Source organism: Anabrus simplex, chromosome 3 (genome assembly GCF_040414725.1).
Source record: "Anabrus simplex isolate iqAnaSimp1 chromosome 3, ASM4041472v1, whole genome shotgun sequence".
Classification (NCBI taxonomy): Eukaryota; Metazoa; Arthropoda; class Insecta; order Orthoptera; family Tettigoniidae; genus Anabrus; species Anabrus simplex.
Window position 1 is genome coordinate 5165563 of NC_090267.1, and position 144179 is coordinate 5309741.

Genomic DNA, 144179 nt, shown 5'->3' on the forward strand with positions numbered 1-144179 from the left:
ACAGAAAGCTTTAACTCCTTTAAATATATCAAACCCCAACAACTCGCAATTGAAGAAGATTACACCCGTATACACTTTCCGAACTACAGCAGGATAAGAATGAGGGAACGAGCCCTCAATGTCAGGTACATATTCAACCAACCTTGAGAAGGTATTGAATGCTAAATCGTTACACCTTCCATAAACGTATCAGATACAACTAAGGTGAGACTATGAGGTACGTGTTTGCAACCTTTGTGAAGGTTTTCTCGAGCTAACTCCCCGAACATAAGCCGGGTATCGAACAGCAATAAGTAAAATGGACCCTTTCTGAATATAAGAGGAACACAATAAAAATTCATGAAGCTAGCAGTAATATTAAGAGTAGGTAAAACTAGGGCATTCGCAGGAGGCGCAGCAAATTACAATGCCTTCGAGAAACAACATCGATCTAATCCCACTATCAAGGAGTTGGATGATTAGTTACCAAGAGCTTTTCGCAGAAGGGGAAAACATTTCACCCTAGAAAACCCATTCAGTGCCAACTCAATCGAACACATCAACTTGAAACTTTCAGTAAAGATAATATCGAAAGCACTAGGCTCCTACCATTGTAAATTCATAAACTTTCATAATTACGTCAGGCCCCTTTCCAAGTAATAACATTTTAAGGGTACTGTATCAAGGTCCCGCTCTCTTACCTCCGCGTTAGCGTGCTGGGTTCGAAGGGTGGCAAGGCGAGCCCAGAAAAGCAGCGCACTGCACCAGTGCCAACAGGAGATTTACACCGCAGCCGGACAAGTCCACGAGGAGCAGTTCACCGGTCACGTGAACTGGAACCGTAGAGGGTAGGAGCCGCGGGGTACGACGCAGGGAGAGAGAGAGGCCTCGCAAGCAGGCAAGGAAACTTTAGAGCGAGATAAAACCTACGTTTCTCTGAAGACATGCGGGAAAGGAGGCAACAAATTTATTCATTAAAAGGAGCAAAGCATAGCAAGGCAAAATACACACAAATACATCAAGGAAATACACAACATATAACACAGCCTGCATGCACATACAGTAACATGACCGGGGAGAATAACAGTTTTTATACGGCACACGAATAATCATAAATTATTATCAACTTGCATAAACTGGGCCGACTCGTGTTCTTGTACATGTTGAGGGAAATGATAGTGCAGTTGTCAGGCTTTCGCAACGAAAACGAACTGTATCATAATAATTTCAAAAGAATGTGTCTTTTTTCTTGGACAGTGTTAATTTCTTTTTTGAACTATGCTAATCACGTTATAAACACGCCTTTTAAGTTCATAAGATTGTGCCTTAATTTATTTCGTGAATACTGTACTTTAATAAGAAAATTTATATTCATGAGACTGTGCCTTAGTTGCAGAATAGACTCGAAGTTTTTGAACTGTGTTCGCTAAGTAGGCTTGGTGCATTAGAACATTTCATCGAAGGACATTTATTTATTCCTGTGTTAATCTTATTTCATTATGAAATGTGATATACTATTAACTCGAGTTACATCGACACGTGCATCAAACGACAATCACTTCATTCATGTTGTACTGTGTTAATCTTTCTTTTTCGTTAAAAACTGTGGAATTTGTTAATTCTACGAACTGTATTGAATAGTAGTATCCAGTGAAGGTACTAATTCGCAAAATGTGCAGTGCGGTAAAGAAGTGTCGTACCAGGTCTCATTGACATTCTTTGCGATGCCTATACACTTCTTTACTCCCTTCATGGGACCGAAGTGGAATTAAATGCTAAATCAATAATTCCACATTGCACGTAATGGATAATCAGGGGTCAGACTCTCGGGTTCGATCCCAATCCTCGTCGGACCTTCAAGATAGTGTCAACCGCCGTGAGATAACGTGATGCCATGGTGCTTAGGGTAGATAAATGGTGAGAGGGAAAGAGTTCGTCAAAGCGGGATATCGCCGACGCCGATATCGAGAGGCAGGGTCCTTCAAACCACTGCTTGGACTTTCTTAAATCCATCGTTCACTTCTGTGAAAGGCGATATGTTTCCTGTCTAAGTTGAATAAACAAAAATTTCAATTTCAGAAGAACTTATTCAAATACCTTTCTTTCTGTGGTTCCTAGCATGGACCGTACACACGTGGCGCTCTCCGATGAAGCTGAGGTACGGGCGTTCCTGTTACAAGAAAGAGTCATTCGTAAAGCAACTTGACTAGTGGCAGTGGCATTCATGAGGTGAGGTGCGGTCACACAAAACATTCTATCCCTTCCTGATTTTAGTCTACCTTCCTTGAGACACTACTCAGTTCAGCTGTTGACGCGTACGCTATCACAATGGTTCATGCATGCAGTTTCTCGAATGGGAGAGTGTGGATTTGAAAGCACTGTACAATCTTTGGTCGAGCAGGATATAAGTGATATTGAAATCGACTCTGATGAAGATTTCTTTATTACTGTTACGGTAATATCGTGGATTACAGAGAAGAAAGAAGGTGGTGGCATAAATGGGTCGACATATGACAATCAGAAGAATAATTTAAAACTTTATACTTAGATCTATATTTATTTCCTGGTTACCTTTCGCTTTCCTTTCAAAATTAAACTTCACAATTTCAGGTACCAAAATTTTGCTTACAAGGTAGGTGACAGCTGTTAGAAAATCAGAACAATCAACTAATAACATATTAGCAAATTTGAGCTCGCTAACTTTACAAATTAACTTGAGCACTTCTGTTCCATTACTCAATAGGCAAGGAGACGGATCTCCCAATTCTGTTTACAACAGAGGAGAAAGAGTATCCAGAACTAAAATCTTTCAAGAGCATCTTTCGCTCCACAAAATATCTAGGAGACTATTCTCCACATATTACAGCACCATTCAACTTTAACAACCAGAGAATCCTTGCTCTATAAAATTTACACTTAACGTCCAGGCCTAGCAAACCTACATTTTACAATTCGAGCAGTATTCACTGTCTTTTATGCTCAACAGTCTGAAAACCAACCAACCAACCAACCAACCAACCAACCAACCATAGGTATTAATTAATATAAGGAAAGATCTTCATTGGGGTAATCACAGAAATATGGTTGTAAAGAAAGGGTACAGATCTCTGCACATGGTTATGAGGGTATTTAGGGGTTGTAGTAAGGATGTAAAGGAAAGAGAGTATGGTTCCAGTTTATTGGACCCTTACCAGGATTACTTGATTCAGGAACTGGAAAAAATCCAAAGAAAAGCAGCTCGATTTGTTCTGGGCGATTTCCGACAAAAGAGTAGTGTTACAAAAATGTTGCAAAGTTTGGGCTGGGAAGACTTGGGAGAAAGGAGACGAGCTGCTCGACTAAGTGGTATGTTCCGATCTGTTAGTGGAGAGATGGCATGGGAGGACATCAGTAGACCAATAAGTTTGGATTGTGTCTTTAAAAGTAGGAAAGATCACAATATGAATATAAAGTTGGAATTCAAGAGGACAAATTGGGGCAAATATTCGTTTATAGGAAGGGGAGTTAGGGATTGGAATAATTTACCAAGGGAGATGTTCAATAAATTTCCAATTTCTTTGCAGTCATTTAAGAAAAGGCTAGGAAAACAACAGTAGGAAATCTGCCACCTGGGCGACTGCCCTAAATTCAGATCAGTAGTGATTGATTATTGATTATATTGAAAAGCCAACCCTGGAGGGTTAAACAGATTATGAAAGAAAGAAAGAAAGAAAGAAGGAAAGAAAGAAAGATAGGAAGGAAGAAAGAAAGAAAGACAGATGATAAATACCCGAAATAGAAACGGAAAATTAAGATGAAATGAGTCACTCCGTAGTTTTGTCCTGGTCTAAAGGGAATTCGCGAAATGATAGTGTCCCTTCGCTCTTCTTTTCTTGTTCGAAATACAAAATGACACACAGCAATACTTATTCAAATATTTCAAAATACAGTTAAAGAAAAGCAAGTCACTACACCATTTAAAAACTAATTAGAGCGTAAATTAAAATTCTTGTTTAGGATGAATTTACAGCGAAGTAGAGTATCTAGAAGAAAGCTGGACCAGATTTTCGATAGAAGAATTCTGGACCAGCGGCAGCCACTGCGCATGCCCCGTGCGCTTCACTCCCTGAAGGGGCCTCTCACTTGGCAAGGCACGTGCGGGGGGCGCCTCTCGCTGTCAAGGCTACACACAAGTGTGGAATGTCGCTCCTTGCGGTAGCTTACTACTGCTATGCTTAGGGTGGGTGGGCGTGATAGGTGACATCACTTGTTTTGGTGCGTAATTGAGTATCTTTTTACTGAAAGGTATTGTAAGAGCAAAACAAGTTCACTATTAACATCACTCTTCTAGTAGAGATTAAAAAAAAAAGATCCTCTATTGAGTGTAATAAAAGTGCTTAGCTCAATTATCAAAAAAAAAAAATTCTACCCTACTTGCCTATGTGATTACCTCTTGAAATGTTTATGTTGGTGACAGGAAAGACATTTTGACAAAAATCATCATGTTAGATATGGTACTAAATTTATATATTTTTTTGTGCAGAGATCTTTTTACTTGTTAGGGTGCATGTAGGAAATGTTAACTACACTTACCCAGAGGTCTTTATGTAAGAGGTAAATATTTCTTGAAAGGCAAGGTTCTGTGAGTAGATTTGCTTCTAAAAGTTACTTGGTGGAGTTCCTCTCACTGCTCAAGGTGAGACAGCTACATGTTAAATAATTGCAGCAACTGGATTTGCTTGACAAGGTTACTTGCTGTCCAAAAGGTGAACAGGATATGAGATTTTTTTTGTAAAAAAGAATCGCTCCTCTCCTCCAGCTTTGGTCTGTTGAAGGTTAGCGAGTAACAACTATAGCCAACTGGTTGGTGATGAGTGAAGGACAACACAAAAGTGCTTAGTTTAATTAAATAATAAAAATATTTTTCATGACTACTTACCTTTAATTATTTTTTCAACAGGATGCACATCTAGCTGTAATTCTTGACGATAGATACACGCATTGTTTACTAACCTTACATCAATAAATGTCATCTATGAAATATCATTGTACTAGGTAAAAAACAAATTTTAAAAAAAAACTCGGATAAAGTCTGAAATCAGAGGTTGATTAAGACATTCCGTTGTTACGAACGCGATAGTATGAATTTTTACATACGGAATAAAACAAAAACATCTCGCCATTTTTGTTGGATACGTCGGCAACTGTGTATACTCATCGAGGTCAAACAGCTCATACATGAGAGTGTCATGTCTGTGATTTCTTATTATCTTTGTCCAAGATGGCTAACACAAAAAAAATGCATTATGATCTCTGAACTAATAAATTAGTTAGGCAAACACATGATGTGCTATCTCATCAAAAATTATATCGAATATATATGTTTAGCACGGAAGATGAAATAATAAATCGTCTAATGAATCGGTTAGGGGCGCGTGAATTCACCGCAAAGAACAACAGCAAAGAACTTCAGTGAACAAAGACATCAAACACGACAGTGTTTTAACAAAACAAAAGAACGTGCTGCCACGTAGCTGAAATATTGGTTGAAAAACTGTAAAGCATGGTTTCTTTTTAAATAAAATATTACGAATTATTTCTTAATCAACCTCTGAATTGAGACAGTGTGTGAGTGAAAGCTATAATTTGTCACACCTACACAGGTTGGTGATTTGAGGATAGAAAAAATAAAATCTGGTAAAGGATTCAAGGTTATAGCATTTGGATGGTGTAAAAACAAAAAAAAATATGTGTATGCATATATAGGTTAGGATGAATTATTCAAGCAACTCGAATAATAAGTGGAACATCACACTGTTTTATTTACCTGTTAGTTCAAAATACATGATTAAATTCTTTCTTACATGCTTCACAGTCTTTAATCATTGGAATCGCTCCGTCAAAACCATCAACCTCGTCTTGTCCTCTGTAGCAATAATGTCTGACACACGGGCTGCAGACTGCTATTTCCAGTTTTGCTTTTACATAGTAGGGTAGTTTCTCCCATGCTTCATCTAAATCTTTAGCGGCATATGTTGAGAGAAACCCTGATGGTAAATAGCGAATTAGATGTTGTGGCATTCGAAGTAAACTGCCATGTGTATAGTATGATGTAATAGCCTCACTTACTAATGAGAAATATATTGTACGTAAAGGATCAGGTTTAATACTTGGTGTACAAAGTTCACATTTACACTGGATGTTACGGTTTCTCTTCTCACCAAACTCATTCTTTACTTGTCGCTCCATGACTGATGACACGCACACACTGTTGCCAACAAAGACAATACCTTAATATTTATTCACACACTTTTTTAAATAGTGTGCTACAGTTTTGTTACGTCACACTGACATGGTGTATACTCCAGTTAGCTTTAAAGTACACTTCTCTTAGCAGTTACCTAGTGTTAAAATAGCGAACTAGAGAGAATAATTTTATGATTGCCAACGAGGAGGATCGAACTTGTACTCATCTAGATGTGAGCGAATTCACTTGCTTTATATAAAAATTTTAATGCTAGGTGTAAGATAATCTCACATTATATTACCAGACGCAACTTTATTGTGTGTAAAATTATTATTTTGTAGACATATGTTTGAAGCAGAACATTCCTTTGTAGTGTATATCTATCCCGGATGTTTTCTGCAAGCAGCTTTCGCATAAACCGGTTAACGCCTTACTTCTTTCGCGGTCATTGCTGGTCATGGTCGTGCTTTGACCACGGTTTCATCAAGGCTACAAAAAAAGAGGATGCGTGAACTCAAGTGCGGATCGCTACGCAGCTTACTAGCAGATGTTGTATCCAGGCAGGTTTTTTGAAACTAGTTTTTTTTTTTTTCAAATTACATATCACCGTTAGAACAGGTATATATACTGCGATCGCTTGCTGTAGGTACGTTACAGTTTCAAACTGCCTTCGAAATGCCGTCCGTCCAAGAAACTCTCTTTGAAAAGCTTCTCGCGCTGCGGGAAATAGTTAGATTAATGGAAATGTGTGAGATAAATAATATAGTAGAAGTACAGGGCTCATTTGAAAGAGCGATTGTCAACAGAATTCGGCATATGACTAACGAAGAGTTTCGGCTTCTCGTTAGGCTGCATACACGTATTTTGTTACGGCGCGAAAGCCCGAACTTCAATATATTATTTATCCACAAATTTAGTTTCTTTTCGTGCAACGCGATGTTAGCAGAACTAAGAGAGCTAATGGACGATCACGGAAGTGATGGCGATATTTTTGGTGAGTTTTAACTTTTTTCTAAATTTCAAGACTTCGTCTATTGTCGGATTGCGAAAGATTTTAATCTTACATTAACTTTTTCTTTCTATATAGGAGAAGATTAAGAAGTGATCCTGGAGGAGGAGGAGAATTTAATTTATTTGAACTGTTATAGGTGAGTGCAAAAATATATTTTATTTATCTTGCTTTCTTTTCTGCTCTTAGGAAGATAAACTAATTAAATATAATTTTTTTTACGTCGCACTAACACAGATACGTAAAGGAGTAGGAAAAAGGTTGGAATTTAATATTAAAAAATTACAAGAGGTTATCTTTAGTTAAATTTTGTTTATTATATTTTATTAAGATACATGTTACACAAATGTTTCGAATTAATTATGCAGAGTTGAGGTGGAAATATCTTCTTGCTTGAGGTAATGTCCAACGTTGTCATCAACAAAACAAACAGCACAGTTTCTTGGGCAAGGGAAGTCTGCAACAATAGAGAGAGGACACTATAAGATGGTAAATCTATCAGACATTAGAGTAAAAAATTAAAAATATATTATACTAGCGTACTTACTATTGATTTTTTTAGAATACATATTCCTTCGGAATCCATGAATTATGCGTGGCGTCGAATCCTAGCCACGATACGAAGACTTTGTCGTTCTTTCTTTTTAAAATTTTATCAATGAGGTATATTTTAGGATGTTTTGTCTTCTGCAGTTCTTGTTCATAGAACGCACCAAATATTGGTTTATTTTGATAGTCGTGAAGCAAGTAAGTTCTCGGTGATGTTTCTTTTACTTTTCTTACAGTAAATAATTCATTACTCCAATTAGGAGTATAGCCCTTTGTAAAATATCGCTTAATTTTACTTATTCGTACTGTGTCACCTACTTTAAATTTTGGTGGATAAGGTGACTTCTTTTTCTTCATTTCCCGTAATTTGTACACAGTAGCAAGTTGTTGTAGATTGTTTGTGACGTCTATAGGTTTCATACCAATCGTACGATGTTTTCGATTATTATATTCATCTAATAGTTTTGGTAGCATGCGAAGCCAGTGGTATGATCCGCACGCCGAGAATTTCCTCCACATCCACTGCTTCAGTGTTCGATTGAAGCGTTCAACTACGCTTGCCTTCAAGCTGCTCCCTGTCGAATAGTGCTTAATTTTTCTTATTGTAATCCACTGTTGAAAAATCTTATTATAAAATTCTTTTCCCCTGTCAGTTTGCAGATGTTTTGGATAGCGTTTACATTTTGAATAGATGCGTTCCATATTCTCCACTACTTCGTTTCCTGTTTTTGTTTTAAGTGGAACTGCCCAGGCATACTTTGAATAAACATCAATAACAGTTAACATGTATTTATATCCACTATTAACTTTCGAAAACAGAGACATATCAACAAGATCCGCTTGATGTAAATCATCTCTCCCCCGGCTAATAACGCTCCGTCTTTCAAAATTCTTTCGCACTGGAGCGTGGAGTTCTTTCGCTATTTCTTCTCTGATATTGTTCATAAAGTATAGGTAAAATAATTCGTTCTGTGTCGTCTATTCGTTTCTTGAATCGCAGTCGATCTATAGCCAGTTGTTGCCAGTTGCTTCTTCTGTCTTCACATCCAATTTCATAGATTACTGAAATATCCTTTGAGAATCTAACCGCTTTAAATATATTTGCGAACGGAAGTTCGTCCCACCGCGCAGTGTTCATTTATTCGATGTACCTCGACTTTCGAAGTTCTTCTTCGATTGACAAGATTTCGTTTTCGTGTGACGAATGACCAGCACTTCTAGATGCTATTAACTTTTTCAATCTCTCCACTAGACTGTTTGGATCATTCCAGTGAACTAATTCGATCTTCTTTCTTTGTTCATTTTTCCACTTGGCTACTTTTGATCCTCTTCCTGTACGTTTGTATTTGTGTACACTTACAAATTTTGGTGTGCTCCTTCCTTTTTTCACTTTTGCATCTTCTACTAATGGCTTGATAATTTTTTGAAATTTGAGCGATTTCGTGCCTCTCATTGGCTTGCCTGCGTCATACTGTTTCCTGTGCACGTTAGTGTAATTTAATATATGACTGTAAGCTGACAGATCCTTATCATCATACAACTGTGCGTCCGGATCTTTCTGAAATATTAATTCAAGGAGACCTTCAGTTAAAGGATAGTTAAAATTGTCAATTATAAGATTGTTATCGCGAAACAGTACTTTTTTCTCCCTAAATAGTGTTCTCCATGAACTACTCGAACCCCGAATATTCTATCAACTTTGTGTCTCAATTGTGGGTTAAGATAATTTTGCAGGAGAGTTGTAACCTTTCTGTCCAGAGTTTCTTCTTCTTCTTCTTCTTCCGATTCTTCTTCTGCCTCATCACTTATATAACTATTTAATTTTCGATTTTTCTTTGCAATTAATCCATTCGAGTTAACTGTAAGCTGCTGTAGTTTATTTAATGGTGCAGTTATTGGTTTAAATGTTTCTTCTAACTTTAGTTGGTTTAAAGCCATATCTGCTTTAAGAGAGTTATATTTTTTCTTTACATCTTTTCTTAATTTTGCTAGTCTATCCTTTACACGACTTTTTTCCACTATGTTCGCCTGCATTTTTTAAACTGAAGCGTAACGTCTATTGTTTTACTCATATATAGTATATTCAAAGAGTATATGGAGCGGAAGATCGTTAGTATTCCATTGTTCTGGGTCTTTTAGGCGGAATTGAATTTCATCACCTTCCTTTACAGCAATTGGTGTACCTACTTCTAATTCGATTGGATTGTTCACGTGATTAATCATCGCATATACCAGAGAACCACGTGTACTTGTTAACGGTGTAAGTGTACCCGTGTAGGGAAGCTTATACATAAGACGACAGTTTTGTAGCATATATATTGGTGACTGATTTGACGGTAGACTGTTAATTTGAAAAAGAGCTTTTCTTGGTTTTTTGTGCAGTTCCTTTTTCATCACTTCAAACTCTTCTTTTGCAGTTGCAAACGTTTCTAAATACTGTTTGTTAACAACATCTTGCTCGTGGATAGGTGAATCAACATTTGTAATTCGTTTGTTCTTCATATTTAATTCTCCGTTAGATTCTACTGGTAGAGAATTTTTCTGAAGTTTAGATACGACAAGTTTTAACTCGTCAACTTCTCTCCGTGCAGCTGCATACTGTTCTACAAAGACTTTATTTGCAACATCTTTCTCATTTAACGGATTATGTACGTTAGTAATTCGCTTATTTTCCATACTCAAAGTACCACCCCCATCAACGTTTAGTTTCTGTTGATTGCTTATTTCATTCTTCAGTTTTTCGAGTTCTTCACGCGCTGCTGAATGTTTTTCCAGGTATGCTTTATTAATCGCATCCGTCGAATGAATAGGTTTGCCGATGTTTGTTACTCGTTTATTTTGCATATCTATCGATCCATCGTCATTCACTTGTAGTAGTCTACCTTTTGTATGCTTTTCTAAAAATAAAAGCGAAATTGCATCTTGTTCCTCTTCAGGATCTGCCACACCCGATATTCTCTTGTTGTTCATGTTGAGGATATTGTCAGTTACAGGAAGGTGATCATCCACAATATCACGTAAAAGAGAATCAACATATTCTATGCGTGCAGAAACGTCGTTAACTCGTTTCTCTAAATTTCTCTGCACATGGTTAGTGTGCGTACGCATTGTGTCAAGCGAAACTGCTTCGTTTCCATTCATCGCTGGAGCTATTCCTTTCAGCCTTTTGTTCTTAAAATCAACTGCATCCTCTTCCAGTTCACATATGTCATGTATTTCATTTTTAAGATCTAAAATGTCACGTTGTATTTCTTCTTTATTAATACTGTCCTTAACGGTTTTTAACACATAATTTTTATTACAAGCATCCTCCATGTTTATAGGATTGCCGACGTTCTTTAAACGTTTACCATGAATACTTAAGTTTCCGTCAGATGTTGATGTTACGTAATTTGTATTAACCATCATTTTTTCATCTACATATGATTTAGTAGCAATATCATGACGTGATGATGGTCGCGTTACATACACGTTACTGGTTCTGTTGTTTGATGCCATCGTGATGTTCTTTCTCTACTCAACAATTCGAAAATGAGTTCGTTAATGTATACACTCTCGTATTTATATCACATAAAATATATCGAATCCATTTCGATATCGACCTTTGCTTATTTCGCTATCCTTATCGATAACAAGAAAGCTGAATTTCGACTGTGACCAACAACGATAACATAAATCAGTGAACTGGTTGTAACTCATATCGGTGTTCACGTGATCGTCGTAGACATGCCGAAGATTTCTTGCATCTTGTTTAAACAGAATAATGAAATTAGCGTTGTCTCTAATAAGTTGTTTGGGAATGCAGGAATAGGTCTGACATAAGTAAAAAACATCCACGATATGGTGTCGACCTCTACTAAAGTAGTCTTTCATGTGCTGCTGTTTGTCGCTTGCTACATCGTCAAAAATAAACACGGAATTTCTTTGAGCTTTTTCTGGCGGTATTACTTGTTCACGATCAGAGTAAAACTCGCATTTTATTTCTTTAATAGATTTTAAAAGCTTCTCTAGCTCAATATATTTCTTCTGCGACAATGATTTTGAGTAAACATACACATTCTCAAAACGTAACCCGTTCGGTTGCAATAACAAATTAATCATTACATTAGTCTTCCCTGCATTCGATGGTCCGCATATGAGACAGCGTATTGTGTCCGGCAACAGTTTACTATGTTTATTTTTCTTTCCTACTGAACGTTTTGTGTCGTTCAGATTTGCAACAGGTAAAGATATCGATTGTTTTATTGTCTTCACCATCACTTTCTTTTGATGATGATAATTTTCAACGATCGAGTGCACAGTGGATTTCTTTTTTCTCAAAGTTATTGTTGATTACTAAATAAACACGAACTTTTTTACCTTCTCTTTTTACTTATCTAGTTCCAAAATGGTTCGTGCATCACACTACACGTAGTATTAAGAAGTGCTGGAAGAGCTGTCCTGTTATAGTGATCTAATACTATGTTGCCAACTTCACAACCTCTCATATACCGACAAGAAGGCGACCATTTTCTATGTTCTGTTAACGGATCATCATCTTTATCCCACGAAAATAATTCGATTCCGCAAAAAATACATTTAACTGCGTCTAGGTATCCCGTGAAGTAAAATCCAGCTTTAGCTAAACTTAAGGGGTCTATCCACGGTACACGCCATCTAGCGAAAGTCCTTATCCGATCTACCTCAGATTTTAAATTTAACGGACGAGGAATGTACGCCATGTCGCTGTAAAATGAGGAGAGCAGAAAAATATCTCTCTTATATATATATCTTTCTACCTTTCAGAAAAAAAAGAAAAAAAAATAAACTTACATACATTTTTAGTATTCAACAGTTGCACATCGTGTAAAAATGTAATTCGTATATAACAACACACTTGATAGCAGGAGCTCTTATTTGAGTATGCTGCGTCGAAGACGCAACGTTGTAGCAGCTCCATGTAAACGAGTAGGGAAAGGAGGAATAATAGGCAAAGTTCTTAATAAAGCTATAGATAATTTACCAGTAGAATTGCACATACCAGGTTATGAATTCTGTGGACCTGGGACAAAGTTAGAAAAACGACTTAAGCGTGGTGATCAAGGAATAAATCTATTAGATAAGGCATGTAAAGAACACGATATCGCTTACGCTACATACAAAGACCAGAACAGAAGGAAAGAAGCAGATGAAATCTTAGCCTCTAAGGCTTGGTCTCGTGTAAACTCTCAGGACGCATCATTAGGAGAAAGAGCAGCTGCACTAGCAGTTACGGGTATTATGAAAGCGAAAACTAAAGTAGGTGGTGGTAGACGAAGAAGAAAATCAAATCATCGAAGAGAACGAGTAAAACCAAAAAAAGACAACATGCTGTAAAAAAAAAGAAAGGTGGTTTTCTTCCACTCCTTCCGATATTTGCAGCCTTGTCGGGCTTGGGCGGTCTAGCAAGTGGAGCTGCGGGCATAGCATCGGCTGTAAACAAGGCGAAAGCCGCACAGGAAGAATTAAAAGAAATGAAGCGCCACAATCGAATGCTAGAAGCGATGCGTGGGAAAGGGCTTTCTACTCGAAACAAAGGAAAGGGCATTTACTTAAATCCTCCAGCATACAAAAGATAATGGAAGGTCTGCCGAATAGAGCATTAACTAACATAGATCTGTATCGTTATGCATATCGTTTAAAAATTCCCTACTTCAGAGGTGTGTTTATGCGAGATACGTTACCGAAAATTTCTCGTAAAAATGAGAGTTGTATTTTGAATTTAGATCCGATAAGTAAATCTGGTTCGCACTGGGTTGCGTTCAGTAAACGAGGTGCGTATGTCTACTACTTCGATAGTTTTGGTAATTTACGTCCCCCTAAAGAGGTATTAGAATATTTAAGAAACTGTTACATTCGATATAATTTTCATTCTTATCAAACTTTTAATTCATCAATTTGTGGTCATCTGTGTTTACTATTTTTATACTGTATAAATAAAGCAAGACCTTAGTATTTGTGTTCAGTGTGCACGATGCCGTATGAAAGACGGATTACACTCGAGGGTAGAGGCTCGAAGATTGATGTAGTATTAGAAACTCCGATTTATTTGAATAGAGCTTCTTTCTATGAAATAGGTCTTGCCGCACTATTTACATCTAATAGTATTCGAAATGTCACTAGTAAAAATAATAAGTTTGCTATATATTTGAATGGTAAAAAAATTCTTTTGAGTGTAGCAGAAGGCATTTATGAATTCGAAGATCTTGTTGCAAAAATAGAAAGTTTGCTAACTATTAAAAATGTGAAACTATTTCTGCGGGAGTACACTCCAAAACTTAGTTTTTTTATCTCGACTACTAACAACAAACCTACTATGCATTCTCCGTTTGACATTGATTTCAATGTACCGAACAGTGTTGGCACTAGCTTAGGTTATCTGTTAAATGTATATGAGAAATATGCTAACCATGAATCACAGCTGAATGAAATAGGTAACGTAATCGTTAATAGCACAAATAACCAGATTGGTATTAAAATGAAGGGAGACAAAACAACTGTACTCACATTACCGGAAGGTAGTTACACTTTTTCGGAAATAGGAGCTCTAGTTCAAGAAGCAATAATTAACAACTTTCCTATTCTCGAAGAGGAGAATGACCCTCTAGATGGAGATAGTAAACTTATTACTATTACTTACGAAAAGACCTATCTTCGCTGTAAAATGTCCTCCAACCTAGACGTAGACTTTGATGTTTCCGATTCAATTGCTGATTTGTTAGGATTTTCACGCCGAAAATATGATGCTAATAAATTACATATTTCAGGAGAGATTATTAAAATTAATAACGTGAACTCGATTTGTGTATGTTGTAATCTCGTGTTAGGTTCCGGTTCCTACCTCAACGGTAAACAAACACATTCGTTATACAATTTTAAACCGCTTGTTCCAGCAGGCTATCCTATCGTAGTTCAACCGTCAACTATAAGCTTCTTACCGGTAAACACTAGTGTTATTCAACATATATCCGTTGTACTCGAAGATCAGTTCGAAAACCCAATCGACTTACAAAATGAGGATGTAACAGTAGAGTTAATTATTCGTCCAGTAAAAATACAGTAATCATATATAACATAAAGCGTACACTTATGTACTATCATTCGAGTAAGGAACAGTTGAACAACAACATCATGGTAGTAATTTACAACAACCAGTCAAAAAACCGAGGATTAAAAGAGGAAGCAGCTAGAGTAGTAAAATATAGAGTAAAGCTAAAAAAACAATCTCATCGTGTACGCGACAAGAAAAAATTAACCACAAACAATAAAGACTTTTTACAATCGCTAGGCTACCGACTACTATAAGTTCTATTTCTCCTACAGAAACTACTTTACTCTCTTTTCGTGTGCGTAATCAAGGTAACATCACTCTCTTTTTGTGTGAATTCACTTTACAATGCTACCGACTACCCCCCTAGGATAAAGCATATAAATTCTAATTCTCTACCAAAAACTACTTTAGTCTCTTTTTGTGTACAATCACGCTAACATCAAGGAGAAATATGTTCAACGTAACGGACAAAGTTATATTTGACAACAGAGTTGCTAGGCGGGAAGTAAGGAGCTATCATCCATATGCTGGCACGAAATATGAAAACAACGATGAAATTCGAGTTCCTGTACACAACCAAGAACATATATTTTTACCCTCTGAAGCTGATGTTCACATCGAAGGTGAAATAGTTAGATCAAGCGCAGATAATACACCATCAGCTACAGCCGTTCCCGATCAAAACTTTGCAGCAAATCTCTTCGATGAAATGCGTATTGAATTGAATGGGAAAGAGATTGAAAGAACACGACGTGTAGGCACAACTAGTGCTATAAAAACTTTCGCCTCTTATTCTAAAAATGAAATGTTAGCGCTGCAAAATGCTGGCTATTTTCTATCAATTTCTACACCACCAAACGAAGCTAATATTGCCCACGCAACTACAAAGCTGTTCCACGCAATTATCCCACTGAGTCTTCTTTGTGGATTATTTGAAGACTACAGGAAACCATTCATAAACTGTAAACTTGAATTTATCTTTATTCGTTCTAGAGATGACAAATGTGCACTGTTTTCAGCCAACGCGGAAGATACAGCTAAGGTCAAAGTACGAAAAATGTATATAAAGCTACCAACTCTAATACTGTCCGACGAGGAAGAAGTTAAACGCATAAAGTTAATCCAAAAAAATCCTTCTATTCCTGTAGCATTTCGATCGTGGAGTTATCACGAGTTACCTACTATTCCAAATTCAACGAAAATTAATTGGACTGTTATGACTACGTCACAAATAGAAAAACCGAGAGTTTTTATGCTTGCTTTCCAAACCGATCGTAAGAAAATTAATGTTTCTTCTTCTCTGTTCGATCACTGTAATATTCGATCCGTTGGCGTATTCTTAAATTCAAACTTTTATCCCTATGAAAAGGCTGTAGCTAATTTTAACAATGGTGACTACAGTGAATTGTATGATATGTTCATCAAGTTTCGTAATGCGTACTATCAGCTTGATGATAATCGTTCCGAACCGAACATATCACGAAGTGAATTTCACTCGCATTGTCCTATTGTTGTTGTTAATTGCATGGAACAGGTTGAATCGATAAAATCTTCTTCTGTAGATGTTCGCGTTGAAATTGAAACGAACGAACCTATTCCAGCCAACACTACTCTGCATTGCATTATTATTCATGATCGCATAATAAATTATAAACCACTAACGAATGAAGTATTTTTCTTCCAATAATCGTGCGCGAGTTCTTCTTCCTCTTTTTCTAATAGTGTATATAAACGAGAAAGTGAGGATTCTCTGCTTCAGCTCTTCGATATCAAGCACACCATGAGTGCAAAACCCAGAGGAGTGATAGTTGACATTCAGAGGTTACCTACTGGAGGTTACGAGATAGCCTGTTGTAATATAGATTCGTCTACAAATGTGTTATCTACTGCTCTATTAGGTATGAGTGTACCTAATTTAGATTTCACGCTTACGTCGTTTTTCAATCTTCTCAGTGAACAACAATACCAATATCTGGTTGTGTGCAACTGTGTTAATGAGTTACGTCTATTAGCACTGCAAGAGTATCCTCGTACATGCATAATTGACTTGAACACTATAGAAGGTGTACCTGATTTAAGAACAATGCGTAACGAGTGTTTCCCTGTTGACTGTCCGCGCCATTTACCACATGTTGCAAGACATTCAGGCAGCTGTGCTATGTTCAACGTTCACGCAGTTCATAGTTGGCTAAAATCGACAGATGGTGTGATGAGAATAGTGTGTTCAGTGATAAACAAATTTAAGAAAGAAGGTGTGAGCAGATTCAATAAATTTGAGTGGGCTTTCTTCCCTGAAAACATATTATCTATTTACGAACAACATCAGTTAAGTGCGCTCTGGCAGTATCTACCAGATCATCTGAAGGCGAACTTACACCAGGCTTGTCAGGATTCAGGAGCTAACAACAACGACATCGTCCGAGCTTGATATCAGCTACTAATACATCAATTATTAAGGTGAAAAAAATATAGATATAATACCATCCTTTTTTCCTTGGTTGTTTTTTTTTCGGTTTTATTCTGCTTCTAACTAATTTATTTATTTTTTCTCCTCTGCAGGTGTCTCCTCATAGTGGGATCAACAACAACAACAACAACAACGACGTCTGAGCTTGATATTAGTTACTATTTCATCAATTATTAAGGTAAAGAAAAAAAATAGTTTCCTTTTTTTTTCTTGCTTGCTTTTTCTGTTTTATGCTGCTATCAACTAATTTTTCTTTCTTTTTTTCCCCTCTGCAGGACTCTCCTCTGGTGGCGGTAGAAGATTCAGTCTCTGCAGATCTCTCCTCGTGGTTGCAGTTACAAATTCAATCAGAAGTTTATATTTTGAAAAACCTCTGTAGTTTCCTATTCAATAAACTTGATTGTAAAAAAGAAATATGTTCTCTTTTTTTTCATTCTCCTACTCCTACTTTAGTTAAGAGTACAAGGAATAAAAGGAGAGGCTGCGCAGGATAGTTTGAAAGAAAATCAAACTTTTTGATCATCTAGTGTAGAGTTTTTATTTTTTTCGAAAAAGAAAAAAGATTAAATAAAGGTTTACAATTAACAAACTAAATAAACTTACACTTACTGAAGAGGAAAGAAAAGTAGTAGTAGAGAACTCTTCCCACTAGATGATAGTTTTCATGTTGCGCTCTGCTCCTTAAATACTCCCTGCCACCACCTTCACTCCTCACCAGTAGGCTGGACTTGTCACTAGTTCACCTTCACTCAAAATTACAACCTACAATAAACATCCTGTTCGTGACAGAGATAACCTTCAACAAGTTAGAAAGCGGATCTTGCCTAGTAACAGCTGCACTGTAGCACTCCTTAGTGTTTCCTCCTCACCCCTCTAGTAAGAGAGGAGTGAGGGATCATTTTTTTTTACATAAACTAACATCCTGTTCAGCTTTCACCAGCAAGTGACCTATTAAAGCAAATCCAGTTGCCACATAGTTACTGTACCTTGGCCACAAGAGTAACCTTTCAAGAAAATTAATTACCTCTTACATAAAGACCTCTGAGTGTGTTGTCCTCATTCTACATGTGGTTGACCCCCTTAGCCAGTGAAAGCTACTCCAACAAAATCCAGTCACAGCACCTTGCCCCCCACACCTTTCAAGAATTAATTACCTCTCACATTAAGACCTTGCAGTATGTGTAGTTAACATTCCACACACACCTTGCCAAGTGAGAGGCCCCTTCAGGGAGTGAAGCGCACGGGGCATGCGCAGTGGCTGCCGCTGGTCCAGAATTCTTCTATCGAAAATCTGGTCCAGCTTTCTTCTAGATACTCTACTCAGCGAAAAATCGCTTTGAGCCACTCAATACGTTTGGTCTTGTTTGCAGAAAAGTTCTGCTCGAGGTACAAAAAGGCACACAATAATGCCAGAAATTCCAAGATTTGTAAACACAATTTAAAAAACATTATCACCACAAGACACAATAAAGAAATAAACTCACTAGCGCATAACTATCAGCTCTCAATATCAAGCCAACAAGCACCTCATTGCGAACACACTGCCAACATTTAGGACAGAAAAACAGTATAAGTAAAACTGGAAATGCGGCAATTTGCGGTATACAGCTTCCTGTCAGTGAGTAGGAGGCCAGCGCTCAGCGGCATTACGGTTAAACTTTCCAGTTACAACTTTATGCTGGGCTTCACAAGCGATTGTTAAAGCCGGGATAAGGAGCGCAGGGAGGGATCTGGTTGGCCGTGGTTGTTGTTTACACAGCCAAGCCAAACTATAGAATTCGTGCTAGGAACAAGATTCGCATCGAGAAATGTTATATAATGTGTATGTGACATAGTTGTTGGCTTAAGATAATAACGGTTTAGAAACTTCATATCGATCGATTATATTCCGGATTCAATTCAGATTTCATTTTCATTCAGTTGGCAGCACGACCGGAATCGGGACAGCTCCCATCTTACTCCCCACCACTAGCGCTGTTAACGGAGCGGAGGCTCCGGGCGCTTTCAGTCGGTGCCTCCGGAGAACCTCCGATTGAATTACAAGCGCGTAGTTTAAACTTGGTACGGGAGAGATGAGCGAACTTATGACTTGTCGCTACTATTGTGCGAAAGTAGGCCCGTCAGTTAATACCTTAATTATTGGGCGATATTACAGATAGCATTCTTACGTACAAACATTGAATGACCATCCGGCTCCATGGCTAAATGGTTAGCATGCTGACCTTTGGTCACAGGGGTCCCGGGTTCGATTCCCGGCGGGGTCGGGAATATTTTAACCATCATTGGTTAATTTCGCTGGCACGGGGGCTGGGTGTATGTTTCGTCTTCATCACCATTTCATCCTCATCACGATGCGCAGGTCGCCTCCGGGAGTCAAATCAAAAGACCTACACCTGGTGAGCCGAACATGTCCTTGGACACTCCCGGCACTAAAAGCCATACGCCATTTTTTCATTGAATTACCGAGCGCGATAGCTACAGTCGCCTAAGTGCGGCCAGTGTCCAGTATTCGGGAAATAGTAGGTTCGAACCCCACTGTCGGCAGCCCTGAAAATGGTTTTCCGTGGTTTCCCATTTTCACACGAGGGAAATGCTGGGGCTGTACCTTAATTAAGGCCACGGCCGCTTCCTTCCAACTCCTAGGCCTTTCCTATCCCATCGTCGCCGTAAGACCTATCTGTGTCGGTGCGACGTAAAGGCCCTAGCGAAACTATACTCCTTCTTTAACTTTTTTTAATGCTATATGTTCGGAGCGTCGACCTATGAAGATATTTTGCCTGTACTTGCACCATATGTGAGGAAACCTGCGTGTATTATGTAAATGGCGGTTGAATGTGAGGAAAGGAACGTTAAGGATGACACGAACACCCAGTCCCCAGACCAGGGATATTAATAATGTAAATAAAAAGCCCTGATGCGGCCGGGAATCGAACCCGGGGCCGCCGGGTGATAGGTGGACGCGTTGCCACCTACACCGCGAGGCCGGTGTTTACGAATCATTTGTGCCATGTTTTACAGCGCAGCACTTACAGACTTGAACCGTTTGAACTCCTCCGTCCGCTCGTAAATAATCATCCCTTACTTCTGCACTTAGCTCCAGGACACTGCCCTTGAGGCGGTAGAGGTGGGATCCCACGCTTAGTCCATGGGAAAAACCGACCCTGGAGGATAAACAGATTAAGAAGAAGAAGAAGAAGAAGAACTTCTGCACTTCATTCGCGTTCTTTTTTTTTTTTTTTACATGTGTCCAGAAATTAAAAGCGAATTCAAATTTAACTTGAAACTACTGTATTCTAGCGCCAATATAATGGGAATATTTCCATAATAATGATAATAATAATGAACGAAGTGTACTGTGTAAGCCCTGCACTTTTCTGAGAAACATCATCATCATCATCATCATCTGTTTACCCTCCAGGGTCGGCTTTTCCCTCAGACACAGCGAGGGATCTTACCTCTACCGCCTCAAGGGCAGTGTCCCGGAGCTTCAGACTCTTGGTCGGGGATACAACTGGGGAGAATGACCAGTACCTCGCCCAGGCGGCCTCACCTGCTATGCTGAACAGGGGCCTTGTGGAGGGATGGGAAGATTGGAAGGGATAGACAAGGAAGAGGGAAGGAAGCGGCCGTGGCCTTATGTTAGGTACCATCCCGGCATTCGCCTGGAGGAGAAGTGGGAAACCACGGAAAACCACTTCCAGGATGGCTGAGGTGGGAATCGAACCCACCTCTACTCAGTTGACCTCCCGAGGCTGAGTGGACCCCGTTCCAGCCCTCATACCACTTTTCAAATTTTCGTGGCAGAGCCGGGAATCGAACCCGGGCCTCCCGGGGTGGCAGCTAATCACGCTAACCACTACACCACAGTGGCGGACTACTTGTATCTAAATAGGCTCAGTTGTTTCTCAGAAGTCCGCCTCTGTGGTGTAGTGGTTAGCGTGATTAGCTGTCACCCCCGGAGGTCCGGGTTCGATTCCCGGCTCTGCCACGAAATTTGAAAAGTGGTACGAGGGCTGGAACGGGAGGTCAACTGAGTAGAGGTGGGTTCGATTCCCACCTCAGCCATCCTGGAAGTGGTTTTCCGTAGTTTCCCACTTCTCCTCCAGGCAAATGCCGGGATGGTACCTAACTTAAGGCCCTTCCTTGCTTGTCCGATCCAATCTTCCCATCCCTTCACAAGGCCCCTGTGAGGCCGCCTGGGCGAGGTACTGGTCATTCTCCCCAGTTGTATCCCAAGACCCTAAGTCTGAAGCTCCAGGACACTGTTCTTGAGGCGGTAGAGGTGGGATCCCTCGCCGAGTCCGAGGGAAAAACCGAACCTGGAGGATAAACAGATTATTAAGAAGTATCTACAGGTATATGGGGTATGTATTATATGTCGATATAATTGCATTTTCTTGATAACAAATGAGAGGATGCATTAATTATTCTGAATGACTATACGTTCTTTGTTAAGGGGTATTGCATGGAATATCGGTGATATAGATCAATTCTCGTGTATGTAGGTAACGATTTTTATAGGGCGCCTACATTTATGGACGTAAGTTTGAAATTACAGCCCACTACGTCCTTACACTCGGAGCTACTGTTGCGAATAGGAGGCGGCCTTCCGGTTAACCTCCGCAGCTCCGTAACTGCTTTGTCTCCGTCGGTAGTACCGGAGATCACCGGAGGAGCGCTGTAATCGTATTATCCGCCTCCTCTTCACAGCGCTACTCACCACCATACACAAATGAATCCAGATAAAGTGTGCCGATAATACTACGTGATGACTGTGTTCTTTACAATTATGACTTCAGGTAGGCTTAACTTCGAACACATTCACAGCTCTCGTTAGGTAAATACTCGTGCAGTTGTGTGGTCCTTGTTCTGCTTTGATTACCGCCTAATTGACGCTTTACTCAAATGCTCGGTATATAAACTGGTTTTTAAATAGCATAATCCAACTTCATCCTGAGTATTAGTACCCAGGACCAAATGTATCGTGTTAGCCTTTGGAAGTTTCGCTGTCGAAATGGTACGTTTATGGGACGTATCTCCATACATTCTTTTTCTTCTCCTACTTACAATAATTATGCCTTCATTTGCATGGCTATTCTGCCAAACCATGTCTTATAATGTACAAGCCGTTTAACATATAATTCAAACACACTGTAATACTAAACTGTTTACATAGTTATAAAAATATCTCAGGAAAGGAGAAAGAAACGTACATAAAATAACCCAGAATAAAGAAAGTTGGCCTAATGCATCAGTAAAAACGAATTTAGTAAAATTCAGTGACACACTATGAAAGGAGTATGGAATTCATATATTCACACTCAACTTGATCCGTCCATGTTTTGCTGCCTATAAACATTTATAAATACTGGTTCAGATAGAGCGTCCCTTATGTCATTGGGCTACGAAACCTATGTTCGAATTTATTTCTTATTTTTTAAATTGTATAATGTAGGCTACTCTGCATGCTCCGCTACATGTGTAGTACTACATATACTTAACTAATCTACCGTATATAAATACAAGCGTAACGACCGTGCGTCTGTACATTGACTTTGACGAAATTTCCGTGCAGTTATCCGTTTCAGGTGTAATAATGACCATCGACAAATTTTTTAGCTTTGGTGTCTGTTGGTCTGACTTTCTATAAATTGAAAACATCTGGATATATTTCCACTAAACTTCATATTTAGAATCCACCTATCCTTGGGAAGGTTTTAGGGCACATATTGTTTCTAAATCCCTGAACTGACTGGGGGTTTATATGAAACTGAAACCGTGATTATGCATTCAAAATATAGGTCTAAACAACCAAACTTACTTGCTACTTGTTTGTTTTATATCGCGCCGACATAGATAGGTCTTATGGCGACGATGGGATAGGAAAGGCGTAGGAATGGGAAGGAAGCGGCCGTGGTCTTAAAGTACAGCCCTAGCATTTGCCTGGTGCAAAAATGAGAAACCACGGAAAACCATGTTCAGGGCTGCCGACAGTGGGGTTCGAACCCACTATCTCCCGGGTGCATGCTCCTAACCGCACGGCCAACTCCCCCGGTTCCGAAACTTAATGGAAATCTACCGGCCTTAATGGAAATTAATTTCTAAACTATTTTTTCTCATTACATCATTTTGATACCAGGATTAATAAGGGAGATATCATTAACAGACCGTTTTTCGGTACAAGTCCTACTGGACTAAATGCAAGACGGGTGCGTGTAAAGCGTATTTCTTACAACTTGAAAACTACTGAAGATATTTGAACCAAACTTTATATTTAGCATCCACCTGTCCAAGGGTAGATTTTAAGGCCAATACCATTTCAAATTCCCAGAACGGACTGGGGTTTTATAGGGAACCAAAATGGTGATTTTACACTCCGACAATATATACAGTACAAGACCAACCTGACTGGAAATCGACCAGATTTGATGGCAATCCATTTCTAATTATTTTTCTCATGTGCATTTTTTTGGCAGGAGGATTAATAAGGAAGATTTCATGAAAGGTTAGTTTCTCAGGATAAGTCCAGCGGACATAGCCCAAAAGCTGTTGTACGTGGAACAGGTTCCTTATCTATCTATATAAATAGTAATGACCGTGTGTCTGTGCATTGACTATTTTGGTGGAATTTTCGTACTGCTTTACGTTTAAGGGGAAATAATGCCCATCTGCATCTTTTTTAGCTATAGTTTCCTGAAAATCCTAAATTTTTTCCCCTCACCCAAAATCAAGATTGTTTTACAATCTGCCACACGAGCTGGAAAATTGAAACTAAGCAAAATTATATGCTTTAGCCCGTAACCTATGGAAAACTTCCAAGATTTTTAACTGTTTCACTTTTTATGCCGAAGAATATCGAAATATGGAAGCAATTTAATGATGGTGCAGACCTTCGTATCAAGGTTTTTCACGGTTAAACGGTAATTACTATCACAATCTCTGTTCAATTTGAAGTGATCTACAACTTTAGTCCTGTGATATTGTGTCGTCTCTCTCCCTTATAGGGTAGATTTGGCTGTATATTTCGATTGTTCTTAAATTTTGTGTTTTTTATACGTACATAGTTTGACACACTTATAGGAAAGATAGTCATTAAATTTGGCACATAGAGGCCGATGATCTCGATGTTAGGCCCCTTTAAACAACAATCATCATCATCATCAAACTTGGCACGCACATTGACACGACCAATGGCTATATGCGAACCAAATTTTGTGATTCTAGCTTCCACATAAGTATGGGAAAAATAATGTAAAATGTTAAAAAAAAATGTACGTACCCAAATTTCACCCTATTCAAATATCGTAACTCAATCGAACCCATAAATATGGGAGATACGAGAAAATGTTTTAAGACCAAACATATAGAGCGATAAACGGGACATCTGAGTGTGCAAACCGTTTGTTGATATGATCTACCGTTTAGGAGCAGTAAATCTCGAAATGAAGGTTTGCACTTACAAACGTGCCCATGCATATCTGTCATCTGTCGTAACGACCGTGGTCTGTACATTGACTATTTTGGCGGAATTTTCATACAGTTAGCTATCCGTATCATGTGTAATAATGACCATTTGCAAATTTCTTAGCTTTGGTGCCTGTTTGTTTGATTGTATGAGTTCTTATAACTTGAAAACTACTGAATATATTTCTACCAAACTTGATATTTAGAATCCACCTGTCCTTGAGTAGGTTTTAGGGCCAGTATTATTTCTGAATACCTAAATTTACTGGGGGTTTATCTGGAACAGAAACCATGATTTTGCACTCCCTCAAAATATGCACATCCAAAATTAATGGAAATCCATTTCTAAAACTTTTTTTCTCATGTGCAGTTTTCTGACAGGAGGATTAATAAGTGAGATATCATGAACAGTCTGTTCTGCAGGTTAAGTCAAGCGGACATAGCCCAGAAGGTGTTGTACGTGGAGCAGATTCCTTATATATCTACCTATATATAAATAATATCCTAACGACTGTGTGTGTGTGTCTGTACATTGACTATCTTGGTGAAATTTTTGTACAGCTACCTGTTTGAGTGGTTCATTGGTTAATTCCAATGGCCCGGGGACTGGGTGTTTGTGCTGTCCCCAACATCCCTTCACCTCACACACCACACGTAACACTATTCTCCACCATAATAACACACAATTACCTACATGTGGCAGATGCCGCCCACCTTCATCGCAGGGTCTGTCTTACGAGGGCTGCGCTCGGCTAGAAATAGCCACACAAAATTATTTATTATATCGTATCTGTATCCCTTATACATTAGATTTGCCTCTATTTCTCGATTTTAAGTAAATTTGGACTTTTTACATGCATAATTCATAGTTTCAATCACTTACAGGAAAGACAGAATCATCAAACTCTACAAAAACATTGGCCCACCCAGTACCCATATGTGAGCCAAATACTGTGTCACATAATTATCGGAAAAGTAATGCAATATAAGATAATATTACACAAATTTCACCCCATTCAATGTTTCTAACTCATTCTGACCCGTGAATAGATGAGATGTGAGGAAATATCATAGGACCAGCCATTTAGACCGCTAGATACTGCGTCTTGTGGTACAATCCTATGTCGATATGACGTACTATTTTTAGCAGCAGTTAATCTGTAAATGAAGGTCTGCAATATTGTAAACATGCATATACTTTCATATTATTATTTGTAAGCTTCATATCCGTATTGATTGGTATCACTATATAGAAATAATATGAGTCACCACCTTATCAATACACTATTTTATTTACTACCAAACTGGTAAATAAGGTCAATACCGGTTTCGACCCCTAAGGGGTCATCCTCAGTTGACACATACAAGATATCTACAAAAACATCATATATAATGGTTAATGTTTAAAATTCATATGTCATTAAAATGCTGGTAAGATGTACTTAATGAAGGCCTACAATTGTAATGAATAATTTACTTTTCTGTTTGAGTTGGAGAATGCAAGGGGGCATGCAATTTTGTTCAAAACTCCCCTAACCAGTTGTTTGGCTGTAGGCCAGGGTGCACGCCTTTACAAACAAATGTACCCATCCGAAATATGACTAGCATTACGTATAGTGCCTGTTATTTTCATGGATACTCACCAACTCGGTGTGACTGGCAGTAAGCTGGCTGGCAGCAGGAAAAATGGCCTATCATTATAATGATAACTGCACAACTCAATTTTGATTGGTAGTAGGGAAGTTGCCTGCCATTATAATAAAAACTCAACTGTAATCTGCCTGGAAGTAGGGAAAGGGGCCTGCCATTGTAACGAAGACTCTCCAAATCAATTGTGACTGCACAGTAGGCAATGGGGCCTGCAATTATAATGTAAACTTCCCAACTTGATTGTGAATGACAGTAGGCAAGTGAGCATGCCGTTATCATCACAACTCTACAACCCACACTTTACATTGGAAACAACATATGGGGACCTCCTCATGCTATTTCTTGTATAACGCTAAGAGATGTGCAATTTTAAAGCAATCTTATTTATTGCACATACATTATTTACATCGATATCTGTATACAATGTAGAATACCATAGCGAAGCACGGGTACATTTGCTAGTCTTACATATTTGTGTGAAATCATTAAATACATTTTAGTATAGGGCCTACCTATTTGGTGATGGCTATTGTTCTTGACTCTTTCTCAATGCTTGAAAGTTTAAAGTGTTCACAAATTTTGAAATGGTTTTGAATAATTTTAAGACAGACTTTTGAATTGGCATGTTGCCTACCATAATAACTTTGTTTATTAGCATTTCGCTCTGTTTTCCCTTCACTACACTCTAATATTAAGTGATCTACTCTTCGGGGTCCTCTGTTGCAGGAACACTCGGGACTGCGTACAATCCTAATCCTGTGCAGATATGATGCAATGTTTCCATGGCCGGTTAATATTGTTGTCATATTTGGTGTTAGGTTGATTTTGTTTGTTAGTCTACATTCAACAGTTGGAAAGAATTCCTTTGTGATTGTACCTTTTGCAGTTTCTTCCCATTTCTGCTGCCATTCATTAATAGACTCTCTGCTGAGGTTACTTTTAACTGTGTTGATGGTTAATTTGTCATAACTTATGTTGTTTAATTATACTGCCTCCTTTGCTAGTTTATCAGCCTTGTACACTTATATGTGCCTTAATCCATTTCAGTTGTATGTTCCAATTATTTATTTTAATTGTTGCTTTAGTTTTCCTTATTTTCTCAATTAGCTGGCTATCACTTTTTTAATCCACTATGGAGGCAATTGTTGTTGTTGTTATTATTATTATTATTATTATTATTATTATTATTATTATTATTATTATTATTATTATTATTATTATTAACAAGTACATCACAATTGGAAATATCCCGGTGGCTAATAAAGTAAATTACCCAACTACTACAACAAGCAATTCCATGGAAAGAAAATATTATAATAAATACTACTAGTTCAAGATTCTACCTCCAGCATCATCATACACAAATTCACACACACATTCCAGTGCTTATGGCTTACAATACTATAGGCTGAAGAACGTTGCACTGACAGAGATAGGTCTTATGGCATCTATTGGATAGGAAGTTACTGGGAAGGAAGCGACCGTGGCCTTAATTAAGTTACAGATCCAGCCCCAGATATGCGACCCTAACCACACGGTCACTTGCTCAGTACTAGCTTAACGTTACAACACCGTCATATTCAAACATACCTTAAGTACTTCAGTATTTTACACTATATTTACAGTAAATTGAGTGGTCCAGTTACTATTATTTTGGCATTGTAAATACAGCATGATCACTTACAAATTCATACAAAACTTATACTGCTATTAAAAGAACATGGTGTTCTGACAGCTCCCAGCATGGTAGTAAGGGATGGCAACCAGGACATGCCCCAGCTAGGTAAGCTATCTCCCCTGTCTTAAAGCTCCGTGAGGAGGCCGGGCTATATGTGTTTTCGAAATAAGTTAAATATTCGTAGTGCTATTGTGTTTGTGTTAATAAGTGTATCGTTATTAAGACTGGCATTTTAGTGCAGTGTAAATTTTATACATACTTTAATATTCATAAAATGTAATTTCAGATTTTCTCAAAAATTGGCAACTTAATGTAATTTTCCCAGTTCTAGCATTAACTAAGAAAAATTGGAAAATGCCTTGAAAACTTAATAGTTGAATTGAAGTACAACAGGTGTTAACGGCACCATTCGAAATTATGATAATGTTTATTACTTTTGTTTTCTTAAAATAATAATTATACATTATTCTTCTTTGCTTACTTTGAGCTGATAAAATTACTACCGAGTTACTTTGGAATAATGGCAACAATATTTAATGTTATTCTAAATCTTTCATGATCCCTGTACGTGGATATTATTTTCCACAGCGCCCAGCACAGAGCGAGAGGCTTTCATGTAGTTGTAACTCCAGCCAGATCACGTGGCAACACAGCATTACCTCTCCTTTACTCGGCGCCACATGCTGCAAGCTGTCAGAACATGCACGTTGTTTTAATAGGACTATAAATAATTCAGATGCCTTAATACTACAGTTTACAGTGGGTTGAGCATTGCATTAAAATTTGACACCTTCACATAGACATATGCACACAATTTACAGAATGCTGGAGTCTGTTCTTGAATTATCGTACATTTGTGGGAAAAGTCTGCAGGATACTTGCAGGTAATGCATTCCAGTCATCAATTCTCTGATTTACAAACAAATATTTACCATAGTTTTCTGTGATCTACCTTTTACTTTATGCAGATGATCTGTTGTGCTTATGTAACAGTCGGCTGTTCAACTCATTTCAAGCTGGCTTATTCCTATAGGCATTATAAATGGTACATAAGCGTGGTCCTTTCCTTTTAGTCCCCAGCTCTCCTACTCAAGTTGTCATGCTACTTAAAGATTGAAATCCTGAGGAACAAATCTTGCAGCCTTTTGCTGTACCATTTGAAGTTCCTTAATGAGTCCTGTTTTATATATATCCCATACGGCTGCTCCATATTTCAGGTCTGGCCTAATGAGTGATGTAGCCCTGTGCTTTCACGTGGGAACTGCTGCTCTGTGGCACCCTCATCGAGAAGTGTAAGGACTTGTGCCCTTTAGTAATTATATATCCTGTGTGGGTGTCCCATCTTACATGGATTCCTACATACTTGCATGAGTCATTCTCTACCAGAGCAACTGATCGTAGAATATATTTAACCCAGGAGGTGCCAAGTGGCTCGGTGCACCTTCCTGTGGTGCCAGGATCGCTTTTTGTAAATGTTTGTTTTCTTGACTGTATGTTATTTGTTGGTGAAACATTTGTACTACAGAAACTTGGATGTCTCTATTTCACACTTATCACCACTATTGCCGCTTTTGGTAGTACTTGTTAGAGTTTCATGTCTATACAAATCTTGTTTCTAATAGTTGTCATGTGACTGTAGTAAACAAATATGGCAGTGTTGAAATCAAACACATTGCTAACTGAATAGGATATTATACAAGCTTTTAATGAGGGTAGTAATTTAGTGAAATTGATAGTGAAAATGATTCTGAGAACATGATGACGATACACCATTGGAGACAACTGAGGAAGTGCGCTGTATGTGTAACAACAGAAAAACGAGGGCGATCAAGACATTGGTATCCAGGATGTAATGTGGGAGTCCATGAAACATCTGGAAACAATTAGAGCACTTGTTCAGAGCAGGGGGAACACAAAGGAAGAAATCCCAGGCAGAGGAATTAAAATAATAATAATAAGCTGCAAGAAAAGAGTGAATGTTTTCTTTTTCCTGTTGTGACATAAAGTGTTCCAGGAGTGCTTATTACATACAGATTTTCTTAAAAATTTCAGGGTTATTTCAGCATAGCATGGGGAAAATTTTGTATATTTGTGCTTTTTTTCTCATGACATTTTTCATGCAATTTCACTTTTTTTTCCAAGACAAGAACAGTTCAAATGAACAAAAGCTTGCTTTCTACAAAGGATCTTTAGTTATGATATTTTTCAGTTTTTACGTCTCTTTATTGTGAAACAACTCCTTCTGATCAAAATGGTTTCATTGGTTTCTGATAACATTTGTCAATTTTATAACATATTTTGTAAACCACTCCAGTTTCAGCATTAATTTTGCATGGCACTACAGAATATAGCGTTGGCACTTGTAGGGATAAAGTTCCCTTGCCTGTGTTTCCACTGATGTATTGGCTTGAAAAATGGTAGTGTGATTTAAGGAATTTGTGAATGAACTCGGATACTTTATAGGTCAGAATATTTCTAAAATTGATAATGGGTCTTGTGGGGTTGTCGGCTTTATGGATGTTGGTTAGTACTTTTGCTGTGGGAAGCTTCAGTTCATGACAACATTTTGGATTTTTTCAAGGTCATTAAGCAAAAAAACAAAAACATTCTTAATGATTTTTTCAGGTCTCTTTGTATTTTATTTTTGGATCTTTTTTAGGTGTTATGAAGTTATTTTCTGTACAAACATTTGTTGATGTAACTTTTATCCATGATTACGGTAGCGTTCCCTTTGTCGGCTGTTGTTATAATTAAGTCATTGTTTTTGACTTTGTTCTTTAGCTTATGGATGTTAGCTATGTGTTCAGTGTTGGATTTATTGGTAGTTTATATGTGAATTCATATCAGACTTCTTTCTGTATATTTATGGGTAACTTATTAATGGCTAATTCTGATTCAGCTATGGTGGAAATTAAATTTTCACAGTTAGAAGGATTACCCCAATTATGTTTAGGTCACTTGCTCAGCACTTAGAGATCATTGACATCGAGATTGATTTTACTTCTGTTCACAACAGGTTGATGAAGAATCATTGGTTTTACGCTGTTTGGGATATTATGTTTGCTGTGTTTTTTTTTGAAAGTGCATTCCATTCTCTGTCAAGTGTGTTTTGTTTCTTTGACAGGATATTATCAAGTTTGTTTTTGTCATGTAATTGAAAGGATGTCCATTTGAAGCAGCAAAGAATGGGAAGGGCAGAAACTTCTAAATGAGTTTCATATAGTTTGTGGTTCAAAAGAGATTTCATTTTATGAAGGAATTTGATTTTGTCTTTAATCCAGATGTTATCAATTTTAAGTTTATTTGCACAAGTTTTTGCAGTGTTCCTATGAGTTTTGTTAGTGTTTAGTGTTTGTTAGCATTTTTTGAAAATACTTAAGTCTTTCCATAATTTAGCAACCTTTATTTTTAGATTACAATAAAGGTTAGCTTTCTTGCCTGCCTGGATGACATTTCCATTACAAGATATTAAAATCATTCCGTATTGATGGTTTTCACTTTTCAAAGGAATTTGATTTGTCCAAATCAATACATAATCTTCATCTTTAGATGGAGTAATATTAATCAAACATGTATCGGCTCATTTGAGCCATCTTCAGTGAAATCACAATACTAAAATTTAAGATGACAGTCTGTCTTCATTAAGTCATAAACTCAAATAGTGTGTGTGTGACTCATAGTGGAAACCATCAATGATGTTCAAATTAGTTCTTCAGCCTCTGTAGAAATGATATTCAGTTTAAAGTGGAAATTGAAAATATTCACATGCTTACCTTTTTGCACTTCTTATTCTGTTGGTTTAAAAGCTCTTTATTTAAACTCTGGATTTACCTGGTTTTATGATGGCAATAATTTTTGTCTGTTTGAATAGTCAAGGTAAACTGCTGGTTATTAGTAGATCTGTGGTAAATCTGGACATAATGCATGATAACAAGAGCCTTTGTGTATTCAAATGAGCACACCAACTGTTTTAGAATATTGTTCATAAGTAGCACTTTCCCTCTATTGAAGTGTTTTGCTATAATTTCAGAAAACCAATGCTTACCTTAAATACAGGTAACCATATCATAAAGAAGTTTCGGAACATCTTACATTCATTATATGTAAGTGAAACATGGGTAACTGCTGACACACAAAGAAATGGAATAGAAACCTCTGAATTGTGATGTTACCTAAATAAGTCAAAAGTTGGATGAACAGTTCATGTCACAAATAAAGAGAGAGTGAATAAGGTTTATAAGAGGAGAAAGATTTGGTAAAATTTGACATTAAGAAAATATTCATAGGATACATGTTGAGAAACCCAGAACTCATACTGGTAGGGTAATAGGACTGATTAGAACAGATGGAGGATATAATAGGTATTTAGAAATGAGTAAATAAGCAGAGGATACTGTGACATTGAAGGTCTGTATCAAGCCAGTCTGTGGGCCTTGATAGCAGCACTGGATATGGTGATATGCACATCTGCATCAAACCATTCTACCGGCCTGGACGGACCTCTGATAGTGTAGTGACGTTGTTAGTAGCTTCTCACCAAGGTGTCCATGGTTCAGTCCCAGCCAGTGCATGTAGGATATTTGAAAGAAAAGCTATGTCTCTGTGATGTGGATTCCATGCAAAACTAGAGGCTGTATGGCTGTGATAAACAAATTGACAATCACAGCAAGCTGCAGGAATGTATGCCTGCTTATATGGTTGGTTTATGAACTATGACTCTAATAATAGTAATGAAAATGAAAACCTACAACCTGTTTTCCAGTCTTAGACCGGGTCAGGAATGTAATGAATGAAACATATATAGGCTAGTATTACAATGGGGTCGCCACTCCCAAGGTGATTATTAATGACTGAAAGATGCAATGAAATGATAATGGAAAGTGTTGCTGGAATGATAGATGACAGGGAAAACTGGAGTACCCGGAGAAAAACCTGTCCCGCCTCTGCTTTGTCCAGCACAAATCTCACATGGAGTGACCGGGATTTGAACCACGGTATCCAGCGGTGAGAGGCCAACGCGCTGCCATCGGAGCCACAGAAGCTCCTCTAATAATAGTAATATATGTATGTAATATTTCTTGTTTCAGTAGACAGTCAGTTGCCGTAACTTTCTCCTCAGTTTCATGTAAATACTTCTTTTGCTGTATGAAATGGACCACAAAATTGAGATCAAGGAGGAACCAGTCTGGTTTGAAGGAACCTCCAGTTCATCTTTTGTAAGTATCATTCCAGATTATTTTATTATGACTGGAATTCAATTCACATTTGACAATTTGTATTAAAGAAATTAGTGGCAATGTTGGAAGTGAAATATCATAGTATGCCCCTTTTTGAGTTATGAAATACATAAACTCTTGTTGAATGTAACTTTGCGGGTGTTCATTGCGATGTCCTCTCATCGCACGACATATCTGTGTGGTGGTCTGTTGGGGCTCCTGCACATTCTAGGATGTCTTTTTCAATGGCCATTGGATGAGCTGTGATGGTTCCTGGATGTCGTATATTTTTATTGGAAATGGCAGGTTGTTGTTGACATTGGAATATATGATTTACCCTATGTCATTTGTCCCAGGGTTATTTTAAAGGTTTGTTACTTAATACTTGTTATCTTCAGTGTCAAAATAACAGATCTGGCCCTCTAATCTTGAAATAGAGCACGTATATCTTATCTACAGGGTGCCAGTTCGGTTCCCGGGCAGATGAGATATTTTAAAACCTGAAACTGAGGTCTGGTTTGACAGTGCCATGGACTTTCTCCTCTTTATTTTATATAAATACTGGCAGTGACCTTTAGGTCAATGTTTCTAGCAAAATTATTGATGTTAACTGCCTAATTACATGAGATGAGCCATTTAAATCCACTCTTGCAGTATTAATCATTGTATATTATCTTCTTTGGCACCAACAGATTTTCTGTTACTTATCTCACTGGTTACAGGCAATGTTGGCATATGTATGGGGATTTTCCTAATTATTCATTTTTACTCTTCATTTCTGCTGGTTGACTAGATTTTGTATCATCAGTGTTCAATTTTGATAAATGTTTATTTTGAGTCATATGATGGGTCTGTATGTTAGTGGGTTGAGATTTTTGGTGTTATTTTTACAAGTTTTTAGTGGTCTTTGTGAAATGACATGTTATATTCTCTCTGCTTCCTCTCAGTATATCTTCTTCTTGTCTCTTGATTTTAATAATTTCACACCAGGCAAATGCTGGGGCTGTAGCTTAATTAAGGCCATGGCCGCTTCCTTCCCATTCCTAGGCTTTTCCTGTCCCATCGTCGCCATAAGACTTATCTGTGTCGGTGCGACATAAAGCAACTAGCAAAAAGAAAAAGAAAAAAATATTTTAATAATTTATTTAAGAATTTGTGTACTTCCTGATTTGAGAGTTTGTGCAGGCAGATGGAAGATGAATGGTCAGCTTCAAGAGGAGGGATACATTTACCTGACCGTGAACCATTATGTTGAGTTTTTGTGACATTATCCTTAACATCCAATAGCTATGGAAGTCACTGAATACCAATTGGGGGGGGGGGGGGGAGGAGGAGGATGATAATACTCCTCTACATGGGCAACTAGTGGTGGGATAATTGAACACATTTAATAATCAAATAAACTCCAACCAAATTTTGAAATGTTCGAATGGATATTCAAATAAATCAATTGAGTTTCAAATGTCATTCAGTCATATCGCATAGAATAATCGGGTATGTCAAGAATAAAGTTTTTGGTTAAAGTGTGTCAGGTGAATAATTGATTGAAATGAGCTAATAGGTGAACTCTAATGGAAAATAGATATACACTTTTTTTTTTTTTTTTTTTTCAAACGAATCTCCAAATGTCAAAACAAAATGAGTGAATGAACAGTATTAATTTTTAGTATCTGTAAAATAAGGTTCCTTAAGTAAATGCAGTCTTCTGGGCTTATAATGAAAGTAAGCTCCAGTACTACCAATTTTAACTAGCAGTAGGTAATATACTCATACCTACTTTAATTTATGTCAAAGAGAAAAAGTAAATTATATTAGCAAAATATTTTGTTGATGATAATAATAATAATAATAATAATAATAATAATAATAATAATAATAATAATAATAATAATAATGGGTTTCCTTGGATCCCTATTTTCACACTAGGCTGTACGTTAATTTTGGCTATGGCCGCTTCCTTCCTGCTCCTAGCCCTTTCTGATCCCATTGATGCCATGTAACCTATCTCTGTTGGTGTCACATAAAGCAACTTGTAAAACAACATGTGAACAGCGTGGCATCAAGAGGCAAGCCAGATTAGCAGAAATGGATAGAAAGGTGAAAAGAGCAAAATCTGAGAAACAAAAGTTCATTGAGGATACTGTGAAGATGTGCCTACAGACTAATATCCCCATCCACAAGCTGAACCATCCTGCTCTATGAGACTACCCTGAAATGAAAGTGCCCATTTCAGATGTAATTTTGATCATTACTTATATTTGTGTTTAAAGTACATTTACAGCATCTTGAATGGTTTAGCCTAACTTACTGTGAAATATTCATAAATTAATCTATATCCCCTTCCCTCCCCCCCCCCCCAATAAACACCATGTTGATGGGTTTTTTTTTTTTTTTTTTTGAAGTATTACAAATGCTAGATGGCCTTGTTGAATTGTAGGTTAGGTCTCTTAAACATTTGACCAGAAACCACGAGGATGCACATTTCCTAATATGACTACTTCATGTGGAATTTTACGATAGAATATTCAAATTTTCAAGCGAAAGAAGAACAAACGTGGATGGACGTTATTTGAAAATGTCACAATTTAATAGACCATCTAGGATGCAAAATAATGGAAGTTTATAGGGAAATGCTTCAGAACTCATTCAGTGATTCACTAGGCCAGCACTGCACCAAATGTTTAAGTATTTGTCCTTACTTCTAATCTTAATTATCAGACAATCAAAGCAGATGTATCTTTGTTCTTCTGTTCAGGATGATCACGCCAACTGCAGAAGAATTTGGTCTGTTGTTCATTTTAGGATGCTGCCAATGGGACAACATGCAGGCCAGCCATTACTGATGCTCTCAAAGTCTGCAAAATGTATTATGAAAACGTGCTGGGTGTAGTGTCAGACTCTGCCAGATACATGGGTACATGTTTCCAGGCAATACAAACAATAAAATGAGACCATTTTTTTGAATTGCAGTGCTTTACATGTAAGTTGCATCTTGTGGGGGATGTTATCCTCAAGGAACTGTCACAGTTGAAGAATTTGGTTTCAAAACATAAGATGGCTTTTCTACACTGCAGGCTGTTCAAGAACTCCAATCTAATATCTTTGCAAGATAATTTCCCTGATTGGAATGCACTGTTGTTCCTAGCTCCTGTCATCACCTGATGGAGCTCTTGGTTTCACTCAGTCCAGTATCTTGACAAGTACTTCACTCCCCTGGTAGAGTTCTTTAGCTCTCTTGATAAGAATTCCCTACATATCAGTGGCCATTCATTGTTGGATATGTTTAGAGATCAGAATATGCTTCCCTTGCTGAAAATTCAGATAAAGTTTGTTTCACAGATATCTGTGAAAATGAATGCAGCACTCACAGTACTGGAGGGATCATCCTACCCGTATGCTCACGAGTTGAGGGATGATCTTTCCACTATTTCTGGAGAATTGAAGAGGTGTGCTGATGGATGGTTTCTATTGGAAACAAATGACCTTCTGGAGAGTTGTGGAAACAATACGAAGTAAGAGGAAATTAAGGTGCAATTTAAGCAGTGTATGCTTTAAATGCATAACTAAGCTCTCGAAGTCCATGAGCTTCAGTGATACTAACGTGTTTTTCAATGAAGTGTGTAATTTAGTTAATCCTGCAGTTGCATGGCAAAACAGTGCTCTGGCACCCAAATCACTTGTCTTTGAAGCGTAAGTTGCCATTTTTTAGAAGTGCACTGTCTGTCGAGGGCTGCAAGGCATGTCACCAACAAATGCTGCAGAACATTAAAATGGACAGAAAAAACCACTGACACTCTTCAAATGTTGATGGCACTTAGGTTAGAGCTTCGTTCCTTTGCCTTGGCAGCACTGCAGTGCATTAGGGCTCCTATGAACAATTTCAATGTAGAGAGGTGTTTTTAGCAAGTACAACCCGATTGTAACTGATAGGTGGTCTTGAATGAAACCTGAAACAATTGGCATGTTGTACTTCAATAATCATTTAATTATTGAAGTACAACATAAAGCCTCCATGGCTCAGGCGGCAGTGCACTGGTTTCTCACCGCTGTGTTCCGTGGTTCAAATCCCGGTCACTCCATGTGAGATTTGTGCTGGACAAAATGGAAGCAGGACAGGTTTTCCTCTGGTTACTCTGGTTTTCCCTGTCATATATCATTCTAGCATTTCATTTCATCTGTTATTCATTAATCATTGTCCCAGAGGAGTGTGACAGGCCTTGGCAGCTGGCACAATTCTGATCCTCGCCGCTCAATGGGGCCTTCATTCATTCCCTTCCTGACCCGGTCGAAACAGGCTTCGGATTTTCATTTCAATAATCATTGAAATTCCTCTTTCTTGTAATTCTGTTATATTGTGATAGATGAATACATTCAAAATAGTATTTTTCACTTTAAAATTGTGTTTGTAAATTTGTAAATATGCATATTTGTGTGTGTTAATACTTCTTGCAGTCTTATGTTGATGTTAATCTTATTTTTCATCATGTATTCAAAACTGCATGATGAACCATGTGTGATTATACAGTATGATTTTACTCCCAACTGTTGTGTGTGCAGTTTTGCTAATTATAACCAGTTTGCTACAAAACTCTAATTTTTTTTAAAATGCTGTAAACCATGAACTCTAAAAATGGGGAATGCAATGATAGTAAATGAAAGTCCAATTAACCTCTTATTACACCACGTTACTTTAGAATTTGCACACACTGTACACAACATTGCATGTAAGAAAACATTCCAAAGTACATGGGAACCTCCCTGAGTCATTCGTTAGACATGGAGCAATAGAATTGCTTGACATGGCTTGACATGGTAACCGGTCTGCCAAGATAAGTGGATGGTAGTTCTGGATTCATGTCTTGAGCAGCATGCATTAGATTTCCAAGAAGTAGATCCTGAAACTCCTTGTGAGACTCCTTGTGCAACTCTGTTCCCAGGTTCTTCTAATTCAGATATGCTTAACGCATGTTCATTGGAATCTGAGTCCATCAAAATTTCCTGCACTTCGTCCGGACTAATGGAGCGGAACACTCTCGCATGTCCAGCCATGTTTACTGCTTTTAAGGAACTAATTGCTTTATGTGTAGCAGGAAAAGCAGCCACCAAATTCTTCTGCGCATTTTCATAAACCATAATTCACGGTATTGCGCACTGTAGTGACTCATATGTTATTAACAAAATGAGTAGATCATTTTCATAAGACAGAATTCACAGCCAAGGGGTAATTTTCTGGTTGATATTTCGAATGCTCGTCCGATAAACATTAAAAAAGGAGATTAATCACCATGACCATTTCCTTCATTGTTTTCAACCCGCTTTATTTTGTATTGATCATTTACACATTTTCTTGGCTGGAGAATGAACCACTATCACTAAATATCATCATCATCATCAGTGTTACCAACTCCAGCGAGAGTCTTTCTCAAATCATTTAGTGACAAAATTTCAATGATAGTGACTAGCGACATTACCATTTATGGTCATTTCTGGCAAATTTTAATTTATTACTTGATAAATTTGGTGAGTCAGTTAGTCAATACTAGCATTGCACTTTGCGTGGCTGTATGATGGAAGATACACAAGTAATGGCGTCTGAGTGCATGACTCATTTGCACGTGCAGAGAATGAGTTCGCTTTATTTTCGGAAGACTTATCACAGACCAGTACCCACACACTTCCTGGAAGGGAGTGGAGATAGGTAAGTTTAACACGTTGAGTGCCAAGTGCCCCCTTTTGTGTATGTGAGAGTAGTCAAGGTTTTGAACTTCACGTTCCCATATGGGGTCATACGTTCGTTCGAAATTGAGAACTGTGCGAACCCATTTGGGTGCACAGTAAGGGTGTGTTTGGAAGCTGTGTAAAGTATCTTCCTGCCATCTGTTGGCCGTCTATTTACGTAGGTGCGTAGTCCACCTTTCATTCGCCAATTTCTGTTCTGGTGCGACCCCATATGGGTACATCGAGAGTGCTTTGAAGGGTGGCCAAGTCATTGTCTATCTCGCGCATGGATTGTTTATGTAAGTGTGCAGTGCTGTGAGTTTCATTTCCCTTTAAGTCACTGTGAGTAAATCGATCAGTGAAAGATTTATTGCAGATAATCTGGACGATATATTGAACAAGTCAGACGATGTATATAGTTACAGTACCGTCTTTAATGATGTTGCACAATCTCTTCTCTTATCCAGATTAAACATTATACAAATATATATTCAATATTCCCTAACTACAAATTCTTCTGATAATATTCTTTTCTTACATCCTAATTTACCAAATGTGCCAAACAGTCATATTATTATTCCACCATCAATCATAGTCTAACTTCATTTCATATTTTGCCGTGCCATTCATTTGAATTAGCTCAATATCTCAATCTACAGATCGTTTGGGAAAGAAAGACCCTAAATACGTTGATTATTCTTATATCCTTACATCTTCACCATTATGCATGCGGACGCTAACAACTACTCATAATATGTCACTGTATGTTTCAAATTGACATAAAATTGGCTGGTCTCTTGCTAATACACTCTTCTAAGCATGAGCCTAACCCTATAATAGTTATCCAATACGATCCTCTATTGATATATCTCATACAACATCGTAATATCTTCTTCTTATATATAACCTCTCGAAATACAAACACTTAAATCTCAATATTTCCACTAATACACAATTCAAATCTATCTCTTCTTAGCCATCATTCTTCTCATTTCATTATTCGTCCTTATAACATCTCATTTGTTACGATAATAATCTCCTTCGACGATATTACTTCTGCAATACTCATATAATCCAGATAGGATCCATCTCTTCCTTTAATTCTTATAGGCGTGGTCATGTTTGTCAATATAATTGCCTCCTAGAGCTCATCTATGTCTTATATAGCATGCATTCTTTCTGATGTTTTCTGAATCATAACTGAATAGCCTTTTCAAGTAGATTGGTATCATGTATCGGTATGTAATATACTCACTAAAAGCATCAACATAACCACATCACTTCACATGTCAGTATACATATCAATTAAAATAAATAATATTCGTGGTTTTTATGACCAAGATCTGCTATTGATGGTTAGAATTTGGCACATTGAAAAATCTGACTGAGAAATCTGTTGAAGGAAAATATTTCTGCCTAATGATATAAATACCTTTAAAGAAGAAACTTATTTCATATCTTGTCACTCCTCTGGAACTACCTTCTTCTTCTCAGATGTTACACATGCTCCGTGCGGCCAGTTACTGCCTCTCCGGACTTCATCTCTGGTCCCAGTGCATTGATGCTGCTATGCTTCGTTATGGCATCCTAGGCAGTCTTCTCCCTCAGCTTAAGTGGATTCCATGGTGTTATACTTGTTCATGAAAGTAGAAATCAACATTGGATTGGCAGAATACATATTTATAATACTCATTTAGCCTCTTAACCCATTAGTGCCTGAAGTAAAGTTTTTGTGTTTAATTCAATTTATTTAGACATTTCCACACTTAATAAGTGCAGAAACACGTTCCAATAATCAGAAATTTCATACAAATGATAGTTTTATTTATACAGGCTGTCTGATATATCAGACGCTATGCACTCAGGTCAGTACAACTACACTAGTTACTCAGCATTATATTGTGTAAATATGTTGCAAGCAAGGTAGTGTTAGAGAGTTGGATTATCTTGTCCAATTTACACTGCAAAGTAGATCTACGATTTCCACTAAAGACTTATTACAATAGTGTATATGCTATTTACGGTTATGTATTTACTGATTATGATATCCACAGAAGCATTTCAGATGAAGTCCAAACTGGTCAAGCTGATCCACACAGATTTCATTGTAGTACAGACACATTACATATTTTTTACGCTGGACCACCTTGATGCACCGCTTATCTCCATCTGTTTGTAGTTCGTACTAGCAGTGACAACACTGTTGTCATTCCAGTATACCAGCAACGCACCACCAAAAGTCCTGCAGTCATATGATCCCCTTCTTCTTTTTCTTGTCCGCCTTTCTTCGAAGGGGGCACTTTCCTGTCTGGTTTTCCTGAAATGTCCCTGTTGCACTTATTCCCTTTGAAGCCAGATGTCTTACCAATTTCCAGAATGTAAAGTAGTTGTTAAAAATATTGTATTCCCCACGTTTGATTCAGTTCCACCTGCATCAATGAGAGGTAGGACTACAATACCTCCAAGTCCAAATTATTTCAGCCTTTCATTTTACATTGCTGTATACACTTGGAAAGGTGGAAAGGTATCCTATAGTCACTGGCAGAGAAAGAAATAAGTAAGTAAGTCTTTATTCGTGGCGAAGTTAGGGCTCAAGGCCCTCTCTTACACTTAACCACAATGAAATGAAATGGCGTATGGCTTTTAGTGCCGGGAGTGTCCAAGGACAAGTTCGGCTCGCCAGATGCAGGTCTTTTGATTTGACACCCGTAGGTGACCTGCGCGTCGTGATGAGGATGAAATGATGATGAAGATGACACATACACAGAGGTGCCAACTTTTACGGATTGTCCGTAATTATTACGGATTTTACCTCACGATTACGGAATTACGGTTAAAGGGGAAGTTATTACGGAAAAGCTGACATTATCACAAAAAAATAATTTTCTACGGGAAGGAGAAAAGAAGGAAAAATAATCAATCCTTTCGAGCGTTTCTCCTAAATCCTCCTCGTTTCAATGCTTGTGAGTTGGCAAAGATACTTATTCGATCGTGACTTCATTTTGCTACCTATAAGCGTTGTAAAATTCATTGTGAATGTAGGAGCTGCTCTTCTCCACTACAAATCCCTCAGTAATCTTGTATATACCGAGCTCGATAGCTGCAGTCGCTTAAGTGCGGTCAGTATCCAGTGTTCGGAAGATAGTAGGTTCGATCCCCACTGTCGGCAGCCCTGAAAATGGTTTTCCGTGGTTTCCCATTTTCACACCAGGCAAATGCTGGGACTATACCTTAATTAAGGCCACGGCCGCTTCCTTCCCACTCCTAGCCCTTCCCTGTCCCATCGTCGCCATAAAACCTATCTACGTCGGTGCGACGTAAAGAAGAAAAAAATCTTGTAAAGTGTACCTGACAGTTGACAGAAAGATAGAGAATGAAGTGGGGCCTACATTAAGCATATCTGCACTGGAATCGCTTATGTTATCACAGTGAGAAGGATGCTTCAAAAACTACACTGAAAAGCAGCTGCTGCGTAAGAAACAAGCTACAAGGAATGAGCAGCATTTAATTTAACATTTTATGTAATAATCCTAGCGGTGTAGCCTATGAAGTTCTACCTGTTTTATCACAGAACTTACAGGTTGTGTGCAAATTTTGTGTAATATGATATAATTTCGAATAGATTGCTAGGGGGTAGGGTGGAAGGGGTGTCATTATCGATAAGGAAGGAGCATGCTTTGGACTTGACTATAAATTTTTCTCGGGGGCGGGAGGTGATTACTGATAATCCAATTCTAAGGTTGGCACCTCTGCATACACCCAGTCCCCGTGCCAGGGAAATTAACCAATTAAGGTTAAAATTCCCGACCCTGCCGGGAATCGAACCCGGGACCCCTGTGGCCAAAGGCCAGCACGCTAAACTTAACCACAATATTTAAAATAATTAACATACATACAGTATAATATTTAAATACAACAAATTTTAAGAAAAGAATATAGTGCTAATAGAAAATGTGGAGATTGTAATAAAGACCATTATAGAATGTACAACACGACAATGTAATTGTACATGATAATAAATATAAAACTAACACTAGTGATAATAAGGGATGTAAACCCAGTAAAAACCTATAACTAGCGAATATAATTCTACTTTTTATGAAGTCTAGAGAAGTCTAGAGGAATTTCACATTTTGCAAATCTGAGGACATGAAAATTGTTAGTCATCAACTGAGATGTAGATTGTGATCTTGTCAACTTTGGAGTTACTTTTTTTGTGTTAGAGTTTGACCTACTAATGCTTGTGAATTTTCTATAAGGGATATCAGAAACAGTGGTACTGGCCTAATCTTATATATGACTCTCTTTATTTTCGTGTGACAGCTTCCTTTGCACGGTTTCAGTTCCATCTGCAAACTTCCAGTAATACTTTGACTACCACTGGACCTAGCCTTCCCTTTTTCATATTTTGTTGAAGCAATTTGTCCTTCACATTTACTCAGAAGTAGGTTTCTACCAATGTAATTTAGGTTACCCTCATACTCATCTGTCATTATCTGAAAGATCAGTCAGACTTCTGCGATTGTGGGGAGCAACAAACTATCCAACACCTGTATGACTGTCAGTCCTGCCCTGTTCGTTGTACACTTCAAGACTTGATTCAAGCCACGGAAGAGGGAATTTCTGTTGCCCATTTCTGGGCAGACATTGTGTGAAACATGTTTTGTGACATAAAATGTATTCTGTTTTATTTGTATATAATACCTTATTTGTATTTTTAAGTTTCTCAACACTCTGACACGAAATAAATAATCATCAACTGTTTCACACCCATCATCAGGGGGTTTGATGTGCTGCTCCTCTCCAAATGTCAGTTCTTCCTCCAAAATTTTCAATATTTCACTCACCATCAAGCTAGTAATGGAATACAAAAGTCTGAGACAGTAGGATTCACTGTGCATGGCGTCCGATTTTCAGGAGGCTATATTTACAGGCCACTCTCACGTCAATAATAAGACATATTTGTCTTGTTATGGTCCATAACAATGTTTATAATTATTGGAAATGTTTGTTAATTCATAAGTAAATATCTCGACTGTTGCACAAAACTGTATACTATCTTGCCGCCATGCTCGCAAGAATTGTGATTCAACAAAGAATGTTGTTGTTGTTAGCTATGGCCTTTCTGAAGGAGAAGAAAGTATCGCAGGCTTAAAACCATAAATAAATATCACACAGTTTTATTTTACATGACATCTGATTTTTCGAACGCTATGCTCTAATGGGTTAATATACTATTATTGTTGCTACTTGAAATTGCGTATCTATTACTGTCTGGATACAGCTTCTTATTAGTAAATATATCTTTCCCAGGCTAACATGGATTTCAGTTGCTAATCCAACATCTCTTCTATGTACTATATTGCCTGAAGTAGCCCTCTTACTTCTGCTCTACAGCGGTCTCAGTATCACCTTTACCCGGTATTTAAATTTGACTACATCTGATCTTATCCGTATTTCAGTTTCTTTTTCTATGCTTTATAGCACGCAATTCATCTTCAATCTTATATTTACATTGTTCTTTAATCTGCAGTGATGACAGATTGTCTTCCTTCTTCTCCGATGTTTTTTTTCGTAATGCAATTTTTTACCTTCCCATAATGAATGAATTAGGTTTCAATTATTTTAAAACAATATCTGTTCCATCACAACGTTCTTATATATGGCCATTGCAACTCCACACGTTCTAAACTTACGTTGATCTGAGTTTTGGTGATATTTTTCATATATTTATTCTACCTGAAGTAGCTGTGCGCCATTTTGCCTGTCCCTTTTTCCTTCATATTTGCATCTGGACTGTAACGTACTGGTACACAGCATACAGCTCATCCTATATGATATGTATGGTCATGTGGTTTGGTGGTTATGTGTGCCCTTGATGACTTCCTTCCTAAATTTCAAATGAGGTGGTGAGATACCGTGTGCTCAATGCCTGATGTACTCTGGATTGGCCTAGAACAAGTTTGTCACTTGTATTTTGTCTCATCCTTGGCTCTGAGAGTATGAAAGTGACTGAGATAGATATGAGCAGTGCTAGTAACACCATTCCCAATACAGTCAAGTCTTGTAGGGGACGTTACGAAATAGTCACCCATATGATTGGTTTGTGTGTACACTTCAGTGGACATAAGAGAATGGTAGGCAGCAACACTCTGTGGCTAGGAGAAGAAAGCAATGGGAAACTACCTGACTCCTCATTTCCTTAGTATGCCTCCTCAGTGATACCTAGCTTTCTATGGCAGCTGATGGTGGATCTGTTCAGGATCCTGTTCGGAATATTTCAGAATTGGTTTGTTTATGATAAGCAGAATATTTCTCAGTATGTCTGTACTTTTTCTTGGTTGTTTAGTGTTATTTTAGAAGGTTTTATATTATATAATTGCTCTACACTTCAAAAATATCCCTGAGTGATTTTTTTCACAATTGGCTTTATGTCGCACTGATGAAGATCAGTCTTATGGCGACGATGGGACAGGAAATGGCTCGGAATGGAAAGGAAGCGGCCGTGGCCTTCATTAAGGTACAGACCCAGCATTTGCCTGGTATGAAAATGGGAAACATTGGAAAACCGTCTTCAGGGCTGTCGACAGTGGGGTTCGAACCCACTATTTACCGAATGCATGCTCAGAGCTGCGCGCACCTAGCTGCACAGTCAACTCACCCGGTTTAAACAGGACACTTTTCCTCTCCTGAAGGACCCTTTCTTTTCATGTTTTTAAAGATGGAAGTTTTCTGAAAAACAATAATGAAGTTTTGAAACTGAAACTGACTATTTACTAGCTCACTTATATGTGACTAAATTGCCAGATGTGTCTGAAGAATGTGCCTAATATATTTACTTTTCCACAGAACAACTATGAACTTACAGGAGAGGAGACACATTTGAAGGAGGAATCCAAATCGGAGTTGGCAGAGTCAGGACAAACACAGGTGAACACATTTGAAGTAATCTAATATCTTGACGACCATTATTCTGATAATGGAAATTGTGAGAAAACTCCTGAATAGATTTCAACAAGTGACCCCCTCATTTCAGAACAGAAATTTTTAATGTCCTTCGAAAGATGATATTTATAGTAAGGTTGCCAGTCTTCTAAGCAATCATCATATTTTTGTCATGTACTTCATAATCTTATGCTAGATACTGTATAACAGCTAGTGTTTTTCTAAGCCCCTCCACTGCAGGGCTTTTGGTAGCTGGTTTCATCACAGCTATCTACCTTACTGCTTACTTCACAGTCCTAGCACTCTCCTATCCCATCGTCACCATAAGACCTATCTGGGTAAACCAAATACATAGAAAAAAAAAAAGAAGTAAAAAAATGCTTGAAAGTTTCTCTTTCCTCTCGTTAATGAAATGTGTAGGGCTCTACAGGATTTAGTAGGATGAAGAGGACACAACACTTCATTATTCTCTTTTTGAGCTTTATTCTTGGATCACTTCAGCATAACGAGTAGAAGAGAAAGTTTGAGCTCTTAAGTTGTTCCCTGATGGCTAGTATAGGGACTGTGATGAATCATCCACCAGGGGCAGCATCGTTGCTATCTGAGGGTTGGTAATGTGGTTATGTTCGGTAGTATTGTTCTGTGAAGGCAAAAAGTTAATTCTTGTGCATTATTGTTAAGTGAAAGTGAAGAGCGTGTGTGTATTCTTTTATTTAGTGTAAATATAGTGCTGAGTTTACAAAACTTAAAAAATACTGATAAAGAAAACATGCCTACATGCTTTGTTCCAGGATGTAAGTCTGGCTACAAAACTACGAAAGGTGAACACTTGTTCAAACCACCTAAAAATGAAGCAGAATTTTCAAAATGGGAAAAGGCGATTCCCAGAAAGGACAAAAAGCTTTCTGATAAGTGTTATGTGTGCGATTCACATTTTTCTGATTAATTTATTGTTAAATGAGATTAATTTGTATTACAAGCCGAACAGGTAGAAATACCTAGAGATGGATGGAAACTGAAAACTGGCACCGTCCCTCATATATTCCCCAGTTTGCCGCAATATCTAATGAAACAATTTAACAAACCAAAATCACGTCGTAAAAGACAGCCTCCGAAGACAGAGGAAGGTTCAAGGAACAAATCACACAGGCCTCACCACAAATTAAATATCGATTATTTTTCTGAGAGTGCTAAAAGCAATGAAATACATTCATACACAGCTAATTTACTGAGAAACAAACTAAAGAGACAGGGACGTATTATAAATTGTGAATAGCTAATGCTGAGAGTTTCCAAATTACAGCCAAGTGAGCCGACATAAAGTCAAAAGCAAAAGGTGATTATTGACACCATGCTAAAAAATGTCAGCTAAGAAATAAGAAAGGGATGAGAGATGATAACGAATTCCTTTTAGGTAGTGTCTTATTTTAAATTAAATACCTAAGGGCTATAGACACTGTTTAAGGCATGACATTCTTCCCCTTCCTCCGAGACTCACCTGCGAAAATTAGTTAAGTTGTTAAGTGCCGTTATGGGGTGAACACCATGCCATTAGTGCTATTGAGAACTATTTCTGTGATGAGAAGAGTGAAAACAATCGCACGGGAATTCTCATATATGATGAAGTAAAACTGAGAGAAGAGGTTTAGTTTGACACCAACTCATTAAAAGTTGATGGATTTGTAAATTTAGCAGAACACACCCAAGAGCACGGGAAAAATAAACTCTCAAATCATGCGTTAGTGTTCATGTGTGTGCCCCTATTGCATAATTGGGTTCAACTGGTTGCTGTCTATGCAAGCCGAAATCCCACACCTGGTGATATTTTGTCACGAATTTAAATCCAGATGGTCTTACAACTTCAGCAAATTGGCGCCAGAATTATAGGTTTCGCCTACGACGGAAGTCAGTCCAGTAAAAAGGTGTGGAAATGTTTAGGAATAAATGGAAAAGAAGGGAAGGCCGTGTGCACTATTTCTAATTCTTTTGGTTCTAATAGGAGACTTTGGGCCTTTTCTGATGCTGTACATATAATTAACTGCATCAAAAATCATTTTCATGACAAAAGGCAAGTCTATTACAATAATTAAGTTGTGGACTTTAAATTCTATTGACAAGTTTTTGAAATGGATAACTGCCATAAATTTGCAGGTTTGAAAGTTTGCCACAAGCTCACGTCTGTACATATAGACCCCACTTCATTTCAGTGCATCAACGTGAGACTTGCTTTTCAGTTATTTATTAATTCTGTTGCAAATGGCATAAAGTTCTTTAGACAGATAAACTCAGAGGGATTTGAAGACAGCAAACGAACAGAAACATTCACAAGGGTATTAAACATCCTAATAGATGTATTAAATACTTCCACACCAGCAGGGGCTCTTTATAAAGATTCAATAGGGCATCAAACCTTAATAAAATGGAGAGATAACCTCAGTGGGAGGAATAATACATTTACTTCAGAAAGAACTCTTGAATCCGTAAGAGTAACAATTGAGAGCACCATACAGGTGTCTGAGTATTTATGGAATAATGGATTCCGATATGTGCTCACAGCAATTTAATGAAGATCCACTAGAATGGCACTTTGTTATACTATGCTCATTAAGTTGTGACGAACAACCCTTCAACAATAGATTTTCTGAATTTACACATGTCTATTTATATCCCAACCAAACTTGCCCTGTCATCGGGTAGTAATTGTGAGCCCAAATTTGAACTGACATTGACATAATTTTTCAATCACATGAGAACACTGGCTAAGAAGACAGAAGAGACAAATAAGGCTGTAGTAGAAAATGCAGAAAATAAAATAGGTCTAATTAACAGTGATAGCCACTGTCTTGCAAAGGAATGTTTGATTTATTATCTAGGAGGAAATATAGTACGCAATGTATCCAAGGTTAAAAAATGTCATAAATGTGTCAGCCTGCTTCACGGAAAGCCTACAGGAGAAATACCTGCTGCAGCCCTCACATTTATTAGGGACTATAGCAATAAATACAGCACTGACAGCATTTTCCTCAACCATCCTTCAAGAACAGTTTATAATGTGTTCGTGCAAGTTGAAATTGTAGTGGAATAAAAACTCTCGTGTGAACATAGTCTAAGGGGCGATATATTTTACGAGTGTTTGGTCAGTTTCCACAATATGACTATTAATTCGAAAGAATTAGGATGCAGCGATGACCATGTTGCGGACATTATCCCTAAACTTGTGTTACATTATATGAAATGTTCATTTTATTTTGTAACAAGACAGATGAGAAAGGAACTTAAATCTTCTAAGACCACAAAGTCTACCCGGAAGCCATCTAAACTATCTGACAACTGGAATGGTAAGCAAAAGCATAATATTTTGCATGCAATAATTATCTTTTATTCATATGCTGACTTGTAAGCTCAAGCTCAAATACTGCTGGGGAAGCGGTCTAGCGGAGGAACCGATGAACTAGGGAAGTGATCACACTTCTTCCTTCTACTCACTATGACTTCAGGATAGGAATTGCCACATGCTTCCTCTATTCACTGTTTCATTTTAGGAGAAGAATTTGAGGTGGTGTAGGTTCCTTTTATACATTGTTTTTCTGGAGTTAAGGTCAAAGCCGCAATCCTTGCATAGAGCTTGTGCAAATAGTGAACACTCGTGTGTGCAGGAGAGGAAGATCATGGCAGGGAAGAGTGATGCATTGGAAGGCCACAAGGCTTTCGTATGAACATACATAGGAGAGTGTAAGTGAGGATCACAATCCAGACCTTATTAAACATACAACCTTATCCTAAATTGTAGCATTTGATTCGAGAAGACTTTCACACATCCTTCCAAAAATTACTCGTACGTTAATCGCTTGACAGAAGACTATGGATCATTCACAGTCCCTAATTCCAGACTTAGGAAAACTTAGAATTTTTGTGGATTTGGGTTTCAGTGGAATACCAAACACAACATTTTGTTTTCATAAATTTTTAGACAGTAGCAACCCCTTCACAGGTTTGAATATGAAGAACTTTGCTTTATACTGGTGGCAACATAAGCTCCGAAAGTGTTCTCACAGAGTAATACCAGCTGAGCATTTTGACAACTCATCTGTCGCTGGCGACTTACTGAGTGGGGAGTACCAGACCACTGCGCATCTTGTTTACAGTGTTCTCTACTTTTTGCACAAGCTGTACTTCATAGACTCTAGTGACTAGTTCTTGAAATCCAAGAATGCACTCTGCATTCAGCACTGTACTGGTTCTGTATGCTGTTCGAAGGTATGCCATTAAATTTCGTATCTTTTTGGAGCCCGCTCAAGTGCTTCAGTGTGTGTCTGCTCTGAGTATGTGTTTAAGAGGAGAGGGTATAGCTACCTTACTCCTTGCATTATAGGTAATAATTTGGAAGTCTCCCTCATCTACTCCAGTTTAGAGTGCTTTATAAATTGTACCATACTGACAATGATCGAGAGATTTTCATTAGTACACAAATCAAATGTATACATTATGACTGACCCCTCTGAAAAGCACTTGAATTGTAAACATTGCCTCAAGTGTTCCGAGACGATTACAGAAACTGCTGTATGTCTCACTGACAAGGCTCATGGGTAACATAACAGATGATTTTGGGAATATGTGCAGTATATGGTCCATGGAACTGATTATCCTGGAATTGTATGAGTTGCATCATGAAGATTAACACCAGGCACTCTTCAGGTGTTATATTGTAGGTTTTAATGCTCAGTACAGTAAGTGTTCTGATGCCATTTTCATCTATAATTTTAATCATTCCTGCTTGTATTTCATCTGGACTCATATCCTGCTATGCCAACATAATTGCAAGTTTCAGCTCCTTTACTGTGATCTCTGGTCTTTCAACAGCCTGTATATTTGGATATCTAGGGTGTTGGCTGTCCTTGAAAAGTTCTTGGGCATCTCCCATACTTGCCTTCATTTTCTAGGGCTAATTGACCATCTTTGATATTGGTTCAGAAAGTGTTTCTGTTTTCATCCACCTATGGCCTGTATGTGTTGTCCATTGAAAAGATCATCATCCATTCTGGCTCTCTTTGCTACTGCTAACCTTCTTTCTGATCCATTCTATGGATATATTGTTAGAAAATCCTGTTTCAAACGTGTTTTCTCATGAAGTTACTGCAGGCTGTTGCTTGAATCTTTGTTGTTGTGAACAAACAGGGTTGCCTTTCCTGTATAAAACTTAACATAAAAGTCTATATAATTCTACGTATTCCAGGGGACTTACCCTTAGATACAGCCAATCCTGAAGAGCTGAGCCTTGAGAGTTTTATCCAAGGTACTTTGGAGCCTTGTTTTCTTCCTGTGGCATTTTGTACACAAGACTGTGGATCTTTCTTCTCTTTTGCTTATTGTTGGCTTCAAAATGTACAGCATTAGTTATGCTCCTTCAGCTTTCATTAGATTGATGAATTCAATTGGCCATTGTTCTAGTGATGGAATACCCAATGACAGTTAACTGAATTTTAATATTTCACCTTTGGTAGAACAGTTGAAGTTCACTTCTGGCGAAGCAAAGTGTAAGGTTTCTCTCTTTCAAAAACCCATGAGATAACTGGAATCTAAACATTGTGTATGGAGTAAAGTCCATGTCAGTTGAATGATAATTTTAAAAAATTTGTGGCTGTTCTGCTCATGTTCTAGGAAATATTTTAGGTAGTTTTAAACTACGTATCTGAACAGAGTCCTTTGAAGATCAAACCTAAACACATGGCGCTGCAGATGTGCTAAGCATTGGCCTGCCAAGGGACTGCTCCTCAGCCTGAAAACCTGCAGTTTGAGTTGACGTGTGGTCAGCATGACAAACCATCTCGCCTGTTATTCTTGGCTTTTTAAACCAGGGACTCTTTTTCTCTGTCAGTTAACTCCTTCATTGCTCTCATGTAGGCTGACTAGACCATGAACTATTCCTCAGATTCTGGTATAATCCCTGACTTGTCGGAGAACCAAGCCCGGGGCTTCTGGGTATGAGGTGGACTCGCTACCCCTAGTGCACAGGTCCAGCACAGTCCATGAGAGGTCCAACAACTGTCTATTTGTTGACTGAACTTGGACACGGTCGGCAAGAAATTGACCTCTTTCAGGTTGTATGATTGATGATCAGAGTCATCTATGGGAACACATGGAACATACAAGTCACAAGTCATTTAAGAATGCATAACTGTATGAGCACGATGACAGTACATTGTAGGAAGAGAAGACAAGAGATGTGGAGATTGTTCTTGATATTTCAACTTTCCCTTCTATTGCTTCCTCTTCCATACCTCTCCTCTTCATCCTATTATGAGTTCCTTCTCCTGTTCCTGATCTTCACGTATTTATGACTTGGCACTTGTTGGTTCATTTCCTTTTTACATTCGGAGAATAAATTATTTTTATTGTGCAACTGTGAAATTTACTGTGTCAGCTATGTCATGTTTATATATTTTTACATTTGTTACCTGTTTACTGTACATTTCTTACTTTCTTTTGCATATCCGTTCCTTACAGCCTTTTGCAGATGTTAAGGATGAAATATGCGTAGATGAACACACAGTCGGGCAGCTCGTCCCATGTTTCAAAGAAGAGGACAAGTAAGTAAAGTATAGCTTAATTAGCGTTTACTCCCCTGAACCTCAGCGATATGTAATTTGTTATGTATATGTTCAGTAGCTCGCTCTGTTGACAAGTGTTTGAGTTAAAGTCAAAGAAATATTGATGTATATTAAATTCCACCTATTCAGTACATAAAGAGTAATTTTAATTAAGAATTATAACTTACTAAGTAAATTATAGGGACATATTTTGCCCTTTTTTGAGGGCATCTTCAGCCTTAATCTCAAACCTGAATGCTAGGGGCTTTACGTCGCACCGACACAGATAGGTCTTATGGCGACGATGGGATAGGAAAGGCCTAGGAGTTGGAAGGAAGCGGCCGTGGCCTTAATTAAGGTACAACCCCAGCATTTGCCTGGCGTGAAAATGGGAAACCACGGAAAACCATCTTCAGGGCTGCCGATAGTGGGATTCGAACCTACTATTTCCCGGATGCAAGCTCACAGCTGCGCGCCTCTACGCGCACGGCCAACTCACCCGGTAAACCTGAATGATGATAAATTGGAATCCTGTTTGCTCGTAATTGTAGTAGTTTAGAAATGTGACAAATTATAAATGTGAGCATGATGTTATAGGTACATGCATTAAAAAGAAATAAGCGATTGGGATGACAGTAGTTAAAATATTATAATAAAGCCTTTATAAAGCCTTACAAACTGACTTATTTATAATACTTTTATGAATGTCCATGTGTAAAAATGTGGTAGCAAGTTGCATAATAGCAGTTCTAAAAAGCACAATTATTGCTGCATTGAATTAAACCTTGTTAAAAGTTTGAGGGAATAAGAAATAAGCTTGGAGCTTAAGCAGCTTAATCTTTAGAATAATAACGTGGGCGGATGACCTTCGATGTTAGGCCCCTTAAAACAACAAGCATCATCATCAGAATAATAACATAGAAAAGTGTTACTGATTACTCCAAGTGGAGTTTCAATAAATTTTAAAGTTGCCAGTGATTAGATAAGTCTGCTTTCTTCTTAAATTACATTGTATCAGCGAGGATAAATGCTTGATAATAAGTAGTTGTAATTATATTCTATAAGAACACAGTTAGTTGTGCACTGAAATGAACTTTGATAAAAGGTGCTCTGTAACGTTTGAGGGTGTAAGAAATAAATTTAGAGGTTAAACAGTTTAATATTTAGAATAATGATGAAGAAAAGTATTTTGGCTTACTCCAAGTGGTGCTTAAAGTAAAATTTAAAGTTGCTAGTTTGTTGTTAATCTCTTGTGATGAGATAAGTCTGCAGGCTTCTTAAAGCACGTTGTAGAAGCGCGGAAGAGAGCTTGTAGGTAAGTAGCTGTATTTATATTAGCTAAAAGGTGCGACTATGGCTTCTTATATAGAGAGTCAAAAGGGGAATGTGGTTTAATCTTTGTAACAAGAGGACAGTTATGTAATAAGGAATGAAATTGAAGGAAAAGTGAGTTTAAAGAAAAATCTATGTTTTTCAATTATGGTGTTAATTGGTTAAAGTAAAGGTGAGTTGAAGAAAAACATTGTGTGTAATTTCATTTATCATTCTAACTGTTATAGTGTTAATTAGTTGCTATGGTATTGTAGAAATGACTGACACTTGCGCTTCTGGTGTTATTTCGATGTGAGAATAGGGGTGGCGGGTGTGGTTAGGTGGGGTGCTAAGATTTTTTGTTATTGTTTGCAGTGGGTTTGTGGGGGTGGAAAGGGTAGGAGTTGTGTTTTTCAAAGTAGTTGAGCTCCTGGAAAATGATAATTTAAGGTTATTTAGAATGTTGTTTTGTTTTAAATTTGGTGATTGCAGTAATTTTGGTAATATTTCGTATAACAGGTTTTTTACCTCAATTGTATCATTGAGGTTTATATTTTTGTTGTAATATTGCTCTAAAAATATATTTTGCCATTTCACTGTTACCTAAAGATACAACTGGAACAAAAATGGAGTCTAAATTGTCAAAAACGACGATATTTAAATGTCAGATACTACCACAAGCCGAGATGGTAATATTTTCGTCAAGCGCTCGGAGAAAGAATGAAACATAGAAGGCAGTGAAAAAAATAACGAAGTAAGAAGATTGTTGTGTTGTTGTTTGAGTCATCAGTCCATAGACTGCAGCTTTCCATGCCACCCTATCCTGTGTTAACCTTTTCATTTCTACGTAACTACTGCATCCTACATCTGCTCTAATCTGCTTGTCATATTCATACCTTGGGCTACCCCTACCGTTCTTACCACCTACACTTCCTTCAAAAACCAACTGAACAAGTCCTGGGTGTCTCAAGATGTGTCCTATCATTCTATCTCTTCTTCTCGTCAAATTTAGCCAAATCGATCTCCTCTCACCAATTTGATTCAGTATCTCTTCATTCGTGATTCGATCAATCCACCTCACCTTCAGCATTCTTCTGTAACACCACATTTCAAAAGCTTCGATTCTCTTTCTTTCTGAGCTAGTTATCACCCATGATTCACTTCCATACAATGCCACGCTCCATACAAAAGTCTTCAAAAACATCTAATTCTGATATCAATGTTTGAAGTGAGCAAATTTCTTTTCTTAAGAAATCTCTTCCTTGCTTGTGCTAATCTGCATTTTATGTCCTCCTTACTTCTGCCATCATTTGTTATTTTACTACCCGAGTAACAATATTCATCCACTTCCTTTAAGACTTCTAATCTAATATTTCCTACATCACCTGCCTTCGTTCGACTGCACTCCATTACTTTTGTTTTGGACTTATTTATTTTCATCTTGTACTCCTTACCCAAGACTTCATCCATACCATACAGCAACTTCTCGAGATCTTCTGCAGTCTCAGATAAAATAACAATATCATCGGCAAATCTCAAGGTTTTGATTTCCTCTCCTTGGACTGTGATTCCCTTTCCAAATTTCTCTTCAATTTCCTTTACTGCCTGTTTTATGTAAACACTGGAAAGGAGAGGGGACAAACTGCACCCTTGCCTCGCTCCTTTCTGGATTGCTGCTTCTTCTTCAAAGCCCTCGATTCTGATCACTGCAGACTGATTTTTATACAGATTGTAGATGATTCTTCGTTCTCGGTATCTGATCCCTATCATCTTCAGAATCATAAATAGCTTGGTCCAATCAACATTATCGAATGCCTTTTCTAGATCTACGAATGCCATGTACGTGGGCTTGTCCTTCTTGATTCGATCCTCTAAGATCAGACGTAAAGTCAGGATTGATTCACGTGTTCCTACATTTCTTCTGAAGCCAAATTGATCTTCTCCCAACTCAGCTTCAACTTGTTTTTCCATTCTTCTGTAAATAATACATGTTAAAATTTTGCAGGCATGAGATACTAAACTAGTTTTCACACCTGTCAGCACCGGCTTTCTTGGGAATAGGTATAACAACATTCTGTCGAAAATCGGATGGGACTTCTCCAGTCTCATACATCTTGCACACTAAATGAAATAACCTTGCCATGCTGGTTTCTGCTAAGGCAGTCAGTAATTCAGGGGGAATGTCATCAATTCCAGGTGCCTTGTTCCTATTGAGGTCACTCACAGCTCTGTCAAACTCTGACCTCAAAATTTGGGTCTCCCATTTCATCAGCATCAACAGCCTCTTCATGTTCGAGAACCAAATTATCTACATCTTTACCTTGATACAACTGTTGGATATGTTCCTGCCATCTTTGTGCTTTGTCTTCTTTCCGTAGAAGTTGCTTTCCATCTGAGCTCTTAATATTCATACACCTAGATTTCCTTTCTCCAAAGGTTTCCTTGATTTTCCTGTATGCAGCATCTACCTTTACCAGGACCATACAGCCTTCGACATCCTTGCACTTCTCCTTCAGCCATTCTTCCTTAGCTATCTTGCACTTTCTGTCCACTTCATTCTTTAATCACCTGTATTCTTTTCTGCCCTCTTCATTTCTAGCATTCTTGTATTTTCGTCATTCATCAATCAGGTCTAGTATTTCCTGAGTTATCCACTGATTCTTAGCTGATCTTTTCTTCCTTCTTAACGTTTCTTCAGCAGCCCTACTGACTTCATTTTTCATGACTCTCCACACTTCTTCTATAGTGTTTCCTTCAGCCTTTTCATTTAGTCCTTGTGCAACATGTTCCTTGAAACAATCCCTCACACTCTTTTCTTTCAAATTGTCTAGATCCCATCTTTTTGCTTTCTTTCCTTTCTTCAATTTCTTCAATTTCTTCAATTTCAGATGGCATTTCATGACCAACAAGTTGTGGTCAGAGTCCACGTCTGCTCCTGGGAAAGTTTTGCAATCCAACACCTGGTTTCTGAATCTCTGCCTAATCATAATGAAGTCTATTTGATACCTTCCAGTGTCTCCAGGTCTCGTCCACGTATACAGCCGTCATTTGTGGTGTTTGAACCAAGTATTGGCAAGGATTAAATTACAGTGCAGAATTCAACCAGCCGACTTCCTCTTTCGTTCCTTTGTCCCAATCCAAATTCTCCTACTGTACTACCTTCTCTTCCTTGGCCTACCACTGCATTCCAGTCTCCCATCACAATTAGATTCTCATCACCTTTTACATATTGTCTTAAATCTTCTATCTCCTCATATATTCTTTCAATTTCATCATCATCCGCTGAACTAGTAGGCATATTGTGGTGGGCGTTGGTTTGGTGTCTATCTTGACGACAATAATTCTTTCACTGTGCTGGTTGTAGTAGCTTACCCGTTGCCCTATTTTCTTATTCATTATTAAACCAACGAGCTATTATTAAGAAAAAATTAGAAAGAAAGTTTCATTCATTCACTTAACTTGCTTATGAGAGGAATGACATAGTCGGTTACCAGAAGGAGGATATCAGCATATCGGAATTTCCTTCTGAAGACAGGAGGAAGACATTACTTACGGCTATACTCTACAGTATTAGCAGCTCCGAAAAATTAAATTACTTTTAAAAATACAGAAGATTCCACGGTGATACGTCACACCACATTCCTTAGATGACGTATTAGCCGATACTCCCAATTTTAAATGGCTAAAGGATTGGATTTTTGGCAAGAACGTTGAGAAAGAATATATATAAAACGCCATTTTCACATTTTGAGTGGAATAATTAATTTCACCTATCCCAGACTGTTAATTATTTCTAACATCAACTCTTCCAAGAACGACGTTTATTCATCACAGGCAAATAGTAGCAGAACATAGCCATAAGATGACGACGTTGACTAAAATGATGTAGTATTCTGTTCCAATTGCTCAAGCCATTATCATGATGCTCTAAGAAGATGGAAGGCGAGACTACCCAGATGAACGCACCGTAAGATGACGTTGTCGCCCTAGGATGACCAGTAACCAGATTAGACGGTCCTGAACATTCCCAAACACCTAAGGGAGATGAAAGGAGTTATGTACGCATGTCCAAATTCCCGGACATGAGTTGACTACAGGAGTTGCTGAACAAAGATTAGTCCACTTTGAGTTAACTGTACAAGTAATTATTCATTTTTCTTATTATTAAAGTGCTATTCTAGTTAATGCAAGTGCGATAATTAAATACGAGTAGTTGGTTACCAAAGTTACGTTAAAGGATATTAGGTATTCTTCAAACCTTAAACATCAAATCCATATGTAGGGAACATCATCCAGTGATAAGAAAGCCTTCGTTCGTAACACTGTCAATATAATGTGAGAGGAGGCTACTTTTTAATGTATTGGTGAGTTTCATGCGACGTTGAAATAGAAGTTAGGCATGTGTGAGAACTTATGTGACTGAAGAATTGTAGGAAGGAGATCGTATGTATGAAGTGCTTACTATATATATAGATGTGGTAATATCTTTTGGAATTATGAGAGGATTAAAGCTATGACAGAGTAGATAAGTTCACAAACCATGATAAAGGTAAGAGATACGTCGAATTAGAATATGATAAGACATATACGGTGAAGTGAAATGTGATATTTATTTGAAATGTGAAATGATGATTGTTTAATGTGAGTAATGATATGAGATATGGTAATTAATATTGGTGGTAGTTGTTATTCTTCGCGAATATAGTCATGGTTATGTTGTTGTGGACATAATGTTCCAAGTTACGTATTTTGAAGTGATTAGTGAACTTATTCTGTTTTTATTTGATTATTTACCTATGAGTAAGCCAAGAGTAGGATAGAATGCGTTCGCAATGCCGTCCGTATGTCGACATTTATGTGTAAAATCACCAAATGATTTATAATGAGGAGGATGAATTTAAAATAGCTAACACCCTTGTATATCTTCTAATTATAAGATTCTTCTCATGTGTTAGGCGGACTTTGAAGTTAATTCTAGGCATTACCTAGTATCACTGGTGACTTGACTGCACAAATAACTATTTTGAGGAAGAGTCTTTGCACAAGGTAGACCCCATAGTTATCATATATTTTGATGGAAGTATGATGATATACACTTGGTAATACAGTGTAATAGCATGGATACACACTTGAATTTATGAACGATCTTGAGTTAAAAGAGTAATTTATCTAATTTTCTAAATGTGATGTTTGATCATCCTTTTGAGAGTATACATTAATTTAAAGGGGACTTATCGATGTTTATGCAACAGGATGTGTCAAGAAACATGAGCATAACTTGCAATACAGCATCTGTCAAATATTATAAATACTATCAGGATATTGTCCAGGTTAATTTGATTGTGTACCTAGACACAAAGAATTAGAAGCAAGAGAAGTTATTGCATTTCTGTAAATCAATGTAAATAAGATGAGAGAAAACAGAACATTTGAATTTAATTTTGTGAGATTTCATGTAGAAAAGAGGTTTACTACCAAATACGAATCAGCATCGTGTATTTTCTAAAACCACCCTCAATCTACGACACTGTACATATTATGTTGTGATGTAAATTTTATTTTACTTCATTATATGCATCTAATATCTTACTTAGTCAATATTTTAATTATCTAATGTTTTACTTATACAATATTTTAATCAATTAGTACTTTAATTATCTGATATGTTAATTACTTAATATTGTCATTACCCTGTATTTCTTTATCCAATACCGTCATTTAATTTAGTTTCTTTCCTTTTCAAATAGAGACTTTCTAGACAAGTAGTTCTTTGATTGAGATCTTTTAAGATCGTGATGATTTATTTTTCCAGCATCCTAACTGGACATTTCGTTTCTTTCAAGAACCTTAACTTAATGTTATCAGAAATGAACTTTTAGATAAGGGCATAGCCCAACACTCTTTACTTTTATTCCCAAAGGAGAAATTATGATATTCTTTCTACGGAATGAACTGAGTTTGTAATAAATGTAGTATGTTAAAATATCAACCTTTCTTTTAATAGCTTTTTAGAGTAGTTACTTAGTTGTAACTACCTATACTTTTGGCAATCTGGTAAACCATGGGGAATTCTAGCTAATATGTGAGTAGGAGACATCCTTCTACGTGAGTTAGATATTTCCCCGAGCATAATTCAGTGTTCTTTCTTCTCAACTGGAACTCATAGCCCGTAAATGACAAATAGTGGCAAATTTTATTATAATCTTGTGCGTTCTTAGCTGGATGCGGGAACGGCTTAATATATAGATGTTTTCTGATTCATTCATCAATTCCCCTTTACCTACTTTTTTAATAATTGTGAGCTCTTGATCTGTAGTAGTGAAATGATGTCCTGTTTCTTTCATATGGGAGCTCGTAGTTGAAAACTTTTTGTGTTTGATGGCAACAAAATGTTCCAAGTACCTAGTGTGAAAATGTTGGCCCGTTTGACTGATGTACGAGATGCCACATTGTGTGCAAGCGAGTCTATATATACCTGAACTTGAATAAATGTTGTTGTTTGAATTGACTGTGTTGTGATTGAAGAATAATTTCTGGTTAGTGTTGGTTGTTCTAAAGGCTGAGCATGTGTTTTGGTTTTTTATGGGTCTCAAGACCTGTTAAATGTCTGGATTGCGATAAGTTAATTTAATAAACTTTTTTTTTTTGGGTCTGTCAGGGATGAGTTTTGTTGTTAATTTGAGTTTGATCTTGTTGCTTAAATGGTTCATTTTTCTGGTTTATACCCATTAATTTTAGCTAAATCTTTTATATAATTTAGTTCTGCTTTTAGGTTTCTAGGTGATAGAGTAATTTTTAAGGGTGTGTAAATTAAGCTGTGAAAGGTAGCCAGTTTATGGGATTTGGCATGTAATGAAGTATTTTTGATTGTTGACAAGGTGTGGGCATGTTTTCTATAAATTTGGAATCAAAGCTATCATCATTACGTGATACTGTGATATCTAGGAAATTTAAGGATCTGTTGATTTCCTCTCCTTGGTAAATAAAATATTTCGGTCTAGATTGTTTAAAAAATTTAAAAAATCATTAGTGTTGTTGAGTTCTTTATTAATAATTATGAATGTGTCATCTACATACCAAAACCACAAGTTAAGGCCTTTTATATTTGTTGAAATTTTGTGATGTTCTAGAGAACCTAATTAGATATCGGCTAAGATACCAGATAAGGGATCTCCCATAGCTAGGCCTTCTTGATGGTAAATTTTACCATTAAAAGTAATTTTTTTTTTAGAACAAAGTTTAGAATTCTTAAGAAGTCTTTTAATTCAAGGTTGCTAGGTTTAGCGAGGTTGTTTTTGATAATATTTACAGTTTCTTTGATCGGCATATTAGAATACATGTTAGTAATATCAAAAGAGCACATAATGTGCTTGGATAATAAGCTGAATTTTTTAAAATATCAAAAGAATCTACTCAATTTTTTACAGGGAATTTATTGTTAAAAATGTAATGTGTTTTGAGAAAGTTGTGGATACATTTTGATGTTTTATATGTCAGACTATTTCTGTGATTGATGAGTGGACGTATGAGTATATCTTTCTTATGTAATTTTGGTAAAGCTCTTGCTGTGGGGGTATTAGGGTTCATTAGGTTTATTTTTTGTTGTTCTTGTTCATTCAGTAAAAATGTAGAATTCTTTAGTAAAGTTTTTTAATTCCATTGGATTCTTATTGTGGGGTCTTTTCTAACTTTTGTGTAAGTCTCAATTCTGAGAAATCATCATGGTTTTTAAATGTAATTTTTTTTTCATAATTTATCAAGTTCCCACATTGTAAGCTTTTACTTTTACTTTGTTATAGGGTGAGTTGGCCATGTGGTTAGGGGCGCATGGCTGTGAGCTTGCATCCAGGAGATAGTGGGTTCGAACAACACTGTCGGCAACCCTGAAGGTGGTTTTCCATGGTTTCCCATTTTCACACCAGGCAAATGCTGGGGCTGTACCTTAATGAAGGCCACGGCTGCTTTGTTCCCACTCCTAGTCCTTTCCTATCCCATCATCGCCATAAGACCTATCTGGGTCGGTGCGCCGTAAAGCAAATAGCAAAAAATAGCTTTTAATTTGTTTTCATGTTCTTAATTAATTTAGTGTGGTTGAGATTAGCATTTTTATTTAATTCCTCAGTTAATGTTGGTAGTTTCTTTTTTTATTTCGTATCTAGTATCGTTTTGTATTTCCAGGGGGAGTTTAGAGATATTTGTCTCGACCTCTGCTGTGGTGATATCATTTTCTGTTTGTTACTGAGGCCAATTTCATTTTATTTCTTTTTCTGAGAAGTTCGTATTCATTAAGTTAACTATGGCAGGTGTGTGTTGAAAGAAGGAGCCTCTTTACTTCTTTCTTCATGTCTTTTGGGTGACTGTAGCTGATTTTCTTTTAAATAGGCATGTTTTTTTTTATCTAATTATTAATTGTTTCGTATTTAGATATTATTTAACTTGTAATCCACATGAAATGAATTCCATTCTATAGGGTTTACATATTGAGACACTGATAAGTGCAGTTTGTATAGTGGCAAACTAGCAACTTTAAATTTTATTTTAAACCTCACTAGGAGTGATCAAAAATACTTTTCTTTGTCATTGTTCTTATTATTAAACTGTTTAAGCTCTAAATTTATTTCTTACACCCTCAACATTAACAGAGCACCTTTTAACAAAGTTCAATTCAACGCAGAATTAACTGTGTTCTTATAGAACTTTATAATTATAGCTACTTACTATCAAGCATTTTTTCTCGCTCCTACAATGTAATTTGAGAGGAATGCAGACTTATATAATCACTAGCAACTTTAACATTTATTTAAACTCCACTTGGAGTAATCAATAACACTTTTCTTTGCTATTATTCTAAAGATCAAGCTGCTTAAGCTCCAAGCTTATTTCTTACGCCCTCAGCTAATACAGGGCACCTTTTTACCAGATTCAATTCAGCGCAGCAATAATTGTGTTCTTATAGAACTACTTATATGCAACTTGTTACCACATTTTTAGACAAGGACAATCATAAAAGTATTATAAAAAGGACTCTTTGTAAGGCTTTATAAAGGCTTTATTATAAGAATATTCTAACTACTTTCATCCCACTTACTCATTTTTAACGTATATACATACAACATCATCCTCACATTTATAATTTGTAATTTTTCAAAAAAACTACAATCAAGAGCAGTCAGGATCATGATTTATTATTTTTCAGGTTTGAGATTAAGGCAGAAGATGCCCTTAAAAACGGGCAAAACATGTCCTTATAACTTACTCAATAAGTTTTATTTCTTAATTTAAAATGCTCTTTATGTATTGAATACGTTGAATTTCATAAACATTAATATTTCTTTGACTTTAATGTATAATTCAATACGGACCAAAATTTGGGCATTATAACATGTAATGTAAAAGCCAACCAGGCATATTATATGCTAAACAAATATCTCAACCTGAAAGTTAAGATCAGCAGTTTAAGTAAAGACATAGCCTTTTCAGAGAATGTCCTAGACTAAATTTGGTAGCAAGATTCTTGAGATTTGTCCAAAGAAAAATCTTATCACTTTATTTAGTAAAAACTCAAACAAAACCAATGAAATCTGGCTTAGAGAGGAAATTAAAACTTCCTACAGGAAGAAGTCGCTCTTAAACTTACAACTATACAAACTGCACTTATCAGTGTCTGAATATGTAGCCCCTATGGTGGGACCTCTAAAACTCCCAAAGTCTCATGCGTGCAGAGCGAGGTGCATCGGTCCACCTCGGCTTGACTCGGATGGTGTAGTGTGCTGAGAGCGACAAAGCCCTCTGTGGTATTACATAAAATAAATTATCATTGAAATAGATAAGCGCACTATAACAACATAATAATGGAGCAACCTGTTTTGAAGAAAGCAAAGACTTCTGAAAGTCCACTTCATTCGAACTGGGAAGTTTTGTATTTTTTTGTCTGTTGTGACGATAACGTCAAATGCTTCATCTGTGGGACTGTAATTGCGTGCGTAAGAAAATCGTGTATTGAAGGACACTACAACAGACTACATTCGGAAAATTAGTGTGAAATCATAGGAGACTCCAGAGAGAAAGAATTAAGGAAGTTGAAACATCTTGAAGAAGAGCATTCTATATCCACAAATGAGGTTTATTCCAGTACTGTAGCATTTTCATTTTTAAAAATTGTTTACGTTCCTCTCAAACATGTATGTGTATTTCTAATTCACTTTTTTAATATATCTAATTTAGGGCGAAGAAGATGAAGGGTGTAGTGACGCTGCTCTTAGAGCTAGTTATAAAGTTGCTTTACGGCTAGCAAGAGCTGGGAAGACGTTTACGGAAGGGCTACTAATAAAGAGTATTTTGTTGGACGTAGTAGAGACAATGAATCCTACATTAGCTCCAGCATACAGCGGAATACCACTGTCCAGTAAGACAAGAACTTGACGAATCAGCAACATTGCAGGCAATTTGCGTGAACAATTGGCAGCCAAAACTCAAGACTTCATAGCGTATTCCATTGCACTTGATGAGTCAGTGCATCCCAGTTAGCCATTTTTTTTGTGACATAGACGACAACCTGCATGTAACGGAAGAGCTCCTAGATATGATTTCAATGAAGGACACTACTACAGGTGCGGATATTTTAGGCGCGGTTAAAATGGCAGCTGAAGGAATAGGACTCACTTGGGAAAAGCTGTTTGCAACCGCAATGCTCGGTAAAGTAAAAGGGTTCACTGGTTTACTACGGAAAGAGGTTAATATAAGTAATTATTCTCATTTTGGTTCCGTATTGAAGATGATGTATGTCTCAAATATTATTACAATATTTTTGACAATATATTCGAGACATAAGAGCTTAATATGCCGAATTTGCCATCCATTCATCGTTTTGCTCACCAAGAGGCTCTTTGTGCAAAAGTGATCGGTCTTCAAGACGTGATGAACGTAGTTGTGCACATCGTGAACTACAGTATATTCGTTCTCATGGGCTCACTCATCGCCAATTCAAAGAATTTTTTGTTTCACTTGAGGAAGAGTATCCCGATATCCCCTACCATGCAGAGGTATGGTGGTTAAGCAGGGGAAAGGTGATTTTACTATTTTTTCGAATACGCCATGCCGTTGCTGTGTTTTTGGTGGAAAAAGGACGTCCAGAGCCACTTTTACATGACCCTGAATGGGCAGCTGACTTAGGAATTTAGCAGATATTATGGCTCTTCTAAATGATCTAAATCTGAAACTCCAAAAAGAAAATCATCTAATCAATGACATGGTCAGGAATATGAAGGCTTTCCAACAGGAACATCAACTCCTCAAACACAATCTTTCGGAAAAAAATACGGAACACTTCCCTGAGCTAGGTAAACGATATATATATTATAATCTTTAATAAAAACTCTAGTTTTTACAAAGTGGTTTACTCAAAACGTTAGTATGGTTTTGTTTGACAGCATCTGTGCGGGAAGGAGCACGCTTTGAAAAGTACGTTGAGGTTCTACAATCCCTTGAAAACGAGTTTAGCGACCGATTCCAGGTAAAGTACTGGTATATCGTCAACAGTAGACGATTTTAAGTGTACAAGCATAACATGCAATTAGAAAACATTCGTCTACAATCTCTCTTTATGTAAATATGTCCCTTTTGGTACTCCAAAGTAATTTTATATATTAGAAACTTAACTTTTATTTTAAAAAGTGTGTTTCTCGTTACTGATATGCAGCCAATGCTTGGTGTCTTTGTAAAGCCCTTTTCGATAGCAGTTGAAAGTGTGTCTCTTGATTTGCAATTTGAATTAATACATTTCCAAAACGATGTTCATCAAAAGATCTATTTTTCCATACAAACTTTGCCCGAATCCTACCAGAATTTGTCGAAGGAAGATTTTCCTAAGCTACATCGAGAAGCAGCTAAGATTATTTCTATGTTTGGTTCCACATGTATATGTGAAAGGTTTTTTTTCTGTTTTGAATAGTTTTTGTACAAGATTGCGTGCTAGTATTTCTGATTATAATTTAAAGAACGCTCTCAGAATTGCTGTCAGCCGATCCTTTATTCCAGACATTACTGGTATAATTGCAAGGAAAAGGGAAAAGGAGAGCTAGAGAAGGACACTACTCAAACCAAACTAATCTACAGTATATGCCGACAAATATCCAGCATGCCGTGCACCACCTGTAAAGTTGTTTGGTACCCTGGTCCAGCGCCTTTTGGAAATGGGACCCTCGAACTAAACTGAAAGAAGAGGTTTTTTTAACAACACTGGTAACCTTGTCCCATACAACTGAGCGTCTCCGCTCACCACACATAAACATTTCTCAGTGGGGGAGAAACAGCGGTGACTGTGAGGAAAGTGGAGACAGGCTGAACGGGTGAGACAGGTGTAGGGAAAGAGGAGTGGGGGTCTGCACTCTGGTCAACCAAGCGAAGTTGTCTTTTGCACCGTGCACAATGCATGCACCCTGAGAGGCCCTGCCCTATAGTATGGAGTTCATTTCAGTTACATGTGGGTTACAATTTAAATATTATTCTAAATGAGAAATGATTAACATTAGATAAGAAACTGACTTATTTAAAAGAAAATCAGCTACAGTCACCCAAAAGACATGAAGAAAGAAGTAAAAAGGCTCCTTCTTTCAACACACGCCTGCCATAGTTAACATAACGAATATGATCTTCTTAGAAAAAGAAATGAAATGAAATTGGCCTCGGTTACAAAAAGAAAATGATATCATCACCTCAGTAGAGGTCTAAACTCCCTTTGGAAATACAAAATTGTACTGGTTACAAAATAAAAAAGAAACTACCAACATTAACTGAGGGATTAAATAAAAATGCTAATCTCAACCACACTAAATTAATTAAAGACATGAAAGACAAAGTAAAAGTGCACAATATAATAATAACAAAAGCTTACAATGGGGGAGCTACAGTTATATTAGGAAAAAAAATTGCATTAAAAACATTTTTTTTTTCACAAATGAGACTTACACAATAGTTAATAAAGACCCCACAATATGAATCCAATGGAATTTAAAAACTTTATAAAAGAATTCTACATTTCTCCTTAGTGAACAAGAACAACAAAAACTAATCCTAATGAACCCTAATACCCCCACAGCAAGAGCTTTACCTAATTACATAAGAAAGATCAATTGCAGAAATAGTCCAACATAAAACTTCACAACTTTGTGTCAAATTCTGCAACTAGTTACCACACTTTTAGACAAGGACATTCATAAAAAGTATTACAAATTAGGACTGTTTGTAAGGCTTTATAAAGGCTTGATTATAAGAATATTTTAACTACTGAATCCCACTCACACATTTTTAATGCATGTACCTACAACATCATCCTCATATTTATAAATTGTAATTTTTCTAAAAAAACTACAATTAAAAGCAATCAGGATCCTGATTTATTATCTTTCAGGTTTGAGATTAAGGCTGATGATGCCCTTAAAAAGGACAAAATATGTCCTTATAATTCACTTAATAAGATTTAATTCTTAATGAAAAATACTCTTTATGTATTGAATAGGTGGAATTACATACATACATTATCATTATAGACTGTTATGCCTTTCAGCGTTCAGTCTGCATCCTCTGAGAATTTACTAAACGTCTCCACAATCCTCGATTTGCAACTAGTGTTGTGGCCTCATTTAGTTCTATACCTCTTATCTTTAAATCGTTAGAAACCGAGTCTAACCATCGTCGTCTTGGTCTCCCTCTACTTCTCTTACCCTCCATAACAGAGTCCATTATTCTCCTAGGTAACCTATCCTCCTCCATTCGCCTCACATGACCCCACCACTGAAGCCGGTTTATGCGTACAGCTTCATCCATCGAGTTCATTCCTAAATTAGCCTTTATCTCCTCATTCCGAGTACCATCCTGCCATTGTTCCCACCTGTTTGTACCAGCAATCATTCTTGCTACTTTCATGTCTGTTACTTCTAACTTATGAATAAGATATCCCGAGTCCACCCAGCTTTTGCTCCCGTAAAGCAAAGTTGGTCTGAAAACAGACCGATGTAAAGATAGTTTCGTCTGGGAGCTGACTTCCTTCTTACAGAATACTGCTGATCGCAACTGCGAGCTCACTGCATTAGCTTTACTACACCTTGATTCAATCTCACTATATTACCATCCTGGAAGAACACACAACCTAAATACTTGAAATTATCGACCTGTCCTAGCTTTGTATCACCAATCTGACATTCAATTTTGTTGAATTTCTTACCTACTGACATCAATTTAGTCTTCGAGAGGCTAATTTTCATACCATACTCATTGCACCTATTTTCAAGTTCCAAGATATTAGACTGCAGGCTTTCGGCACAGTCTGCCATTAAGACCAAGTCATCAGCATAGGCCAAACTGCTTACTACATTTCCACCTAACTGAATCCCTCCCTGCCATTTTATACCTTTCAGCAAAGGTGAGAGATTACAGCCTTGTCTAACTCCTGTAAGTACCCTGAACCAAGAACTCATTCTACCATCAATTCTCACTGAAGCCCAATTGTCAACGTAAATTCCTTTGATTGATTTTAATAATCTACCTTTAATTCCATAGTCCCCCAGTATGGCGAACATCTTTTCCCTCGGTACCCTGTCATATGCTTTCTCTAGATCTACGAAACATAAACACAACTGCCTATTCCTCTCGTAGCATTTTTCAATTACCTGGCGCATACTGAAAATCTGATCCTGACAGCCTCTCTGTGGTCTAAAACCACACTGGTTTTCATCCAACTTCCTCTCAACGACTGATCGCACCCTCCCTTCCAAGATGCCAGTGAATACTTTGCCTGGTATACTAATCAACGAGATACCTCGATAGTTGTTGCAATCCTTCCTGTTCCCTTGCTTATAAATAGGTGCAATTACTGCTTTTGTCCAATGTGAAGATACCTTACCAACACTCCACGCTAATTTTACTATTCTCTGAAGCCATTTCATCCCTGCCTTCCCACTATACTTCACCATTTCAGGTCTAATTTCATCTATTCCTGCTGCCTTATGACAATGGAGTTTATTTACTATCCTTTCCACTTCCTCAAGCATAATTTGACCAACATCATTTTCCTCCTCCCCATGAGCTTGGCTGTTTGCAACACCACCATGATGATTTTCTTTTACATTGAGAAGATGTTCAAAATATTCCCTCCACCTCTCCAGTGATTCCCTGGGATCTATTATGAGTTCACCTGAATTACTCAAAACACTGTTCATTTCCTTTTTCCCTCCCTTCCTAAGATTCTTTATTACTGTCCAGAAAGGTTTCCCTGCTGCTTGACCTAGCCTTTCCAGGTTATTACCAAAATCTTCCCACGACTTCTTTTTGGATTCAACAACTATTTGTTTCGCTCTGTTTCTTTCATCTACGTACAAATCCCTGTCTGCCTCGGCCCTTGTTTGGAGCCATTTCTGATAAGCCTTCTTTTTACGTTTACAGGCTGCTCTCACTTCATCATTCCACCAAGATGTTCGCCTTTTCCCATCTTTACACACAGTTGTTCCTAGGCATTTCCTTGCTGTTTCTACTACAGCATCCCTGTATGCCACCCATTCACTTTCTATATCCCGAACCTGTTTACTGTCTACTGTTCGAAACTTCTCACTGATCATATCCATGTACTTCTGTCTAATTTCCTCGTCCTGGAGATTTTCTACCCTTATTCGTTTGCAGACAGATTTCACTTTCTCTCAAAATTAAATTCTTTTCAAGGTCCACCTATTCAATACAATGACGTTTTATTGTGATTTAATCACATGTCAAATAGTCAAATGGTACCAGTTTCGGCATCTATGTGCCATCATCAGCCTTGAGTACAAATTAAAACAAGATATACATTCCTAAAACATCTAAAACACATTTTAACACATTATAAAATAACATACAATTAATGTGGTTATACATGAAATACGATAAAATTATGATACAATTGGTATGATATAAAATTCTTAAAATATCGGCTGTTCGTTACATAATTCAGTCTGTGTGCATCCGGGATAAGTGAATTTTTACAGTTGTATGCTGTCTATGTGAATGACATTTGTTCCTTTAGATATTAGGTGGTTCCAGGAAAGTTTACTTTGATCATGTAAGATCGCGATGTATTTAGAGATTACTTCCCACTTCAATTTGAACCTGAAGAAGAAATTAGCTAAGTTAGATGTTGGAAGCAATGTATGGAAGTTACTGGAAACATTAGAATCGTTAAATGATGATTGACTCACCTTGAGCAGCATGTGAACGTGTTGTTACACAGACGGAGCCGGACGAAGTGTGTGAGCAACGGTAAAGGAGGCTAGGGGAAGGAAGGAGGCGGAGCACTTGCGGGGGAATGGAACTAAGGCGGGGCGGAAGGATGGGGTAGTGGGGGTAATTGACGGGAGTGTGTATTCCGGATTACTTGGAAAATCGAACTGTTTTTCGATAGTTTGATATTTTTTAGCCAATCGATTAAAAGATCGAAAAGGATATTGGGTTTCTCGTAAATCTCATTTAAATTATAATTGGGGTTAAAATATTGGTCGCAGTTGATGTAACAACTTTCAGTGATATTCATTGTGGGTCCCTTGTTTACTGTTTGAAGAACTTCCATATCTTGTTCAATGTCGGTAAATTTGTGATTAGTGTCGTGCATATGTACACCCATGGCAGAGAACTTATTGTGTCTCATCGCGTTGACGTGTTCCGAATATCTAATCATAAAATTGCGTCCTGTTTGACCTATGTAGGAGCTGCTGCATTCACTGCATATTAGTCTATATATTCCAGATTTGGAGTAGATACTGGGGGTATTGATTGATGCAGAGGTGTGTAAAATTTCGGAAGTTCTATTGTTAGTTTTGAATAAAATTCTTATGTTATGTTTTCTGAAAAGGTTGGTGATTTTGTGGACGTCATTATTATAAGTGAAGGTGGTTTCACTTATAGTTATGAATTTCACTATAAGTGAAACGGCCTACCAGGCAAAGAGAAAGGCCTATCAATATATGGGCCTAAAAATCAAAGTTGCAAAATTAGGCAAAGATATTAATTTCCTGAAGCAATGTATTACACATGATTTAACACCTAATTTTTTGAAAGGAACAATTAAAAAACATCGTTACGCACCACATTTGATCAAAACTCAACAAAAAACGAACAAGATTTGGCTGAAAAACGAAATTTGTTTTTTACATAAGAAAAAATCCTTCTTAAATAATAAATTGTATGAAACTCATCTTGAAGCAGCTCATCTGCTTTCTATAGCACAATGGAACATATTTCAAAGTCAAATTGACAATAAATTGTTTGATATTCTTTCGCAAAAACAGCTTACTTTAGATAGAAAATTAAACATTTTAAAAAAGAAGAAACAAACGTTTTCATTTGAAAATCAACCTAAAGAAATCAATTTGACAAAAAATATAATTCAGAAATTTCATCCCCCTGTAGTTAACCTTTCCAATGTAAACTTTAATAAAGAAGAAATCGCCATTTTATCAAAAGGCCCTAACCAAAACTGGCCTAACATGAATAAAATAAACATAATGACTAACATGATTATAGAATCAGAAGCTACAACAAAACAAAATGCCTTTGGAGAAACAAGACGAAATTAGATTCGAAATAAAAAGAAAACTAGATAGGATAGGCACAGCTGAAAACGTAAGTAGGAAAACTATTTCCATTAACGCTAATGACGACAAATTTACCTCTGAACACAAGCAAATCACAGAACTTAAAAGTAAAATAAAACATAATGACTTAATAATTACAAAGGCAGATAAAGGTAAAGCTACTGTCTTAATGAATAAAACTGATTATGTATCCAAAACTAAAGAGTTTTTCAACAACAACACATTTAAAATAATCAAGAAAGATCCTACCCAAAAAATCCAGAGGCAACTAAAGCAAACTTTAAAGAACTTAACATTTCTTTTTACAGACCATGAAAAATCTAAACTGATAACCATGAATCCAGGCCTTCCTACAGTTAAAGCCCTTCCGAAAATTCACAAACCTAATATTCCTATCCGACCCATTATCAACTACAGACCCAGTCCACTCTACAAAGCATCCCAATTCATTCAAAATTTTCTAACAAAAAATTATCACTTTCTCTCCAACAAATCCATTAAAAACACTACTGAACTGATTGAGAAATTAAAGGTATTAAACCTACAACCTAACCACTCCCTCCACTCCTTTGACATAGAAAATATGTACCCGAGCATACCAATTTCTAAACTTCCAAAAATCATTGAAAATAATCTAAGCTAATATAGTTCTCTTAGCAAACTAGAAATACAAGATTTCATTCAGCTTCCAGACCTGGTCATCAATAATAATTTCTTTGTTTTCGACAAAATTATATATCAACAGAATGGACTGGCGATGGGATCACCTTCATCAGGAATTTTGGCTAATATTTATTTAGATAACTTAGAACATACAAAAATCAATAACAACAACTTTCCAAATATTCTCATGTGGGCTAGATATGTGGACGACACATTCGTCATTATGGATGAATCAATCAAGAACGCGGAATCCACTCTTCAAGACTTGAATAATATTGACCCATACATTAAATTCACACTAGAATCAGAAACCAATAAAGCAATCAATTTTCTAGATATAACTATCATTAGAAATACATCTGGCCTGTCTTACAAAATATACAGGAAACCTACACAAACTGCTAACACTATACACAAAGATTCCATACATCCCATAATGCACAAATGTGCAGCATACAACAGCATGGTATATCGAGCTTTCGCCATACCCATGGCAAAGAAAATCTTAATAATGAACTTAATACCATAAGGGCAATTGCTAAGTTCAATGGGTATAACAGGCAGTTTATAGAACAAATAATAAACAAATATAGGTACCGGCCTAAAATTAAACTCATAAAAGAAAAAGAAAAAACTCATATTTCAACCACCTTCACTTATAATAATGACGTCCACAAAATCACCAACCTTTTCAGAAAACATAACATAAGAATTTTATTCAAAACTAACAATAGAACTTCCGAAATTTTACACACCTCTGCATCAATCAATACCCCCAGTATCTACTCCAAATCTGGAATATATAGACTAAAATGCAATGAATGCAGCAGCTCCTACATAGGTCAAACAGGACGCAATTTTATGATTAGATATTCGGAACACGTCAACGCGATGAGACACAATAAGTTCTCTGCCATGGGTGTACATATGCACGACACTAATCACAAATTTACCGACATTGAACAAGATATGGAAGTTCTTCAAACAGTAAACAAGGGACCCACAATGAATATCACTGAAAGTTGTTACATCAACTGCGACCAATATTTTAACCCCAATTATAATTTAAATGAGATTTACGAGAAACCCAATATCCTTTTTGATCTTTTAATCGATTGGCTTAAAAATATCAAACTATCGAAAAACAGTTCGATTTTCCAAGTAATCCGGAATACACACTCCCGTCAATTACCCCCACTACCCCATCCTTCCGCCCCGCCTTAGTTCCATTCCCCCGTAAGTGCTCCGCCTCCTTCCTTCCCCTAGCCTCCTTTACCGTTGCTCACACACATCGTCCGGCTCCGTCTGTGTAACAACACGTTCGCATGCTGCTCAAGGTGAGTCAATCATCATTTAACGATTCTAATGTTTCCAGTAACTTCCATACATTGCTTCCAACATCTAACTTAGCTAATTTCTTCTTCAGGTTCAAATTGAAGTGGGAAGTAATCTCTAAATACATCGCGATCTTACATGATCAAAGTAAACTTTCCTGGAACCACCTAATATCTAAAGGAACAAATGTCATTCACATAGACAGCATACAACTGTAAAAATTCACTTATCCCGGATGCACACAGACTGAATTATGTAACGAACAGCCGGAATTTTAAGAATTTTATATCATACCAATTGTATCATAATTTTATCGTATTTCATGTATAACCACATTAATTGTATGTTATTTTATAATGTGTTAAAATGTGTTTTAGATGTTTTAGGAATGTATATCTTGTTTTAATTTGTACTCAAGGCTGATGATGGCACATAGATGCCGAAACTGGTACCATTTGACTATTTGACATGTGATTAAATCACAATAAAACGTCATTGTATTGAATAGGTGGACCTTGAAAAGAATTTAATTTTGTTGTAATCCCACTTCAATACGGAACCAATGAAATTCATAACTATAAGTTCACTTTCTCTACCCTAGGCCTAGAGATACTTAGTTCACTACAGATCAGATAGTGGTCTGTATCATCAAAAAATCCGCGAAAAACTCGTACATACCTAACAGATTTCCTGAATTCAAAGTCTGTTAAGATATAGTCTATTATGGATCTGGTACCCCTAGCCTCCCATGTGTAGCGGTGAATAGCCTTATGCTTGAAGAATGATTTTGTAACAGCTAAACCCATACTAGCACAGAAGTCCAGCAAATGCTTTCCATTCCCATTAGCTTCCACATCTTCCCCACATTTACCAATCACCCATTCGTATCCTTCAGTTCTATTCCCAACTCTCGCATTGAAATCGCCCATTAGCACTATTCTATCCTTGCAGTTTACCCTGACCACAATGTCACTCAATGCGTCATAAAACTTGTCAACTTCATCCTCATCTGCACCCTCACATGGTGAATACATGGACACAATTCTTGTCCTAATTCCTCCCACTGACAAATCTACCCACATCATTCGCACATTTACGTGCCTAACAGAAACTATGTTGCGTGCAATGGTATTCCTGATAAAGAGCCCTACCCCAGACTCTGCCCTTCCCTTTCTAACACCAGTCAAGTACACTTTACAATCTCCTATCTCTTCCTCATTATCTCCCCTTACCCGAATATCACGTACTCCTAGCACATCCAGATGCATCCTCTTTGCTGACTCAGCCAGTTCTACCTTCTTTCTTCCATAAGCCCCATTAATATTGATAGCTCCCCATCGAATTCCATTTCATTCGCCAAGTTGTTTCCAAGGAGTCCCTCGCCTGTCAAATGGGAGTGGGACTCCATTACTCCCATAGGTCCGAGGCTTGCTTAAAGTGTTCTGAGCTCGGTAAATTCATGAAGCAGGATGCTGCCCTACTTGCACATAGTCCAAGTGAGGATCTCTCCTCTAACGGGTTATGGACCACCGGTGCATTGTATAGTCCTAGCCGCCTGAGCACAAGGAGGGCCACGACTCAGAATATGTCCGAGATGCCCACTCCCATTCCATAGCAACTGGTATCCCGACTCTCAGGACCACTTACTAGGCCACACAGCCGTTGCCCATGGTTCACGAACTAGGACGTGACTACAGTAACCCACAAACATGAACCATGGAATTTAATAACATTTTTTTTATGGCTAGGGGCTTTACGTTGCACCGACACAGATAGGTCTTATGGCGACGATGGGATTGGAAAGGCCTAGGAGTTGGAAGGAAGCGGCCGTGGCCTTAATTAAGGTACAGCCCCAGCATTTGCCTGGTGTGAAAATGGGAAACCACGGAAAACCATCTTCAGGGCTGCCGATAGTGGGATTCGAACCTACTATCTCCCGGATGCAAGCTCACAGCCACGCGCCTCTATGCGCACGGCCAACTCGCCCGGTTTAATAAACATGAGTATTTCTTTGACTTTAATATACAATTCAGTATGGACCAAAATATGAGAATTATGACGTGTCAGTGTTTGAGTGTTGGCATCTGGATTCCAGCATCGTGGCTTCAAAGCCAGTGCAGATCCATCCAGATCATTCTTGAATCCTGTCACCTGCACTTCACTTATGGTCCCAAGTTGTTGGTTCCATCCTGGCTTGTTAGAAAATCCTGGTATCCCAGTCATTGTTATCCCGAAAAAAACTAAAAAATAACTCAGCCATAGTACCTAGTGACCTGCAGGCTGCCTGGATGGTACCATGCAGTTGTTGAGCCTGTGGGATAATTATTAATATTACCTTCACAGTTCTGTTCTCCATATTGTAATAGGTGTTCTTGGGGGTATGTCTGACCATGTCATTGCTGTTTGTCATTTCTGCAACTAGACCAGTCCAGTGAATCAACCTGCCTCCAATTAGACATGTGATTCTGTCCCCTTTCATATCTCTGTACATTCTTCTCTTGAACTAGATTTTCTTTCATTAGTGACCATTTGCAAATATCTTCTCTCTGTGAGATCCATATTTTTAAAGATATTCAATGAGACGACAGACTGCACGGCACGACCCGTATTTGAGGTTGACAAAGGTAATGCTATTGTTATCTTCACTGTGGATTATGAACATAAGATCGAAGAACTTCTTAATCCTTCAATCCACAAGAAACTTCCCTGCGACCCGACTATGAGTATCCTGCGCAAGGCCAATAGTCTTATTAAGAAATCTTCTGTTTTACGAGAAGAACAGAGGAAACTGAAGGAATCAGAAGCCTTTCCTCCAAAACTGTATGGTCTTCCTAAGATCCATGAGTCTGACATTCCATCGTTAGTGGCATTGGCTCTCCACAAAATATTTAGGCAATTTACTGCAACCTTACGTAGAAATTAAAGACTCACTTATCAGAGGCTCTCCCCATTTCATAGGCAGATTACGACACTTGTGAGTACAACTGGGGGATATACTCATCATCTCACTGTTCACCATGGTACCAGTATAGGATACTCTAGAACATATTCAACAAACTTTCCCATATGAGGCAACAGTTTTATTTGAATATGTACTTATGATGACATTTTTTCAATGGAAGCAGGAATTTTATGAACAGACCAATTGTGTTGCCATGGGGAGCCTCCTTAGCCCTGTTATTGCTAACCTTTTTATGGAGTTCTTTGAAGAGGAAGCTATGCAGACTGCTTGAAATATACTCAGTTGTTGGTTCTGTTATGTGGATGACACTTTTGTGATATGGGACGTGGAGAGGAGGCACTTGACGGCTTTCTTACACATCTGAATAGCATTCATACTTGTATACAATTCACTGTGGAGAAGTAAAAGGAAGGGGAATTAGCCTCTCTGGACATGCTGGTGAAGAGAAAGAACAGTGGATCCCTAGGATATCATGCATATCGAAATCTAACACACACAGACTGATAATTAAACAAAAATTCCAATCGCCATCCTGGCCAGAAGTGCGTGTCTGTGAACCCGAGTACATTGAGGAAGAACTGTGGCATCCTGATCAAGCTTTACAAACCAATGGCTATACAGTACATGAAGTCTGGAGGGCACTCCATCCTAGAAGACAGGCAGCTGACAGTAATCGAGAACTACCCAGGAAGAAAAGTATCATTTCTTTGTTGTTTATTCGGGATGTTACGGGTCGTTTTGCAAGGTTCCTGGAACATTACAATGTTAAGACCCTTTTTTAGCCGATCCAACAGCCACAAAATATGTTACATACTGCCAGAGATCCACATGACCCTCTAACATCTACTGGATTCTATAGGATACTGTGCAGCTATGGAGCAGTTCATATTGGCACACCTGGCAGAAGTATTGAGAATCGGCTGATGGAGCACAAAAGAAACTGCCCCTTGGGGAAGTACAACAAGTCAGCAGTAGCGGAGCATGCACTGCGTGACCTAAAGCACGAGATCCGTTTTGAAGATACTGATATACTGGCCACAACATCCCACTTGCATGCCCGTCTCTGTATGGAAGCTATTGAAATGCACAAACATCCGGATAACTTTAATAGAAAGGAGGAAGTAGTGAAGCTCAGGAAGGCCTGGTACATACCTTATATAACTTACGGCCGAAGCCAACTAAGATCAGGGACATCACGGTCAACCAACCAGAGGATTGATTGCTTGGCGCGACCCAATCGGAGGTTGTGCTCTCTCAGATCCAATCAAATGACAGACTGATTGGTGCGATAGTATCAGGAGTCCTGTGCTCATATATTCAACCAGACGACAAACTGCATGGTTTGAACCAATCGGAGGTTGTGTGCTCAGGGATCCAAACGACAGATTGCTTGACGCAACCCAGTTGGAGGTCGTGCGCTCAGATATTCAAGCAGATGACGGACTGCCCAGAGCAAACCAATGAGAGGCCGCACACTCAGATATAAATACAACTGCCCCCCAAGCAAACAACTCCAGTCGTCAGCAGGATACAGGAGAGAGTACTGAGACGACACACAGAAGATGACTACCACAGCAGTAGTCAAAACGTCGGGCAGGAATGAGAGGAGTGGACTATGGCAGACTAGCCTGAAAGATTTTTATTATATCCATATTTTTACTGTCACTTTCCATGACTTGTCGTGTTTCAAAGCCATTTAATACAGTGGCTTGTACGATGCCATACTAAATATTTATCTTGGTGTTGTTGGGTACATATTTTTAGTTGTTTCAGAGTATATCAGTATCTTCAAAACGGATCTCGTGCTTTAGGTCATGCAGTGCATGCTCCGCTACTGCTGACTTGTTGTACTTCCCCAAGGGGCAGTTTCTTTTCTGCTCCATCGATACTTCTGCCAGGTGTGCCAATATGAACTGCTCCATAGCTGCACAGTATCCTATAGAATCCAGTAGATGTTAGAGGGTCATGTGGATCTCTGGCAGTATGTAACATATTTTGTGGCTGTTGGATCGGCTGAAAAAGGGTCTTAACATTGTAATGTTCCAGGAACCTTGCAAAACGACCCGTAACATCCCGAATAAACAACAAAGAAATGATACTTTTCTTCCTGGGTAGTTCTCGATTACTGTCAGCTGGATACAGGAGAGAGTACTGAGACGACACACAGAAGATGACTACCGCAGCAGTAGTCAAAACGTCGGGCAGGAATGAGAGGAGTGGACTATGGCAGACTAGCCTGAAAGATTTTTATTATATCCATATTTTTACTGTCACTTTCCATGACTTGTCGTGTTTCAAAGCCATTTAATACAGTGGCTTGTACGATGCCATACTAAATATTTATCTTGGTGTTGTTGGGTACATATTTTTAGTTGTTTCAGAGGAAAGAATAACATCGGACATCTGTCTCCATTCTCTCCTGTATTCCATAGTCTGATTAATTAGAGTTAGTTGCACAAGTTTTGATGTACTCAAATTTCTTTCGAGACTCAAAATTTATTCTGACCTTTGAAAATCTGTCTATCTCTGTTGAAATTCCAGCACTGATCCACAGAGGTTTGTGTGTTTTTTTATTCCTCCTCACCTCTGTCACCTTATTGTAAACACTGCTCTGAGCAGTCTGGATAGATTTACTTGTGTGAACATCATGTTGTTTTTGCTCTCTGACAATTAACTTGTGCTCCTTCTGGTTTTTCAAAATCATTGTTCTTACATCTGGTCCTGGAAGTAAGAGCTGATTTCTGCACCATGTGGTGATCACTGCCAATCTATGGTATGAATGCAGAATACAACTCACTCACTTATCACAATATTGCAGGAACAACCAAACCAATAAGACTCAAACGTGGTCATGAGTAACAGGTAAGAGACCTGTTTCAGAAATGCGTCGTGTTAGGGTGAAATTATGGGACCGAAAGCAGAACAAAAATGGGGAATGATTCTGAGTATCAGGGTGGCCTTGGCATCGCCGGTATTGAGGGAGCTGGGATGTATGTTCATAACTCTGCCTCTTGTCTGGCTTTCTTGGTTGAGAGTGAAGGAATCTAATGTCTAGTTTTGCAGGAATGTTATTCTCGATTGTTTAAATCTGCACCTCATTGAAACAAGAAAAATGTATGTTAGTTTCAACTCGTTCGTCAGTAACATAAATCAATAAATTCCTTCAGTAATTGAATAATAAAACCCAAATTAATACCAGTAATTGAAATACAAACTGTTGGTGATCTAAACAAACATCTTCCGAAATGTTTCTCCTATCTTAATTAGTATCGGGCTGAGTGGCTACCCTTCGAACCCCAGCTTGGCAGGTTCGATCTGAAGGTGCTCTAATACATCATTTATTTACGACACATAATAGAACTCCTTCGGACAAAATTTCAACACTGTGGCTTCTCCGAAAAGCGTTAAGAAGTAGTTAGTGGGACATAAAACAGTAACATTATTATTATTAATTAGTGGAGGGGAATTTAAATCACAAATCTTCAGTCAATGCTCTTGGGAAGACTGGATACTGGTCATAAACACAGCCGATTTCCCCGCATCGCCATTCCCTCCAAGGCTGTGGGGTGTCCTAGGTGAGTGTTTGTTGGTGTCAGTGCACTCCAACCTGCAGACAGGTACAGTGCATTCAGACATTGTGCTTTGGCCCCCACTACCCGACCAGCAATGCTGGGATAACAAGTGCCTTTCTTTTTAGTACTTTAGCTAACAGAAATGTTATTTTTGGGATAATAATTCCACTTGAAACACTGAGACCAAGAAGTAATGAATGAGATATTGTCATATTCTGTATCAGGGCCTCTTTTAAATTAAATGCATTGTATGTATGAGCAGGATGGCTTTGTCATGACGAACATGCGGCTAGTGGAGGTCACTTTGTACACCTCTTGTAAATTAATGACTTGCCTAAGAGTGCATTGTTGGCCCTCGTTTTATAATATTTTTTCACTACTTTTCCTCAATCCAAGGATAAGCTTTATTTTCTTTTATATCATCCCTTAACTCTTTGCATAGTGATGAGCTTTATGTTCTGTTCGACTGGGGAGGGGCATACAGCTGTGTCAGTGAACAACCTACGACAAAGCCCAGCAGTGGTCTGCCTGGGCACCAGCCAGCACTTTGTTCCCTTGCAGGGCCTTGTTCACTTATCTCCTGTTTAGGCTCCCATAAGAACCTGTTTCACTTTTACCAAAAAGCACTGGTAGTGGCATTGCATGACCTCTCTGTTCATAGGATGACAATTATCAGTGTATAATTAGTACAGACATGTTCAGTGTAATGACATGTCAGGACAGTGTAGCGCATGGCATTCTCTTGATGTAAGCAAGTAAGTGGAGTGAGTAAGTTTTGTCACCTCTTCCTCCCCATCCTTTCCACTTCCTTGAGTGTAATTTCACCAACATTATTGTCCTTCTCCCCATGAGCTCGCTTCTTTGCGACATCATCGGGAATTCTTTGATTTCTCTATCAAAAGACATAAAATCTCGCTCTTGTATGCCATATATCACAAATCAACATACAAATTAAATGTAAGGAACTTCATCTTCTTTTCTCACAATTGATCTACCAATCTTGTAGGTTCCACCTTTTCAACACAAATACAATGTTGTTAGACGGTATTTACAACATATATTTTATTGCAGAACTAGTTTTGGTGCTCATTTAGATGCCATCATCAGCTGTGTATTAAGTAAAGAAAAACTTGGCAATGTAATAATGTACAACAACATATTGATATAATTAACTCCTTAATATCAATTTTATGTTAACCTTAAAAACTCTATTTTACAACAAGATAGTCCTTGTGAGTCAAAAATATAAAATCTCATCTCTAGGTGATGAGTTGTCTTCAGTATTCAGTGATGGCTATTATTCTATACACTCGTAAACGTCAAGTGCGTATACAATCTTAAAATTGAAAAATTAGAGCTGAATCCAGTCCTGTACTGTCAAAATGTGCATTGCTAGCCATTTATTAGATAAAAACTCGTTGTGTTTATTTAATTGCTATACCACGCTGTTTTCTGAAGTTTATTGATCTGCAGAAACGTAGTTCTTATGCTAAATATCTAGTGATTGGAACTGTGATTATTTGCCCTGAAGTTATTAAGCGGGCATAGCCTCTGAGTTCAATACAACCCTGCAGAGATGAAAGCCCAATGTTAATAGAAAGCAAGAAATATGATAATAACCCGATTGAATCAGACCATTCATGAAGCCGACTCACCTCAACGGCTATGTGCTTGGCGCAGCGACTGTAGCACGACAAGTGTGTCTGCCCGTGTCGTGTGCGATGTGATGAAGTGCTAAGGAGGGGGAAGTAGGGGCGGCAAGGGTAATGTTTCTGGAACGATTACATTGTAATAGAGGGTCCAGGGGGCATTTTGGACGAAGACAGTATTATGAAAAACTGCTACATAGAGTTCGAAAAATGGTCAAATTTTCTACAATTCTTAGCTTGTCAAGTAATAGAATCAAGCAATCATATAATTCTTTGGGTTTCTCTGAAATTTCATTCAAATTTTGGTTAGTGTTATAATATTGGTCTGAATGTATTAGACACGCTTCTGTAATGTAAAGCCTCGGTCCCTTAGCTAGTGTTTCCATGATCTCTAGATCTTGATATATGTCCGAAAATTTATGTTTATACTCATGGACATGTTGGCCTATGGCTGAAAATCTATTATATTTCAAAGCGCTGAGGTGTTCTTGATACCTGGCATTAAAACTACGTCCAGTTTGCCCTATATATCCGCTTCCACAGTCTTTGAATTCGAACCTGTATACACCTGATTTAGAGTATGGATTGACTTAATTAACAGCTGATGCATTGTGTAAAATTTCTTTACTCCTGTTATCTGTTTTGAACGCGATCCTAATGTTACATTTCCTGAAAATATTCGTAACTCTATAAACCTTTTTATTGAATGTGTAAGTAACAATTTCTTCTACTTCTGGTTTATCTTTAGTCAGGGTTGTTTGAGGGCGATATATAAATTTACATATTATTCACTCTATAAAAATTCCCTTTAAAGCCGTTTGCCTTAGCCATAGATCGAATAATGTTGAGTTCCTTGTCCAAGTCTCGCTACCGAGCTCGATAGCTGCAGTCGCTTAAGTGCGGCCAGTATCCAGTATTCGGGAGATAGTGGGTTCAAACCCCACTGTCGGCAGCCTTGAAGATGGTTTTCCGTGGTTTCCCATTTTCACACCAGGCAAATGCTGGGGCTGTACCTTAATTAAGGCCATGGACGCTTCCTTCCAAGTCCTAGCCCTTTCCTGTCCCATCGTCGCCATAAGACCTATCTGTGTCGGTGCGACGTAAAGCCAAAAAAAGACAAGTCTCGCTTGGACATTGGTACGCTAAATGCGGGATTCACCAAGCTAAGGGGTGTTGTGTAACTGAAGAGGAGTACTTTTGATATTTAGGTCCAGATAATTAATGGATTTTATATAAGTATCTATTGTGTTGAGATTATTAAGAGTGGTAGAGGCGTCGGTTATGCGTTCATCCAGAATAACAAAGGCATGGTTTACGTACCTGGACAAAAATAGAACATTTTTAATTTTGTCATTATTAATTATTTGTGTATCTTCTAAAAAATCTAAATAAATTTCTGTCAAAATCCCTGAGGCCGGTGACCCCATTGCAAGACCATCCTGTTTATAAATGGTCTGATCAAACAAATGTGAAATAGTTGTTGTTGACCAGCAATTTCAAAATTGCCATAACATCTTCGATTTCAAACTTGCTTAGGTGACTATATTTCTTGAAATTCTTGGCAATGATAGGAAGTAGTTTATTAGTTTTGATGACAGGAAACATGTTTACTATATCACAAGAATGTATTGTGTAGTAATCTTGTAATCAAAATTTACTTCATTCTGTAATCAATTCTACAAATTATTTATGGATTTATTTGCAGTGTATCTTAATGCTGTTTTAGGAATTTTTGGATATACTGTGCCAGTTTATAAAGGGGTCTATGTCTGTAATTTATAATTGGCCTAATGGGGACAACAGCCTTATGGATATTTGGCAGCGCTTTAGCGGTTGGTAGGCCGGGGTTCATGCTTATTAATTTTTGTCTCTTAGCTTCGTTAAGGAGGAAAGAAGCTTTCTTCAGTGTTTGTTTCAATTTCCTCTGTAATGACTGAGTCGGGTCTTTCTTAATAATAGAAAAAGAGCCATCATTTAAAAAGCTTTCTGTTTCTTGGATATAATCTGCTTTATACTTGATAACAGTTGCGTTGCCCTTATCAGCTTTGGTGACTGTACCGGGCGGTGGTACACCTCTACGCGACGCATGTTCAAATCTTGGGCCATTTGAAACTCCTCTACAGGAGAAGCCTTGAACTTTAAAAACTGAACTAACTCTACTGTTTATCAGAAGATGTCACTGTGTGTTTTTTTGTTGGCTTTTGTTCTTTATTAATCAAGAAGTGTGGACAGACTCTAACAGAGGTCTCTACCAAAAACTATGGTAATACACTCTGGTGCAATGGAATGAACTCTCTTGAAGAAATTTTGTATTCATAAGTTTTGTCTTTACTAAATTTTGTTCTGTGGTTTGTGGATTGGCAGTATTAACCCTTCCTTTCCGCCTGTTTTGAATTTAACCAATCGGTAATTTCTGTAATTAATTTTCCTCCAATCATCGCTTTCTTCTTCTAATTTCCATGTGTAATGCATAGTCTACCAATAAAAATTGAGGGGGTGTGTCTACTCATTCTTGAAAGGTCTCGAATTTTCCACGAGGGTATAAAAACTGCTGATTTTCTTGTCTCAAGGCCACTTCAGTAACATCTGGCGTAGTGTGTGAATATGTAGCAGGGGGCAGGAAGCGCCTCGCTCTTCAGACAGCAGTTCCTCATCAAGGTAATGGCCTTTTAACATCTTTATTTCTTGCTAGCTCAGCAGTTTAACTCTCGGGGAGGGTTCAAAACCTTTAATATGTAAACTATTAAACATGTAAACCCTTTTTCCTGCTAAACTTAAGTTTTCTTGAACTTTAATTCGGGGATAGAGAGTGCTTTACCCTCTCGAGCTCCCCTTCATTTGAAATTGAGGTGACTACGTTTTCATAACCATTTCTTCTCTTCCTTAATGTATTAAAGTTTTGTCATACGAGTCACCTCCCTAGCTTGGGATTAGCCCCTGTGTATAGGCATAGAGCCACTTAGTTTTTTAAATGTGTATTTAGGAGTGCAAGTTCACGCCTCCAGTCCTTTCTGTATTTTGGGCCAGTAACTTAACCTGATGTGTTTTTTCTCTCTCTATGCGAAGGCCCTGTAGGTTGGGTACAAATACCCCCGTTTCCTGTATGTGTGCCTTGAGGGCAGTTAGTAGTAAGGTTTGTTATGTCCTTTGATAGGCTTGTAAAAATCGAGAGCAGGTCAGCTCTTTCTGGTATTTTGGAAGGTGCCTCTAGGAGGCCTGACATTATTAAGTGGGAGCAAGAGCTCCATGTAATGAAGGGGTTTTCTGCCCTTTGGTAAATTTTGGGGTTGTGAGCCGAGAGCTCAGAGATTGTAAAAGGTGGGGCTTGAAGCCCAGATCATCAATTTGTATCTAAATCCTTGCTTTTCTGGTCTTGTACCTGATTGACTTGTTAAGTTTTCAAATTCTATGTAAACTTTTGTTAACTCTTGTTGTCTACTGAAAATATAACCTTTATTTAAATTTTAAATTCATCTTTGGGACTTGTAGTTAGACCCATTCCAGCCCGCACCTTCTTTCACCTCTGACAACCACGGATATCTCCGTAACAAGTGGTAGCAGAGCGTGGTTGAATGGGTCTCAAGTTAGCCCCTTTTGTCGGCTAAACATTGCTTGTGATTCGAACTCTGACAGTTTTCTCCGTCGCTGGAACTTTTCAATTTTTCTAAATTTTGTAAAGTGTTTGTCATCATGCCCGGCCCTCGCGATGTCCTCCATCCCGGCTATTTGCGCAAGGAAGAATTAATCAATAAATTAACAATTAGAAATGTGCAATCTGGAGGCACGGTTGCGGTAGATACGAGTCCCTTGATTTGCCTATTTCCATCCCAACTTTGGGAGAGAAAGAGATTGACGACTCTCTCTCCACGATCACTGATAATACTACTGAGCTAAATCAACTTAAACGTGTGCAAGCTGGATTCTTTCATTTTTCTAATAGAGTTAACGATCTGTTGTCTCTAAAGTTGAAGGACATTCAAGGGAAGGAGGCTAGTGTGCTTCTTGAAAACCTTTCCACATTGTCCAGTAAGGTTAGTCTATTGTTAACTGGGGCAGTCCCTCCCTAAACCGACCAACCCGCTACGGTAACCGTAAGTAGCAAGGAAGACTCTTTTAAAGGAGAAGAAAATAGGAAATTAGTAGGAGTTCAACAAACCTCTGCCCCATTAGACAATGAATTTGAACGTCGTATCTCTTTGAATAATGCACCTTCTGAATCAGCTTCTTCGCCACTTAGGCCTCTACCTACTATGTCACCTGGCTTCAGCTGTTTGCCCCATCCTCTAGCAATGTTGCTCAGAGGTATTCCGAAGGTCTCCGTCAATTCTACCAGTGATGATATTGCCTTTCTAAGATTTTTTTGTCGAGTTTCAGGATCATGCTCTTGTTTTTTCTCTTTCCCCGTGTCAAATTCTGTAGATTATTTATACCTATTCTATTGGTGTTCTGACAAAATAGTTAGGGCAATTGCCGAACAATCAAGTATTGAAGAGTTTCATGCACACCTTCTGGCAAATTTTATCCCCGCTCGAGCTAGGTCATCGCTAATTCAAAAGTACTACTACCGAGTACAGCGTCTGGATGAAAACTTTGCCGACTTTATTCAAGACATCAAATTCTACACCAGAGTATTTGCCCTCCATTTTCCAGAAGATCAAATCGTTCAGGCTATAGTGGAAGGAATTTCACCATCTTACAGGTCATACTTGTGTTTTGCGTCGCGTCCGCAAACTTTTGCCGAGTTGGAAGCTGTGGCTGTTTCAACCGAAGGGGTTAGATACGCCGACGTGTCGCGAAAGAACCCCTTCCATCCTCTAGTTATTGTCGGCCTCCACCTCGCCGAACCTTCACTGCCCGTAAATGTTATGCTTGCGGGTCGCCTGACCATCTGCGGAACAAGTGTCCTTTAGTTAAATCTAGCGGGACAAAGAATGGAGCAGGGTCATCTCAAGGGTGCTTTAAATGCGGCGCATTTTCCCATATTGCCAAGAATTGCCCGAATTCTAATAGCACTCCCTCCTGCTCAACTTCGGGTGTAACTTCCACCAACAATCATAGGTGACTAGTGACTTCGGCTGAGTCGACTAACCCATCTTCCCGAGGCTCAGCCCCAAGTAAACCGGCCGAAATCTCAGGGAAAACTCAGTCTTCGAATTTATCTTTTGAAGGTCCCAAAGAATGTCTTAAGATTGCGGCGGATTCCCCCGCACCTGTTCCATTTCTCAAAATTGAATTGTATAATGAGCCCGTAACTGCTCTTTTAGATTCAGGCAGTGTTTGTTCCATTATTTCGGATGAATGGCATTCCAAATTAAAATCTGCTTGTAAACTTCCTGATTTTTGTTCGTCTTCGGTTCAGTATGTTTCGGCTAACTCATCTCCATTAGAAATTTTAGGTTCTCTGTATGCCAAAATCCGCATTTTGAAATTCACTTGGAAAATAAAACAGTTGGTGGCTAAGCACTTGTCTTGCCCCATTATATTGGGAGCGGACTTCATGTCTCACACTGGTCTCGTGCTCGACCTTCAGAGCAAGTCGTGCACTTTCAAATTTGCTTGTAAATTCAAAATCCCTTTATGAAAATGTAGTTCTGTGTCATGTTCATCTATTTCGCCTACCCAGGATGAGATGTTAGATCTTAGACATCTACCCGAGGACCAGGCTGAGAGTATTCGCAAGTTGTGTCAGTCGTTTCCAGAGGTTTTTCTGATACTCTTGGCGTTACTGACCTTATAGAATACAAGATTGAGGTTATGGATTCGATTCCAGTCTGGTTTCCACCTTATAGGCTATCTCCACCTAAAATGAAGGCTTTCAAGGAAATCATAGATCAGATGTTGAAGGATGGTATAATTCGGCCCTCTAAGTCGTCGTATTCATCGCCTATTTTTCTTGTCCCGAAACCCCAAGGTGGCTTCAGGCCTGTGATTGATTACAGGGCGCTCAATCGGATGGTGGTGTTACAATCTGTGCCCCTTCCTGACCTTCATTCTTGCTTTCATGGTTTCGTAAAACTAAGTTCTTCACCATCTTACATCTCAATCAGGCTTATAACCAGATTCCTCTGGCTGAAGAATCTAAACATCTGACAGCATTTGCCACGGATTGGAACCTGTACGAATACACCCGCGTGCCTTTCGGGCTCCCCACGGGAACAGCCGTGCTTACGAGACTGCTAGATAGGGTCTTCTCCGACATCAAATTTGAGTATTTATACCATTATCTTGATGATGTCGTATTTTCTGAGACCTTTGAAGAACATCTAGATCATCTGAAAGAGGTCCTGAGCCGCCTTCGTAAGGCAGGGTTAACGGTGAAGTTGTCCAAGGTTGCCTTCGCTAAACCGTCCATGTCATTCCTAGGGCATATTGTGTCGCCCGATGGTGTCGCTGTAGACCATTCTAGAACACAGGCCATCCGTGATTTCAAACCTCCCAAGGACATCAAAGGTATCGCCAGGTTCATAGGCATGGTGAATTTCTTGAGGAAATTTATTCCTAACTTCGCTAATAGAGCGGCTCCCTTGAACCTTCTTCGTAGGAAAGGCATCAAATTTGAGTGGGGGCCTTCTCAAGAAGCCGCTTTTGAAGACCTTATATCAGCGCTATGTAATGCCCCTGTTCTTGCTATGCCGGATTTCTCTAAGAAATTCATCGTTCAAACCGACGCGTCGTCGTCGGCGGTAGCTGCAGTCCTTCTTCAAGAGACCGAACTAGGGAGGCGACCCATCGCCTATGCATCTAGGACTCTTTCGGCTCAAGAAGCCAAGTATTCCATCTATGAACTTGAAGTTTTAGCAGTCTTGTTTGCTCTAGAAAAGTTCCGCCTCTATCTGGAACATGTCAAGTTCGACTTGGAAACGGATAACCAAGCCTTAAGTTGGGTCTTAGCTAGGCCGCGTCGTACTGGTCGTATAGCCCGGTGGGCTATCCGAATTTCTGCCTTCCAATTTGACGTTAGGCATATTAGAGGTACTGAGAATGTTGTGGCAGATGGACTAAGCCGTATGTTTTCTAATGATGTAGAGACCTCTGATCAGGAGGACAGTTCTTCACTTCCCGAGTCCATTCTACCTGAGGTTATGCCATTTTAACTGATGCTCCCATGCTATTTAGGGACAATGAAAAATATCAGCGTGAAGACCCGACGCTGGCCCCTATCATGGGAACCCTTTATTCTGGGGAACATGCCGTACCTTATGTATTGAGGAATGGTGTTTAATGTTGCCCGTCGAGGCATGATCAAAAGATGAAAGTTGTGGTTCCAGCTGTTCTTGTACCTATGATCTTCAAGTACTACCATGAGACTCCATTAGGGGGCATTTAGGTATCTTCAAAACTAGAGAAAGGGTCAGGGAAATGTTCATTTGGAAAGGTATGGACGGGGAAATCCGGGAGTTGGTAAAAGCTTGTAAATCTTGTTGGCTTAGTAAACCCACCTTGTCCACTAAGCAAGGGCTCTTGTCTTCTCATCAAGCGTCGCGCCCCATGGAACGTCTTTACATCGACTACTTAGGATCCTTCCCTCAGTCAAAGGGGAATGCCAACAAGTTCATCCTTCACTAGATTCTCATGGTTATTTCCGACTAAGCTGGCTACCGCTCAGTCCACCATTTCTTGTTTAAATTCCATCTTCGCTTCTTTTGGTCCGTGTCAATATATTGTTTCTGATAATGCTAAAGCTTTCACCTCCAATCTCTTTCGTAAATTCTGTTTTGATCTGTCCATCTCTCATGTGACTACTTCTGCTTACTATTCTCAACCATCTCTTGCTGAAAGGGTCAATCGTAATCTGAGGTCGGCTCTTAATGCCTATCATCATGAAGATCATTCTAGGTGGGACACGCCCCTGCATTGGTTAGCTTTTGCTTTAAATTCGGCGGTTCATGAATCCCATCAGTTTTCTCCAGCTTCTTTGATGTTTAAGTTTGTTCCCAACACGCCGCTCTCTAACCTTTCGTCTCTTAGTGATATTCTACCTGAGACAATAGATCCTGATAATATTAAAGATCTTTGGAAGAAGGCTAAGGCCAATCTTAAAATTTCTCATGAAAAGGTTAGGGTAAGATATGATAGTGGACGGAGGGCCACTAATTTAAAAGTAGGAGACCAAGTTATGGTCAAGAATTTTGTTCCCGCGGGCAAGCTTGCCCCCAGATTTCATGGGCCGTGCACCGTCCTGGATTTTCTTACGCCGGGCACATTGTTAGTGAGCAATCCAGCCACCGAGAGAATCTTTAGGGTTCACCTGTCTCAGGTGAAACCTGTATAAGGGCTTGCTCATTGGATCTTTAACATCTTGTAAGAACCCCTAAGGTTATATTTTTCTCTAAATCCTAGTCCTTCTGCCCCTTATATTTTTACATTTGGGTATTTTCTTAATCTGCTCTGTACAAATATTGTAAAACCTTCTCTGAGGGTACTCTGCTGTCCTCTCCGCATGACTAAACCACACCAGTGGCATTAACATTAAATAAAAACTTCCACGCCGCTGGCCCCTCAGCCTCACCACAAAGACTGTACCGTAAAACCATTATGGTCCAACAAAAATTTGCCGCCGAGATCTTACTTTTTCTGTGCCCCCGCAGCCGTGCGGCGCCGTACCGCCACTGAGGTGGGGTACGGGCCCACTCCACTCCAGTGAGGTCAACCAGTGTACGGCGAGCCGGAGTCGTCCTTCCGGCCAAGGCTGATGTGCGGCGCACCACCCGCAACCTACTCGAGGACTGTAAACAAACTTCGCATCTGCGTGGTGCTTTACCACGACTACCCCACTCATAGTAGCGGGAGAGCGGTATCTCAGGGTACTTGAGGGGTCCGAGCGGCCTCCACTGGACACAAGCAGCGGCGGCAGGTCTTGCCGTCAAAATTAATCGGCAGCTAATGTATTTCAACAGTTACATGGACACTTTAATTCTGTAATTAATAATAGTAGTATAATAGGCGGATTCTGCCGCCTCCTCCTCCTCCCGCGGAAAATTTGAATTCTGGCGGGAAATTTGAATTTTGGCGGGAAATTTGAATTTTGACGCGAGATTTGAATTTGTAAACAAAGCCACGTGCTTTTTGACAGCTGTCATCGACAACAACGCATCGCTAACCTCACAGCTGCCATCTTGACGGGCCTAAACCTCAGTGGTACCAACTTAACCTAACTAGCGCGAGATTTGAATTCGTAAACATATCCACGTGTCTTTTGACAGCCCCGTGCATTTTGACAGACAACAACGCATCGCAAACCTCAGTACTGCCATCTTGACGGGCCTAAACCTTAGTGGTACCAACTTAACCTAACTAGCGAGAGATTTTAATTTGTAAACAAATCCACGTGTTTTTTGACAGACAACAACGCATCGCTAACCTCAGTGCTGCTATCTTGACGGGCCTAAACCTTAGTGGTACCAACTTAACCACTAGCGCGAGATTTGAATCGGTAAACAAATCCACGTGCTTTTTGACAGCTGTCATCCGCCATCTTTAAACTACAGAGCACCATGCTGCCCTCTTTATCGCAGTAGCTGTAAATTCGTCACTTGTCATCGGTAGTGCTGCCATCTTGGCGGGCCTAAACCTTAGTGCTACCAACTTAACCTCACTAGCGCGAGGTAAACAAGTCCACAAGCTTTTTTGACAGCTGTCATCCGCCATCTTTAATCTATAGAGCATAGTGCTGCCCTCTTTAGCTACTTACCTTTGAAATGTGGTGGCGGATAATTTGAAAAGTGCTTTTTGACAGCAGCCATCTTTGAGCGCCGTGCTATCCTCTTTAGCTAGATACCTTTGAAATGTGGTGGCAGACAATTCCACGTGAAAGCAGCCATCTTTGAGCACAGTGCTGCCCTCTTTGTGGTGGCGGCAAATTCCACGTACTCTTGTTTGGAAACAAACTCAAGTGCTTTTTTCTGACAGCTGTCATCCGCCATCTTGCATCACAAACCTCAGTGCTGCACTCTTTAGCTAGGTACCTTTGAAATGTGGTGGCGGCAATTTGAAAAATTCTACATTCTCTGTTTGGAAACAAACCTATGCGCTTTTTTGACAGCTATCATCCGCCATTTTTAATCTAGAGAGCACCATGCTGCCCTCTTTAGCTACTTACCTTTGAAATGTGGTGGCGGCAAATTCTACGTGCTCTTGTTTGGAAACAAATTCTACGTGCTCTTCAGCTGTCATCCACCATCTTTCATCAAGAGAGTGCCGTGCTGCCCTCTTTTTGGCGGCGGATAATTTGAAAAATTATTTTTGACAAGCAGTCATCTTTAATCCAGAGAGAACAGTGCTGCCCACTTTAGCTACTTACCTTTGAGGCGGTTAATTTGAAAAATTCTATTTGACAAGCTGCCATCTTTAATGAAAAGAGCATCGTGCTGCTATCTTGCGGGTAATTTTTACGTCACAGCTGTCATCCACCATCTTGCATTGCTAACCTTAGTGCTGCCCTCTTTAGCTACTTACCTTTGAGGCGGACTATTTGAAAAAATCTATTTGACAAGCTGTCACCCGCCATCTTGCATCGCAAACCTCAGTGCTGCACTCTTTAGTTGAAATGTGGTGGCGGATAATTTGAAAAAAATCTTTTTTGACAAGCAGCCATCTTTAAACTACAGAACACCGTGCTGCTATCTTTATCGTAGTAGCGAGCAATTTAAAATCTAGATGCTTTTTCTAACAGCTGTCATCCGCCATCTTTAATCTAGAGAGCACCGTGCTGCCCTCTTTGTAGTGGTAGTAAATTCCACGTTCTTTACAAACCTACGTGCCTTTTTGACAGCTGTCATCCGCCATCTTTAATCAAGAGAGCGCAGTGCCGCACTCTATGTAGTAGCGGATAATTTGAAAAATTCTTTTTGACAAACAGCCATCTTAATTCAACACAGTTACCGCTATCTTACATCGCTTACCTCGGTGCTGCACTCTTTAGTTGAAATGTGGTGGCGGTAAATTCGAACAAGTTTAATCATACATCGGGGGAGCTAGAGTAAGCACGTGCTGCAGTGATGACGTCATCATGCATGTTTAGACTTGTCCGTTTTCTTAAGGGTAAGTCGGTGTAAAGGAATGCAATAAATATGCATCATAAAAATAAGAGTTACCGGGCGAGTTGGCCGTGCGCGTAGAGGCGCGCGGCTGTGAGCTTGCATCCGGGAGATAGTAGGTTCGAATCCCACTATCGGCAGCCCTGAAGATGGTTTTCCGTGGTTTCCCATTTTCACACCAGGCAAATGCTGGGGCTGTACCTTAACTAAGGCCACGGCCGCTTCCTTCCAACTCCTAGGCCTTTCCTATCCCGTCGTCGCCATAAGACCTATCTGTGTCGGTGCGACGTAAAGCCCCTAGCAAAAAAAAAAAAGAGTTTGCATGTGCTGCAGCGATGACGTTATTGTAGGTGTGCATGTTTAAACCCGTTCGTTGACTAAAAGCTTTAGTCTTCGAGAAACAGTGATAGAGAGTGGAGTGCAAACATGACGAAAACATTAATAGTTGATGTGCAAGGCTTTAAAGTAAACGGAAACAAATTTATGTTCAAAGAGGTGGCTGTGTTAGATTGCAGTGTGTTGTGGGCACCAAAACTTGTTAGTTTAGTATTTAGCCCACCGTTCCCTTACTGTTTGCAAACAGATGAAGATAAAAAGCAGACTCAGTGGATTGAAAACAATTTAGGTTTGAAGTGGGAAGAAAAAGGAATACCTTATCGTTTTCTACCTTTAATGATGAATGCACATTTGTCAAGAGCAGATCTTGTTCTTTTAAAGGGTTGTGAATAGAAAGAATGGTTGCGTGATTTTCTACCATCATCGTGTGAAATTATCGACATGCATGAATTGGGGTGCCCATCATTTTAAACTCTTCCGAAAGAGCATAGTAGAGAAACAAGTAAACAGTCTTTACAACATGTATGCATGCTCTTTGATTGGTTGTGTCGCAGTGCATGCCGGGAAGTGAACAACATATGTAAACTGCAGTGTCGAAATTACCTTAGTGTAAAAGAAACATTTGTAGAGTAAAGACATCATGTCATTTCTAACAGATACTAAGTGTAACGCAGTTGAAAAGGCGATCGTAAAGTTTTATGCATGCAAAAAGAAACTAAACACTTTTACAGAAGAAGAGTTAAATGCATTACCAAAGGCATTTTTGGTTAATGTATCTGCGAATGCTGTAAAGAAGATTTGGGAAAAGGTGCCTCGTGAGGGGACTCAGGATCCTGTTTTGTCAGAGCTTCAAACGTGTAGTTTTCATCATGAACACGTGAGTTTAGGTAGAAGACCTTCTGTGAGACAGTGCCGTACATGTCAACTAATTAAACTGTATCACGGACCTAAAACTAACGAGTTGTCTTCGCTTATAAACACTTATCATGGCTGTGGAGAGAGTAAACAAGGAAAAGGTGAAGAAACATGCTGGGAAAAAAGATGAGGAAGCATGTTGGGCGTGGACTCATCAATAGGGTGATTGATCTTCTTTTCTTCGTACTTCATCTCCCCTGCGGCCCTAGAACACGTTCGCCTGACACGTAGTTACATGCTGCCTGCATAGATTATGTGGTGTAGCTGTTAAAATCAGCTTCGTACAGTTATGCTGCGCGCGCGCGCGCGCGCGCGCGCTTGTGTGTGTGTTATTACCTAGTGCTTTAGCTGCTCAGAAGATAGCAGCGCTTGTCGTTGTTGGTGCAATAAAACGAAAACTGAGTGACAAAGACCGTAAAATAAACAAAGGATAAAAATGTGTATATATATATATATACTAAAATAAATATGAATTGTCAAAACATATTACAGGTGTTGTTTAATCCTACAGCATGTCCTAGTGACTTAGAAGAAAGGAAACGTAGAGGATTAAAAGAAAACACACATAAGATTTAAAGTACATCCTCTTTATTAATCCATGAATTAAAGCTATTAATAAAACCAAGCCATTTAACATACAGTTTATTGCCACGACGTCGAATAACACGTTCAACTAAATAGTGATCAGGATATTTTGTTTTTTGTTTTCTGCAGTTCTTCGATGTAGAATCCTCCTTCAATAGGCTGTCCTCTGAGATCGCGAAGTAAATACGTAACTGGATTAGTAAGCTTAACACTTCTGATTTGAAAAATTTCAGTGCTCCAGTTAGGTGTGTATCCTTTTACAAAGATAGACTTGTGTTTGCTGATGCGAACAAAATCACCTTCTTTAAAGCGATGGCGACGTGGATCAGCTGTTTTAATTACAAGATGGATAGCATTTATACGAGGTGTATTCTTTGTAACAAGACGTGGCTTTGTTCCGATAGTGCGATGAGGTGTATCGTTGTAGGTAGATAAAAGTCTAGGTAGCAGATCAATCCAACGATATGAACCTTGCGCTGTAAATTCTCGCCACATCATTGTTTTGAGTGTACGATTAAAGCGTTCTACAACACTTGCCTTGAGATTGCTGAACGTAGAGTAGTGTTGAATGTCAAGTAACTTGAGGTAAGAAGAAAAATCCTTGTTGTAAAACTCTTTACCTTGATCAGTTTGAAGAAGCCTTGGGCAGCGTTTCGATTCTTCAACAATATGTTTAAATGCTTCTTTAACTTCAGCTGCTGTTTTAGAACGCACGGGTTGTGCAAAAGCAAACTTCGAGTACACATCGGTAACAGTAAGTAGATACTTATACCCCTTATTACTAGAGGCATAAGGAATCATTTCTACTAAGTCTGCTTGCCAGAGATCATCTTTTCCTCGTGTAATGCGTCTGCGACAGTAGGTGCGACGTGCTGTTTTATGTAACTCATGTGCGATGTTTACCTTTACAGGTGAGATCTTCTCTTGACGAGCCATTACAAAATAATAGCGGCATAACGTAGTTCTCTTTCTATTTCTAGATTTTCTGATCCGTGACCAGTGTGACCAGCCTCTTGCGATGCTCTTAAAAGTTGTAATCGTTCAGCGAGTAAGTTTGGGTCATTCCAGTATCTTACATCCACATACGGCAACAAAGGCTTGTAGATAACGTCTAGACTACGTGCAGTCGGAAACAGCTTAGAAATAAACTCACGATACTTGTAACTCTTATTCGCATTTACAGCTTCTGTTCTCTTGTAATTACGTCGTGTTGCGTCAGTAGCAAAAAGTATTGCTTTATATTTTTTAAGATCATCTTGTAAAATAATATCCTTGTCAGGTATTCGTGAGAAAAGAAGTTCTAAGAGTCCTTTCGTAGGTTTATAGGTAACACCGTTTAGAGTTTGTTGTTATTAATCGTAACATTTGAATTTCCTATCCGGAAACAGTCATCTTCGTAGCGAATACCGTAGGTAGTGTCAGTTTGTCCTCTAAAAAGTTTTTCTATATAAGGTGCAAAAAAGAGATCCATAGGTATATTGAATAATAGTTCTAAACTGATTGCGATACTCTGGTGTAATCATAACCTCAGACAAAGATGGTAGATTTTGCGTCAATGTAGTAGGTGTTTCAGCAATAACATCTGTAGTTAAAAACTCAACACGCTTAGATGGTGATGTATCATTAAGTTCTTCTTCTTCTTCCATATCTTCCTCTTCCTCTTCTTGATCTACATCCTGCTTCTTCTCTACCTTATCTTGTTCATGCTTTTCTTCTTCATGCTTCTCTTTATGATATGATGTTTGCATAGAAGCAAAACTTGAAGTAGACTGCGGTAATGAAGTAGAATTAAAAATTTCTTTGAGTGGTGTACTTAGTTGTGTTTTTAAAAACAAATCCGTGTCTGCTTGAATACGTTTAAGCTCTTTAAATTTCCGTCGAATATTGTTTCGAGCTTGGATGATATGTTTTGTGATCTCCTTGCTAGATGTTAACATGATGATGGTTTTTAATCAAGTAGTTACTGTAATTCTGTGTTAATGCATATAAAATGATCGAAACCCATACGATATCGTCCATGCTGTACATCACTTACTTTATCAATACTAAAAAGCTGTAACGGTGTAATGACCAACATTTAGCACACATACGTTTAAAGTCATCGAATGTCATATCAGTGTTAACATGATCGTTATACACATGTCGCATGTTGCGCTCATCTTGCCGAAAAAGCACAATAACATTTGCGTTGTCGCGTATCAACTGCTTAGGCACACGAGAATAGGTTTGGCACAAATAGATGCAATCAACATATTTATGCGGACCCATACTAAAGAATGCACGAATAACGTTTTGCTGTTCTGTTGCGACATCATCAAAGATCATAAGAGAATTAGGAAGCACATCGTCTGGTGATGGTACTTGCCCATGCGAATTAAATTTAAAATATCTTATTCCATCTTTAACTAGATCGTGCATTACAGTTTGTAGAATAGTATATAGCGGCTGATAGAGTGACTTTGCGAAAACGTAAATATTCTCGAAGCGTACACCATTTACAGAAGTGATAAGTGTGAGTAAAATATTTGTTGTACCGCATCCCGACGGACCTGATATAATACATCGAACAGTAAAAGGAAACAACGTTCCATGACGTTTTCTTGTAGTTGTACTAGAACTAGTTAAGAGATGTGGTACAATGTCGGTAACAGGTAGTGTGTCTTGCTGCTTTATAATCTTCATGATAACTGAATCATAAAGTACGTAATAGTAATATATATATATATATTAAACGAAACAAGAGGCAACGGTTAGTTTATGATTTGCTCTTGACTAGTAAAGTCGTGTACAGCATGGTGAAACAACGATATCAAAACGACATGAAGAAGAAGAAAGTAAAAACTGTTGGATGGAAGGATGTTATAAAGGCTGCGCAAAAAGCTATTCGAGGGGAATACAATCCTCGTGTAACTATTACTAAAGCGTTACGCGCAGCAAGAGCGAGAATTTCTCCAAAGTGCAGAGCAATATTTAGTAAACGTGCACGAATTATTCCTGTACCAAAACGAGGAGGATTTCTTCCTGCGCTGTTTGCTGGCTTAGCAGCTTTAGGGTCATTGCTAGGTGGTGCTAGTGCTGTAGCGAGAACTGTCAAAGCTGTAGAAGAAGCGAAACAACAGTTGAATGAGAGTGAACGTCATAACAAGACGATGGAGGCAATTGCGTTACGAGGCAAAGGTGTGAACATGAAGCTAGCGCCATACAAGAAAGGGCTTGGTATCTACATTTCTGCAAAAAAACGTCTACGGAATGCACTGCCACATCGAGCTCTAACGCATGATGAAGTTTTTACGTTTGCTAAACAACTAGGAATTCATTATTTTCGAGGAGTGTATATGCGCGATCAACTACCAGCGCGCCCACGTGAACGTGAAAGTGCCGTAATTAACTTGGACGACAGTCGTGGACCTGGAACTCATTACGTTGCTTATGTAAAACGTAAATCTAAAGTATGGTATTTTGATAGCTATGGAGACTTACCTCCTCCTTTTGAGCTCATACGTTATTTCGGAAGCAGTGCAGACATTGTTTACAATAAAAACCGTGTGCAAAACTTTAATACACACATGTGCGGGCGATTATGTCTTATGTTCTTATATCAAACCCAGACAGTAGAGAAAGTGCATTAGTGTCTACGTGATGACGAACAGTGAAAGAACGTTTGCTGTACGTGGAGAAGGACCTGAAACAACCGTCTATTTTAATCCACCAATCGAACTTGGTTATCAGCCGCATAGTCTTGGACTAGTATCGTTTGAAAGGTACAATAAAATCTATAATGTGCGTGATGGTTTAAACAAGTTCTATTACGATGAGTATGTGCTAACACTACCCTCAGGTAGTTATACAGTAGACGATATTCACGACTATATTGAAAGTACGTTAATTGATCAGTTTGGGGAAGATAGTTTTGGTAATCATTATTACAAGTTCTCAATCACTATAAGCAGCATTACACATAAATGTGTTATTGAATCATCATTTAAGATTGACTTCAAATCACAACCTGATTCGATTGGACCACTGCTTGGATTTTCATCGAGGGAGCTCCTACCGAACGTACGTTACGAGTCTGATCAACCTATAAAACTCTTCGATGATTATAATGTGAACATTACTTGTAATATTATTACAGACTTGAATAGTAATCTACAATCTTCGCACGTCCTGTACGACTTTATTGTTACAGAGGAACGTGGATATACTATTTGTGAGAAACCAGCAGTAGTTCTTTATCATCCTCTGTCTGTAAAACACATTAGCAACATTACTCTTAGACTTGTAAATAAACATAATCAGCTTATTCATTTAGATCAGCACGCGTACGTAGCTTACAAACTACATCTTATACCAGTATGAAAACCATCTATAAAACACGGTGTACCTTCCGAAGACATACTACATGTGTGCAGAGACTCATCGAGTTAACAGATACCCATAAGCAGATACTCCAAGATTTAGGATATACACTACTACAACAGAATGGAAGAAATGCTAGACATTACGAATACAGTAGAAAGTCGTGAAGGTGTAGTACGAAGTGAGCTTCATTCCTATCAACCTTTTACGTTTGGATTAAATAACAATGATGAAATTCATTTTATTATTAATCAGCAAGATGTATACACCTTACCACACGAAAGCTACCTCTATATTGAAGGACGACTAGAAAAGTCGGATGGAAGTGGACCAAGCACTTCACAACTAAACAACCATGCTCTAGCTTTTCTCTTTTCTGAAGCGCGATATGAAGTAAATAATGTTGAAATAGATCGAACGAAGAATGTTGGTATTACAAGTGCAATGAAACTCTACCCTTCTTTCTGTGATGAAGAAAGTAATCTTTTGCGGATGGCTGGATGGTGTCCAAAAGCTACTAACAACTGGATGATTAATGAGGATGGTACTTTTACGGGTATGTTATCACTGAAACATATTTTTGGATTCGCAGAAGACTTTACACGTATTATAATCTACCCAAAACAAGAGCTTATTCTAATCCGTGATCGAAGTGATTACAATTCTCTTAAAGCAGTATGAACACCAGTAGAATCGAAAATAACACTGCATCGTATACTGTGGAGGATTCCACATGTAACCTTATCTGATCGTAAAAAACTTCGATTGCTCAAGATTGTAGAAAATGATACACCATTACCTATACGTTTTAGAAGTTGGGAGCTGCATGAATATCCTGTGTTACCACATACAAACAAGCATAGCTGGGCTGTTAAAACATCACGTTTTACTGAGAAGCCCTTGTACATTATTTTTGGATTTCAAACTAATCGTAAATTCAATCACGAAAAGATAGCTCACTGTTTGATCACTGTAAATTAAGACACGTTACACTATATCTCAGCGGAATTACGTATCCCTACGAAATCATAGACATTAACTTAAAAAAAATAAGTTTGGGATGCTCTATGACATGTTTTGTAAATTTCAATCATCGTATTATCGGAAAGAAGATCGTCCGCTATTTACACCTCAAGAATTTAAAAATAAAGCACCGATTGTAGTTACAGGCTGCTCTTATCATGAAGAATCTATAAAAGAATCTCCAGTTGATATTCGTTTAGAATTTGAAACATCTGAAAACATTCCTGCTAACACAGCAGCCTATTGTCTTATTATTCATATGAGTGATGTTACCTACCATCCGCTAACGAATGTTGTTACGAGACTGTAAATAAGAATAGCTCTCTCTCATTTTCATTAGTGTGTGCTTCGACATCGTACGCTATGGAACAAATGTGCATGCTGCTTGCATGCTCATACGCAACATCTTATTTATCTTACGCGAGTGAGTGAGGCTATTAAGATGTTCTATAAACATAGATCGTCGATGCCGAAACATCTTATTCAATACTTACCACCAGGATTTTTATCTACGTACGCTGCCTCTTACGTACATAATTTTTGGGGCATCCTTTTTCTACACAGTAAGATGTCGATCGAAGTAGCTTTATGCAGAACTTGTCAACGACATTACAAGCATCGAGGAGAAAATGGTGATGATGATTGGGATGGACCAAATCCGAGGACTGAACACTGTACACAGTGTATGCATGAACTTTCTCTAGTACCTCATGATGATGATTCCGAAAAGGAATAACAAGAAGGTAAGAAGTATATGATATCTGTAAAGCATAACATACTTAGTATAATATATTTCTAAATGTTTTGTTTAATTTGAATGTTGCAGGAGGCATTTCAGAAGCATACGTTGTTAAGAAGCATACCAACCTTGTCAGCAGCAAAAGCGAACACTGTTGTAGTACATTTGTAAATAAATATTTGATCGCATTCAAAAATTTTGTACTTATTGCATTGCTTTACACAACTTACTCTTAAAAAACGATCAGGTCTAAACATGCACAATGACGTCATCACTGCAGCACGTGCTTACTCTAGCTTTCCCAATGCATGTTTAAACTTGTTCGAATTTACCGCCACCACATTCCTTTACACGGACTTACTCTTAGGAAAACGGGCAAGTCTAAACATGCATGATGACGTCATCACTGCAGCACGTGCTTACTCTAGCTCCCCCGATGTATGATTAAACTTGTTCGAATTTACCGCCACGACATTGCAACTAAAGAGTGCAGCACCGAGGTAAGCGATTTAAGATAGCGGTAACTGTGTTGAATAAAGGTTTCTGTTTGTCAAAAAGAATTTTTCAAATTATCCGCTACTACATAGAGTGGGGCACTGCGTTCTCTTGATTAAAGATGGCGGATGACAGCTGTCGAAAAGCACGTGGGTTTGTGAAGCACGTGGAATTTACTACCACTACAAAGAGGGCAGCACGGTGCTCTCTAGATTAAAGATGGCGGATGATAGCTGTTAGAAAAAAGCATCTAGATTTTAAATTGCTTGCTACTACAATAAAGATAGCAGCACGGTGTTCTGTAGTTTAAAGATGGCTGCTTGTCAAAAAAGAATTTTCTCAAATTATCCGCTACCACATTTCAACTAAAGAGTGCAGCACTGAGGTTTGCGATGCAAGATGGCGGGTGACATTTTGTCAAATAGATTTTTTCAAATAGTCCCCCTCAAAGGTAAGTAGCTAAAGAGGGCAGCACTAAGGTTAGCAATGCAAGATGGTGGATGACAGCTGTGACGTAAAAATTACCCGCAAGATAGCAGCACGATGCTCTTTTCATTAAAGATGGCAGCTTGTCAAATAGAATTTTTTCAAATTAACCGCCTCAAAGGTAAGTAGCTAAAGAGGGCAGCACTGTTCTCTCTGGATTAAAGATGACTGCTTGTCAAAAATAATTTTTCAAATTATCCGCCACCAAAAAGAGGGCAGCACTGAACTCTCTGGATTAAAGATGGCGGTAACAGCTGTTAGAAAAGCACATGGGTTTGTTTCCAAACAAGAGCACGTAGAATTTGCCGCCACCACATTTCAAAGGTAAGTAGCTAAAGAGGACAGCACGGTGCTCTCTAGATTAAAAATGGCGGATGATAGCTGTCAAAAAAGCGCATAGGTTTGTTTCCAAACAAGAGAATGTAGAATTTTTCAAATTGCCGCCACCACATTTCAAAGGTATCTAGCTAAAGAGTGCAGCACTGAGGTTTGTGATGCAAGATGGCGGATGATAGCTGTCAGAAAAGAGTACGTGAGTTTGTTTCCAAACAAGAGTACGTGGAATTTTCCGCCACCACAAAGAGGGCAGCACTACGCTCAAAGATGGCTGCTGTCACGTGGAATTGTCTGCCACCACATTTCAAAGGTATCTAGCTAAAGAGGGCAGCGCGGTGCTCAAAGATGGCTGCTGGCAAAAAGCATTTTTCAAATTATCCGCCACCACATTTCAAAGGTAAGTAGCTAAAGAGCGCAGCACGGTGCTCTGTAGTTTAAAGATGGCGGATGACAGCTGGCAAAAAGCACGTGGATTTGTTTATCGATTCAAATCTTGCGCTAGTGAGGTTAAGTTGGTACCACTAAGGTTTAGGCCCGTCAAGATGGCAGCACTGAGGTTAGCGATGCGTTGTTGTCTGTCAAAATGCACGTGGCTGTCAAAAACACGTGGATTTGTTTACAAATTCAAATCTCGCGCTAGTTAGGTTAAGTTGGTACCACTGAGGTTTAGGCCCGTCAAGATGGCAGTACTGAGGTTAGCGATGCGTTGTTGTCTGTCAAAAAGCACGTGGCTGTGAAAAACAAGTGGATTTGTTTACCTATTCAAATCTCGCGCTTGTGATGTTTAGTTGGTGCTACTGAGGCTTAGGCCCGTCAAGATGGCAGCAGTGAAGTTAGCGATGCGTTGTTGTCGATGACAGCTGTCAAAAAGCTCGTGGCTTTGTTTACAAATTCAAATCTCGCCCCAAAATTCACATTTCCCGCCAAAATTCAAATTTCCCGCCAGAATTCAAATTTCCCGCTGGAGGAGGAGGCTGCAGAATCCGCCTATTATACTACTAATAATTGCTTCAAATCAACCTTTGGTGGACTTAGAAAAATTTTACCTCCTTGAATTAATGTTTTGTTTCGCAATTCTACAACAACAAAGAAATTTTAAAGCTGGATTTAAACTAGTCCGACCCGTCAATATCAAACAAATTAAGAGACCTCCGACTACTGAAAAATTGTATCTCTGCCAATCAGCAACAAACATGGACTTTGTTTTGGGAAAAGAAATTCTTCTGTGCCACCCATTGGAAGGACTTTTGAGGGAGGGAGGTCTGTATCGGACGGTACACCTCTACGCGACGCAAGTTCAAATCTTGCGCCAATTGAAACTCCTCTACCGGAGAAGCTCGGAATTTTAAAAACTGAACTAACTACTGTTTATCGGAAGATGTTACTGTGTGTTTTTTTTATTGGCTTTTGTTTTTTTATTAATCACGAAGTGTGGACGGACTCTAACAGAGGTCTCTACCAAAAACTATGGTAATACACTCTGGTGCAATGGAATGAACTCTCTTGAAGAAATTTTGTATTTATAAGTTTTGTCTTTACTAAATTGTGTTCCGTGGTTTGTGGATTGGAAATATTAACCCTTTCTTTCCGCCTGTATTGAATTTAACCACTCAGTAATTTCTGTAATTAATTTTCCTCCAATCATCGCTTTCTTCTTCTAATTTCCATGTGTAATGCATAGTCTACCAATAAAAATTGAGGGGGTGTGTCTACTCATTCTTGAAAGGTCTCGAATTTTCCACGAGGGTATAAAAACTGCTGATTTTCTTGTCTCGAGTCCACTTCAGTAACATCTAGCATAGTGTGTGAATATGCAGCAGGGGGCGGGAAGCGCCACCTTCTTCAGGCAGCAGTTCTTCATCACGGTAATGGCCTTTTAACATCTTTATTTCTTGCTAGCTCAGCAGTTTAACTCTCGGGGAAGGTTGAAACCTTTAATATGTAAACTATTAAACATGTAAACCCTTTTTCCTGCTAAACTTAAGTTTTCTTGAACTTTAATTCGGGGATAGAGAGTGCTTTACCCTCTCGAGCTCCCCTTCATTTGAAATTGAGGTGACTACGTTTTCATAACCATTTCTTCTCTTCCTTAATGTATTAAAGTTTTGTCATACGAGTCACCTCTCTAGCTTGGGATTAGCCCCTGTGTATAGGCATAGAGCCACTTAGTTTTTAAAATGTGTATTTAGGAGTGCAAGTTCACGCCTCCAATCCTTTCTGTATTTTGGGCCAGTAACTTAACCTGATGTGTTTTTTCTCTGTTCATGCGAAGGCCCTGTAGGCTGGGTACAAATACCCCTGTTTCTTGTATGTGTGCCTTAAGGGCAGTTAGTAGTAAGGTTTGTTGTGGCCTTTGATAGGCTTGTAAAAATCGAGAGCAGGTCAGCTCTTTCTGGTATTTTGGAAGGTGCCTCTAGAAGGCCTGACATTATTAAGTGGGAGCAAGAGCTCCATGTAATGAAGGGGTTTTCTGCCCTTTGGTAAATGTTGGGGTTGTGAGCCGAGAGCTCAGAGATTGTAAAAGGTGGGGTTTGAAGCCCAGATCATCAATTTGTATCTAAATCCTTGCTTTTCTGGTCTTGTACCCGATTGACTTGTTAAGTTTTCAAATTCTATGTAAACTTTTGTTAACTCTTGTCTACTGAAAATATAACTTTTACTTAAATTTTAAATTCATCTTTCGGACTTGTAGTTAGACCCATTCCAGCCCGCACCTTCTTTCACCTCTGCCCACCACGGATATCTCCATAACAGTGACAATAAGCTCTTCATTTTTATTTTTAAGTTCTAATATTTGTTTTCTATCCTTGAAGGTATCTTTAGGGACAACATAATTCTTCTTATTATTATTAATAACCATTTTGTTAAGTTGTGTTTTTACTTCTATTCTGAGCTCATGCAATTTGTCTGGCAATTTTCCTAGCACGATTTCTGCCTCTTTGATAAGATTTTTAGTTATTTTAACTTGGTTTAAGTTCAGCCAGTTATGTTTAGGACATTTCTCAAGAATGAATCTTCAATCTTTGTCCAAGTTGACCTTGGAAAGGTTAACAACTGGAACATGAAACTGTTTCCATGGATCTCCATTGTGTTGCAAGTGATAAAAATCATTGTTGTCCGTATTGAAGATACTGAATGTAGGATGCTAAATGGTTTATTTTGTCACCTATTCAATACATATAAATTTTACATTTAGGATTTCATTCTTAATTCTGCTTGAGACATGTTTCGCCCTTCATTGAGGGCATCATCAGTCAAAATTATCACCTCAAGATAAAATCAGGTACTTATTAGTATTTAACATGCACAAATTAGTATGCATTAAAATGGCAAAATTAAGTACGAGAAACTCTTGTAAAATGGTGTTGGTTAAACAATATACATTTAAAGAATAAGAAGTCGGCACCAATGCTTAAAATTACTGGGTAATTATAGCAGAGTTCAGCAGTGGTGCTCTGAAGAATAATTGATGCACTCTTAGGAAATTATAAATTTTAAAATTATTTACAATATAACAGTCGGGGGGAAAGGGTATAGTGCTCGGCGTCAATGTTTTTAACAAAAATTACTGCCAATGGTTGGTAACTATACAGTAAATGTAATTTTGTAAAATGTTGATGCTGTCAACATCTTCAGTCAGAACAGGGTCTTCCTCAAGTTCAACCTCACTCTCCTTTACCTCGTCAAACATGCGCGACAGGCAGTCGGCTACCACATTGTCTTTCCCACGAACATGAACCACCGTGACTTTGTAAGCGGACAACCGGAGGATACACCTAGCAGTTCGACCAAGTCTTTTTACATTGGCGCTCATCCATGATGGGGCTTGATTGCCGGTGTGGACGTAGAAATGGCGGTGTTCCAAGTATGAGCGAAACTTCTGGACACCCAGTACTACAGCTAGGCATTCTTTCCCGTAAATGGAATACCTCAGTTCAGCTCCATGCAACAGTTTGCTAAAGTACGCGACGGGGGCTGCCCTACATTCCTCATCGGCTTGGTTGAGTACAGCAGAAACAGCGAGCTCACTGGAGTCACATTGAAGGACGAAATCACGGGATAAATCCGAACTGTGCAACACATGGGCTCCACAAAGTGCTTTTTTCAGTTGCTCGAAGGCATGAGTTTGATCGTAGCTCCAGACAAAGCGACAGCTCTTCTATTTCAGCAGGTTTAAGGGGGCCAAAATCTGAGAAATTTTTTGATGAAGCGGTTGTAAAAACCTACCATACCCAGAAATTTTCTCACACCACAAACGTTTTTAGGCTGAGGAAAATCCTTGATACATTTGACCCTGTCCGGTTTTACGGCAATTCCAGAATCGGAAATGATGTGACCTAGGAAATTTAGACGTTTGGAGCAATGAGATGCCTTCTTAGGGTTAATCATGAAACCGTGCTTGCGCAAACGACTGAGAACTTCGCAAAGGTGAGCCAGGTGCTCATCAAAGCTTGGTGAAAATATCAGATCATTCAAAAAATTAAAGACACATGAAAATTTGAGATCTCCGAAGGTCGAATCCATCACGCGACTAAGCGCTTGTCCTCCAATCGAAATGCCCATCGGGACTTTATTAAAATCGAACAATCCAAACGTGGTAGCGAAGGCAGTACAAGGGCGACTTTTGAGATCCAAAGGGATTTGGTGATATGCCGAATTGAAGTCAAACATGGTGAAGTATTTTGCGCCATGAAAGTGTTGGAAGGCGCTTTCAATGGTGGGTAAGGGGAAGCTGTCAAAGACGATGTTCTTATTGGCCTTACGATAGTCTACGATGAACCTGAATTTACAGTCCTTTTCAGGGACTAGGAAGACGGAGCTAGTATAGGGAGACTTGGAGGGACTGATGACCTTCTTATCCAGCAGGTCGTTGACACATTCTCCCATCGCGGTCAATTTCGGGGGCGAACAACTGAACGGAGGGGATCTAGCAGGCGTATCATCTTTGAGCTCAATGGAATAAGAGAAATTCCTTGCACACCCAAGCTTATCGGTCAACACATCCAAAAATTCCTCCAACTAGCAGTTTAACGTGAGGTTGTGACTATCAGAGAGTTAACACGAGACGCCGGTAAGTGGAGATTTCGACAGGGCACACACAGTGGGACGTTGAAATGGGGCCTCAAAGGGGTGACTGACATCAGATCTAAAGCGAAAGGCGAAAGTCCGATTGATGAAATCAATGGATAAACCGGTAGCCAGCATAAAATCAGTACCTAGTATGATCGGCGCGGACACGTTGGGTACAACATTGAGCGTCCAATCCCACGATAGACCATGAAATTTTATATGACACTTGGTCCGACCTACGGGACATACCTCGTGGCCATCGACAGACACGTACTTTCTCTGACTCTCACACTCAGGGAGATACTCTAAATTGGTAGAAAGCACAAGGGATTGGTTCAGAAGGGAAACACACGAACCGGTATCTATCAAGGCGTACAATAAACGAGTTCCAATATAAACTTTGGCCCATGGGGTAGATGAGGGAAGGCCCCAAATCCTCTTATTTAGACCAACATCAGGCGCCAACGGCGGGCCATCACGCCGGCGCGCCTCAGTTTCCCTGCTGAGGGTTACAACGAGGACATACGCGTACAGTGACACCACCAAGACCACACTGAGAGCACTTAACAGGGGACTTAGACCAACAGTTTTTCGAGATGTGACCTAATTTTCCACAATTCCAGCACGACCTGGCACTACCGCTGTTTACAGTAGCCGAGTTGGACGGTTGGATTGCGTTGGTGCGGAGTTTCCAAGTTGGGCTTGCGTTCGGGACCACGGACGGGACGAGATGGTGAAGGGGGGTACCAAATGTAACAGATTTGGCGGGCGCACGACAAGCAACGTCAGAAAATGAGCAATCGGACGGAACAGGAGGCGGACGGTACTGTTTGTTTTGACTCACAGTGGACTCGAACTCGCGACCTAGGTTAATAATGTCCTCAACGTTTTCTACTTGAGATCGTTTGATGTGCAATTTGTAGTCGGGCGCTTATTTTCGTGTAGGACTGGTCGAAAACCTCAGTTTCGGGCACGTTAACACACATGCGGTTAAATAGAGTTAGGATTCCGGTGCATAATCGACAATACTTTCCCCTACTCCTTGCGTCCTGCGGAAGATTTCCTGCTTAAAGCAGTAATCCATATCGGACATCCCAAAGCGCTGTTTAATGCGGCTAGCAAACTCGTCCCACGACAGGACGCTACCTTTTATAAGCCTGAACCATTTTAGAGCTGGCCCTTCTAGCATTCCCGGGATAACAGGGGCATACAAATCAAGTGGTAACGAGCTGTACTCAGCGAAATCTTCGACCCGTTCTAAGAATTCAATCACACTGGAAGTTTTCCCTTCCCTAGTTAAATTTTACCTCCACTTTCTCACATCAAATACCGGGTTCAGGTTAGCATGGCGATCTGAAATAAGCCTAGAAATGGGGGAAATCTGTTTCACTGGATTCTCGCCGAGAGTACAATTACGACAAGCAGGGCAGTTATTAGAGTTGCTACTCCCTACAGTTCATCGGTACCTTGTCTCATTTCACTTTCCAAGTTCGACATATCTCCAGTAACACTACCAGTACGATTACTTATTTCTAAAGCCTTTTGATTCTCCATATCGTAAGCCAAATTTCAGAAATATCAAACACGAGACACATATGCAAGACGGCAATAATGCACATAAACTATAAATTAAACTTAAGATTAAAACCAGAAATTAACAGCACCATAAGATTAAATTAAAGCGACCACAACTGACAAAAAATGCATTTCCAGCTCAACCCCGTCTGATTTCTTCTCAGAGGAGGTATCCTAATCGAGCACGCTTCTGCTACCATTCGTGCCAAACCTCCCGGTCCTCATAACTATCAGTGATTCATACATCGACGTTAACACATTCATAGGGAATAATTCGAGGTGTGGATTTTCGATTAGGAAAGGCGCAATCACGGCCTTGAGCTGGAAAAGGCCCTCGTAGTTGGTGAACAAGGGATAAGACTATAACTACTACCATTAAAAAAGTTAAAGCAAGGGTTTATTAATAAAATTAAAAAAACAAACATTAAGACGAGGAATCCATAAGTGAAATGTATAGAGCAAGATAATGGTAATAAACATGGACGGAACTTGCATAACTAAACATCTCGTGAGCTCACACTGACACTAGCACACATTTTAAAACGCTCAGCACCTACATTACATCACTGCTGTGTAATTACCGTACTCTCATCGCTCGTTTTGCGACACGGCTTTTCATACACCATTATGTAATCAACAATGTCAATAGCTCGCTCAACAATCCGCCCATCGCGGAGAACAAAGCAGATAAGAAGAGTCGGCATGAGGCTAAGACCAGCCTCCATGGACCAAGAACAAAGAATGATACTACAGGTACGTTGCATAAATACACAGCCAACATGGCGGCTACCGGACTGAGTGTCAGCCACGGATTAAATAAATATACAGATCGGTACCGAGAACAAAATAAGGTACAGATACAAATAGGACAATAAAACAGGTCGACCGACATACCTCCTTTCTCTCCCCCACACATTAACACACATACATCCAGCATTCACATACGCACATGAGGGTATCCGAAAATAAAAATGCGAACGGCCGTTCGGACAACATTGTCAAATACAAACCATAAATTATGACCCTACGGTCATCAGCAACAGGTCTCACATATTCAAAGCATTTGCGTGCATCGAGCAATTATATTTTACGGCCAGGATGAACCATCACTTTATTCAAATCATTGAAGATGACGCGCCTCGTGCGACCTAAATGTAGCTCCTTGGTCGAGACGAGAGGCATACTATAAGGTTACGAAGTATGAAAACATGCAGTGCACCAAGATGTAGCCACACAGGGACCCCATTACCATCATCTCGAGATCACAGTCACACCCACACGAAACATATACAACGGAACGAAAAAGGTGCATGTCAGTCAACCGTGACAGTTGGAAATGAATCACCACCAGAAACAAAAATTTGAAAAGGAACCAACATACCTGTAATTATCAGTGGTTATAACTAAAAGCAATAAGCGTTAATGACCCGATCTTGAAGACCTTAAATGAATATTTATGACACAAAGCGCCACTTCAAACATCGTGGCTTCCATTGTTGTTATCTGCCACATATACACAGAGAGGATGAGCTCCAAACCTTTAACCTTTAATATTAAACTATTAAACATGTAAACCCTTTTTCCTGCTAAACTTCAGTATTCTTGAACTTTAATTCGGGGATAGAGAGTGCTTCCATTGTTGTTATCTGCCACATATACACAGACAAGATGAGCTCCAAACCTTTAACCTTTAATATTAGGTTAGGTGCTGCGCTCTGCTGTACAATACTGGACATACATAGATAAGTATGGGAAAATGAGGCTAAAGGAAGCCCTTTGCATAAAGAAGTGTCAAATAAATGAACATGCAACAAGCATGGTTCAAACTTTAACAAAGTTTGCAAATACACTGACTGACAGAGCAAATGCAACACCAAGAAGGAGTGGTTCGAAAGGGATGAAAGTTGGGGAAAAAACAGAGACGGCACGGACGAATAATTGATGTTTATTTCAAACCGATATGCAGGTTACACAATGCGCACGGCATCCACTCAGTAGGATGTAGGACCACCGCGAGCGGCGATGCACGCAGAAACACGTCGAGGTACAGAGTCAATAAGAGTGCGGATGGTGTCCTGAGGGATGGTTCTCCATTCTCTGTCAACCATTTGCCACAGTTGGTCGTCCGTACGAGGCTGGGGCAGAGTTTGCAAACGGCGTCCAATGAGATCCCACACGTGTTCGATTGGTGAGAGATCCGGAGAGTACGCTGGCCACGGAAGCATCTGTACACCTCGTAGAGCCTGTTGGGAGATGCGAGCAGTGTGTGGGCGGGCATTATCCTGCTGAAACAGAGCATTGGGCAGCCCCTGAAAGTACGGGAGTGCCACCGGCCGCAGCACATGCTGCACGTAGCGGTGGGCATTTAACGTGCCTTGAATACGCACTAGAGGTGACGTGGAATCATACGCAATAGCGCCCCAAACCATGATGCCGCGTTGTCTAGCGGTAGGGCGCTGTACAGTTACTGCTGGATTTGACCTTTCTCCACGCCGACGCCACACTCGTCTGCGGTGACTATCACTGACAGAACAGAAGCGGGACTCATCGGAGAACACGACGTTCCGCCATTCCCTCATCCAAGTCGCTCTAGCCCGGCACCATGCCAGGCGTGCACGTCTATGCTGTGGAGTCAATGGTAGTCTTCTGAGCGGGCGCCGGGAGTGCAGGCCTCCTTCAACCAATCGACGGGAAATTGTTCTGGTCGATATTGGAACAGCCAGGGTGTCTTGCACATGCTGAAGAATGGCGGTTGACGTGGCGTGCGGGGCTGCCACCGCTTGGCGGCGGATGCGCCGATCCTCGCGTGCTGACGTCACTCGGGCTGCGCCTGGACCCCTCGCACGTGCCACATGTCCCTGCGCCAACCATCTTCGCCACAGGCGCTGCACCGTGGACACATCCCTATGGGTATCGGCTGCGATTTGACGAAGCGACCAACCTGCCCTTCTCAGCCCGATCACCATACCCCTCGTAAAGTCGTCTGTCTGCTGGAAAAGCCTCCGTTGACGGCGGCCTGGCATTCTTAGCTATACACGTGTCCTGTGGCACACGACAACACGTTCTACAATGACTGTCGGCTGAGAAATCACGGTACGAAGTGGGCCATTCGCCAACGCCGTGTCCCATTTATCGTTCGCTACGTGCGCAGCACAGCGGCGCAATTCACATCAAGAGCGTACCTCAGTGACGTCAGTCTACCCTGCAATTGGCATAAAGTTCTGTCCACTCCTTCTTGGTGTTGCATTTGCTCTGTCAGTCAGTGTATTTAAAATGTCTTTGTATATAACAGTGTATTATAATTTGTCTTACCAATCTATTAATGTAATATTTTTATCTGATATATTGTGTGATTTATTCTAGCTGATGATGTCCATTCGTGGAAGAAACATGTACTAGATTTAATCAATTATATATGTATTGAATAGAAGGGCTGATTAAATATTCACTAGTTAAAGTGTTGATCAGTGTATTTTCAAGTACTGTAGCTTTTAAATTAATTCTCACAAAAGTATTGAAGATTCATGAGGCTAAATAGCAGATAGTGAACTGGAATATCATCCCAGGCTACAGTGCTTATCTACAGGCTGAGGGAGAACATTTTCACCACTTATTCTAATTGGATTTTGTTATTTCTCTCCCTATTTTGCTCCTGTCTGGTTGGAAAATGTACATGTGAAGAACGTAGACACAAAATTGAACGATACATTGTGTTGCATTGCTGGTACCATCAAATCAACTCCATGTTGCTGTTTACCTGTGCTGAATCACATCCCTCCACCTCACGTAACGCGGAAGCAAGCTCTAATAAGGGAAGCTAAGAAAATCTTTGCAACACCCTCTTTGCCACTGCACCAAGAATTCTGCCATTCATCACAGCAGCGACTGCAGTCAAGAAGACCAACAAGTGTCACTGCAGGGCAACTCATTGTGGATGGATTTGACCTAAATGAAAACTGGAAGCATGAGAGTTAAACAAAACATTGGGAACAAGTGTCCACCATCTTGATCCCACAAAGATGGCAAACTGTTTTGTTTTACCGAGGAACTTCTGGTGCCATATCAACAGGTTAAGGACTGGACCTGGTTGTTGCAATTATTTGAGGCACAACTGGGGTTGGATCAGTTCATCAATGTGTGATTCTAACCTGGAAAACAGACGATTGAGCACCTGGTCCAAAGCTGTCCTCTTCATTTGTACCCTGGCACTTCTGATGATTTGTTTGCTGTCACACCTGGTTTATCTGGTCAAAGTTTGATTTTGCCTTGTATATATATTGTATAAAATCAGCATGCGATATCAGGTTTGACCCTATCTAATGTTGTTGAGCAGTGACTTAAATCCACAAGGGAGCGTTTACGACTAGTTCTTGAGGCCAGGCGATTACTCTCCTGTGAGAGTGGTTTCCACGTGTTAGGGACCAAGAATTAACCATGGCCCAGAATTTGATGTGATCTACAAAGTCAACATAAGGTTCCCAATGGAATCCATGTGTTTTTGCGCTTTGTTGAACCAAAGGCTACAGCAAGGTCCTGGTAAGCCTTGTTGTCCCTTAATGACAGGTTCCCCTGTGAATTCAGCAGCCTACCTTGCGTTCAGCATTGGTTGTTTCGAACTATCGGTATACTGTAGAGTTTGCTTTCAATTGGTTGAGTCCCTCTCAGAGTTCTCAGGGTCTTTGAATTTTCCAGAGAATGCACCTTGTTACTTTTCTGTGTCGTCCATAGAACATTCCGTCTCATTAGCAGAGTTTCTGCTGAGCACAGAACCTGCAGTGTGACTATGGTTCTTTAGTGGTGAATCGACTTTCTTAGCAATGCTCTGCTGATATATCGGTTTCCTAGGCTCCTTTTTTAAAACTTCTTTCTATAAGTGAGGTGCCATCTCTACCATTGCCTTCTGCTTTGCGTACACTGATCTAGTGTACAATTTCTTCCCTACTTACCCCTCTGTGCTACTGGGTATTTCTTTATCATTTTTGGAATGCAGTGATTTCATCGCTGCTTTGGAAAGCCCATCTTTGAAAGTAGATACTGTCGTCTTTCAGATACTGACAAACGTTAATGATATGTGGTGAAAGTATATCCTTGGCCAATTTAACTTTCAATTTGTTTTAAAATATGAATGTTCCTTGTGATTTCTTGTTAGGAAAGAAGCTGGTTTAATCACTTCCTCGGGCTGCATATGGTACACATTTTTTCCTAGACTTGGAAATACATGAACATAATGTTTAACTAAATTGTTACCCTCAACTATTGAAATGAAATAAAATGTGTGAGAAAAGGCAATTATCCTGTTTATTGCGAGATTGATGAATCTTGTTTAGAATACACCTGTGTCTGAAAATGAACATTTGACCTGAACCTATTTGTTTCCATAAGGAGCAGTTCAGGATCAGATTTCTCATGTATCTACTTAAAAACTACCCAGTTCTCTAAAAACCCTATTCATGCTGAATATCACTGCTCTGTAATCCAACATGACATTGCTTCCAGATATGCTTCTCAGTTGTTAAATAATTGCACTACTGGGTCACTATTAAAAGACCTTGCAAGGGCGAAATGGAATCCTGATGAGGGAAGATATTTGACGCACAAGATAGTAGAACAGGTTGTCAGAAGAATAGCTTTTAAATGTTTCTTTACTGAAGAATATCATTCCGTGCACATTAATAAACTCTCACCCTTTCAGGGTACTCCAGAAAATCCTTCTGCAGCCATTTGAATCTCTCGTCGCTCATATTGAAAAATTGCATCTTTTTTGTCTTTAAGTACCGCAAACTAGTGCTACTTAGATCATGGATTTGAAACCATTTCTTTATCATTTTTGGAATGCTGTGATTTCATCGCTGCTTTGGAAAACCCATACTTGAATGTGGATATTATTGTCCTCCAGATACTGAAGAACATTAATGGTATGTAATGAAAATATATCCTTGACCGATTTCACTTTCAATTTTTTAAATATGAAGGTTGCTTGTGATTTCTTGTCAAGAAAGCAACTGGTTTAATCACTTCCTCGGACTGCATATAGTAAACATTTTCGATACGGCTGCCAGTAATTTGTTCTTTCCAGCTTGCGTGTTTCTTAGTAAAACTGATGTCCTGAGATGTTTAATAATGTGACACCGGTCGAAGGCTTGGCATACAGGTCGTCTTCATTGGTACGCTCAGGAATCTGAAACCTCAATAGTTTTCCATTTGGTAGACCTTTCATCATATTCACATTCATCTTGAGGTTATACGAAGCCAGGAGTTTCTACCTGTTTGATGACTGACAGTGGCAAATTCTAGAGTTCAACACCAGACAGCCTCTTCCACAGGAAGTTTTTAAGAGGGTGATAGCCAGATATAACAAAGGATCTGTGATGAGGCGGCACACATTTTCGGCATCATTCATTCTTTCAATTTCTATGAGAATTCCCTTTGATGATATCTGTCACTCCTCTGTGGCACGATGTGTTTGCTGAGTGACGACTCACTGTGCTCTGCTAAGGCAAGTTAGATAAATGATTTATTGCGTGAGTGAAACACTTCCGAAAAATAAATAGGCCAGCCAATGCACTGCTTCATGCAGTTGTGTGATCAATGGGCTGACAGCTTGTAATCTAAGATTTGGTCCGGTCTTCAGGATTGGGCTCACTGGTGTCCACTGTTATTTTAAAATGGGTATGAAGCTGATTATTGAACTCATCCATTTCAATATCTCGACTTCCAAACCAACTGCAGCTTCTTTGTTTCCGTATTGACACGTATCAATTTCAGTTTCAAATGGTTATTTTTGTCGATTTCAAAACTCGAATAGCTTATCTGTACTCAAATAGACATACAGGCGCTATCTGCCAGCTGTCCACCGTAAGAATGGTTTACGTAAACAGCTGATTCATTATGAGAATTTTCGTCCCCTTGCTCTTATTTCCAGTGTTTTGCCGCAGTTCATGTTTCTTTAGTGGTCGCCTTTCTAATTTTGATGTTGGTATATTCTCGGAATAATTTTTAAATACGAAAGGAACAACAGTTTCCTTGTCTATAGTCCAGGACGATAATCTGCTGACTACAAACGAGGGATGTTCTGGATTCAAAACTTGGTTTCACATGACACGTGTTTCAGCCATTTTGTTCTTACGCCTGTATCACATGGGAATTCGTGAAACGAAATGCCTTTACTTTTCCCGCTCTGGCTTTGTGGTACGCTACACAGCAAAAACCATTGTGGAAATAATATGCCGATACCGCTAACTAGAAGTGAAAAAATATACTTTAGTTATATAATTGCCAGCTTTCATTTTATAAATACAGTAGGCCATACAGTGTATTAACTAAATACAAAACATTCTAAGGGTGGCTTGGTTATTTGCTGAGGCTTAATTCATTTGAAGTAAAACTGTGTAGAATTAACCACGAACAGGCATGCTGGTGTACATGCATATCATAACATATATGTATATAGGCATACCCTTCTCTATTTCGTGAATTATGCTTAAGTCTTGCACATACCACTCTGAGGACAACTAGCACTGCAGTATTTCACACCAGACAACATGCGGTATGTACTATCAGAGGATGAAACACCAGCTAATTTCAACTTCAGTCGACGGTCTCTGCGCTAAGCAACAGGTTCCTTCGACCCTAAGCACGTAGTGAGTTTGCGTCCTGCTAGGGCTCGTGCCGGAAATATGGACACCATGACGTGTTTTCTTGAAAGCACAGGAAGCGAGGAGAGGCGTGTAGGGAGATACCGGAAAAGATCAACTCTCCCAATCGTATGAATAGTGAAAGTGTCTTTTCTGGTGTGCAAGTTCCTAAGTACTTGGTCGTATCCTTACCGGTCTCTTACGTAGGACCTGGACACCAGTTGCAGCTTTTTCACAGTTTTTCGCTAGTAACATGACGCCATCTGCATAGGCCAGACGCCTGACTTGGTCTGTCTAGTCTCATTTTATTTTCCTTTATTTATTGAATGAAATGGGCGAGAGACCATCTCATTGTCCTACCTCGGTTTTGATCTTGAATTTCTTAGAGTTCCCTTCTGAATTTCACCTTGGTTGTGGTGTTCCTGTGTGTCATCTGCTGTGGCCTGTCCACTTCCTCAACGACTGCACCATTCATGAACTACTCTAGTGCAAGGCCAGCCGCCTCCCCATTCCCCTCGTATCCAGCTACCGTACCGTTCTGGAATGTTTGGTCTCCTTATAATAAAGAGCAGACAACCGCAAGCCAGTTCAGTTTTGAAGTCAGTCAGTGGGTGATTACCAGCGATCGCGACGAGAATGTGCAGTGAAGAGCGAAAATAAACGGTGACTGTTGGATTTGCCTCCTGCAGCGTGAATTGACAACGAAGGTGAATCAGTGCACCTGTGTGACGTGGAATCTTGAAGAACGAAGACCATCTTGCGTTCTCATGTAAGGTTTCCTCCTTATGCGCGCGGGCTGTGAAGTGTACAGCCGTTATTCAAATATAGTGTGCAATGGACAGAGGGAATAAGAGTGAACTCCAGCAAGGTGTGTCCTGTTCTATGAGGTTGTGTTCTTGGTAAGCCTGTGTGTTAATGTGTAGAATAAGAAACTAGATACTAAATCTTAGATAGGAGCTACCAGTCGAATATTTATTTACCTACTACTATGCCAACACGCCGCAGTATGCTGTGTCACTTTGGGTTTGGTCTTCAGCAAAACTTCTTACTCACTGTAGGGATATATCATAGTTTTCAACCCTATCCAACAGTATTTTTGCGGGACAATCTAATTTTTATGTCCGTCTATCTACCAATCATGGTGTAGGGCTGTTTAGATAATCTGTTTGTGGGAAATTTACCACCCTGGTGATATGTGTCACCTATCTCCGTGGAGATAGGTGGTGCATGGAGTACCGATACCGGTGCGCTCCTGGCGCTCTTCTGTATGTTGAATTTTATTAAATAGGTTGTTAATTATAATGCATTTTAAATTTAAGTGAGTGAGAAAAATATATTTATTACATTTTTGTGTATTTACGTGTATGTGTTTCTTATATGTGAGGTGACCAGTTTCGGCGGAGTAATGCTTATATGGCTGACACAGCTAATTTGTGTTTATGGTGTGACAGTACTAAATAGCAGCCTCTTCAGAAACTGCCTACGCCATGTTGCGTGGGTGTTGCAACTGCTTACACAGTGAAATTTGCGCCTCTTATTTATATTCAATAAGTAAAGGCGGGTGTTATTAAATACAGCATGCAAGTATTAGTTAAGTACTTTGATGAGAAAGTGTGAACGTAAGCCACCCAGTTAATGGGTGACCAGCTCATTGTTGCTTATCTACTTCCGTATTACGCCTCAGCTGATGTTACGGCTCTTTCGATGTTTTTGCTCGTAGTGTAGGAGCGGAGGATGAGAAACGGTTCTTAGTATAATGTGGGTTTGTATACGTTGTTAGTTACTGTTAACTATTTGTGGATGCGATTATTAATTTAGAAGTGTTACGTATCTGGGTGTGAGGATCGTTAATCTGGGTTGATTAATATGTCCTTGATTGAAAAGATGTATTTAGGGAATTTGTGTACTTTATCCGGTCGGCCAGGTTCGAATTGTCCTAGGTTTTGGCTGAGTGGACGAGTTGTGTGTTATAGAAATTTTTGCTGAGATTAATCAAATAGTCTAAGATGTGTGATGTTGTGTACTTCTACTTTAACTGCTAGGTGGAGTTACCAGTTTTGTGTATGGTGGTCCATGGAATAAAGCCATTGGCTGGAAATGCATATGTGAGTATGGGTCGTATTAGTGTTGTGTAAATTAGCTTATATTTCGTTGAGATAGAGTGCTACGTAAGTGTATGTGGGGATATAACATTAAACTGTGTTGTCTAGCTCGCTGTGTAGTGTTGTGTATGTGTCCTTGTAATCGTAGTGTTCTGTGTAGAGGAATTCCATGATATTTAAGGGTTGTAACCCATTGAATGGGTTGGTTATAAAGAGTAAATTGTTGTTGAGGTTGTGCGTGTCTCCTGCTAAGTGTATTGCCTTTGTCTTGTGAGACTTGACTTGTATTTTCCATTTGATTGGACAGGGTTCGAGTCTCTGAATGTGTTGTTGTTCATGTTGTGTTGCGAGGTCTGGGTTGCGACTTTTAGTCATAATGCCTGTATCGTCGGCGTAGATGGCTGTGAGGGTGTTTGTGGTGCAAAGGATATCATTGAGATATAGTAAAAACAGAGTTGGGCTCAAAATACTGCATTGTGGTATGCCAGCATAAATGTTTTTGTGGAAAGAGTTTACGCCGTTTATGTTAACGAAGAATGTACGGTTGGAGAGGTAGTTGTGTATTAATTTAATGTATATTGGATGCAGTTGAAGGCAAGTTAGTTTGTAGATGAGGCTGGGATGCTGAACTCTGTCGAAGGCTTGGCTGTAATCTAAACAGATTGATGTAGTGCCCTGACGATGTTGTAAACCTGACGTGATGTATTCTGTGGCCCGTAACAGTTGATGTGTGGTGGAATATTATGGTCTGAACCCGAACAGTTCATTTATAAGATTGTTATGAATATTGTTTTTAATACGGGAGAGGAGTAGTTTTACAAATATTTTAGAAAGAATGCTTAAGAGGCTTATAAATTGCATTGTAATATGAATAGAAACATTTGGGTACCTATACAGAGTTTGCTTCTGAATCCTTCACTTGATTTCTTCCTCTTACATGGAAGAAAGTAATAACTTTTGTGTTTTTTGTGTTCTAGTTTCGGGAACGCTGCATTATTAACCAGAGGTCCAGTGGATACGTATGATCATAGCTGCAAGATATTAAAGAAGGAACTTGGAACTGAGGTGCTTCCACATAACGTACGCCGGCAACGCCTGTCGTCTCACTCAGAAGAAAGGTTAATCTATCCCATTAGGCAAGGGGCACTCTGTTGTAATGAATGCGATAAAACCTTCCCCAATAAATCTCTTCTTCGAAGACACCTGCTCGCTGATACTGAGGGGCGTCCACAATGTTCTGATCATTGTGGTAAAAGGTTACGTGTTAAAATAACGCCTAATACCCACGTACTGGCGTATACTGGGGAGCGTCCAAACGTTTGTGCTCAATGTGGTAATACTTTTTCCCGGATAACTCATCTTAAACAACACGTGCATACTCATACTGGAGAACGTTCAGAATTATGTAGCGAGTGTGGGAAATGTTTTCGTGATAAGAACGATCTAAGTCGTCACGTGCGCACTCATTCTGGCGAGCGTCCGTATTTCTGTACACAATGCGGTAAAACGTTCAGAGACAAGAGCGCGCTTAATCAACACGTGCGCACACACACCGGATTGCGGCCATATTGCTGTAATGCGTGTGGAAAAAGTTACTGTGACAGAAGCACGCTCAATCAACATGTACGCACTCATACCCATGAGAGTTCACAATGGTGCAATGTTTGCGGGAGTACGTTTTCCCGGAAAACTCACCTTACATCACACCTGCGAATTCATACTGGAGAGCGTCCTTATCAATGTGATGAATGTGCTGAAGGTTTCCGGGATAAGAAAACGCTTAAACGACACTTGCCAATTCATACCGGTGAGCGCTCAAACGCTTGTGCTGAATGTGGTAAGACGTTTTCCTGGAAGTATCAACTTCAAAGACACCTGTTCGTTCATACCGGACAGCGCTTCTAGTGGTGAATGAATATGATAATTATTTTTGTCAGATAGTGAATTTGAAGCGCACTCTATCGGAAAACGTTCACAACGTTGTTTCAATTGGAAAGTTTGTGTGAGAGGCTTTTCGGTGAAAACGTCAGATCTGTCATTCCGCGCCACAGCCACGCTATTGATATAAATGTGATAATAAATTTTCTCAAGTGTGCACTAGAACTTCAAATTCTGACTCGTGCTGTGAATCTGGGACATGATGTGACGTATTTGGAGTAAAGTCTCACACACCACTTCCATCACAATGTTTAAACGAATGTGATATAGGAGGTGAATTGTAAAGGCTTAATTTATTAAACAACTGCTTTCCGTCGCTCTCGTAAATAGCCGCATCTGTGTTACAAGTGATGTCATACTTTTTCTTAGAAGGTTTCTGGGAGAACATACTTGCTCGCACTGCAGTTTGTTAAACGTTTCAAAATGTTTTTTCACAAGTGTCACAATCGGACAGCCCTGGTAACTCACACTAGTCGAAAGATACACTTATGTATCATTGGTCGTTAGCTTTTTTTTTTTTTTAAACTACATCCCATGAAACAGATGCTCATGCATCGATATCGCGTGCGCTGTTGTATAGTATAATTCAACATATGCTTTAACCCAATATTATGAAGGATATTATTGAGCGCCTACACTGCTGTATTGAACGTTCGGATATCCTTATGTCGAGTCTCTTATCTTGTTTGGGGACTGCTAACTTGCTCTTGGCAAAGGCCAATCCACAGCACCGTGTGCAATAATAAATGTTTCCAAGGTACAATTGTCGGTGTTACGTGAAACGTGTCATTTATGCAGTGCAATGTTTTTCTAAATGGTCCTCTCTTAAACAATAGCCGAGCTAAGAGGCTCAGTCGTCTGAGGCGCAGGCTTTCTGACCCCAACTTTGCAGATTCGTTGCCGGCTCAGTCAAGTGCTGTTACTAAAATATGTGAGCCTCGTGCCGGTAGATTTGCTGGCATTAAAAGAATTCATGCGGGGCTAAATTCCGGTACCTCGGCGTTTCCTAAAACCTAAAAATAGTAGGATGTAAAGCCAATAACGTTATAATATTAATAATAATGGCCTAACAAGCATCAATTTTTGTGACTCCAAGTAGCCTATGCAGTGGCCTCCACTGTTTTCACTAGCCAGGCGTCTTGGTAGGTTAGCTGGTTAGCAACTAACGAGCGCAGATTGGCACACTGGTGCGAAACGCTGGCAACCAAATTTATGTCTAATAATGGATCAATTATATTGTAATTAAGAATTTGCTCATTCAGGACAAGTATCTACATCATTGTACAATATTTACAAAGAAGAAATTCAGGAGACACGGTGCAATGGCTATTGATTCCTTATTTACTGTACTTTCGTACCAGTTTCTTTAATTATTATTGCTCGAGCTGTGTTACATTAACCATAGAATCTGGAATAACTTCGCCGTTGGCAAAACTTTTATATTCAAGTACTGTACAATAGTTTGCTTGATTTCTACCGTCCTTTCTGTTCAGAAATACCTGCTTAGCAGTGCAGTAAAACTGTTTTCTAATTGCTAGCACCTGACCTGACATGTTGGAACAGCGCCGACATCAGCGTCCCCTCAATTTGTTGGAAGTGTTCGATCAAGTGTCTTATCCTGCATGTGACGTACCGGCGCAGTCTTAAGGACACACTTATCAACTTCAGAGGGGGAGTCAAACGGTTTTAAATAATGCTTGTAATGATTTCTCCAGGGTTGACTGAGCTTAGGGAACCCGCCAATTCTAAGAAGACGTGCTTTTAACCAATCATGTCCCAGGTAGTTAGAAAACATGAAATCGTCGCTATTAAGCGTTAATGATTGATATTTATGTACATGACCGTGTGTAGTTACTACTCTCCTGCATAATTATGACAATTAGGATATTCCTAGTCCCTGTCTTTTGACGTTCGCCGGCCATGTAGAGGGCGGCATTGGTAATATATGCTCCATGGTGCTAGTATTAACCTCAGAGAAGACGCGGGTCCGTTTTTGTTCGATCACCATACTAATGGGGCTTTACTCTTGACGGGTTCGAAAATGCGTCACTGAAGCATCAAACAACGGGCTGGTTAGTGATTGCTCCTGTACCACTTCTCTGAACTCGCGATCCGGACGAACGTTATTGTTTAGAATTACCGCGCACGACACTCGAACTCATGGGCTTCTGCTTTGAAAGAATACCGGTAAGCTTGTGGTGTGCTTACTGGCCTCCGTCGAATTAGTCCGTCCACTCGTAAGCAGACGTTAACACCCAACGAACTTAATCCGTCCACGTGTCAGTAGATATTACGTAGCACCAGTTTTATAAGCTGGCCTAGTTCTGTTCGCACGTTAACCGTTGCTATTGTTATTTAATTTGTTTGCAAATGCACTCCTTTTCCCTCTTATGTTTCTCCATATTAATTACAGGATTCTAGTCTGTAACTGCTGAGAATTCAGAGTAAAATATTCGACTCACATTGACCTTAGTTCGCAGCTGCGACTTCACAGCAGGCGACAGGCACTTCTAGCAACTCCGCTGGACACAAGACAAGGGAAACATCGCACCCTCATGTTTTGAAATCCCGGCCCTCGCTACTGAAGCGGGGTGCATCCCCGGCTTTCAGACATTTCTTTATATAGGCAACCCACTTTCTGTCAACGGTCCCCTGTAATTTGCCAGACTGTACCCGAATTCCGAATTAGTGTACAGTATGATCGGCCATGGATGCATAAATCCATGGCCTAGAACGAACGTGTTACAATTAGAAATCCATGATTTTTGAGGAGAAGAGTTTAAAGTTTTCGCAGTTTACATCATTGACTCAAAAATACACATGTAACATAATTTTATTGAAATTGTTGTGTACATACTTCTGATGATGATGATGATGATGCTTGTTGTTTGAAGGGGCCTAACATCTAGGTTTTCAGTCCCGTACATAGTTCTTACATGGTTATTATAACCTGGAAAAGAGTTAAATCTCATAATGTAACCCTTTCAAACTAAGAAAAACGACGAAGGTCAGATCTGTGAAAGCCGCTTGAAGTGATTCCTGGCATGAATATATTAGGTCTTGTGTTGTGACACTTTCAGAGGTTGTAGAGGTTTACATAAGCTATACATTGACATTAAATATCCATGCGGTTTGGGGCGTGCGGCTGTGAGCTTGCATCCGGGAGATAGTGGGTTCGAATCCCACTGTCGGCAGCCCTGAACAGGGTTTTCCGTGGTTTCCCATTTGCACACCAGGCAAATGCTGCGGCTGTACCTTAATTAAGGCCACGGCCACTTCCTTCCAACTCCTAGGCCTTTCCTGTTCCATCGTCGCCATAAGACCTATCTGTGTCGGCACGACGTAAAGACACAAGCAAAAAAGGAAAAATGCGCAATGTATTCCTCATCTAGCTCAGGATGTAGTTTCTAGATGAGGCACTTGAGTTAAAATTGACCTGCAGTATCAAGACTATTACAGTGAAATCATGCAAGCCTATTATTAATTAAATCTGAGGATTCAGTTGCCATTACAATGGTGCAATCTCTGAGTTCGGAAATTTGTATGACAAAGGTCGATTATGGAAATTTGCCGCAAGCTATAATGCGACAGAAAACATCTGGTTTTCGAATGTCCGAATATGAGAAAGTAGTGGCAAAAATACCCGCATCGCAGGTAAGTGTTCTGTAATGTGGTCAAAGAAGAGACAAACCCTTCAATTGCAATGCTGGATCTTTCACTTACCTAAAATTAATCGCTGTGTCACTCTTGTCCTCCTGATAACAGTTTTGTACATGTGTACGTAGTTCCTCACTATAATGGAGAGGATTACAGTGACACATCTATGAAGTCGAGGATTGTAAGAATAAAATGTAGGTGTACTCTATCGAGACATTTCCTGTACTTGCAATTGTTCTGTAGGGTGGTCCGGAGTTCGCTACACTCGCCATGGAACATCCAGGGCACACCTAACGTCCAAATGTTAAGGCATGCGGGCAAGTGATCATTAACAGGGAGAGGATCTTTGCAACTTCGATATTTTTCAGCGAAGTTATCTATTTTTACCACCTAATCTTTACAAACATGTCGCTACACGAGTTATCTTCAAATGTGATAACATACTGTTTTGGCTCGTTCCTCACCGATTCTGATGAGACTGCGTGGTTCATTCTGGTGCAGTAATATGGAACCGAACGTTGGGTATGATATAATCAGTAGGTTGTTTTTATTTAAAAAAAGTATTTTTGCCTGATTTGTTCGCATAAGAGAAATGGTTCTACCTTGTATTTGGCAATAAGTTCTTGATTATCAATCTGTCACTGCGAGTAAATAAGAGTTCTAATTCAAACATTCCCATTAGCAACAAAATTAATCAATGCCATCCTACCATGACCGCCCAAAATGATATGAGAATATGAAAAAAAAAGTTTGCATTTTCCTTTCAACACTTAAATATTTTACCCGTATAAATTATATCTGAACCCGGAGCCCGGAGTTAAGGTACCAAACCTGCAATCTCAGGGTCAAATCCCCACAGCCGGCGAACTTGTGAGAGTTTTGATGACCTGGCAGAGCGTAGGCTCATATAGGAGTAGGTGTTAGTCTTCAGTGCCACGTTTAACATTCGAGCTGACAGCTACTGCAAGTGCAGCCTGATTTAGCCTGAAAGAACTTGAGAGGTTTAGTGTGAATGGATAAAATGGACACTCGCTTTTCCCCTCTTCGATGTTAGGATACATGTTTCAGTTACAGTGTGATCAGTTTCAACATAAAGAAATATGACTGTAATTATTTGCTGTCTAGAAGGCAATTACATTCATTATGTGCTATGGTTTCAAGTGTTGTTTTCAATGTATTGGCAGTAATAGTTGTTAAAGTTTTTCCTTTTCAGTTATTTACTTCTTTTGTAACATTGCATAAATGGGCTGCACAAAGATGAAGGCCTGATATTGTCGCTGTCCACAAGAGCTTTCCTCTATTCGTGGCCTAACTACACGGTCGCCATCTTGGTCCAGTTTTACGGACACATGCCCCTTACCGTCGCCGTTTTCGAGAGGCCTAACTACACAGTCGCCACATTGGCCCAGTTTTATGGTCAGATGCCCTTCCCGTCATCATTTTGGAGGGGCATAACTTACAGGGCCTAGTTTTACGGACACATGCCGCTTCCCGTCGCCCTTTTTGAGGGGCCTTTCTGTACAGTCGCTGTCTTGGGCGCAGTTTTACGGTCAGATGCCCCTTTCCTCCTCACAGACGTACATCTGGAGGGATCTAATCTTACAGGGCCTATTTTTACAGACAGGTGCCCCTTCCCACCTCACAGACGCCATTTTGGAGGGGCCTAACCACACAGTCGCCAACTTGCGGGCAGTTTTACGGTCAGATGCCCTTTCCCTCCTCAAATACCCTATCTTGTTGCGGCCTATCCTTATATGGCGTAGTTTTACGGACAGATGGCTTTCCCTTATCTGGCTTAGTTTTTTACGGGTAGATGCCTCCCCCTGGCAGATGCCATTTTGTTTACATGGCCACAGTTTTACGGAGAGATGCCCTTCCCTGGCTAGATTCCCCTCCCTCCTCACAGTCGCCATTTTGCACTGAGTGCCTAGTTGTGTCTTCCTCCTCATCTAACCCAGTTTTACGGACAGGTGCCCCTTTCCTCCTAATTTAGCACAAGATGCTCCTTCCTGTTACTTTGGAGCAGCCGAATCGACGGACCCCTTGTTTTGGGAAACGTAAAATATTATTATTTTTTAAACGCAATCATAATTAACATTACAATTGAAGAGCTATCTGATGCCAACACGACAGCAGGCATTTAATAATTATTATTACATGTTAGGTATCAGCCGTTTAGCTGCAGAATCAGAAGTAATCATTAAACACATAAAAGCAATTACTATATTTTCATGACTGTTATACTTACATTTTGAAATGTCATCAAACTGGTGGCGCTGGGGCTGTACCTTAATTAAGGCCACGGCCGCTTCCTTCCAACTCCTAGGCCTTTCCTATCCCATCGTCGCCATAAGACCTATCTGTGTCGGTGCGACGTAAAGCCCCTAGCAAAAAAAAAAAAGATGAGCACGCTGTCCTCTTTAACCTTCTGATAAGGCATGAGCCTTGAGTTCAACATTTTTACTTATCTTTTTCATTTTACCCCTTTGCGAGCTGAAAGAAGAGGAGGATGAATGTGGAAAGCGCGGTAAGGTGGACCTTGTCTATCTCCAGTACACTGCAGGAGACCTGCACATACAGTAAGGCATTGCAACATTTGTTCCCAAATTGTCGTTGATTGGTTTGGTGAACCTGTGTGGTCCCAAGGTCACCTAGCACGTCTGCGGTGCTGTCGACAGAGATTGAACTGTATGGCTTCGTTTGCTTCCAATATATTGTGGAGTTCCTGCCGTCGCCGGTGCTGCATACAACTAGCCAGGTATACTTGCTAATCAGTGTTGAAGGTAAAGCTCGACTGATTTGATGGGAGTTAAGTTATGTCGGCTGTCAGGTATCACAATTTCATTATAAAGGTAATTAGGCCTACTGTCTGTGTGGTTGGAAATCCCGTCAGTTTTTTTCATGAGCAGCATTTCTCTGACTGTAACACTTGTTATATTACCTATTTTCATTTTGTAATCATGGCTTCCATACAGGGTAACCTTCGATATTTATTCTTATTGTGTAAGAATGGCTGCTTTTAGAGGGAAGTCAAAAGTTTTCCATTGACATGAGAGATCTTTCTTGAGCCATTGTGTCCAGATGGAACTCTTCCCTGTTTGTGATAGACTGCCCATTGTGTCGGAAGATTGCTCTCAACATACTTACTCTTGGCAGGGATATTTCGAACTTGAGTCATCTTTGAAAGAAGACAATGAAGCCAGAATTAAGAGAGCTAGGGCCAACACAGCTGAAACCATTATAATTAATTTACTTATCTGATAGTGGTCACTGTGGGGAGCCTGGAGATACCACTGAGGAACCTCACATTTTAAGACAAAACTTGAAAGTCATTTGGAGAAATGGTATTTTGCTAATTTTCCTACCCAGTTTTCATAATTTCTTCAAGTTGTTCTGATGGGTACTATGTGGCAGCTGGTATATTTCTAAGGCTCTCCAATATGTAGTGTGTGTGGCAGCTGGTATATTTCTAAGGCTCTCCAGTATGTAGTGTGTGTGGCAGCTGGTGTATTTCTAATGCTCTCCAGTATGTAGTGTGTGTGGCAGCTGGTATATTTCTAAGGCTCTCCAGTATGTAGTGTGGCAGCTGGTATATTTCTAAGGCTCTCCAATATGTAGTGTGTGTGGCAGCTGGTATATTTCTAAGGCTCTCCAGTATGTAGTGTGTGTGGCAGCTGGTATATTTCTAATGCTCTCCAGTATGTAGTGTGTGTGGCAGCTGGTATATTTCTAATGCTCTCCAGTATGTAGTGTGGCAGCTGGTATATTTCTAATGCTCTCCAGTATGTAGTGTGTGTGGCAGCTGGTATATTTCTAATGCTCTCCAATATGTAGTGTGGCAGCTGGTATATTTCTAATGCTCTCCAATATGTAGTGAGTGTACCAGCTGGTATATTTCTAATGCTCTCCAATATGTAGTGTGTGTGGCAGCTGGTATATTTGTAATGCTCTCCAATATGTAGCGTGTGTGTGACAGCTGGTATATTTCTAATGCTCTCCAATATGTAGTGTGTGTGGCAGCTGGTATATTTCTAAAGCTCTCCAATATGTAGCATGTGTGGCAGCTGGTATATTTCTAATGCTCTCCAATATGTAGTGTGTGTGGCAGCTGGTATATTTCTAAAGCTCTCCAATATGTAGCATGTGTGGCAGATGGTATATTTGTAATGCTCTCCAATATGTAGTGTGACAGCTGGTATATTTCTAATGCTCTCCAATATGTAGTGTGTGTGACAGCTGGTATATTTCTAAGGCTCTCCAATATGTAGTGTGTGTGACAGCTGGTATATTTCTAAGGCTCTCCAATATGTAGTGTGCCAGCTGGTATATTTCTAAGGCTCTCCAATATGTAGTGTGCCAGCTCGTATATTTCTAATGCTCTCCAATATGTAGTGTGTGTGTTACAGCTGGTATATTTGTAATGCTCTCCAATATGTAGCGTGTGTGGCAGCTGGTATATTTCTAATGCTCTCCAATATGTAGTGTGCCAGCTGGTATATTTCTGAGGCTCTCCAATATGTAGCGTGTGTGTGGCAGCTGGTATATTTCTAATGCTCTCCAATATGTAGTGTGTGTGGCAGCTGGTATATTTCTAATGATCTCCAGTATGTAGTGTGTGTGGCAGCTGGTATATTTCTAATGCTCTCCAATATGTAGTGTGTGTGGCAGCTGGTATATTTCTAATGCTCTCCAATATGTAGTGTGGCAGCTGGTATATTTCTAAGGCTCTCCAATATGTAGTGTTACAGCTGGTATATTTCTAATGCTCTCCAATATGTAGTGTGTGTGGCAGCTGGTATATTTCTAATGCTCTCCAATATGTAGTGTGGCAGCTGGTATATTTCTAAGGCTCTCCAATATGTAGTGTTACAGCTGGTATATTTCTAAGGCTCTCCAATATGTAGTGTGCCAGCTGGTATATTTCTGAGGCTCTCCAATATGTAGCGTGTGTGTGGCAGCTGGTATATTTCTAAGGCTCTCCAATATGTAGCATGTGTGGCAGCTGGTATATTTCTAATGATCTCCAATATGTAGCGTGTGAGGCTGCTGGTATATTTCTAATGCTCTCCAATATGTAGTGTGACAGGTGGTATATTTCTAATCATCTCCAGTATGTAGTGTGTGTGGCAGCTGGTATATTTCTAAGGCTCTGCAATATGTAGCGTGTGTGTGGCAGCTGGTATATTTCTAATGATCTCCAGTATGTAGTGTGTGTGGCAGCTGGTATATTTCTAAGGCTCTCAAATATGTAGCGTGTGTGTGGCAGCTGGTATATTTCTAAGGCTCTCCAATATGTAGTGTGGCAGCTGGTATATTTCTAATGCTCTCCAATATGTAGCGTGTGTGGCAGCTGGTATATTTCTAATGCTCTCCAATATGTAGCGTGTGGGGCTGCTGGTATATTTCTAATGCTCTCCAATATGTAGTGTGACAGGTGGTATATTTCTAATCATCTCCAGTATGTAGTGTGTGTGGCAGCTGGTATATTTCTAAGGCTCTGCAATATGTAGCGTGTGTGTGGCAGCTGGTATATTTCTAAGGCTCTGCAATATGTAGCTTGTGTGTGGCAGCTGGTATATTTCTAAGGCTCCGCAATATGTAGCGTGTGTGTGGCAGCTGGTATATTTCTAATGATCTCCAGTATGTAGTGTGTGTGGCAGCTGGTATATTTCTAAGGCTCTCAAATATGTAGCGTGTGTGTGGCAGCTGGTATATTTCTAAGGCTCTCCAATATGTAGTGTGGCAGCTGGTATATTTCTAAGGCTCTCCAGTATGTAGTGTGTGTGACAGCTGGTATATTTCTAAGGCTCTCCAATATGTAGTGTTACAGCTGGTATATTTATAAGGCTCTCCAATATGTAGTGTGACAGCTGGTATATTTCTAATGCTCTCCAATATGTAGTGTGTGTGGCAGTTGGTATATTTCTAATGCTCTCCAATATGTAGTGTGTGTGGCAGTTGGTATATTTCTAATGCTCTCCAATATGTAGTGTGTGTGGCAGTTGGTATATTTCTAAGGCTCTCCAATATGTAGTGTGTGTGGCAGTTGGTATATTTCTAATGCTCTCCAATATGTAGTGTGTGTGGCAGTTGGTATATTTCTAATGCTCTCCAATATGTAGTGTGTGTGGCAGTTGGTATATTTCTAAGGCTCTCCAATATGTAGCGTGTGTGTGACAGCTGGTATATTTCTAAGGCTCTCCAATATGTAGTGTGTGTGACAGCTGGTATATTTATAAGGCTCTCCAATATGTAGCGTGTGTGCGGCAGCTGGTATATTTCTAAGGCTCTCCAATATGTAGCGTGTGTGTGACAGCTGGTATATTTCTAAGGCTCTCCAATATGTAGTGTGACAGCTGGTATATTTCTAATGCTCTCCAATATGTAGTGTGTGTGACAGCTGGTATATTTCTAAGGCTCTCCAATATGTAGTGTGTGTGACAGCTGGTATATTTCTAAGGCTCTCTAATATGTAGTGTGACAGCTGGTATATTTCTAAGGCTCTCCAATATGTAGTGTGTGTGGCAGTTGGTATATTTCTAAGGCTCTCCAATATGTAGCGTGTGTGTGACAGCTGGTATATTTCTAAGGCTCTCCAATATGTAGTGTGTGCGGCAGTTGGTATATTTCTAAGGCTCTCCAATATGTAGTGTGTGTGACAGCTGGTATATTTCTAAGGCTCTCCAATATGTAGTGTGTGTGACAGCTGGTATATTTCTAAGGCTCTCCAATATGTAGCGTGTGTGCGGCAGCTGGTATATTTCTAAGGCTCTCCAATATGTAGCGTGTGTGTGACAGCTGGTATATTTCTAAGGCTCTCCAATATGTAGTGTGTGTGACAGCTGGTATATTTCTAAGGCTCTCCAATATGTAGCGTGTGTGCGGCAGCTGGTATATTTCTAAGGCTCTCCAATATGTAGCGTGTGTGTGACAGCTGGTATATTTCTAAGGCTCCCCAATATGCAGTAATTGTGGCAGTTGGTATATTTCTAAGGCTCTCCAATATGTAGTGTGTGCGGCAGCTGGTATATTTCTAAGGCTCTCCAATATGCAGTAATTGTGGCAGCTGGTATATTTCTAAGGCTCTTCAATATGTATATTTCTAAGGCCCTTCACTACGTAGTCTGTGTGGCAGCTGCTATATTGGAAATCACATATTAATTTACGTTATTCAACATAGCATACAATCAACGTCAAGTACGCAAATTTACTTCCCTAAAGTGATGCTTTCAGAACAACATCAGATTATTTTCCTATCTCCAACCATAATTGACCCATATTACATTTTCACTCGCCGACCCTCAACATTTTGAAAAAGTCTAGCTGAGGCAGCAGATAATCTCATTTGATTTCCGAGAAAGGAATTTAATGTTCTTCACACCGTGGAAGTTCTTCTGGGGAGCCATAATAAAGTTTCAGATAATTTTATTTGAAGGTACAGAAGAGTGCTTCATAATAACGTGAAGTACACACTAGTACAGTACGTAACGTACTAATTATTTGCGAAATGTTGGGATGGTAAAAACATCCAGAGGAATATATCTTGAACATTTTACGGCAGCATTCTTACCATAGAGCCGCTGCTGGTCACTCGCCAAGCTAACTGCCTACAGACACCAATCACATTGCGATTGGAAGCCGGAGAGCCAATTAGCACATTTTACTTCAACAGTTAATCTCATTACAGCAATAATAAATAATTAACTCTCTTACAGCAAATGAAATAGCATCATGGACAGTTTTCAAAAAACCAAACAAAATGCGCAGGTACCCTTTTCTACTTTCATTAGTGTAATACTCCATAAATAAAAAGACACGAAATTCCATGTGCAGTAAGGGCTAGTCGAGAAAGTGTTACAAAGTGCTAGAATAGAGGTGATCCTAGAGACACTTAATTTAGTGAATGGAAATGTACAAATTCAAGGTAATAATAGGAAAGTAGGATTTGAACCTATATGAGGTAATGGCACCAACATTCTTTTATTCGTTATGCCCAACAAAGGGGCGCGCTTGATAGTTTTTCTGGCAGTCGTGATTGAGACAGTGGAGTGAGTGGATGTGCTGAGTGAGAGTGATTCACTAGATCTATAGGAAGATGGAATGAAGGAGTGAAATGCAAGAGAGTGATAGGAGAGCAGAAAGTGGCCAATAATTTGGAGTAATAAGAACCTTGATGGTAGCAGCAGTGATAGTAGTTCCGTTGGGAATCCGAGGCGTTGAATTTAATCCGGGCCTGGACCAGTGGGTGTAATTGGATGGGAAGAATTCGGAACGATAAAGAAAAGGTCAAAGAAGCATGACAGAATGAGCAAGCAAGGAATTAAATTAGGGAGCAATCTAAGGAAGTAAATAAGAAAATGATGCTTGTTGTTTAAAGGGGCCTAACAAAAATAAGAAAATAAGAACTGAAATAGTGTGTCGAAGAAAAGTTGAATGCGATAAAAGAGAAAGTGGCTCAAAACACGGATGAAGTAGAACGAGTGAAGACCAAAGACTGAGGAACTTAGACAAGGAAGGCGGTCAGAAAACAGGACTGATCACGAACTCAGGAGGAAGAACTTTTTATAAGGAGATAATAAAATAAGTTTGAAATAGTATATAAAGCGGTAGAAGTGACACGAAACGAAATGAAGATAAATTTGAGTGAGGTGGACATGGACGATGTATTTAAAGTAGGGAATGGCATATGAGGAAGATCAAGGTTAAACTAATGTCAACCTTGATGGCAGAAATATTAATGAGAAATACCACGAACTTGAAAAGGGAGAAAATTTGGTTGAGAAGGGACACGAACAGTGGCGCTATCAAGGAACGAAGTATTCTACGCAGACATTTGGGGAAAGCCAGATATCAAGTACTAATGGCCTCGCCTGAACGTGCGAGATGGTCGTTGGTGGTGCACCTGGTCAGCAGTGCATCTACAGGAAATCGACACGAAACGTGAGTTATATGAGGCAGGAGCAGAAGTGAGCAACGTAACGTTGAGGAAGGTCAGCGATGACGTAGATGGGAGTGATACGACAGAAGGACGAGTGAAGTAAAGACGCACGAGGCCATAGCACTGGAAGACAGCCCGTGGTAAAGCAAAGGGAAATAAGTCACAGACTGATAAGGGGGCAAGAGAATGGTAAAACTCCTGAAGATAGTGCGTTAGATGTACAAAAAGCTACGATCAAAAGGAGTAAGGCTTCAAACCTATCCGAGAGTAATAAAAAGAGAGAAGGAATTGGGGATGATGTAATAAGAAGAAATAACTATAATTGAGGAGAGGATCTGTCAATATAGAACGGGTCTGAAGAAAATTGGGTAATGAGGTAGTGACAGAGATCTTTGAAACTTTTGATACATTTGCATCTTGGCTACCAGAAGAGAGATATATAGCCTGGAAGGGATTCGTGGTTATAAATATAATGAACAAGAAGAAAGGGGCCAGCGTAGAAACCCTGCAGGAATATTACTTTTAATAAAAGGAGATATTAATAACCAAATAGAAAAAATACCGAATGTTATGGAAAAATATGGATAAGGCTTAGACAGGAAGGGAGAAGACAAAAAGATATATGCTTGGCATTTTATTATAATCCTCCGTTAGGGTCAAATTATGCGAACAGGAAGATTTTAGAGGATCTAACAGGTGAAATAAATGTAATTAGAGATAAATTTAAAGAGGCAGAAGTTATATCGTTGGGTGACTGCAATGCAAGATGACGAGACTTAACCCCAGCTTACAATAAGGACGGGAGGTAAGAAGTTTGGAATTGTGTTCCGCTAAAACACTATTGGAGTGGAGATGAAAGAGGAGAGTTGACAGGGAGGAAGTACAATTGACCTGGTGATGAGTTCAGGAGATATATTGGAGTTGTTAAAGAAGATAGAAGTAAAGGATTTGGATGTTACACTAAGAATGCACAAGAGAGAAGAGAACGTTAGTGGAAGGGAAAAGTGAGGAGTACTATAGTTAAAAATACAAGTGGTGTGAGAACACCAAAAATAAAATAAGTGCATGTCTAAAAAGGGAAGAATTTCAAGTTATTAAGAGTGGTATCGAAGCAGCATTAGACAGTAAGAATGTGGACTTAGCTGGTAGAATTGTTACAGAAACCTTTAAGAACATAGCACAAGTGGAACGGACAAATAAACAAACAAACAAACAAAGGAGATGTGGGAAGAAAGGTATAACAAGGAATACAAAACCAAGACGTTGGAATTAATTAGGACCGTGAAGGCCTGAAGGAAGGGCGGGAATACGGAGATGCGGTAACATTTTTGTAAATTAAGGCAAGAGTAAAAGACCAGGCACGGCTAATTAATATGGAATGTAACGGAGGTAACGTATGGAGTGAATAAATAGAGGGGAAAGAAGTTAAATGGGACCTAAGGAGGAGTGGGTTGATTATTTTCAGGTATTATTGAGAGGGAAAGAGGTGTGGAAAAATAAGGCGAGGTGCCTGGATGAGGGTGTTATACTGTACTTAGCCCTCTACTGCTCAATGTCACACATCATTTCCTACTGTCAGAATGCAACTGAGCGACTACTTCCCAGTGAAACTTTAAAGTTACAGTATGCCTGTCGTGATTTTCAACAGTTTATAGTTTAATAGTTACATGCATAAGCCACCAGTAAGCGCTAAATGTATGGTTGGAAGCATTTCCCAGGCACATGGCGGATAATTCGTTTTACATTTATGTTTTGTGTTATTACTAACAAATTATATGCATAAAAACCAAGGGTAAGCATCTTGAATACTTTATGAGACCGTTATTTTATAAATTAGTTGATTTCGTAGCCTATAATTCAAAAGTTAAGCTTTGTAACCCGAAAGCCACATTGGGCAATAACGACACCATAACCTCATTTAATGTTCCAGGAGTTATGAATGTTCGGTCCTTTTATGGAAACCCTAAAGGGAAAGAAAATAATGTCCAGATTAGGCCAATATCTGGATATGAATCAGAAGATTCTGTATTAGCTTCTGATTCAGATGAGGGTGTTGAAATAAGTAGGAATGGAACTCCAAATATTATTATTCCAGAGAGCGATGACAGCGATACAAACGAAGAAGAAGGAGTAGAAGGTGAAGAATGGAACCTGATATTGAAAATGCAGCACCAAATCGTGGAAGGCGCTCGATTATGCGTATTCCATCATGGAAAGGAAAACTCTGTGGACCAGATTTCAAACAATTAGTAGATGATAATATTATAGAGAACGCAGTATCTCAATCTAACTGATACTCTGTGCGGACAGATCCTACAAAAACCTTACAGTCGGACAAAAGTGAAATAGAAATTTTTTTGGGTAGTGTCTATTTATGTCTATGGACTACCGTCATCTCGGATGTATTGGAAAACAGACTCGAGTACCTGCTGCAATGTCCCGTAATCGGTGGGAACAAATAAAACTAAATCTTCATTTCAATGACAAGAGTACCATTGATGCAGGCGATAAGATTCGACAGGCTCTAGTGCGGAATTTCAAAACAGCTGTCAGTTGCGGAGCATGTAATCCCGTTCAACGGCGAACACAGCCTAAAGAATTATATAAAGAACAAACCTAGAAAATGGGGATACAAAGCGTTCAAGCTATGTTGTATATAATATGAAGGTCACTCATAATGCCTCTTTATCAGATGTTGGTGTAAATGGAAATGTTCTTCGCCCGGCAACCGTCATACCATAGCATGCTTTCCATAAGCTTTATTTCGATAATTTGTTCACTAGTGTAGATCTGTGGGTTGAATTGCAAAAACTAGGGATTCTGTCTGTGGGTACGATTTTCAGTTCGCTGTAATAGGCTGAAAAAGTGCCCATTCTCCTCAGATAAGTATTTGAAGAAAAAGGAAGACGCATCTTTGAAGAATTTGCTGGTAAAAAGGTGGTGTTTATCTAAAAGCTGTAAAATAGTACGACATTAAGCCAGTACACTTACTCAGCACATGTGTTGGTCCTTATCCAACTTTAAAAGTACAGCGGTGGGATAAGACAAACAAATAGAGAATGTCCTAATGCGGTCCTCTACTATAACAAATGTATGGGTGAGCTCTTACTGCACTATACAGAACCAAAGATTTCCACTAAGCTGTTGTGAATGCCTGGTTGCTCTACAGGAGAGATTGTCTGGCTTGCGGAGTGAGGAGCTCTCATTGGTCCGTTGCTTTGTGTCTTTGTATGCAACACAAGAAGAGAGGAAGACCCAGTTCGCCTGGATTAGAAGCTGAAATTGAGGAAAAGAAGAAGAATGCCTCAAAGAGAAGTAAGGTAAGATGAAACTAACCAGTGGCCACGGATTACGCAGAAGAGACCGGAATGCAAGAAACCACGTTACCAATGTGTGGAAAGTGTAATGTTCATATTTGTTTCACACCTACATCTAACTGTTCTGTTAGATTTCACACACAGTAGAACATTTGTTTCGAGAACAGTTTTCAGTAAAGTGCAGACGTTGAACAATGTGTCTTGTGATAATTTTGTAATTCAAATGAGTTGATCTTATATAAAGTAAAGAGTTCGTCTTCTATAAAGTAATTTTCCAGTAAAAGAACTGCTTTGTTTCAATTCCTTAGTATCATTTGGCTTTAAGCATGATTATGGAAATGTGACAAAGATAGCAAATATCAGAACTTTACTGCCCAGTGTGACCTGGAAGTCTCAAACCTACTTTTTGAAAATCAAAAATGATAATTTAATAAAAACTGCATTTATGTGTAGTTTACAACATGTTTACGTAATATATGGCAGAGACATTTTTTAAAACACAACAAAATAATTTGGGCAGTGGTGGGATGACGAGATAACAGAATACGAGGTAATAGAAGTGATGGGCAAAGCCAAATGTAGGAAAGCAGGGTTTATCTAACGAGTTTTGGAAAGATACCGGTACAGTTAAAAGGAAACAAATGCTGTGAAGTTTAGTAAACGTATGTAATAATATATCTGAGCTTGCAGAACTTCCGAAGGACTGGCAGAAGGGTATAATCTGCCCAATTTATACAAAGCGTGGCGATAAAGACAATCCTAGTAAATATAGAGTAATAACACTATTAGATTCCCTCAACAAAGCATACAAAAAACTATTAGGAAATAGATTGATGATGAGGGCAGAAGATTTTAACATCCTCACGATTTACCAGAGTGGATTCAGAAAGACGAGAAGAACTACTGATATTACGCCAGAACACAGGAGAGGTGCAAGTCCAAAATCATGGATAGCATGCCATAGTTTCAAAGTCCAAACCAGATTTTCATACGGTGGATACAGGATGAAACACACCATATTTTTCAAGTCCATATAACAAGAAATTGTCTTACATGGTTGCAGGCATGTTGACCTTCACACAATACTAGCAGGTCAACACGTTAAGTGTGAACAGAATGGGATGCAACGAGGCCACCGTCTCATCACACAGCACACAAGTTGAGAGTACATGACACTACAGAGTGTAGTAGGCAACCATAGGTATTACACACATTCTTGGATGGCTGGAAAAGGGCGCGCGCAAAACAGTCTGCAACAAAATATGTGGGAGCACAGAATAATGTTCCTAAAGACCGTAAATATTTTTGCAGGTCGAAACACGCAACACACGTATTAATGGCGTCGTGGCATGGCACATAACTACTCACTCGAACAGCCAAAACGAAGTAGCACTCGAAAATGTCTGAAGGAGGATACCGTTGAAAATTTAGATGTATAAGTTTCGATGTCACTTGAAGTTTACAACCGCAATAATTTACATAGTCCGTGAACAATAATAATATCTGACAATGTATCTTGTGAATGAATAAGTTACATAACTTTGAACAAAATTATTAAAATGTATGTTTACAAAATTTTGATGATTAAGTGGGCTTAATTTGACTCAATTGTACACGTCTAATGCGTTTGGCAATAGGGTCATTAACTAACAAGCATACTGAGTTAAGAACTCTAATACCGTACAAGGGCCGTGCTAACGAGCTGCTAATTTAGCAGAAAATTTATTTACAGCTTTACTACTAGGATAAGATTTGACAAACACAGTGTCACCCACAGATAGATTGGTAGGCCTGCGTCCTTTGTCATACTTCTTCTGCACATTATCATAGGAAACAACAAGTTTAGCTCTAGCTCTGTTCCACATTTTACGAATCTCTTCTGGATCTGGATCATCGGGGAGAAGAGAATCAATGTTAAACACATTAGAGATGGGGGGAAATGGGGTAAACGCAAGCATTAAAAAACATGGATGTTTGGCCATGAGATTCGTGAACAGAAGAATTAAATGCATAAATAAACCAATGAATTCAACAATCCCATTTAGATTGTCGGTTATGATGGTATGCAACGAGAGCAGCACGTAAGTTGCGGTTAACTCTTTCAGCAAAACTGGGGTTGGGGTAGTAAGGTGTGGTGGTGACGTGAGATATCGAGAGATCAAAGCAGAAGGTTCTAAACAGGTTACAGGCGAAAGATATAGCGTTGTCACACACAATAAACTTAGGAGCACCAAATATAGAAAAGATCGAATTGAGACAGGATATAGTGGTCTGAGCATCCATCTTTCTCGTTGGGAAAATCCAAGTAAAAGGGTAAAACTGTCAACACACACTAGTGCAAATCGATTTCCCTTAGAGCTTAATGGGAACGCTCCGACATAATCAATGAACAGTCTCTCCATTGGTTTAGTAGGGCGAGATGAGGACAACAACCCAACACGGGTATTCAAACTAGGTTTACTTATACTGCACAGTCTACAAGCTTTGACCATTTCCCTAATGTGAAAATCCATATTCTTCCATATGAAGTGAGTTCGTATCTTTTGACGAGTTTTGAAAACACCTAAATGTCCTCCCATGGGGGAGTCATGGTAATACTTAAAGATTTCAGGGATGAGGATTTGAGGACACACAATTTTGTACTTATTGTCATGTCTGGCCTTGCAACATAGGACATTGTTAACAAGCTTATCAGGTTTAGCAATGTTACCACCTTCAAGTTGTTTAACAATGGAACTAATTTCAGGATCACTAGCTTGCAATTTTGACATATCATGGAACAGCAACGGGGAGTCAGTTAAGATAGCATTAATGCAATTGAACTGGCAGGCAGAATGGTTAGGAAGGAAATTGACGTGAAAATCAGGAGGGTCAGGAGGCTTTTCACCAAACATCCTACTCAATCCATCAGCTACAACATTTTCGGTACCAAGATGTGGCGAACCTCAAAATTAAAGGCGGAGATACGGCATGCCCGACGGGTGAACTTACCCGTCCGTTTAGGTCTATTAAATACCCAACTAAGTGCCATATTATCAGTTTCAAGAAGAAATTTAGAGTACTCGGCATACATGCGAAACTTTTCAAGGGGAAAAATAACAGACAAACATTCAAGCTCCTATATGGAATACTTCATCTCATCCGAATTCAGGGTACGCGAGGTGTAGGCAATAGGTCTCCTACCTAGCTCATCTTCTTGAAGAAGGACACCAGTAACGGCAGATCCAGAAGCATCAGTTTGAATTATGAAAGATTTTGAGAAGTTAGGAATCGCCAAAACAGGAGCATTAGCCAGAGCCGATTTAAGTTTATCAAATTCAATATGTTGAGGTTCCTTCCAGACAAATTGATCATCCTTACACCGAAGGGCATTAAGGGGAGCTGCAATTTTGGCAAAATTTGGCATGAACTTACGGAAAAATTGGCCATACCAACGAATCGGGCTATTCCCTTCTGATCCTTGGGTTGGGGAAAATCATAGATGGCTTGGGTTCTACTCTGGTCCACAGCTACATTATTAGGTGACACGATATGACCAAGGAAAGACATGCGAGGCTGCGCAAAAGAAACTTTAGATCGTTTTACAGTGAGACCAGCTTGTTTAAAGCGACGAACCACTTCCCTGATATGAGAGAGATGTTCCTCAAAGGTTTCCGAGCACTCAACGACATCGTCGAGATAATTGTACACGAACCTGAATTTAATGTCAGATAGTATGGAATCTAGTAGTCTCGACAACACAGCTGCGCCAGTACTGACTCCAAAAGGGATTCTCTCGTACTCGTATAAGTTCCAGTCCGTGATAAATGCGGTTAAATGCTTACTTTCCTCAGCCAGAGGGATCGGGTGATACGCTTGATTGAGATCAAATACAGAATAAAATTGAGCACCATAGAAGAATGAAAAGCAAGTATGCAAGTGAGGAAGTGGAATTGATTGCAAGATAATCTTCTTATTGAGAAATCGGTAGTCGACCACAGGCCTGAACCCACCTTAAGGCTGGACTAGGAAGATGGGGGACGCACAAGCAGAAGTTGAAGGCCTGATCACTCCTTCTTCAAGCACCTTATCAATAATTTCTTTTAGAACCTTCACACGTGGGAGAGACAATCGACAGGGAGGAGAACGAACAGGAATGGTATCACTCACATCAATTTTATACACAAGCACATAGTTACCCCTAGCTTATCCGTGAATACCTCAGGAAATTCATCACAAAATTCATGTATCAGTTGAGCTTGTTCACTAGTCAAATGACTCAGGTCACACGTTTCCTGAGTAACTTGCTCGTGTGCATCAATAGAACAGAGATGTTTACCAGAAGAAGGGAGATAATGAACAAATGGCAGAGTATAATGGGTAAAAAATTTGAAAGACAGACAACGATTATGAGTATCTAGGATTAATCCTACGTGAACAGCAAAGTCGAAACCAAGAATTACATCATGCGATAACCTTTCAACTACAATGAAATTAAATTTCCAGGTGAAAAGATTAATACGAATTTTGACTTTTAACATTTAAGACGGAGCCGCTGGAGGCATGAAATGCGGTGGAAATGGGTACAATATCTGGAAATTTACACATAGATTTATTTTTAGAAAACCAAGACCAGTTAATAGCAGAAGTCACACTGCCAGAATCCACCAGTGCAAACGTAGGCCCATTATTGATTTCTACAGGAATAATCGGAATTTTAGAATGTACACTCCCTGAAATACGTTTTACAGTCACCAGGACAAACAACATCATTATCATTGACATAGGTATTTACGGTTATCCAAATTATTGATAGAGGGGCTTGCATCATCAGTACATTCATCTAGTCAGATGCGCTGATTAGTATTACCCAAATTGTAATTAGCAGATGGAGGAGGATAATTAGGTACAGGATAAGCAACACTTTGAAATTGAGGGATAGGAAAATTATTAGTCGGCAAACTCTTTTTTTCTTTACCAATGGACATTTGTTTCTCAAATGATCTTTAGATCCGCAAGCAAAACATTATTTGAAATAGCACCTAAACTACTGGTGTTCAGACCAGAAGAGAAGGAGAAGGACCAGTTGGGGGGGGGGGTACATTAACAGGTCTACAACTATCACCATGTTTGGCTTCTTCAGCCTTAATACAAGCAACTTTAAACTCACTAAAGTTTTCAGGACATTTTCTAAAGGACAGGTATGAACGGTAGTCAGGTGATACTCCACTCATCATACTATCTACCATATTTGCTTCATCAATATATAGCCTGAACACATTGCAATAAAATTTTAGGTCATTGACATAGTTAAATAGGCTTAGAGAATACAACTGCACCCGAAAACAATGTTTTGCTGTCAAATCCTTGAGCGTTCTGAAAGGGATAAACTTCCTTAAAACTCCATCATGAAATTGGTCCAAGGTAGTATCACTCGAACAAGCTTCCAAAATTTCAGATTTATGGATACCAATTCAATGGGAAAAAGGTTCGGAATACACTGGAAGAGCTAAGGTTAAAACAATTTGCGGTCTCCTTTACTTCGACCAGTAATCTTAAAAAGGACACAGTTTTGTCAATCGAATCAACGGACAACTTGTTCATACTTTTAAGCAACTCACTAACAGGGTTCACATTATCGCACCTTAGCATGCCAGGATTATCAACCAAAAACTGGTTGGCCCTGAAAAGCAGCTAACGACTGATTACCCAAAAAAGTGCTAGAAATGGGTTAGCAGAAACACTGGGATCATTATCTTGATATTCCTCAATTTAAGAGTTTGCATGATGACATTTAAATCAGCAGATATTGAAACAGCTTTAGTTAGCAACACAGTACATTGGTTTAGAGTGGACCGATCCATTTTCAAAGTGAACAGATCCTGGAGGCGATTCGTGTGCTATTTGCCTCTGTACCTGGTACTCTGCAGGTTGAGACGTTTTATCGTTTTATAGGGCAAAAGACTGGGGGTATTAAAGATATATATTTTGGTTAATTTGTACATGAAATATGTGTATGACTAGGGATGTACAACCAGTTTATGTATTTACACTTTATTTCATAAAATATGGGGTGGGAAATTATTATCCCACTGACCGTTCCTGATAGCTAATGTTTGTGTGTGGGCAGTGGGATAATAATTTCCCACTTATTTTTTATGATGATGCGTACATTACGTATTAATTACTTTATTGACATTAACATAGTACAATAACATAACATACTACAATGCCTGTGGAATAAAAAATGATAAAGAAATCTCTCAACTTAAAATTAGTTTGGATGTAGAAAACTTTGAAAACACTGTCTGTGATTTGTGAAATGGTTCAAAGCATGATTTATATAACGCAACATTACATTTCATGTTACTGCGTTTCTCCTTCTGCTCGGTACTGCATTGTGCACAGTGACAATATGTTCTTATTAGCTCAGGCTGCCGATATCTGATTTTCTCACCGTATTTTCGATCGTTGCTTGTCCATCAGACCTGTTTGTCCAACTTCCACACCCGTTCGCTGGGGAAAACTAGGGCGTTTCTTTCTCTAAATTGACCGTATCAGTTCATTTACTAGTTGTAACCTAAACTTCAGGTGTGACGGATCATTTGTTTTCTTCTCTTTCATTTCCGATTTGTACACTATGTATACATTGACAATCGTACTGTCCACGAAGTAATAAAAAATCTTGAATCACCATCTTCTAGACTTCTTGACCTGCCAATAAAAGATAACATGAACCTATAAGACACTATGTATAGGAATTCCAAACATAATAGGTTGTGTGTGTTGACCAATGTTTTTGCTAACCAGAGTACTGGACATGGTCTTCACCATCAGTCTCCACCTTCCTCCGAGTCCAAAGCTTGTTCTTCGGATATTCCATCCAGCCAGACTTCAGTCTTTGCATCCATATTCAGAGCAGTAGTAGTAATCAGCCCACAATTAGTTCCAGCATAATACTGTATTATTATTATTATTATTTATTATTATTACTGTGCCATTTCACTGTCCTAACGTGATCGTAGTGAAACGAAAATGGAGGATAAGTCATCAAAAACGTCAATAAGGAAACGTCAGAGTAATGTTATAAACCAAAGGCGTAATGTTTTCGTCAAGCTCTTGAAAAGAAAGGAGCGTAGAAGGCGGTGCTAAAGAAAGGAGTAAGAAGATATTCGATCCGTACTGCAGGAGAACGTTACGGAAGTACTTAAAGGAAAGAAGACAACGTTTTAGTAAAATATTGCACCTTAAGTAGATCATAGCTGATCTACGAAATATTCTGCAAAATACCAGCGCTTAAGAACACTATATTCTGTAAATTTTAATCGCGCTCGTAAAATATAAGATCTTCCGTACCGTTACGCTACAGTTCTCACTTAAGACGACGTTTTTAGCCGATATAACTAACTATAAGAGGCTATCTACCAAGAAGATTGACAGAACAGCAAAGAAGAAAAAATATATAAATATATAAATATAATTCGATTGAAATATTTGAGGACGTGTTACAAGTCTTTGGAATATTTCCAAGAGCAAATTCCTAGAGAATAATATTATTATATTTCATGCAGATTGACATGGAACATAACCATAAGATGACAACACTAATTAAGCTGACGTCTTGTTGTGTTTCAATTGCTCAAGAGACCAGCCACATGATGCATTAAGAAGATGGAGGCAAAGCTACTCAGAGGAAGCGACACGAGTTGACTATTCCCGACTATGAGGCCCAGTGACCCGCCAAGACAAGCCTAGATGTCCCCAACCAAATGAAGGAGATGACAGGAGGCGAGCTCGCATGTCCAAGTTCCCGGATATGAGATGTCAGCGTGGGATTCAGAGCGGAGATACGTCCATAAGTCGATAATTTTAATGGAATTTGAGTTTGAAGTGCTATCTTCATTAATATCAGTGAGAATAAATATATGAGAAGTAGGTTGATACAGATAGGTTAGAGGACATAGGTAATCGTCATACCGAAATGTCATATCCATG

General features: G+C 39.1%; 1 protein-coding gene across 2 annotated transcripts; it reads left to right on the forward strand.

The window, feature by feature from the left end:
• The first annotated feature begins 21987 nt into the window (after window positions 1-21987).
• LOC136866910 (gastrula zinc finger protein XlCGF57.1) lies at window positions 21988-120573 on the forward strand. 2 transcript variants are annotated; one of them, XM_067144006.2, is made up of 5 exons: window positions 21988-22098; window positions 33182-33307; window positions 45875-45955; window positions 52475-52557; window positions 119333-120573. In XM_067144006.2, exons 2-5 carry the CDS (start codon window positions 33242-33244, stop codon window positions 120258-120260), a joined length of 1158 nt encoding a protein of 385 aa, XP_067000107.2. In that variant the 5' UTR covers window positions 21988-22098; window positions 33182-33241; the 3' UTR covers window positions 120261-120573. The 2 variants fall into 2 exon arrangements, with proteins under 2 accessions (XP_067000107.2, XP_067000108.2); XM_067144007.2 differs by having other exon boundaries at window positions 22024-22098; window positions 33179-33307.
• Window positions 120574-144179: the final 23606 nt, after the last annotated feature.

Bases quoted from the DNA above. Each gene is read 5' to 3' on its own strand.
- LOC136866910 (XM_067144006.2), top strand. From the start codon at position 33,242: ATGGACCACAAAATTGAGATCAAGGAGGAACCAGTCTGGTTTGAAGGA. The intron at 45,956-52,474 runs GTGAACACATTT...CGTTCCTTACAG, and splicing joins CAGAGTCAGGACAAACACAG to CCTTTTGCAGATGTTAAGGA. The intron at 52,558-119,332 runs GTAAGTAAAGTA...TTTGTGTTCTAG, and splicing joins TGTTTCAAAGAAGAGGACAA to TTTCGGGAACGCTGCATTAT.